This window comes from Adiantum capillus-veneris, chromosome 24, assembly GCF_014529385.1.
Source record: "Adiantum capillus-veneris isolate H3 chromosome 24, ASM1452938v2, whole genome shotgun sequence".
NCBI classification, from domain to species: Eukaryota; Viridiplantae; Streptophyta; class Polypodiopsida; order Polypodiales; family Pteridaceae; genus Adiantum; species Adiantum capillus-veneris.
Window position 1 is genome coordinate 37487975 of NC_140954.1, and position 144179 is coordinate 37632153.

Below are 144179 nucleotides of genomic sequence, written 5' to 3' on the forward strand. Positions count from 1 at the left end.
CTAGCGGTTTTCTGCTTTTTAAGGGCTTTGCTTGATTGATTTCATGAAACCAATCATATACATTGTGTATAGACCTCGTAGCAAGCTGTCCATGGAGTCAGAACCGCATCTACCAAAAACCTAGCTTTTCTACTTCGTACCCCCTCGACCCTTGCCGGTCAACTGATGATATAGAAGGGTTCTATTATGTTAGGGCATGCTACAATTCAAATCCCATCTGATTTGGTTGAGCTGACAGGCCGCTATGATCAGTTTTTGGTCGTAGGTCTTTGTGCACTGCTCGGATTCTAGGGTTTTTTCTAGAGGTTTAGACTAGCTTCCGGCAGTACAAAATGGATCATTGATGAGTAAAGAACTTACACCCCATGTCTCGTGTGAGATGGCGCTGAAATGGACAACTGTAGGCTCCAGAAAAGACGCGCGAAAGAAGTCGAAAAGCTCTCTCTCCAAGGGCAACAAGTGGAAATGAGGTGATTTTAGCCTACCTTGGGTATCTATACTTGGACTTCCCGAACCAATTTTTCCCAGATTCTCCTGTTAGTCCTACTAGGCTGTGAAATTTATGTTAGACTCAAAAATTTTCCCAATCGAATTCCTGTAGCTCATTCTGCAAGAATTTTGCAAAAGTAGGTCTGGCCGCCTAATTTAGGCATCCCGCTTCCATCTTCCGATTTCATTGAAACCTGTTGTGCTTGTTCACTTTGTCTTTCTGATCACCACCGTACCGTGTCTTCAGTTTTTCTATCTGAGCTCCCTTGCTAATTATTATTAATTTTTGACCTGTTTATTGAGAAAAATCAAAGAAAATAACAAAATGCGCTAAAAAAGCAAAGTAAAAATCTAATAATTAAGAAAATCCATTGAAAAACATAGGTTTATTGTTTTTTATTGGATTTCTTCATTTTTAAGTCTCAATATCGAGAAAAGTAACTAAAAATTAATTAAAAATGACTATTTTTTAATGATTTTTTGATAATATATACACTATTTATACTCATTGAGAAGATTTTATCAGTGAATTTTTCCCTGTTGATGAATTATAAGGGCATTAGTAGGTAATTTTGCAAAAAATCACACATTAACATCAAACTTTTTTCCTCCCTCTTCAAACATTGCCCTTAATTACTTAGTCCCCTTCCACCCCTCCTAGATGGCATACTCCAAGACGACTATGTGCATGGGTTGAACAATCGTGTCTTATGCATAGCCTTGGTTGGCTCTACCATGCTTTGAAGATCAATGCAGTTCAAACCAATATGTTGTGCAAGAGTTGGGTCTTGAGTATTAACTTAAGGGTTTTTGATGTCGAGGCTTGCTGATGTTGTTTTCCAAAGAGAAAATTTTGTAGTTTGTGTGCTCTTTGCTTGATTGTACCATCAAGATGCTTTAGCACGCTGATTGCTTGAGCTGTTGGTATCACTTTTGACTGCTGTTGATCTTTTACTCGCCATTGATACCTTGGTTGGCTTGGTGTAGAATGGTGTGGTTGAGGTTTCTAAGGCTTAACTCTCCATTGCTTGATTGGTTTTACGGTTTGTGGAGAAGAGAAGTGCTCTTTTTTCTTCCAAATCCATTTCATGTTAGGTTCCTTTCTCGGAGATGCTCGTCTATGTGTTTTGATCTTTGGAACCGTCTTTGGTATTGTCGATGATGTTTTGGGCACCCAGATTTGAATCGGCTTGTCCTTAAGCTGTGCTTTTGGTACCCAAATTTACATGACTCCTTGCATGCTACTTGTAGCATTTGCTCGTCGATAGGATGGAGAAGCTTGATTGCTTCGTGGTTTTCTTTGTTGATGATTGCCTTTCCATTTCTCCTTGCTTGGTGCAACTGGAACAATGAGTTGTCCGCCTTTAGATGATAGCTTGAGCTGATTCGTATCCCAATCTGGTACTATCTTGTATGTCCGCATCCATGAGATTCCTAGAATCATTGTCTCATTCATGTGTTCATCTAGTAAGCATACAAACTGATGAGGGCATGAACATCCATGTACTATCACATTCAAGTTGACTACTCCCAATGTTGGTGTTGGATTCTTGTTGCATCCTTTGATTGTCGCTATTCCTGCTGTCAAAGACTGATTTGTTGCTTTCTTGTACGTGGAATAACTGACTGCATTTACTCTAGCTCCTGTATCGACCAATACATTTGTGGTATGGTTGTTGAGCTGTACTTTGATATGAAGGTCCATTCCATCTAACCATTCATCATCTGTTTATACGACATCTTTCGGCAATTCCCATTGTCGATCCTCTATTTCCAGAGTGTTGATGGGAATCGGTATCTGTTGATTCTTGAGAGCAGATTTTTGTTTAAGTACCCGAAGCCTAGCTTCCTCTTGGGCTTCATCAATAACCTGTTGTCGTTTAATCCTCCTTTACTTGGCTGCATGCATTCTTTCTAGCAATTCATTGGTTAGTGGAAAATTGTATTTCTTTAAATGACATCCACTAATCCAATTAGCCATTGGTTCACCATCTAGGGTGGATAGCTTAACTGCTCCACTTGGAGACACATCTTCAATGATAAACGGTCCGTTTCCATTTTTCTTAAACTTGGGAATGTGTTGCTTAAGGGAATAGATTAAAACTGAGTCCCCTTTCTTGAAGATTTTTGTCATTAGATAGGAATCAAAAAATTGTTTTTGTTTTTCACTTTTGTGCATAGATGTGAGCTACGGCAGTTAGCCTTTGCTCATCCATCTTCTCTAGATCTTTAAGTCTTTCTGACAATTCATGTCCAGTCCACTCAAGATTCTTTGCTACCCTTAGTGTCGGCAATAGAAATTCTATTGGCAGTATGGCATCAAGATCATAAACAAGGTTAAAAGGTGTAGCATTCAAAGCTGTTGTGAATGAAACTCGATAAGCCCATAGAGCAGCATGGAGATTCATTTCCCAGTCTGTTCTTCCTGAACTAACCACTTTAGTCAATACCGAGCTAAGAATCTTATTCGTATGCTCAGCTTGTCTATTTGCTTATGGGTGATAGGGAGCTGATTTGTTATAGATGACCATAAATTCATTAAGCAAATAATCGATTACCTCATTGAGGAAATGAGTTCCCCGATCATTGACAGTTTCTATTGGGAGTCCATATATCGTGAATACATACTCATATAAGAATGCGGTAGTGGTTTTGGAATCATTCTTTTGAGTTGCTTTAGCCTCGGCCCACTTGGTCAAATAGTCCATAGCTACAATGATATACTGAGCTTGAGTTCTATTAGCAGGTGGCTGTATTGGCCCAACAAAATCTATACCCCATTTTGCAAACCCTCTAGCTCCCATCATGGTCTTGAGGGCATACTATCTACTCGTGTTGGCATTTTTGCTCGTTAACAAGCATCACATCTTGAACATATTCTTTGGCATCTGCAAAAAGTGTTGGCAACCATATGCCTACCATTAAGATTTCTCTTGCTGTTGTCTCACTAGAAAAGTTACCTTTAGCTAATCCAGCATGTGCTTGTTCTATAATTGGAATATACTCGTCTTCATTTGCACAAAGACGCAAATGTTGATCCTTACCTCTCTGATACAATTTGTTTTCAATAAGAGCATAGTCTCTTGCTTCAGTTTCAATTGCTCTTTGAGGGCGTTTACTCATATCCTCGAGAAATGTTCAGCTTGATAAGTAAGTAACTAGATAGTTACTCCACTTAGGAACAGGTGACATTTGGAACAATGTTACATGAGGTATGGGTGTCTATTTTTGACATTGAGGACAATCCTTTACAAAAGAGCGAACATCACTCCTCATAGTCAGCCAAATTACTCCAAGTCTCAAGATCCTTTGCATAGTTTGGTCTTCAGCAAAGTGAAGTCCTACTATGGTAATATGTCCTTGACTTAGGTACTGGTTTTTCTCTTCAGGATTAATGCATAAGAGCAATATTCCATCTTGATTTCTTTTGTATAGCCTACCAGCTAGTAATTGATACATAGTTGATTGCTCAATTAATCCGATTGTAATAGGAAGTGGTATTTGTGAATCCACTTGAGCTATTGTCATCAATGATACCATGTTTTGTATAGCCTACCAGTTAGTAATTGCTACATAGCCGATTGCTCGATTAATCCGGTTGTAATAGGAAGTGCTATTTGTGAATCCACTTGAGCTATTGTCATCAATGATACCATGTTTTCCGACCATCGAGGTATCATTTTCACGGAGAACAAATAGGCATCTGGTAGATCATCGTCTACCCCTTTAGGAGATTCTCCTGAAAAAATCCTTGACAAATGATTTGCCCTTTGATGTGTAGTGTTCTTTTTTGCAACCACAATGAAATCAAATTTGAGAAGAATGATGAACCATCTCACTATTCTTCTTGTGTTGCATGGCTTGTTGGCCAAGTACAACAAAGCTTGGTGGTCCACAAAGAACACAAATTTGTTGGCTAATAGGTAATGTCTATACTTTTTAACAGCATAGATCATTCCTAATCCTTCCCTTTCTGTGGTAGTGTACCAAATCATCAGACAAGTTATGTTTCTATTAGTCACAGGTTCTTCCATTAGTGGTGGATGTGAATTATACCAATCTCCTTCTACCATTACTGTAGATGGACTACGCTTAGCATAGGGTGTAACAAGACATGCACTAATGCTTATTCATCTATGACTCCCTCGGGATGCATGTACTTTACAGGCACTGCATTATGTCCTGGATACGGAGGTTGTTGACCCAACACAGGTTGAGGTCTTTCCATACCCATCGGTGTGTTGGGGTGTAGGCCAGGTGGCCGTGGGAAACCACCCTTGTACAATTGATTTCCCCTATTCAATATAGGGAGAGAAAGAGGAAGGGTTGACTCTTCTCTTTCTTCTCCACTAACCTATACAGTGGCTGCCTGTGTATCTTCCCCTTCCCCATTTTCTCTTCTTCCCCTCTCTTGCACACACTCCGTACACGCACACGCGCACTCATCAATTGGTATCAGAGCTCAGGACATCCGACCCTGAGCCCCGGCTCACTGTGCACGCAGCGACCCTCATCAGAGTTTGGGGAGCATAGAAAGCCTTGGAAAATCAGAGCCAGTAGGTCGAGCATCACAGAAATCGAGGAGCAATCGAGCCTCGTAGCTTAGCTTGGGGATTTCGGGTAGCCTGTACCGGGCAGAAGGAGCCATGAGCAGTTTCGATAAGGGTCAAAGCTAATCGAATAGCTCAAGAGCTGCAAGCACACAATGGCTTGAGGCTCTGCACAGCAAAGTCGAAGCATTGCGAGCTTGGGATTGGTAGTGTTTGAACACACACACACACACACACACTTGGGCAAGGAAGGCAAGCAGCCAATCTAGCATGATTTCGAGCAGCCAAGTGTGTCGAGCAGAGAAAAGCCAGTGATGATCAAGCAAGACAGTCGGCAATTGGAGATTTGGAACAGTTGGGCATGGGGGCTCGAGGCTCTACACAAAATCATGTGATGGTGTGTACACACACACACACACACACACACACACACACACACACACAGTGTGCTTGCAGCTTTTTGGCTAGTGCTGGGAGCAAAGTGGCAAGGCATTTCGAGCATAGACAGTGTCGAGCATAGCGAGTTGCAATCGGGTGCACGACATAACTCGGCTACAACACCGGGCAACAATTGGGCAATTGGCGAGCTTGTGTACACACACACACACACACACACACACACACTGAATTGCAACCTCGGGTAATCGGGGCAGCATAAAGTGATTGCAAAGCTTCGAAATCGGGGAGCGACAGCGGAGACAAGCAATTTTCGGGCAGCTTGCACTTGAAAGCATGGCGCGGGTAGGGCTGCAATGCACAGTTGAAAGCCAAGCAAATACGATGTGGTGGTGGTGGTGAGAGCACACACACACACACACTCGCCTGGTCAGCCCTCTGCAATCAACAGGTTTTCGCCAAAAGACAGAATCGACAAAAGTTTTTTTTTTAAAATTTACACAGTGACTTTGTGTGGCCCCCCAAGGGAGCTGTCCCACCGAGCCTTTCAACGCGGCAACTAAGCCCGGACATCACTCGACATCGGCCCATTTCCTCAGCATTTCTCGCCATCGAAGCCACTTCCGCCCGGCGGCGGAAAGCGACATCGGCATCGACACCGCTCATGTGCACCGGCTCGACACTACTCATTCAACGGATCTCCGACATCCGACCCAGACACCGTGCGCTTTCCCACACGAGCGCGTTCCCGCGATCGACGACCGTGCTTGCAACATGCACAGGTGAGGTACCTCTATCATAGAGGAATGACACCCGGCATCGTCACCGAGCGCACCGATCGCCCTGTACGACATAGTTTACGGATACAACACCTTTGGCGGCTATTCGACTAGCATATTTCTGCTCGGCGGCAGAAATCGGCACATAGCGACACCGACACGCAGGTTACAGGCTACAGGGGGGTTTCTCAGCCCATTCACTCACAAATTCTCCAGGTTACCAGACACAGCGCTTTCACAGGCGATTTGGCAGTCATTTCGACAGCAGATTCTCTGCGGACACATGCGTTGACAGATGCATTTTGTTGTGAGCACACATAGTGCTACTGAGCTCTTTTGAGAGCAGATATCCCCGTAGGGATCACTTTCACTGCATGCAGCAATTCTTGGCGCCTGTTTGAGCGCGATTTTACTCATGTACGTTGAGTTGCGGAAACTGTCCACTATACTACGTGTGGAGCCATTTTTGGCTATTTTGGCAGTTTTTCCCGGCCTTTTCTGAGACTCGGACCGGAAGAGCCCTTTCTGAGACTGTGGCTAGTCCATTTGTGTCTGCATTAGCCTTTTGGAGGGTCGATAGCGTGAGGTTTTCTTTGAGCTGGGGTGTGCTCAAATGTTGAGACATTTTCGGTGATATAGGTAGCTGGAGTTCCCCTTTACGGTACCCTCGCCATAGGATATGTATCTGGACGGTTATTTATGCTTTTGACACCGAGTTGGCACTCACATAGCAGTTGTTTTGTGCAACAGATTCCCAGTTAGTGCAGTTGGCACATTTATATGCATTTTGAGTTGAGTTTTGACTCCTCATACAAAGGAGACTCTGTCGGATTTACTTCCCGCGAGTCGTGCCATCCATAGTTGGCACTTTTGAGTCTATTTCGGTTGAGATTTTACTCCTGATACAAAGGTTACTCTGCCCAAATTTCTACAGCGTCTCGCCATAGTTTGGCACCTCTCAAACCCTCTTATCAACGATGGATTCTTCTTCAGAAAAGGAGGAGTATTTCATTCGGAAGTTCGATGGCAGCAACTTCACCATGTGGAAAGAGTGCATGAAAGATGTTTTGATAAACAAAGGCCTCTCAGAACCGTTGAAAGAGCGTGCAGAGGATGATGATTATACACAAGCTCAATGGGAGCTTTTAGATGCAAAAGCCATGGCTACGATACGTCTACATCTAGCCGAGTCAGTCTTCTTCACTATCATCGGGAAGAAAACAACCAAGGAACTTTGGGATAGCTTATGTTCAGCATGGGAGAGCAAAAGTGCATCCAACAAAGTTTTTCTCATGAAAAAGCTTATGAAGCTCAACATGAAAGAAGGTAGCACAATTTCCAGTCATTTAAATGAGTTCAACTCCTTGTTCAGTCAGCTGACATCTCAGGGCTTTAAGGAGTTTGACGATGAACTCAAGTCTATCTTCTTATTATGCTCTCTACCCAGTTCATGGGATATCTTTTGCACAGCCATTAGCAATTCGGCTCCGAATGGCAAGTTAGAATTTAATGCTGTCACAGATGCGTTGCTCATTGAAGAGATTCGTCGTAAATCTCTCGATAATGCTAGTCATGGAGATGCATATATGGCTGGCAGTTCAACAAAGCCAAGAGGCCGTGATAGGAACAAATACAAAAGCAAAAGTAGAGAGCGGAATCCTCGTAGTCCTAGTAGACACATGAACCAAAGTAAAGACCGCAATGCCAAAAATGTCGAGTGTTACTATTGCCACAAGAAGGGTCATTACAAAAATAATTGTCGCAGTTTCCTAAGAGATCAGAAAAACATGCAAAAGGATAATTCAGGCAAAGGCAAAAATACAGTAAAAATTGAGGAGCTCAACATTGTTGAGTCTCCCATGCCTACCACTGTAGTAGAGGATGCTCCTCCTCTAGTGATGCTCATTATGACCACAGAGATTCATGCCGAGGTGACAACAGATGCCTCAGATGTTCTCATTTTCACTTCAGATCTCACTCCAGATGCTTTGGTTGCTTTAGATCTGCAATCCCCATACAAGGATTGTACATCCACGTCTATATCAGGAGGTAGGTTGTCTAACTAAACTTCCTCTATAGGAGCTCACTTTAGAGTTACGCTCCCATCATTGATCTCTCTAACTTTTTTCCATAAGTTTCCTGGCCAATCTTCCTCTACGAATGGAATTCCGTCTAAGGCATCTTTGCTGTCCGGCACTACAAGTTCTTGTTCTTTTGTTTCAAGGTGGGGTTCTACCATCTACCACAAGCTCTTGAGGTTTCCATACTTTTGAAACTTGGGTTTTTGTTTTTCCAGCATCTTTTGCGTGATTCTTACCAAATTTTGATTAGCTTCAAGCTTAGCTGCTTCTATGTCTGGAGAAGGATAGTTTTTCTATTTGTTTTCCATGTTTTGGCCTGCTTTAAGTCCTACTTGGTAAGCTTTTAAGGCTGCATTAATAGGCTCAAAAATTTTATCAACCAAAATTGATCGTTTAGATTTTACGGTTGTTTCTTTGATTTCACTTTCAAGTTCTTTCACCTTTTCTTGGAATATTTTTTTTTCTTTTTCCTCGATTTCAGCCAGTTGTTTTTGTTTTCTCAATTCATACCTTTTGCTTCTGCTTCTTTTGGTCTTTTGAGAGGCAGCTTTTGTGTTCTCCAAATCATCAGAAAAGTTATGTTTCTTTTTCTTGGTCTGAGCTCTAGTGATTACCTTGACTAGAACAATCGGTTCACTCTCAGATGAGCTACTAGGTATCACTTGAACTACATTTATTATTGTTTTTTTGACAATCTTCTGGGAAGTGTCCTCCCTTTTTGCAACATTGTATGCAATAAGCTTCAATTGGCTTGAGGTTCTTGTCAAGATCTAGGCATTCATTTTTCCAATGATCATCTGCACCACAGTTATGACAGCTTTTCGTTCTTTCCTTAATCATGGGTCTTACCATAGGAGGTCCAACACCTTGATTAGCTACATAATACATTGGTGCAAGCTCTGGTGGAGCATAAGTCACAGGTTCTTCCATTAGTGGTGGATGTGAATTATACCAATCTCCTTCTACCATTACTGTAGATGGACTACGCTTAGCATAGGGTGTAACAAGACAGGCACTAATGCTTATTCATCTATGACTCCCTCGGGATGCATGTACTTTACAGGCACTGCATTATGTCTTGGATACAGAGGTTTTTGACCCAACACAAGTTGAGGTCTTTCCATACCCATCGGTGGTCTTTAATCTGGTGCCATGTTAAGCTGATAATTGTACATGGGTTGTCCTTGTGACCTCATGGGCACGTACTGAACATTTTCATCATACTTTGGTCGGAAGTAGCACTCGTTGGTCTCATGGTTGGTCCATTTACCCTCGATTGCACACCATTTTTGTGGTCTAATTGGTTGTCCCAGTTGAGGTATTCCTTGTCTTGGTCCCCTCATAGGTGCTTTCTGCATGTTGTTCATCATGTCGTTCATCCTTTTGAGCATGTCTTCTATGACTGAAAGTGGTGCTGCAGCAGCCGTTCCCACTTGTGTTGGTTTATTGGATGCCGTTTTCTCACTTTGATTATCCTTAGGGACATCTTCTTCATTGAAACTATCACAATTGTCTCCTAAGTCAATAGCATCTGACACATGCTTCTAGGGTTGTATGCTTCATGCTATACAATATAACATGAAGTTCTTTGTTTAGCAGTCCCTCTAGAAACAATGATACTAGTCATTCTTCTGCAGGTATCTCTAGCTCCGGACATCTGGCAATGTACTGTTTCATTCGAGTTGCACAATCCCTAACAGACTCACCATGTTTCTGTTTAAAGCTATAGGTTTGAGCTAACGTATTGTGCTTGATACCCGTTTTGGAACAAGCAACTACAAATCCTTGAGCTAATGTGTTTAAGTCCACGATTGATGCTTTTCCTTCTAATGTCATTCCAAACCCCTTGAATTGAGTATGGAAATCAGATATATGTTCTGCTCTTAGCACTTGCTTAAAGCTTGCTAAGTGGTCATATGAATCCCTTGATCCACCGTATTTTCTGACCCATTTCTGAAAATCAACTGGTTTGACGCGTCTGTTTGGTTCAACTCCCAGTCTGGTCTGGCAGTTGGTCCTGTTCCGAGTCTTTCAAACCAGTCTGTTGGAAATAGTGACTTATGTAGCCCTGGACTGGCCTTTGTGTCACCCGGTTTTCTTCGTGATGAGGTGGTTTCTAGTTTCTTAATATTACTCTCAGACGATCTCTCACGATGTTCATCTCTTGGAATTGTTTCCAGTCCTTGTTCCAATATCCAATCCCTTATGGAATACCCTTGGTATTTGGTTTGTTTTATCTCCTCAGGAGTCATCATAAAAAAATTGTTGCTATAAAAATTCCTAAACAGGTAGGTTGTAGGTCTGTTGATCCCTTATCCTTGATCTTGAAGATATAAATGATCTTCATGGCCGTCAATTGTCCTGATTTGGCATGCGAAGTCCACAGAAGATCTTTTACATTTCTATCCTTTGAACAATAGACTTCAATCCTAGGATTATCCATACTAAGCCGTTTCAAAGGCTTCAAATCTACTTACTCGTATCCCTCGAATTCTAAGGTTGGTGGTCCTTCTTTTGCTGACATATTTGGGATTATGGTGTTTACTTCTAACCCCCATTTGTCTGTCATGTCAGGGTTTTCAACTTGTAAATAATGAGTTCCGTTTCGATCCATGTACATTTTTCCTTGTTTGTTTGCCCTAATCTCTTCCTCGAATTCAATACCATGGTCATCAATGTGAATGGCATACTCTTCGTTAGGATCCAAGTAAACCTGAGCTCCATGGTGATTAGTCTTATAAAAAGAGAGTATATGCTTGTAGCACATTGTCGTTCCGATTTCCGAGTGAGTTGAATAGGATGACATTTCAGAGGTTGAATCTAAAAAAGTGTCTGAGACTTCTTCAAGGATAGTGTGCAAAGAATTGCCTCGATTGACGCTTTCTTTGATAGATACTCTATTGGAAGTTTCTCCAAGTATGCCCTGATTTCCTAGTACACAACCAGATCTAAGGTTCATAAAGACTTATGAAGCCCTGGATAGAGTACTTACCTTTGGATTGACTTGTTGTCAATTTCTTCTTGACTGGATTGCACTTTCTATCAAGCTATCAATTCCTCGTTTGCAACCTGATTCTTGTACAAATTTGATCAAGTTAGCTATTCTTTTATAAAGACAATATAGTTTTTGCTAGCTGTTGTGATTGGTCAATGTGTATCACTGCAAATCGAGCTCATTGAGTCAATCGTTGCAATTTTCAAACTCGACTTTGGAAAAAATCAAAGGATTAATCTGCAACCTGGAAACTGAGTGAACATGTATCAATTTGGATCTGATTGAACCCAAAATTGCTCGGTGGCTTTGTATTATGCTGATCTAACACTGTACAAGTTCAAAAGTAAAAAATGGTGACTCTGTGTAGCAGTAGTAAATAATCACGATTATTTACTTTTGTCAGTTTTTTACACTTTTTGGCTTGGTTTGCCAAGTATACAAAATGTTAAGTCCTTGGACAAGTTTGGACAAAATTTGTTCAAGCTTATCAACTGTTTTGTGTCTGCAGACTCTGATTCCAAATTTCACCAAAATTGATTTGTGTGGTCTACTTGATATGCTTGACCTTGTGGTATACTCAAATTTGCAAAATTGTCAATTTTTGGAGCAGATGTAAATGATCGCGATTATTTACTCTGGCTATTTTTTTGCAAGTCGTCCCAACCTTTGCATAGATCTATTAAGCACTTCAACTTAAGGTCTCTAGCCAAGTTTCATCAAATTTGGACAAGTTTTGGTCAAATGTTCACCAATTTTTTGTTCGTAGACTGACTTTGCAAATTTGGTCACAATTTTCAATCCAATCATCCAAATCTTACCAAATTTGGTTTGTGGGCTTATTATAACATGGTAAAGCTAGTGAGTGATATGCTAACTTGGTCAAAAAAGTTGAAAAATGGGACAGATATAAATAATCGCGATTATTTTTTGCATCTTTTTGGTCAACTGAGCATGTACACGTGTTTATCACATCAATATAAGCCTATGAATCAAATTTCATCAAGTTTGGACGATTAATTTTTCAATTTACACTCAAGTTTTAGACAGTCAGTACAAACTTTAGGTTTTACCCAGTTTTTTGTCAGTTCGGTGATCCAAATCTTTTGTGCCTTTACAAAAGTTGTTTGTACACATGCAATGAGTCAATGGTATGAACTTTGGTCAAATTTGAGCTGAAAGTTAATAATCGTGATTATTAGCTTCAGGCTTGAAATGAACCAATTTTTGCACTTTTTTCAAGGACAGACCTTTCATGAGTTGTTTTAAGCCTATGAATCAAGTCAAAACTTAATTTGGCCTAAAATGTCAAGAAAAAATAAATAATATGAGTTTTGGCCAACTCTTGAAATTTTTACCTCAAAGTGTCCTTGAGATTACCCACTAGTTCAGACAACTTTTAAGCATACTCTCCACTCAGATTGAGTGGTTTGGAGTCTTTTCGTGCTATTTCTAGCCGTAGACCTAAAATTCTGCAACTTCTAATAACAACTCACAATGATTCTTCCAGAGAGAGCAATGTTCTAAAATCCACCTAGGATCCTACTTACCATACTCCTAGATTCTCATGCAATGGGGTTGTGAAAAGTGTCCACAAACACTCGTTTTCTTGTTTTTTTAAGTTTTTCGAGCATTGATCTTAAGACTTGTCTCATCTATCAATCATTCTCAAAATCCTAATCTAATCTACAATCCTTCAATCCTAAAGGCACTCAACAAGTATGATTACTTCCAAGCTACCTCTACACAACAAAAGACGACAATCTTAAGCTATGCGGTTTCTAAAAAGAAAGTTTTTACTTTAGGAGATCCTACAAGAATTTAAAGGATAAATCCACAAGACGCTCGTATTTTTCCCTAGTTTAGGTCTCTTCGATCCCCGGCAGTGATGCCAAATGTGGGATGGGTGTCTAACCTCACTATCTTATCTTATTGCAGTTTTAGAGACAACCACGATTAAATTGTCAATCCAGGGGACGAAGCTGACTCGACTAGTGCATAGAGGCTACAAGAGGTTGTCAATCTCTTGGAAAACAATTAACAACTCGCATCTAACTCAGGCTACACTCAAGTGACTGAAATCACCAAAAGCCAATCGCTCATCGTCAAACAAATCACATCCGTTACTACATCAAATGACATCCAAACGTAACGAAACTTCTAGGACAAGTTTATAAGACCTAAGCACACATGTCTATGGTCTCAAACCCCACTTTAGGTCAAGTGCCAAAATTGCGATTATTAACAGCAATGGATTTTTGACCTAGTCGTTTTTGACCCAGAATGCACCTAAATGCTTAGTAATGATGCACCAATACTCCGCCTATGTTTAGTTTTTTATTTTGAAGTGTAAATTCCTACTTTTGATGAAATTAGACCGTGGGTCCACGACACCAAAAGCTACAAAATAATGTGATGTGTTTACGTCAATGCGTAGAGCTCTTACCTGCGGTTGCAATGCAACAAACGCGACTGCAATGTGACAACCAGGGAGGGAGTAGGAAGCGCGAGAAGGAGAGAAGTGAGCGCCGTTAGCTCATGCTGCGTATTTCGTTATCCAAAACTTAACAATAACTTACAAAAATTGGCTTTTATACCTTAGCGAAGGTTTTTGGTGGTCAAAACTAAAAATCTGGGAGCTCTAACTAAAGATAGGCAATGACAGGTTAATACAATCTGGAATCTTGTAGCCCCGACTCATCAATTACAAGGTTTATCTAAAAAATAAGAATGAGAGCTCTAAAAAATGATATTTGTGGTGTCCGTGTTAGCTCGCTGCTAACATCAACTGTGGGCCCAGTTCTCACCACAAGCTTGGCCCTCGAGCCCTTCAAGCTTGGGTTGCGTTCCCACCTCAAGTACAACCCTAGCATCTCAAGCATGACAAGAACCTCAAGCATCTCAATTATCAAGCACTTCAAGCATCTCAAGAATCTCAGTCATCAGGCATGACAAGCACCTCAAGCTTGGGACGGGTTCCCACCTCAAGCACAACCCTAGCTTACCTAAGGTCAAAGGAGTTTTAACACTTACTATTGGAGGTCTTCAATGAAGCTAACCCTAAGTCTTTAAGATCCATTGGTTAGCGTTGCTCTTTGACATACCATCTCTCTTTTGGGCCCCTTTACCATTGGCCCCGTGTTGTTAAGATAGATCTATAAGCACATGTCTATATCCTAACCCTTGTTCCCGTTTATTCTCCCACATTAAATAATCAGTTTAATATGAGAAAATCATTTGGGTTGGTTAGATATTAGATTTTATGACACCTCGACCAACCAACCTAAGGCATCTAAGGCAATAGCAAAGAGCGGAGGAGATAAAGGGCAGCCCTGTTTGATAGATCTTTGGAGGATAATAGCATATGAAATCTCTTCATTAATATCAATTTGTGATATAGCATTACCAAACAAAATGTAAACAAAGCTGATGAATCTTTTCCCCAGGCCCATATCATGAAGGGATTGCATGATAAATTCTCACTCTATCATGTTATAAGCCTTGTCAAAGTCTACCATGAAAAAGAAAAAATCTTGACCTGAGTCAAGAGCATGCTCTATACATTCCCATAAAGAGATGATCGCATATTGAAGCTCTTCTATCTTTGTCTACAACTCATTGTCTCTCAGCTCATCCCAAATTTTAATTTCCAGAAGATCCACTCTTGAATCAAATAATTCAGGGTTGATTTTTGATGCCCTTCAAATCTCTAAGATTTCAAGTGTACTCTTGAGAATTCTATCATAAAATTGCCGCTATAAAGGGCATCATTTCTTTGAAATCAGTAATTCCATATAAATGCATGTTCCATAGTGCCGCATCCAAGTTGTAACATTCTCCAAGGAGGATTTCCTTCGCATTGAACTTATGGGGGTGCAGAGAAACATAGCATTGTCATGGACACCTTAACAATTTTTGAACCTTTGGGCAATGGAAAAAAATATTCTTGATAACTTCTTGAGCCTGGATTCTAGGACACTGTCTTGAACCAATCTTGGCTTGAAGAGCCCTTTCTCCTATCTGATGCAGTATTACCTAGCTCAGATATGAGTGCTTCACAAACATAGGGAAACTCCACAGACATTTGAACCCGTAGCACCATTGTTTACTACTCCATTTGATGTTCCACTTCTTATTCAGATTGGCCTTGAACCCTTTTGAAATTCAATCATATGGGAGAACTTTTTGTAAACCTCCTTTGCAAATCGAAGAAGGAGATTCATTTTTCTCTTTGTATTGTTGATCAATATGCAGCTTTGAGCAAAAAGTTGAATCATGTAGAGAACTTCAACTACACAGCCAGCATACAAATTAAAAGTGTTAGTAATTCCCTCGAGGCATGCACACTCCATTACTATGGATGGCATGCCAGATCCTTATCCTTGCTTTGTAGCACTTATGTGCCCTTATGTTGAGGTGACTGAATTGTAAGTGTCCAAACCAGATGGAGTCAAGAAGCAAAAATTCTGTTTGAGCATAATAGTGTTTAGGTACCTTCCACTTAGGTCCAACTTCAAACTAGCTGGTCCACATTGAGGTAGCAATGGTTTTATTTGATCCTTTGATCTTCTTTGGTGAAGTGATAAGGTCCAATCGGGCAGGTTTTTCCATGCTTTATAGTCATGCAAATGAAATTGGTTAGTTAGGGAAATTAATGGATCTTAGGATCCATTTAAATGCTAGCGTGGTAGCTAAGTTTTTTATATTGAGGATACCTACACCTCCTCTAGATTTTTGCTCACAACATATAGACCAAGCCACTTTTGGGATCCTTGTCCCAATCTCATTACTCCCCACAAGAACCTCCTTGCCAACTATTCAGCTTGCTTAACCTAGCATTTGAAACGCTTCCAACAAGACAAGAAGTAAATTAATGATGAAAGAAAGTAATGATTAAGGACAAATGTTCTAGCTGCTAGAGTAGGTTGCATAGTCATCCAAGTATAAACCTTTTTTTTTGAGTTTATCAATTACCTAGATCCACCTTTGTTACAAAATCGCCTTGAAACCCATAGTAATACTAAGAGCCTAAATATTTGACCATCTTGTATGATCCAACAACCTGCTTGCAAAACACTGTATGAAATAGGAGCAACATGCAAATTTTCTTTATGGCTAGTAGTTAGACTTCCGTCATTCCTTTTGAGAAGACGAGTGAAGTCCTTGATTTTTTTTCTTTTGAGCAAGTTAAACATGTTTTTGGTGGGTTTATCTATCTTACAAACCCAAAACTTCCTAGTATAGACGAGGGCCCTACTTGCTTCAAGGAGATCTTTTGATCTAAGTATCAGCTCTATAGGCTTCTTAAAAGGAGGATCTAGGCTAGATATTGCTTCTTCAAGTTGAAGAATTCTATTGGATATGACCATTCTTCTCTTAGCTCTTAAGCTACTCTCTTATAGTTGATCATAGTCTTTCGAATATTTTGGATAGTAGTTTCCCATGCCTTGAAAGGAGAATGATACATGAAGACATATTTTAGTATGTTTTTAACTCTTGTTCTAATGAACTTGAGCTTATACAAAGACTGATCTAGATGCACCTAGTTTGCTTTAAAATTATTTGCAACTCTACACAAATTAAACATGACAGGCTTATGATCTAGCAAAAGAAGGAGGAGTCTAACTTACAACTCACTTGCCATTGTTCTTGTAATACATCAACATACATGTACATTATGTCCAGTATGGCAGCCCTATAACATTGGCAATGATGCTTACTGCTCCATGTGCATCCTATATCCTCAAAAATGTCCATCAAGTTCAAACCTTCTATCAAATAATTCCATTATGTTTTCTTTTTCCGTGAGATCACTTGACCTTTATTTAACCACCTCTCAAAAACACAAAGAGGGAGTAGAGAAAGCTCAGCCATGGAGAGCTTGAGTAGAGCTTGCTGAGGTTGGAGAAAGTTGTAGCCAAGAATCAATCTTGCATCTTAAGTTGCAATTGGGAGCTCACTAGAGTGGGAGCTTGATTGAACACACAAGGTGAAGAGCATTTGGCAAGTAGTCAAGGTGGCAAGGAAGGTAGTTCTACCCAGCGAGAATCAGCCACAGCTCGAGAGGGGGGGGGGAGGTAAGCCTTAAGGCTCACGAGAGCCATTTGGGCAACAACATTCAAATCTTGAGACAATACGTAGGAGGCAATCAAGGGATAGAACAATGTCGAATAGTCAGAACAATAATAAGGAGCGGGCCAAGAATTGGCTGAGCAGCACCCGATGTAAGGGAGCAAGCTTATTTTCTTAGGATATAGGCTATTTCCATATTTAGCTAGCATGCATTGCTAGTATAGGTACAAGTTTGGGCACATGTATACGTATAGGTGTTTGCTCCTACACATTCCTTGCAAACTGAGTTCTTTCTCCCGCATCAGGTGTTTGTAACAGTATGTGCTTGTTTGCACATTTTGGTAGTTGTTTTTGAGAGCGTATCACTCTATGTATACCTGATTATGGTTTGTAGGAAGATAATCAATTGGCAAAAATTTTCTCATCACAATTGTGTGTAGGAGCTTTGTGCTTGTTTTGGCAGACATTTGGTTCAACATATATGCACACCGTGTATGCTTCTTGTGATTGATACAATTTTTGGTCGATTGATTCTTGGATTGGCCAACTTTTGGGTTTTTCCATAAGTTGATCATACTTAGCTTTATGTATCACACTAAGGGAGCTTCAACACTCATTGATATTTTGGACGACTGATTCCCGGATGTGTATGCAATGTTGTAGACTGAGTATGAGATTCCAATCAAGAGGTTCTCCGGTATTGTTAAAAATATGGCTGGTTTTTTGGATTTGTGAACCATTTTATGTCGTTATTATTGAGAGAGAAAGAGAGAGCACAAAAATAACCACAAAGTGTGTCCAATGACTACATGAGATGAGTTTATATAGAGCTCAACACCCCCACTCAAATGAAGGTCCCTAACTGTGGATGAAAAAACCCTTGGGGGATCAATGAAAAAACCCACAGCTCTATATATACTCACCGTTATATTAAATTATTTTAAATGTACATTTAAAATGTTCAAAGGAGCTACATCACTCTTGTTTTACAATGTGCCTTTTCAAGGGTCTTCTTATAATCCAAGATATAGACGATTGAGCTACTGCAAATTCTTTGGAGGAGCAACTTCAATATCCTTGAGCCCCCGTACATACTGCTTGATGTGATTTAAATTCTGTAAACAACATCAAATCAAGAAACATATAAAAAATGTGAAGGTTAGAAATAATCACTCCACATTTTTCCTTAGAGACGGTTCGTGACGCCACTCTAGAGACGACAAATAAACAAACATAATGTTGATGCAATCACATGTGTGCAAATATAAACAATGTTGACATAAAATAAACATGATGGGATCATGTACCATGGCATCATGTTCAACAAATCTAAGAAAAATTATGGAACAGTAACCATCATCATGGCTTCACGTACCATGGCACCATAGTTCTCACCATGGCATTAGAGACGCTTTTCAAAAAAATTAAAAAATTAAAATTAAAATTTGTGGAACAGTAATGATCATCATGGCTTCATGTTCCATGGCATCATGGTTCTCGCCATGGTATTAGTGATGCTTTCAACAAATTGCGGAACAATTTTTCTCATCATGGCTTCACGTAGCATGGCATCATGATTCTCACCATGGTATTAGTGATGCTTTCAACAAATTGCGAAACAGTTTTCCTCATCATGGCTTCACGTACCATGGCATCATGATTCTCACCATGACATTAGAGATGCTCACAATAACTTTGAAATGAGAATAATCATCATGGCTTTAGATACCATGGATTCAAAGACGCTTTCAACAAATAAAAATATTGAAATAGTAATAATCATCATCATGGCTTTGTGTACCTTGGGATCACAGTATTCACCATGGTATTAGAGACGCTCAAAAAAAACTTTGAAATAGCAATCATCATGGCTTTACGTACCATGGCATCAGAGACACTAGTTTTGTGCAAAATCTGCAAAACCTCAAGAGAATGACTTGTCAATAGATAATGGCTTGGTAAATATTGTCATCTCTTGAACCATGGATGAAGACGCATCATGTAACTTCATCCTGCATCAGCAAAATAATCAGTGTAATTACTTATGAAAACAAATGTATATGGTGGTCTGCAGGGGGTGACAAGTAGGCACGCCATGACTATGCCATATATGATCATAACAAAATAAAAACGTGTAATAGTCGGTTGTGATAGGCATGGATGAATACCAACATGAAGCAAAATGATTTTGTGCTCTCAAATATTATCATCATCTGATGCCATGCAATAGACCTTGCCACAACATTGATACTCAAGGAAGATTCTTTGCAAAATTTACAGCTAAGTAGACGAAAGAGTAGCCTTTTATGTCGGTAGGCATGTAACTCAAAGCAAGGCTAGATGATCAAGGAACTAGTTGTTCAAGTCATCACCCCAAAATATTAACCATGTATTTGCATGCAGTTGATGCCCGATGCTCAGCGCTGTTTGGTAACTGGATGAAGCCTCTATTCATGTCAAAAGCAAGATGGTCGTTGTATGGTTATAACTGGACGAAGTTGATATTCATGTCAGCGACGTAGCAAAGCACTACTTGGTAGTTCTATAAAAGCAAGAGGGGAGACTTTCACGGGGTTCATGCCCTCATCTGCTGCCATGCTCAGGGCATCATCCATCGTGATGCAGCCGTCTGTGTGTACCTCTTCACAAATAGTTAGTGTACCGAGGACTCCGAACATGACAGTTGTCTGCTTTATTTCGCACTGGCACTACTGAAGGGGCTGCAATAGATATAATAACATCTTGCATTGTTACTCAAATCTGGTCTTTCGCCATGAAATGCTACTCTAATTGCATCAAGTTCTTATGAAACAAAGCTACGTACGCTTGCAATAGATAATCAGGCTACCGATGATAAGCGCTTTTACGGTAAAAAATCAAAGCCCTCCTATTGACACAAACCAACTGGAAAAATAGAGATAGACAAAATCCAACCAATATTAGCAACAACTATAACTATTGCGCAACCCCGGGCGCACTGTTTCTCCTCACCGCTGCGTGATTCTCCTCACTGTTGCAAACTCTCAGGAGGTGGTATTTTCTTTTGAAGCATGCAAGTTAAAATAGATTACGTTAAAAATACCACTCTTTGAGGCGTTGTTGATTGGGGCACTACTAAAACTGGGATGACATAGCCATCGTGAGGCACCACCAAAGCTGGGACTGATGAAGCGGGGAGTTAGCTAGAAGAGAAGGCATGCTAGCCATCACAGTTGTAGTTGCAACACCCGCACCCACCATGCTTTCTTTGGCGGTTGGAACTTTGAGATTCCTTGAAAATTTTGTCAAAATTTTCATCAAGTGTTTGCCACTTTATACCATTGACACCTTGTGTGTGGTAGCTTGTTATCCGACTACGTCTGCCCTAGAGTCGTTGCTCTATAGATGCTTGGTATGTAGCATTTGATACAACCATTTTGTGAAGGTAGTGCATATATCCATTAGTGACCTTGGTGATTAGCTCACAGATTTCTTGAGACATTGGTTTATTGTTTGCATACCATTTTTTTGTTGTTTTGTTGTCCGATTCGTGTTATATGCATCGAGAACTCCGTAGGTGGTTTGCTCTCAAACGTGAGAGTGATATTGGCACAACAGGTTTTCTCAGGGAGATTGTTGTTAATCTTAGGCTAGAGATAAGACATAGTTTGCATAGATTTGGTGCATGTTTGAGTGGAGTTTGAAGAACATTTTCTCATGATCTTGAACCGGATGTACCGTTGGAGATTCAAGGGTATCATACATCCTTGAATTTCTAGGTCATGAATGTGGATTGGGTAGATGTGGGGAGTGGCTATATGGGTTAAAACGTAGCTATGAGCATAATAGTTTGATGTCCAAATCCAATGCATACACATGCTGCTGTTGGGAGAGATTCTTTGCCACTTATTTGTACAACCGAGCTTATGAAGCACTCTTCTCAAGATCAAATAGAAGAACGTGTTTTTTGTTACTCTGTGTGTCATTTTTTGTCAAATTTTGATAATGTTTAAAATGACAATTCCTCAATGATGCATTCTTCTCTCTCTTCTCTTCCAACTATGACACTTCTCTCTCACTGAAACATGCAATCCAGATTGCGAATGCAGGTGGCACTCAAGGTTTTACATGCAGTGTTCTCTGCAGGTGGGAGATGGTGCATGTATGCATCAATAGCACACGGTGTGAGTTTGGCGATTAGCTCACAATTGCTAGTGTTTTGGCAGAGTAAGGTTTGCCAAATTTGTGCTAGGTTTGTGAAAGGTTCTAGAGAGGTGATTGAGGTTGGTTTTGCCTCATGTTTATAGATGGTCTTCTGTTTGCACTCTCTTTGACAGTTGTCACACTTAAGCATTGGTGGCAGAGAGATTTTGTGGTTGATACGGTTTATGGATTGATAGAGATTGTCTTGCAGTTTTGCATCTTTAGTGCCATATTTTTTGGATAATTGGCATGTGTTTTTGGACAAGTACTTTTGCCTTCTAGTTTGCTACTTTGGTCTCATGGCAAGACAGGTGATCATTCAGATTGTGACCTGTGAGGGATGAGCAAGTTGATGGTTCAGACTTTGCATCATGGCAAGAGTGTATGCTTCATGCATTGACACAATGAGGTTTGCATGGACCATTGAGTGGTGATGCAGATGGACCTTGCGGGATGTCTAACAATTAGTGGTAGGATCTAGAGGAGATGGCATTATTTACTATCCATTTGCACCTTGCAGAGTCAGCATATGCTCTTGTTATGCACCAGCCTACTACAAGAGCATTGTGGTAGAGATTACATGTCATGTCTGACAGATCTGAGTCATCTATGACTCATGTGAGATAGAGGCATTTACGTCCACATCAACAGGTTATAACTTATCTATTGGCATTGTGATCATTTAGGTCACGCTAGGCGGTTTTGCTTTCGTCGTATGAGATAGCACAAGAGACATGGTTGTCTTGGAGATACAATTAAAGTTGTTAGCTTAGATGATTTGACAGTTGCAGGAGCAGATGCAGTGCCTGAGTACACGAGTGACGGGGATGTCACATTTTCTTTAGCTTTTTCTCCTGATGTTCTTATGTCTATGGATTTTCCACTTCCTTCATAGTGGTTGCTAGATGTGTATGCTATGTTGCTTGCCACTCCACATCGTGACTGGCTTTGTGGCTATTCTAGCAAGATGCTTGGCAGTGTACGCTTGACTAATGGTTCAATCCATGACATAGTTGGTGCAAGAGAGGTGAGACCGTCATTATCGAGTGGCCCATCATATGTGGCAGCAGACATGACAGTGAGTTTGATCTTAGTCGGTCAGCTCAAATATTGTGGATTCTATACTTTTCTTTAAGAGTGCTCTTTTACAATGAATTTGGGTTCACTGGTCCTTGCAAGAGCGATCTTTTATGATGCATTTGGGCTCACTGGTCCTTGGAGGTGGATCAGATTGGAGATGGCATAGTCTTATTTATGTTTGCTGGCATGTGTTGAGCAAGAGACGAGATGTGTCTCCTTCGCGAGTGAGCTCCACCATCCTCACAAGATTTAGTTGTGCAAGACATGCTAGTAGACTCTATAGAGACAGAGGTAGAACAATAGTGCTCTAGTGAGATACAGGTGGTGTCATCGGAGTTTGTGCAGATAGAGGTAGAGCAAGTCTGCTCCCTAGAGACACAAGCAGAGATGACGGACATGATGTTCTTTAATATACTCATGCTAGAGGGTGATGAGTCGATGCTAGGACACACAGTTCCCCCTATGAGTGAGAGGGACGTAGCCATCCCAGTGTCAACAGTGATGACACATCTATATGCGATGGGTAGTCTGATGATGCAGTACTGCAGATAGCGCAAGGGAGGCTAGGATAGCTAGGTTTGCACAAATTTTGTCAATGTTTGGGTGTCTCATCTACAACCTAATAGTGTTGAGGCCACACCTAGCAGCTACAATGGGAGCATTTGCCAACAGATATTTTCAATCGTACGGTGACTGACACTAGCATGATGTTGTAAGGACATGGGTCCTATGGGCAAGGCCATTGGCACAGCCAAATAGTGTGTACGCTAGGGGGAGACTATAAGATAGCACGGTTGGGTGGAGACTAGCACACGCATTACCACCACCCTTTCACTGGTATCCGAGCTATTTTTGCATGTGCATGTGACGTGCTGCTTCTCTCCCATGATCCGCAGACAGCGACGTCTCGGCTGTGCAGCAAAAAGAAGGCAGGCACAAATTTTTGTGTGCTATGCGCAAAGGCAGACAGGGATAGCTGGCCGCCTGTGCCTGACAAAGGCGAGTGACCAAGGCAAACTCGACTGGCATCAAGGCTCCGAAGGCTCCGTTGGCGTCGTTGGCTGCGTACGTAGGAAGGCCCTCTTAACCCTTGCATGAAGGAGGACCCCATCACGGCAAGAGGCCAACACTCTACCATCAAGCTATTAAGACTTGCTGTGTATAACAAGGAAAGATAGCATACTTGTGTTGACAAAAAAGCTAGAAGGAAAGAGAAAGCTTCAAACTTCAAAGAAGTAGTTTCACCCTTCCTTTTCACTTCTTGGATGAATTGGATGAAAGCAAGTTTGCCTCCAAAAATTCTTTTTTCCTCAAGGAGGTAGATTCAAAGTGAACAAAAGGCTTTACAAAAATGACTAATTTTTGTGAAGAGTCCACGAAGGTGTTCTTACGACAAATGACACATGAAAAATTACAATTTCCACAAGGCGAGGTTCGCATGCAACGCAAATCGCCGAGCATAAAAAACACAAAGACTTCAAGATTTACAAGGTACAAGTTGATGTTTTTTTTTTCTCTCTTTACAGTAGTGTGTGTTTACCATGGCCAGTGAGGATATCCTGCATACACACACTTTTGATTTTGAGCACGTAGATCAAAATCAGGGCACCACTGGTGCTGTCGACACTAATATGCATGACAATGATGATCTAGGAGATCATGGTCTTGTAGATATGGCTGTTTTCAAGACTTTGGAAAATCGCCAAAGCGTACTTGCACGCAACCTTTCTGCACTCAATGCAAATGTTACAAATCTTACTGAGCTACAAGTAATTTATGAATTCAATGACGGCTCAAGGAGCCACAAGTGGCACGATTCAAGGAAACCAAGCTCGCACGACTCAAGGAGTCCAAGAGACAAGTGCTTTAGAAGATGCAGAAGGTAGCAATGTATTGCTTAAGAATATCACCATTCCTAAGTTTCATGGGGAAGAGCGTGATCGCAACAAGGATGCGGTCAATACGTTCTTACACAAATGGAGTGACATTCATGGATTGAGACACACCCCGGATATAAAGACGGTTGTGGAAACAAGTCTATCTCTTAAAGCCAAGGTCTATAAGTGGTGGATGACATTTCCAATAGATGCTCATCCTCCGACCGTTTTGGGCTGCGTTTCAAACATCTTTCTCTAAAGAGTTTTTAGACTCCAATGAAGAAGATAAGATTTGGTTAGTATGGGATGCATGTTGCATGTCTTGCCACTCTCACACACAGTACCTTTCGAAGTATCTGAAAATCATATTAAAACTAGAAGGTTTAGATGAATTTCCAAAAATGCGGGGTTTTAATAGGGGTCTTGACAAAGACTATCGTCTTCATGTCAAGACCCAACATCCAAAAACTTTGGAAGAAGCCATCATTCATGCCCAAAGATATGATGATGACCAAGAGAAGAAGGGAAATGTTCTCTACTCTAAGAATAATTTTGCTAAGAGCAATGTGGCTAAGAGACAATGGCGAGGTAGATCTCCCACATGTGCCAAGAGGAATAAGAGACAATCTACATCTCCACGCCCACAAGAGGCTAAGAAGCCTAAGCAATCACGAGATACTCCATGTGGATCTCTCAAAAGTGCTGATTTCAAGCGTGCAAAGACACACAATTTGTGTTTTAGATGTCTTTCAGACCAACATAACAAGAAATATTTTCCTCTTTTGCAAGGCAAAGAAAAGTCCATGCACACGGTGCAACACCTCACATTAGATTCATCTCCTATATATTGTGTTGTAGAGGTTCTTCATATGGAAGAAAAGCACAAGTGTTGTGTGCCTACTTCTATGTGGCAGCCCACCTTTGGCCCCCATGATTTGATTCGCATGCATGGCACTATTAACAAACAATGTGTTCGTATTTTAGTGGATGATGATGCAACTCATAACTTCCTTAACTATAAGCTAGTCAAGAAATTGAAGCTTACACATACTCCCTGCTCTCACAAGCATGTGGACAAACAGATGTCTGGGAATGATAAAGAAGTATGGGACACGGTAGTTCAAGGGGTTGAGCTTATTGTTCAAGAACATACAATGACCCTTGACTTTCAAGTTATGAACATGGACCGTGCTGATGTAGTTATAGGACGGGAGTGGCTACATGGTTTAGGAAACACATTGCACACTTGTTATGAACACAACTCCTTATCCTTTATGGCCAATGGTAAACATGTACCATTGGCCAAGAAATTGAAGCTTACACATACTCCCTGCTCTCACAAGCATGTGGTCGAACAGATGTCTGGGAATGATAAAGAAGTATGGGTTACGATAGTTCAAGGGGTTGAGCTTATTGTTCAAGAACATACAATGACCCTTGACTTTCAAGTTATGAACATGGACCGTGCTGATGTAGTTTTAGGACGTGAATGGCTGCATGGTTTAGGAAACACATTGCACACTAGTTATGAACACAAATCCTTATCCTTTATGGCCAATGGTAAACATGTACTTTTGCTTGGTGAGAAAAATATACCATCTGCACCTCTTGTATGTACAACCGAGCTTTCTACTTTGCATAAAGCAGATTTAATAGATGAAGTCTTTTTGTGCTACTGATTGTCTCCAAATCTTGTGAATTCTCAAGAGTAAAGTGTTGTGAATGCTAGTAATGGTATGCAAAGTGCAATGAATTCTAACGATAAGCAAAGTGTTAACAAATCTAACGAGCAAAGTGCTATCAATTTTAATTCTATTGAGCAATGTGCAACTATTGTAAAACAAACATTACAAGAATTACAAGATTCTCCATCTCAGCATAACTCTAGTTTAATTTCTTCTTTTGCACTGCAAAAGCTGACTCACTTACTCATGGAGTATAGTGATGTATTCTCAAGTGATTTACCGCCAAGTTTACACCCTACACATGATGTGCAGCATGGCATAAATGTCTTGCCATGCACTAAACCAGTGAGTAAACCACCTTATTGTATGAGTGCTAAAGAAGCCAAGGAGGTTGAGAGTCAGTTTCCTGACTACCTCGCCTGTGGTTTCATTAGACCTAGCACTTCGCCTTGGGCAATTCTACTGATAAAAAAGAAATATGGTACTATGTGCATGTGCGTAGATTATCGCGGATTAAACGCCATAACAATCAAGAACAAGTATCCTCTACCTCAAGTGGATAATATGTTTGATCAATTCCATGGGGCAAGATACTATACAAAGATAGATCTTCGTTCAGGATACCACACCTGTGTATCCTTTTGCAAGATATCTCAAAAACTGCCTTTAGAACACGGTTCGTGCATTTTGAATTTTTGGTTGCGTCTTTTGGTTTAACCAATGCTCCAACTACATTTATGACACTTATGGATCGTGTCTTATGTCCCTATCTTGGAAAATTTGTTGTGGTTTTCCTTGATGACATTCTCATTTACAGTAAGACTGAAGATGAACACATAGAACACTTATGATTAATGTTTGAACAGCTACGAGCTCACACTCTGTATGCTAAGCAAAGAAAGTGCAATTTCTTTAAAACAAAGATACATTACCTCGGTCATGTGATCTCTTATTCTGGCATCAAGATGGACACTGACAAGGTCGCTGCCATTCTTTGATGGCCATGTCCCAACACGGTTGAGGAGCTTCAAATATTTTTAGACATGGCTGGATTTTATCGACAGTATATCCGTGATTATGCCAAAATCGTTGTTCCTATGACGGATCAACTTAAAGCAAAAGGTAAGACCTTTTTTTGGGAAGAAGCCCAAAAACGTAGTTTGAACAGCTCAAGGTAGCTATAGCCACTGCTCCCATCCTAGCAATCGTTAACCCACTTAAGCCGTTTGTGGTAGAGACTGATGCTAGTGATAAAGCAATTGGTGTGGTACTTCTCCAGGAGGGAAGACCTATAGCCTTTTAAAGTAAAAAGTTAGATAGAGCTCAACAAAATTATTTTGTCTATGAGAGAGAGCTCTATGCCATAATTCACGCTTTACAAAAGTGGCGACAATATTTATATGGTGCCGAGTTTGAAGTAGTTTTTGACCATGAGAGTATCAAACGGTTTACTACTCAAACGGACTTGAAGGGCATAAAGCTAGATAAGCAAAAATCCTTCAAGATTATGATTGTAAGATACGATATCGCAAGGGGGGATATAATGTAGTAGCGGATGCACTAAGTCGGATGCCTCATATTAATTCACTTGCTTTCAAGGAAATAAAGAGTGAATTTTTGGAGTCATTATGTGGCAAGTGTGCACAAGATCAATCATATGCCAAAGTGTGGAGTGCAGTTTTAAAAAGGGATCCCTCACACTTATATGTCTCTGTACAATCAGATCAACATGTCTCTACACGCGTAGATAAAAACTCCAACACACAAGCTCCCCCCCTACTCAGAAAGAGCTTAAGCAATGGAAGAATTTTTCCATTGATGATGGCTACTTACTCCACAAGGGTAGAGTATGTGTGCCAAAGGACTCAGACACTAGGCACCAAATCTTATTTGAGTGTCACGATAGTCCAAGTGCTGGTCATCTAGGTATTTGTAAGACGTATGCCTTAGTTCAACGAAAATTTTATTGGTCAGGCTTACATCATGATGTTCAAGAGTACATACTAAACTGCCAATAGTGCCAAGTTAATAAGGCAGAGCGCCTCAAGGTAGGTGGCCTTTTACATCCTTTAGAGATTCCACAAGGTAAGTGGAAGAGTATCTCTATTGATTATGTAGTAGCACTACCTACTACAAATCGTGGCAATGATGCCATATGGATAATTGTAGACCGTCTCACAAAGATGGGCCGATTCATTACCACTAAGACTACTGTTAAGACACCAGAATTAGCACGGCTATTTGTAGAGCATATATATAGACTCTAAGGTCTTCCAGCTAGTATCATTAGTGACAGGGATCAAAAGTTCAATAATCACTTTTGGAGACCTGTGTTTCAAAAGTTGGAAACTAAACTTAATCTATATAGACTCTATGGTCTTGCAGTTAGTATCATTAGTGTGACAGGGATCGAAAGTTCAATAATTACTTTTGGAGACCTGTGTTTCAAAAGTTGGAAACTAAACTTAATCTAAGTACGGCTGATCATCCAGAAACAGACGGTCAAACCAAAAGAGTTAATCAAGTGCTAGAGGATATACTACAAGCATACGTTAGCAAGAAGCAGACCAATTGGGATGACTAATTACCTATATTGGAATTTGCTTATAATAGCTCAAAGCTTGGCTAAGGAGAAGATACAACAAGCCAAGGATTCTCTCCAAGATCCTTTTGACATGCTTTGAGTTGCTAGACAGAATGTTAAGCAAGCTCAAGATTGATATAAGAAGTACGCAAATGAGCATCGTCATCTTGCTACTTTCAAAGAAGGAGACAAGGTTTTCCTCAAGGTTCCGGAGCATTCAGAAAGTCTACAAACAGGAAAAGTTGCTAAACTTTCACTACGCTATTGTGGACCGTTTACCATTATCAAACGTATAGGTCGTGGTCTATAAGTTAGCTCTTCCAGAGTACTCACGAGCTCATCATGTTTTTCATGTTAGCCGTTTACGAAAACAACTAGGAAAGAATGACAATGTCATTGACACAGGTGTGTTAGTTGACCTTATTGAACCGCCAAGCATCCCTCATGAGCCTGAAAAGATTTTGGATTCTCATGAGCTTCACATCAGACATCATGTCAGACGACAGGTGTTGGTAAAATGGCTAGATAGATATGAAGAAGGTTCTACATGGGAGAATGTCTGTGCACTTAAGAAACATTTTCCTACGTTCGTTTTCAAGGACAAAAACGATTCTCCAAGGGGGGGGGGGATGTAAGGACATGGGTCCTACGAGCAAGGCCACCGGCATGGCCGGACAGTGTGTACGCTAGGGGGAGGCTATAATATAGCACAGTTGGGTGGAGACTAGCACACGCAATACCACCGCCCTTGTAGATGCATTGTGGGGCTTTGGAGACTATACATAGTTTTTTGTGGGATCTACATGTAGCCCCTAGCATGGATATGCATGCTCATCTATCACTAGAGCCAATATAGTTGCATGTAGATCGATTGAGTGAGCCAATGGTTGTAGGTTGAGAGAGACTCTCACATGTCTGTCTTGTACATGGTCATTAGTTTAGGTTCTCTTTCTTAGAGGTACATTGGCCTTTGAGTGAGAGAATGTTGGGGCAAAGGCGCCTCTATGCCTTGCCTGATCGCCAGGCTATCGACACCCACCCACTTTTGTACATTGATATACTTAGAGTTATAAGGGACTGCTCACTCTTTCGAGTCTCCCCACCCATATCACTCTGTTCATGTGTGTCTTCTTCCTCACCGCACCGCACTCAGGCACTCGCACGCTCCGCACCATGCTCCCACACTCTTTGTACTTGAAGTGGGAGCATAAAAACTAATTAAAGTGTAATTGAAAGGGCTATTGAGGGTGATAGCTACCCAGTATCCTTCCTGAGACTTCTACCTTGAAGTAAACATATTACTTGTGATTAGAACTTATCCTTTTGAGATTTAGATTGAGGGTGTCACCAAAAGCTTTAAGTTCTTGCAAATAGATGTAGTCAAGATATAGGCTCGTGTCATTAATCCACGTTTTAATGCATTGGGCCCCGGAGGGATCATTTAATCCTTTGCAGTTAAGTGAGCACCCTTGAAGATTGGGACTTATCATTTTTTACCAGGTTTAGGGGGTTTAGTAAGGGGCACAAAGGCACTGTTAGGATCATTTTTCTTCTCTTTTTTTCTTTTGCTCTTAGAGGAGCCCGGCTTGGGTAGGGACTTCTCCTTATTGTGTGTCATTATAATGTCCACGGAAGCTTCAAAATATGCTACCATTTGTTGCTTTATGAGCTGATCTTACTCTTCTCCTTGTTTCTTTTGCTCTTAGAGGAGCCATGTTTGGGTAGGGACTTCTCCTCATCTTGTGTCATTATAATGTCCACAGAAGCTTCAGAACAGGCTATCAATTGCTGCTTGATGAGCTGCTCTTACTCTTCTCCTTTTTTCAAAGGCTTTGTCTTCTTGTCTCTGAGGGTTGACTATTTGTTGATAGCTTTTAATGATCTCTTCATCATCATCAATGTGTTCTAGTTCTTAAGAGAGACCTCTTACCTATCCATCAGATTGTGGGGAGGAGATAGCATAGTGCTTCTATTGGAGTTGAGTGTTGAGGTAGAAAGTCTTCTACCTTCTCTTTACCTTTGTCTAAAGACTAATCTACCCAAATGGGGACTTTGGAAGGCTTCTCACCTCTGTAAACCCTTCGTACCACTTGAACACAGATAGACAGGTATTCTTTATTATCTATTGTGCCTGACCAATCACTTGTAGGGCATCAGAGGGTTTGTCAAAAAAGAATAAATAATACTTATTAGGGAGATTTTGTCCATGGTTAGGCTTAATATCTCTGAAACCCCAATGCTGATTCATACAATATCTCTCTAATAGTTATTAGGAATATATTGTATGTGGTTAGGCTTTATATTTCTAAAATCCAATGATGATTCATCTAAGCCTTCAAAGCTTCAGCTGACGATTGAATCCCACGGCGCAATCCTATGACCACTCTCTCTTGCAATTGAGTGAACCATGTCTAAAGCTCATTAATTTCAATGATTATAGCATCTTCCCAATTGAGATACTGCTCAAACATACCTGCAAAGAATTGAGGATGGATGTTTATGGTGCCCACAGAAGAGGGGTGAGCTGAGCGGCACCCACAGGAGAGGAATGGACCTAAGCTTACGACTTGAGGATAGCTACATTGGAGCAACAACAATCATCGCAAATGTAGGAGTAACTCTTACAAGAGCACCTTGAGGTTCAATGGGAGATAGTGCATTAGGGTTTATAGTCTTGATGAAGCTCTGACCCTCTTACTATGGTACTGGCCTACTCGTGCCTGGGATAGGAGCAGGACCTCTGATTTGGGGGAATGAGTCCGAGACTTTGTGGCAAGCCATGGGCGCTCTAGCGAGGTTCTCGATGAGTACCTGGCCAGCACCTTGTGATCCTATAGTGGAAGGTAGTAGACCATTCCGAAGGGCTTCGAGTAAACACATCCTTTCCCCCGGCAAGGTCAAGATGAGGAGGGTGGCAAAGGGAAAGGAGGGGAGATAGTTGAATCTCGATTTTCTATCTACGCAAGGCAAGGTCAGGTTGAGGAGGGAGATAGAGAGAAATGAGGGGAGATGGTCGTCGGCGGCTTGCTTGCCAAGGGTAATAAGAATATATTGGGATAATACAGGTTTTTATTTAGCATAGGCCTAGTAGGTGTGGTTAATATGAGTTGGTGTGACAACAAACTGTAAACTATTGGAAAGGGTAAAGGCGTGACCGGCCCTTGTTAGCATGAGCGAGAGTGGCGTATTAACTGAAATCCTTTTGAGGCTAATTCTCTCCTTTGTAGTTCAGTGATATACTACTCGGTAGAAATGGTCCCCTATGCTCCCGAGTTTCTACTCACGAGAAAAGACTTCACATAAAAACAGATTGTCTGTCTTAGTAATCACTTTTGGGATTGGCTCTCTCCCTTCCTTTGAGCCCAAGTTGTAACTTTCACTTTTTTTTTTTTGAGGATTATTGAAATGTATTATGAAAAAGTAAAAGTTCAAAAAAAACTTCAGAGCTTTTACTTTTTCTTAAAACATTTCTTTCTTCAACCAAAAAAAAAATTCAAGAAGGGTAGCTCACATTTCACCCGTAACAACACAAACAGCATTTCTTGACCTTGCTTTTTACGGTCGAATTAATGCCTTCACAGTTAAGGTCCACTAAATTACAACCGAGATTTTCAATTTCCAACTAACAAATGTGAGAAAAAAAATTGAGGGGCCTAGAGCATCCCGCTGTTTTTTATTTCAAGAATGTTGGCTGAGGGCAAGCACAAAAGGAGAAATTCCGCCCCAAAATAGAGAAAAATAGTATGAAAATTGGAGGGAAAAACCTATTTTTTTAAAAATTTCCTCTTGGTAAATTCAAGAAAAGAACATTTACATGTTAAGAAATTCCCGAACACTGTACAACATAGAAAGTATTGGTAGGCAAAACCTACTGAAGTTCTCGTAGTGTAACAGTCAAGGCCTTACAAGAAGCTATATAAGTCACTCTCTTCTAAAGCTAACAATGAGAACTTGTTTTATAGAACACTAGTATGTGACCCGCGTGTTGATACCGCCAAAAAAAGCATAGTTATCTCTCGCTCTCTCTCTCTCTCTCTCTCTCTCTCTCTCTCTCACACACACACACACACACACACACTCACACACACACACACATACGGGAGGTCATATATAGGTAGGTGTGTATGGGTATCTACGTGCCCACGTGTGAGGAGAATGAAACTGTAGTCCTTGGAATCATTCTAGGAAGATAACAATGCCTCTCTCTCTCTCTCTCTCTCTCTCTCTCTCTCTCTCTCGTGCGCGCACACACATACACACACACACACACATACGTTGGGATAGATATAAAACATCTATAACTTCTCCAAATATGTGAAGCTAAAGTAGTCGGATGCAATGGCACCTAGAAGCTAAAACAACATTTTTTAGCCATAGAAGAAGCCCAAACGCATCCAATGCTAAGATTTTTAATAATAAAAGTAGTTGGTGGTCAGTCTAAAAATTGAGAGCTCGAGTGAAATGGCCTCCCCAAAACTATAGGCTAATGTATTATAAATTTAAACTAGGTCTTTTTGACTTCCCCTATCAACATTGCGAAGGCTCCCTCATAACTCTTTTCATTGAAGCAGAATGTGACACATGGTGCGTCTCTCCTTCCTTGAAAACTTTAAGTTGCTTCATATATAGTATAGAGGGCTCGAGTGAAATGGCCTCCCAAAAACTATAAGCTTAAGTATTATAAATTTAAATAGAGTACTAATGAATTTTTTTTTTACTTTCCCCTATCAAGATTGCTAAGGCTCCCTCATAACTCTTTTCATTGAAGCAGAATGTGACACATGGTGCATCTGTCCTTGTTGAAAATTTTGAGTTGCTTCATATATAGGATAGAAGAAAGGTGTGTAAAGAGGATTTAATTTTTTGACACCATAAATTTCTCATGATATATATCACGTATTGGGTTTTAGTTTAAAAAATCTATGGAGATGCCAATAGTATTGCTTGCCAATATCATAGTGTATTATTGATGACCTTTCCCACTCCTCGTCTTTCTGTCCCCCATGCCTAAACAACCTCATGATGTTGCACGTGCGCGCACACACACACAGTGATGATGCAAGCTCATAGACGACGGAGAGAGCACCTCACAAGTCACAATGTAGAACAATAGATCTTATTCGTTCTTCCTTTGTGTTCCTTCATAGCCCAAATATCCTCCTCGCCTTTGCATCTCGATCCCCCCCATGCCCTCTCTACCCATGTGCCTAGATTCGTCACTGATTTCTTCCTCCTCTATCATCAACCAATTAGGTGTGACAGACACAGAAGCAAAGAGGTTACTTTTTTGGAACCTCGTGCTAAGAGACACAAGGAGACAGAGAGAAATGTCTACACACACACACAGACATAGCCACACACACACACACACACACACACACACATAGCCACTTTCTCTTAGTAAACAATAAGATTTCCTTTAAAAGCCTTTTTTCAGTATTGTGCCCACCTGCTCCCTTGATTGTGGGAGATAGGCACTAGCATTGTGGCCAAAATAACCTTTTTGTTAGACCCATTTTCCTTTTCCTCTTTTTCTTTCCATGGGGCTCCACTTTTAAATTATTAAGGATTATTTTATATATATATATATATATATAAGTGGGTGGCCAAGAGAGCCACCGCCATCACACAAGGTGCCAAGAAGGAGAGAGGGGCCTCCCTCCCACACACACCTCACACACACACTCTCTCTTCACAGCATCTCTCTCTCTCTCTCTCTCTCTCTCTCCCTCTCTCCCCTTGGCTAGCAATTGGAGGAAGTCTCTCTCACTCTCTCTCTTCTTCACACACAACACACTCTTCCCTCTCACTCTCATGTCTTCCCTCAAGCTTTCCATGGTAGTAAGCCTCTCTCTCTCTCTCTCTCTCTCTCTCTCTCTCTCTCTCTCTCTCTCTATATATATATATATATATATATATATAGAGAGAGAGATTCCCTCCGTCTCTGATTAGCCAAAGCTGAAAAAAGCTAATTTTCAGCATATACGCACACACGCACATTACCATTCTCATATCTACCTTCGAACACCTCTCGAATCAGCCCATGAGCTCGAAAAAAACTAATTTTCAGCCATGATCGCTCATATATTTGTACGCATTTGCATGCATACACACTCCTCACAAGGGTCTTAACAACAATGATGACGACAATGACAACAACAACCGAAACACTCGACTATGGCTTCAGACAACATGACAAAGCAGAAGCGTACTCGGACGAGTGTCGCATCACCAAATTGAGCATCAACGGGTATCTGATGACCATCTCGCACAAGCCTTGGACGTTGTCTTTGATGGCATGACCACTTGACTTCCTTCATCCTTTCTTGTAATTTTAAAACCAAAATCTATTGTATATTCTTCCTCTCTCTCTAGCCGTGGATACCCCTGGTTAGAGGGAACTAACCAGTATCATCATCCTTAAATAATGCCAGATCAATGGTCTTCTTGGCAAAATCGGGCCATGTGCCAGGGCCCTCTTTGTCTGGCAAGTAATAAAGTGTGGAAGATTCCTACTCTCCACCTATATAAGGAGGGTTAGAGGTCACTCTTGGAGACATCATCATCATCACTCCATCAATCTCGGAGAGAGACATCACAAGAAAACAAACCACCACAAAGACATGATGCATGACATGAGATATGAGTGAGGTAGCACAAAAAATCCATGGGATGCACGACCACTCACCACATGCACTCATACAGAAATCATGCACTAAGGTAGTAGGCAATGAGTGTCGACTCCATTCTATTCTTGGGCACTCCTAGCACTTTCCATCGCTCATGATGCTATCGGTGTTCCCATTGACATGATGTTTTCTATAATAATATTTATGTTGATCCACTAACCTGCTAACTCTAGAGATTGCCATGCACCATATGGTGGTCTGTGCTCTATCGGGCATGCCCTACATCATGAGCTCTCTCCCACCTTTTGGATGTTGGTATCATCTCTTGGTCACCATTGTAGGTATCATTAAGAAATCCTTTTGACCTTCTCATGCTTTTGTGTCGATTTTCTTGCTCTCCCTAGCTCTCCATTTGGGGATATGCTTGCTAGTGTTCTTGCATGCCTGCTTGTCTAAGTTTTTGTCAAGTGTCTCATGCCACAACGCCTCCACTAGCCAGTTGTTCCTATCAGTAACCTGCGACATAAACCACTCACATGTGCCACCTATATCACCATTTTAACTGTGCTCTTTCTACTCCATGTATCATAAATTGTTTTCTTGATGGATTAGCTAGACGATGTGTCATTTTTTATCACCTTGGCCATCTGCATCTGCATTTGCATCCGCATCCTAGGTGCATCCCAAGCTAGGTGGTGCCCCTATTGTGTGTATGCCATGATGATGTCATTGGTGTGCGTCCATCGCACGTGTCAATCCAAGGGACTTGCCGATACACTGTGTGAGAGCCACAAATGGCTGCAAGCACACAACCAAACTAATCTAGCAAGCTCAAGAGAGCAAGGGTGTGTCGCTCACCACCCTATGCTCATCTTTGTGGAGGATTCCTTGCCACGATGAAGAGGAAGCTACCGTCGTGCCGCGCTCAACCGCCTTGCCCCGCTGTTGTGCCTTCGTAATGCTCTCTCTCTCTCTCTCTCTCTCTCTCTCTCTCTCTCTCTCTCTCACACACACACACACACACACACACACACACACACACACGCATACACACACACACAAGGAGATGAAGAAGAATATGGAGATGGAGCAAGAGCATTCTTCAATTGCACAAATGAGAGAATGAGTGATTTTTAGGTTTAGGTGACTTTTATATGAGCTCGCCCATTCACATTTGGGTGCCCATGCTTAGCCAACTAACCCTTGAATGTTCCAGTTAGAGTGCACCTCTCATCGACGATCACTCTACCCTTTTCCTATTGGACCGACAAACCCGGCCCATGACTACTGGAAATGGACGTTGGTGGGCTAACATGCCCCCCTTCCTGATGTAGATTCCCCCTCGGATTATAACAGTGCAGCATTGGGATCCATGATAGGACTACCTGTGTCAGAAGAAAAGAAACATTGTGAAAGCTCAAAGGCAGCATGTGCAGGCGTGCAATAAGTGAGATGCATACATGATATTCTAGGAAATGCAAAAAAAATCATGAATTGTAACATTGCCAACTAGAACAAGCTTAGTATCTGAATGAAATGCAATTGAGTTAAGGTCTATTAGGTTGACTCTAAGAGAGGTACACAAGAGCTAGGGCTAAAGTAAGTACTAGATTGTCCAACGTTAATTAATAAATGTCGACTAAAGAGTAGTTAACCCTAGGAATGCTCGTCAGGGTCTAAAGACTAGTGATCTTGTCACTTATACCACTTAAGTGTGATCAACATAAAATACAACGAAGTTTGTGCTATTTGCTTTTTCTTTTTTTCTCTCTTTTTTTTTTTGCTTTGTCATAGTTGCTACAAGTAGCTGGGGGACTCGAGGTCTCAAATACCAGCTTGAGCATAAACTAGATGGGAGACTCGAGGTCTCAAATACCAGCTTAACACATGGACTTCCACAACACAAGTCACACTTAGGTGGAATAAGCTAGAGAGAACTATATCCTCATAGCCTAAAACATTACTAAAATTACTACAATTAATAAACTATTTAAGATTTAAAGTCAGCAATTAAGTGGCCTAGTTTAGCGTAAGGTCTTGATACCTACTTAAATCCAACTAATAGACCAAACTCAAAGATAAGAACAAGGTACTAGAAGTTTAAAAAAATTATAGCATTTAAATTGGCAATGTCACAACTTCATAAATTTTATGCACTGTTAGAATTCAAATGACAAGATGCAAACATGTAAATGTGGAAGCATAGATAAAAGGAACTAGTATACCTGATATAATGGACACATCCATTGTCGTTGTCCTTTAAAGGCATCCTTATGTAGTCACAAACTGCACAATAGTCACCACCAAACATCCACCTTCAAGAGGCACATCAGTGGGAAAAAAGAACTTTGCTAATCACTAAAATCTAAAACAGAAACACTCCTATCGTACTAATCCTACCTACCCTCCATCACTCAGGTGATGAGTATCAAAGGTGTTTGATGACATAGGTTTCTGTTTCAGTGCACCGGCCTGTGACATGTGTAGGTATGGGTCAATGATTTTGACTAGTATTGTGCACACTCGTTTGCTAATTGCTCTTGCTCTTTATAATTTTTTAAATTTTTAATTTTAACTAGGGTGGTTAGTTACTATATATCTATATATATACAATCCCTAAAATCGGAAAGCTCAAGGGTTAGGGAAAGATGGGTAAGAGGGAAATAATTCAATACGCTGACGTGAATGAACATTCCCCCCTTCCTTGGGTAGATCATACTTTAAAAGAATGTCATCACCTTTTGGAACCAGTTATTCCAATTGGTAATAGGTGAGGGTTTTAGCCAATAGTTCTCAATTACCTTGGGTGTCTCATCAAGTTGCAAGGATGGTAAGGTACTCTCTCATGAACGAACTTGAAGTAGTGCATCAGGTAATAATTGAACAATGGGAGGTGTCGAATCTTTTGTAGCTTCATGGAGGCTGCCTATGGTAGGTGGAGGTTGTGTAGAAGCTTTTACCTCTATGGATGCATTACATGAGGAGCTAGAAGCTTCATGGAACTCCTCCTTTCCTGAGCTAAGCTGAATAGATTGGTTTTGCCTTGGAACCCAAACTAGCTCTAGAATAGGTGTGTAGCATTCTTTGATCTTTCCTTTCCCACATGGTCTGCCATCGGCTTTGGAATCACGAGGTTTGACTCACATGGTTTTGTAGGGGATAGGGAAGGACATGATTTACATTTAGGTACCCAAATTTGATCATTTCCATCATATTAGCCTTGGGCTTCTAATAGTTGTTTAGGAATCTAACATAATTTGGTTTTCACCTTCTTAACCTGAGTGGACGCCTTCCTTTGAGGTTTCCTTTGTGAATTAACTTGAACCATAGGGGAGTCCGATAATGATACCTTGGGGACCCATTGATATGTACCCTTGGTCAAATCATGTGGAGCCTTTGATGTGAACCATAGGGGAGTCCGATAACGATACCTTGGGGACCCATTGATATGTACCCTTGGTCAAATCATGTGGAGCCTTTGATGTAGCACTCTCAGTCGTAGCCATGGAAGTTCAAGCTTTAGAGGGTTGTGCTACTGACAAGGATGTTGTGACTTTTTGGATTGGAAATATTTTGTTGTTTTTTGTGTTATGAAGAGGTGAGATTTTAAGTGTTATTCCTTGAGCCGTAGGGCCATGAGTTGGTTTTTGTGTCGTGATATTCTCGGTCTTCCAATTGATATTACATTTGATTGCAGACATCCATTTGCACCCCAGGTTTATATTACCCTCTATAGTACCAACAGGCATGACCAAAATGCTTTGAACCACAGTTCCATTTTCATAAATAACAAGAGTGTGTAGGATTCCAAAAATAGTGGTCTTCTTCTTATTGGCACCCTTGACTTGGATGGTGCTTGTGGATAGGGGTGGTTTTCCTAGCTGACACCAAACTCTATAGGATTAAAAATTATGTTGAGCTCCTGTATCCAATAATGTGTTATATAGTACTCTCCCATAGAGGCTATTTAGTTCAATTGGATATCGTAGAGGTGGCTCAGATTCCAATGAATCATCATCAATGTCTTCAAAAAACGCTTTCGTGATTCCCAGACTAGCCTCTTATTGGCGTTGATAGCCGACTTTCGGAAATCAAAGAAAAAAAAACTCCTTTCACCCCCCCCCCCCCCGCCCTACGGGCATTGGATAAAAATCCTCTCTCTCTCTCTCTCTCTCTCTCTCTCTCTCTCTCTCTCTCTCTCTCTCTCTCATTTTCCCTACATACCCCTTCCCTAATATCTCTCTCTCTCCCAATTTACCTTCCCCGGCTAGGCAGAAGCTCTAAAAAAAACTCCTGACCCCTCTCTCGTGCTCCCTCTGTGTGAGCCGCATGGAAACCCCCCCCTTCCGCTCTCCGTATTCTTACACTCACCCTTACATTCACCCTCACATTACCCCCCCTACCACTCTTCCCCACCCCCCCTTTGGCCCGCTAATATTCCCTCCCCGACCCCTCCTCCCTCTTCCCCACCCGCTCGCCTCACCCTCCATCGGCCTCATTCCCCTCCCCTCGGCCTCATTCCCCCCCCCCCCCTCTTGGCCCACGGATATATTCCCTCACTCCACCCATTGGCTTATCCCCTCCCCCTCGTCCTCAAGCTCCCATGCAAGACAATGACCCCCCCCGCCCCCCCCCCCCCCCCCCCCCCCCCCCTCTCCCTCTCACCCACACATCTCCCATACCCCACTCCCCACCTCACCCCTCCCTCTCCCTCACACACACACTCTCTCTCTCTCTTATCCCAAAGCTTCACCCCTCCCTCTCCCTCACACACTCTCTCTCAAGCTCAGCGCGGATTCTCTCTCTCTCTCACCCGGGCGCTCAGGCCACGCAAGCAAGGAAATCCTCTCTCTCTCTCTCTCTCTCTCTCTCTCTCTCTCTCTCTCTCTCTCTCTCTCCCTCTCACGGGTAGCGTTGCATAGGACCACCCTCTCACACAATACACACACACAATCAATCAAACCCCCCCCCCCCCCTTCTCCCCTCTCTCCCATCAGTGCTGTGCGCGCAGGCACAGTCCGCATATTACACACACACACACCCGGGCCTCGCACCGTCCGCAATACACACACGCACACACACAATACACACACACACACATCGCACATACACTCTCTACCCCTATTTCCCCCCCCCCAATCCGCCTTGCGCAGAAACAGGCCGCCGGCCATCCGCCACCAATAAGAAAAAAAAACTATATATACATTATATATATAAAGCCCCCCTTCCCACGCATGTTTTCGCACACACATACCTATACAAAACACACACACCCGCCCTCATGCACGGATACATACACACACACGCATATACGCACCACACCACAAATACAAGGAAAAATGACTACGACATCAACAAACAAAAGAAGAAGGATCCAAAGCACGCGCCACCAACAACAAAAAGAGAAAATGTGCCGAAGGCATGCCCCGGCCGACTCTGAAAAGAAGTACGCTCGACATCGACGCACCGGCAGCACACCATTCATCGGCAACACGCAACCACGACGCCATCCCAGTAATTTATAGGTTATTTTCATCATTATTTTCAGTTTTCACCCAAGCCATTGTAAATTTCCATTTTTTTGTAAATATCCTCTCTCTAGGTGATGGTCACAAAGGCCCACCTAGAGATTCCCATCTTTTAATAACCTCCCAAAACAAAGCAAGGGTCAACCACACTGGGCCAACCACTTTCTTTGTCTCCCCAATTAAGCTTACCCTAACCACACTGGGATTACCATAATCCAAGCAGCCAACACCTATAAATTGGCACTGACAAGTCACTATCGGGGGGGGCAATTCATGAGGAACCAAGCATTTGGTAGAGTGTAGTAGGAAGGATTGACACAATCACCACCACGGGGAGGGGGCTTGTGTGTTGGGTTTGCCTTGGAAATTGCACAATGCGAAGGGAACCACATCCATCTCTCGACTCCAATGGTCGATGCACACACGTATGCACGCTCTTGGTGGTAAGTATTCACAATCATTGAGCCGCCTTAGAGAACGCACCAAGTAGGTTGCACCACCTCCTCCCCCTACCTCTCTACCACCGCGGCATGCCACCTTGTAAATATTGCAGAAATAATTCACCCTCACATCCCCAAGGGTTTTCATCATTTGCAAATATTCTCTCTCTCTCTCTCTCTCTCTCTCTCTCTCTCTCTCTCTCTCTCTCTCTCTCTCTCTCTCTCTCTTTTTGTCTCGGTGTGTAGGCTTGCGGTGTTCATATCATCGTGGTTTTACGTCCTAGCCGCTCAAAGCTAGGTGGTGACCCCTGTTCACTTTATCGTGGCAGGCTCGAGGCGCGCCATTCGGCCCCCGGAGTTTTAGAGGCCGTCGGGGTTCGGGGTCCGCTTTGCGTCCATCATTTGGTGCCCCCACGGAGGAGGGCTTTTCTAAGACCCTTCAGTTTACAATGCTGAAAGTGACGCCCACTATCAATCATGGACAAGTGGCTGAAAGAGTTCTCTAACTGGAGGACGAAAGAAGAGGAGACGAAGGAGGCACTAGCCGCCTTCATTGAGGTGCTACTGCCAAGCTGCAGTGTCATCAACGTTCAAGAGGTAAATTCTCCATCTTGTGTCGCTCGTTCTAACTATAAATCGAAAGAATCAGGTGGGATATTGGTGAAGTGCCATCACTGTTGTCAACCAAGGCACACGGTCGATGAGTGGCAGCAACGAAGGCAGCGAAAGGGCTGAAGTCATCTACATTGACATTCATCGCAAAGAAATCATTCACGTCAAGGAAGGGAAGCAAACGGTGAGGCCTCTTTTCCCTTAAGAAACTGCAGTCAAAGATATAACTCCAAAGTGGCCTAAAGGGGCTGCTCGAACCAAAGGCAAGGAGAAGATAGGCTAGCCTGGAAACACATGACCCCGAAGGGAGAGGCATCTGGCCAAGCAAGTGCTACAAAAATTACCTGCAATTGCTACTAGCCAAGAGGCTGGGAGTGGTCAGACGCGTCGCCATCAGCTATTGAACAAAAATGGACAAACCATGGGACCGAGGAATGTTACTATAAAAAGGGATATGTGAGGGAGAGACCTTATGCTCCCCAAGCTCCTGTAGCTTCCCCTCAAGTTCCACCTATGCCTAGATATCAAGCAGGCAACTTGCCAGGACCCGTAGGTGTAGAGAGACCACAACCGGTGTTGGGGCAACAACCACCCCTACCAGGATTATGACCAATTGGTGTAAGATACACCCCAACGATAACTGAACCAGAAGAAAAGGCTTTGGTGCCTATGCACGCATACTATGAGGATCCCAATGGATATGCGACGAACCCTATCTATTATCCACCGGAGGAACCCTTGACACCAGATCCATAGAGCATGATGGGGAATCAAGGACCTCCAACTGCTATACAGACCGTAGGAGAAGGAAGATATAACTTAGATGAACGAACATTGTTGTTCATAGCCAATGGAGGCATGGGCGGACAGAGACAGACTTACCAGCAACGGGGAGCTCAAGGAGCACCTCAACAACCCAAGGGCCCCTGTTACAAGTGTGGCAGAGACCATTGGCTGAGAGACTGTCCCCATGATGAAATCATTAGAGTCAATGCGTATTGCCCAGAATGTGGAATTACTCATTTGATTCCCGATTGCCCTAAAAACCCGAGTAAAGGAGCAAAAACCACCTTGAACCTGTTGTAAACAGTACCTTCTAGTGGAGTATCAGAAAGTGAAACAGTCATACCTGTTCAGGCAGTGACACGGGCCCAAGCCCAAAGAAGGATGAATGAAGCCATAATAGAAGAACCAAAGACGGATGCCCAAAGTTCAGAAACGAAAAATCCGAGAAGCACTTGGAAGGCAAGAAAGGCGCGTAGGAAAGCCAGGAAAGAACGAGAGTAAACCGCCCTATCCGATGAGTTGAAACATACAAAGAACAGGTTGGAGCGGTTAGAAGATCTAGCCAGCCTAAGCTCACACACCACTGCAGCCATAGCACCAAAGGAAATAGTTGAGCCCAAAAGTGCAGGATCAGGAGGATCTGTGCTAGCAGACAAAGTAAACGAGCAGCTGGATGCGCTTCTAAGAGCTTATGAAGCTCGGCTTTAAAAAAACCAGACCCAGGAGCAAAGATGGATGACATATCCATATGCGGAAATAGAAAAACAAAGGTTGGATATGTGTAAAAAGATGATCGAGACGGCTCAATCATTGATGGAAGACCCGTTGTGAAAACCGGCAAATTGCCATGATGTGCCAGTTCCAACCCCTATCCAACCAACAATAGAGAAACATGAGGAAACAAAGGAAAGACTCACTAATGAATATGAGTCCAGAGGAGAGCCTATCATAGTGCCCAATACCACCGAAGGGGCAAGTGACGGGGTCTGTCCTAGAATATCGGCAGAGATGGGAAAGGACGGTAATGGTCTAGATGATCTGTGGAAGCAAATCAGAGAGGCCAACGAGGCTAATAGAATGAATGACCACATGAATAGCACGAGAAAAGGAAATAATGTGATCCTACCTCCTATTGAAGAATTTGAGGCAAGATCACAAATAAACTTTGAGGTGCATTCACAAGGGGGAGACCAAGGATCTATTAGTTCGGGACACAGCCAACCAGACTCTTTGATAACTTTACCCTCTTACCTAGGAGAATACAAAGCTAAGTCGGAAGTGAGGGAAATTCCATCTCAAAGATGTTCTTCTAACAAGGTGATGGACTCACAAGGATTGATTGAGCTGTTAGCCACCCCGGTGGCATGCACAATCCCATTAGCAGAACTCCTAAAGCTAAGGCCAAACATGTGGACCACAATAGGAAAATGCTTGGAAAAATTTGGAGTAAAAAACCCCACCTTGAAACTACAAGAAGGAATCAGGGAGTTGAACAGGCCTAATCTAAACACTAGGCCGGTACCATTGAATAAGGTTGGAGAATATTGTGAGGGAGAAGACGGAAACACAACGCTACCCGTAGAATTCCAAGGAGTGGTTTCCAAAGCTATTCTTGACAGTGGAGCGGGAGTTGCTATCGCCACGAAGGAAGTCTGGAAAAAATGGGGAAAACCAGCTCTGAGGGCTACCCGAATGAAGCTGCAGTTGGCAGATGGTTTCATGGAGAAGCCTCTCAGACTCTTGAAAAGGTAATTGTCACTTCGTGCGGGATCGAGTATGAGCATACATTTGCAATAGTCGATTTCGACAAAAAGAACAATTATGAGATAATCTTGGGACGACCATTCATGCGACAACTGAAGATGGTCCAAGATTGGGGTTATGACCACATATACCTCAGACATGGCGAGACGACAACTAAAATACACTTGAAAGACCATAGTTACAAGGATGTAAACCAAACACCTGTGGAAGAGTTTGATTCAGCTACAATAGCAGGATCAGAACTACCAGCATGGTTGGGGCAACCAAAAGAGCTATGGATGTGCGGAGCTTCACATTGTGGAAGCTTTAGAAAAGAGGATTGCATCTTAGAAAGAGCAATTGAAGACAAAGAGTATATTCCGGAGCCATTCCCTAAAGATGCCTTGGAGCCTCTAGAATGGGAACACATACTGGCAACGTTAGATGTATGTACCATTACCGACAGTCCAACAACAAAATTTTGCGATAAGGATGGTTACGATGTGCTACCCTATTACATGGTAAGCGTGATGCCAGAAAAAGAGACGGTAGCACCTCCAGAACAAGAAGAGTTTTACAACTCTTCTGAGCAAGTGGAAGTAAATGATGAGGCAGATAATGAGTGTTCGGACACCTCCAGTGAGCGTGGGAATGAAGCAGAGAATATCAAGTTTTATGATTTTGCTAATCAACACCCTAGACGCCAAGAACGCTATAGGAAGAAAAGAGCCGAAAATAAAGTGAGACAGAACCTGATGCCCAGGATAAAAGGAAAAACTCACTATTTGATGCTTGTAAAAGCAGAGGATTGTGTGAAAGATCAAATATCAGGAAAATTCTCAGAAAATCGAAAAGAACGAACGCGAGAACAAGCGAATCGGGAAAGAAAAGCTCGGGCTCAAACAAAATCACAAAAATCTGAAAAAACAAAAAAAGAACCAACAAAATACCAAGAGTGGACCAACCTAGAGCATAAACAGAAATACCAAGAACTGAAACGGTCTTTGAGGGAGATCTGGACCACTGAAGAGGATAGTGATGGTAAAGGGGAGTCAGAAAAGGGCAACATGAACATACCACCTCACTATAGGAAATTTACTATCCAGGAAAGAAAAATCATCTTGACATCACCAATCAGGAAGAGAACCAACCAAGAATCTTATGACGGGCCTGAAAACGCAAAAAGAATAGACCTCGCAGAACCAGGTGAAAAGCCTCAGCCGGTCTATATAGCTAATGATTTAGAGCCTGAGGAGGAAGCACGGCTTACACAACTTCTAACGAAATATAAAGATGTGTTTGCTTGGTCCTATAAAGACCTTAAAGGAGTTGATCCATTAATATGGCAACATACAATTCCTTTAAAATCAGATGCAAAACCTAGCAAACAACGTCCTTATACATATAATGACACATTTGCCAAACGAATCAAAGAAGAGATTGATAAGCTGATGGACGTAGAGTTCATCTATGAAATTGAACATACAGACTGGGTTTCACCCATTGTGGTCGTTCCCAAGAAGAATGGAAAATTGCAAGTGTGCGTAAACCTCAAAAAGGTGAATGCGGCAACCGTAAGGGATAATTATCCCTTGCCAATTACAGAACATGTCCTTGAGCGAGTGGCCAGGAAACGGGCTTATTCCTTTCTGGATGGGTTTTCAGGATACAACCAATTGGCAATAGCAAGGGAGGATCAACACAAAATAGCTTTTGCTACAGAATGGGGGATTTATGCATATCGAGTTATGTCATTTGGCCTAACAAAGCACCAGCCACTTTCCAGAGGTTAATGACTCACGCTTTCAAGGAATACCTAAGAATATTCTTAGAAATTTACATGGATGACCTATGTGTACACTCTCTTCTGCGAGAAGAACATATTGACTATTTGCAAAAAGTCTTTGAAAAGTGCAAAACATATCGAATCTGTCTAAACCCGGAAAAGTGTGTATTTATGGTTAAGCAAGGACGAATCTTAGGACACATTGTCTCAAGAAACGGCATAACCACAGACCTGGACAAAGTCAAAGTCATTGTAGACCTACCCAGGCCTACTAATGCAAAACAAGTGCAATCCTTCATGGGGCACTGTGGATATTATCGAAGATTCATATACATGTATGCGGTTATCGCACAACCTTTGTATCGTTTGCTAGTCAATTTCGAATGGACCAATGAGTGTGAGACTTCATTCCAAAGGCTGAAAGAAAACCTTATATCCGCACTTGTGCTAAAGGCACCAGATTGGGACAAGATATTCCATGTGCACATTGATGCTTCGGCATATGCCATTGGTAGCATTCTAGCTCAACCTGGAGACGGAACAATGGATTTTCCAGTTTGCTATGCGAGCCGACAGTTAAACAGTGCAGAAAAGAACTACACAACCACCGAAAGGGAATGGTTAGGAATGATTTATGCTGTGAAGAAATTTCGGCATTATTTGCTTGCAAACAAATTTGTGTTCTTCACGGATCATCAAGCTCTTTTATACCTAGTAAATAAACCTTGCAATACAGGGAGAATCGTACGCTGGTTTATTATATTGCTAGAATTTGACTTCACAGTGGTGGTCAAAAAGGGGAAAACTCATCTGCGAGCTGATCATCTTTCAAGAATAAACAACGGGGAAGCCCCTCAAGGGGTAAATGATGACATACCAGATGCTTATCTTTTCAACATCGAAATGGTACCCAAATGGTCTCAGGAAATAGTTAGCATTCTATCCTTTGGAAGTGAGTTTGATAATACAAGATGTAGAAACAAACAGCGAACAATTCTACAAACAAAAAACTTCCAGTTGATAGCAGGACGGCTGTATCATCTTGAATCTGACCTAATCCTACGATTATGTATAAATCCGAAAGAATTCAAGTGCTACCTAGAAGAGGCTCATGTCCAAGGTTGTGCATTTCATTGTTCAACAGTGAAAACACACCAAAGACTGAAACAATTAGGAGTTTATTGGCCAACTATGTATGCGGATACACATTCTTACGTTACCAATTATACAGTATGTAGTGCCAAGCGACCAGTGGATCACGCAACATTGTTTCGGGTGAACATAGCACCTGCATGGAGTCAATATATCATTGACTTTCTAACCACCAAGACATTCCCTGAGAAAACTACAAGAGCACGGGAGAAAGCTATAGAGCTGGAAGCTCGTGACTTTCAGTTAATTGGAAATCAACTCTATAAACGGGGCAAGGACAACCAACTCCGAATCTGTGCAAGTGAAAGCGAATACCTGCTGATTCTAGAACATGCACATAGCGGAGTAAGTGGAGGCCATTTTTTGGGCGATAAGACGACGAAAATTGTCTTAACTGCAGGAATCTGGTGGCCTACATTGCACATGGATGCCGAAGAGTTTGTCAAACGTTGTGATGCATGTCAACGCACCAAGGTACCAATCAAAAGAGATGAGATGCCATTAAGGCCAATGATGGGGGCAAGGGCATTTGCAAAGTGGGGAATTGATTTTGTGGGACCTATATCACCCCCTGCATATCGCACCCATACCCAATATATTATTGTGGCTACGGATTATCTCACAAAGTGGGTCGAAGCCAAAGCAACACAAAAAGCTGATGCACGCACCACGGCTCAATTTTTGTATGAGAATGTTTTTGTACGTTACGGGTTACCGATAGAAATTGTCAGTGACCGTGGAACACACTTCCTCAATGAAGTCATTGAATATCTACTAAAGGATTTCATGGTCATACATCGAAAATCAGCACCATACCATCCACAGGCCAATGGGCAAGCGGAGGCCACAAATAAAACACTATGCACGATCCTCACTAAAATAGTGTCACATTCAAGGATCAACTGGGATCAGCAGCTACACTCAACACTATGGGCATACAGGGTAGCTTACAAAACCTCAATAGGAACAACACCATACAACATGGTGTTTGGGCTAAACGCTATACTACCCATAGAGTTTTTAATCCCAACTCTACGCGTAGCAACAAACTTGGAATGGTCAGGGCATGAACTCTCTTCAAGAATTAATGATCTTGAAAAGCTAGATGAACTCCGCTTACGAGCGGTCGCTTCGATCTATGCTAAAAAGAGAAGGCAAAAGGAGTTTTTTGATAAACATGTGCGTACCAAAGAGTTTAAAACAGGAGATTACGTACTTGTTTATACATTGAAGCAACATGCCAAGAAACTGAAAAAGCGAGGGATGGGACCATTTGTGATTCATGATCTATCACAAAGTGGGGCTGTCAAGCTTGCTACATTAGCAGGTGAAGAAATGCCAAACTGGATTAGTGGGTGTCGACTAAGGAGATATCACCTTCCACTCACACAGGAGATGCTCCAACAAATTCATCAAGGAAAGCAAAGAATGAAAGAAAAAGAGAGAGTACGGGAGGAAGCTCAAACCGAAGCACAAGAACGCATTGCAAAAAAACGGCTTCTACGACAACAACAACAAAGTAAACCACCATTGAGAATCAATGCCATTCGACTCATGAACTTGGAAGAAGACACAGTCGAGCCAATAATTACAGTCAAGGTGGGCAATGATCAAGTTGAATCACCAGCCTTGCTCGATTCGGGTGCTCAAGCAAATTTGATCTCTTACGGATTATACCAACAGCTCCAAGTCGCAGATCAACTTCATCCTACTCCCCAAGTGCTGGAAAGTAGCACATCACATCCATTGAAAACATTAGGGTGGATTATATTGCATATACAGTTACATCAATATATTTACCCACACAAATTCTATGTGGTGACAGATGAAAGCACACAACAACCAATGCTGCTAGGGCAACCTTGGCAAAAAGCATACAATGTCCAAATAGACTGGAAAGCACAGACGGTCAAAATCCAGCACGAAAACGAACAACAGGTGGTAGCTTTTGCTCAAAAGGAACATCCGGATCAAATGCAAGCCATGCAATCACTGGAAACAAATACCAAAGAACAAATAACCTCAACGATCAATACGAAACCTGAGACCAACTACCAGCTAACGGCCAACCATGCTCATCACAGACAGCTGAAATCACCGACTACACTGCAAAAATCTAGACTACCACAACAAGGTAAACAAGTATGGATGCGGAAGGATAGAAACGCCATGAGGGGGAAAACACAATGTGACAACCGAATTCTAACAAAGCAGATCGTGCAACCAAAAACCAAGGTAACCAAGCAGATATGGATTCCAAAGAAAATGCTTAGCCAAAACCCTCATGTCACTCACATTTGGATAACAAAGCAAAAGACAAAGCAAATACCTACGGTACAAGCAACGATGGAAAGTAGACATCTACAGGTCAACCGGGCAAACAAATCTAAGTGGGTGCCGATGACAAATCACCAAGGGGCAAAGTTGGCCGCACCACACTACCAATGGAAAGCCAAGGCCATACGGCCCATAGCTATAACATCCTCCGAAATAGCTACGACTATATCAACAGTGTCGGCAACGCAGTTGCCTCTGACCAAAAAGACCATTAAACAAAGAGCAGTAGAGTTACAGCTGCTACTTGCCAAGAAAACAGGAAACCTCGACGGCGAATGCTAATAAGCATCTTGCTTATTCCCTTCTCTTACACAGCATTAATTTTTCCATGCATTGACCGAGTATGCATAAAATAGGGCCACATTAATCGGCCACGCATTAGCACGACTTTTTCAACCTATGCACGGCACATACTCCGAGGCGAAACCTTGTCGTCCAGGAGGACTCCGACTAGGAGGAGGGGAGGCATTCTCAATGCGGAACCAATAACAGAAATAGCAAATAAGGGCACAATTTTCGACTATTTTCAGGATTGACGTTTGATTGCGAAATTTTTTGGAGTAACCCAAGTATATATGCCCTTATACAGCATGAAGCTACAGGAATATGGGGCCAAACGCCAAATTAAGCCCCTAGGTGTGTGTATATATGTAGAAATAACCATTTTTCGGGCAAAATATTGATAAAACGGAGAAATATGGCCACAAAAATTGCATGAGAGTGTATATAATGTGTTGCGGTGATGTTTGTGATCTATTATGAATTATGGGGATTTTCTAAGTTTGATTTGCTATTTTCCTTTTAATTTTGCTAATTTTCGGCAGAAAAACTTCAAAAATACAAAAAGCAGGTGAAAAACAGTCGTAATGAAAAACAAAAAATATGGGGATGACCAGTGACTAAAGAACAACCTACGGTACAGTGGGGGTGCAATTATGAGACGGAAGCGGAAAGTGTGTTTTGGCCAGGTTTTGGCCGAAATGACAAATTTTTGGTAAACAGAGCAAATGGAGTCCAAATCAAGAATTTTTTGAGCCTAAACCGCATCTTGTAGAAAGATAGGAGCACATGTCAAATTTCATGAAAAATGGTTCGGGGACCTCCATTATAAGAATTTTTCACCCCATTTTTAGCTCATTCTCACTATTGACCTTGTGGAGAGAGCTTCTTCCACCTAGAGCGGATCGACCTTCCAGCAGCTTCTATGATGCGCACGTCTACCCGACCAGCTCCAGACATGAGAGGTAGGCTCACCACCTTGAGCTTTTCGCGCATGTTTGTCATTCTATCGCGAAAACTAGCGTAGAGATCACACACAAAGCGAGCGGTAGAGACCTACAAGTAGAAATGACGGCCTAACGGCTAACCCGAAAGCAACAAGACTTCATCAGCAGCTTACCCTAGTCTAGGAGACCCTTCCTGGATAGCCAATGGCAGTGGAAAAACATCGGGAAAAACCCTAATTCCCAGAAACCCGCAAGAGGCGACCAAATGGGAAATCGGCGAAACGGCGATCAAATGCTACCAAAATTTACGGGTAGGAGCATATCGACATGCTCGACAAGTCCATATGACCCGCATGACCAAAAAGTGACCCGAAGCGGCACTAAACCTCAGAAACGACATCAGACAGACAAAGCGTCAAAATGCACTTGTGGCCAAACCGTAAGTCCGTTTGCCACCAAACTTCACGAGCGGCTTTCCTAAACCATCAACAACCAAGTCCTATGGTGGTGGACCACCACAAATCATCAAACGTATGTAAACGCCTCCATGGGTGCTTCTAGAGCGACAAATTGCCAAATGAAGCTCCGGTGAAGCCAAAGTCGACAAAAATCATACGACAAGGATCCCCAAAGGATTTGGAAGCTATGAAGACCAACATCGAGGAATTTCATCGCCAAAAAGAACTCCAAAAGTCAGAAAACGGCTCAGAGGCTCTGAAGTCCACACAGGGAGTTTTTACTTACCCAATTGACTTTTTTGTTGAAATTAGGCTTAAAAGGGACTTAGGGGAGCAAAGGGCAAGCACTGGGAGCACTAACAAGAGAAAAATCACCAAGAGACATCCTACGCGTAGGATGTCTCAAGGGAAATTCTTGGCACAAAACCCAACAATTCTTGCCATGCACATGTTCTGAATGACATTCACAAGCCCTACACCAAATTTCATCACCTTTGGAAGAGATTGGACCTCATATGCATGGAAAAACGCAAAGATAGGGCATAAAGGCACTAAAGGGCCATTAACCTACCAAATCTTTTCCAAATCTCATGAAATTTGCACAACACATTCACATACACATCAGCTAACTTTCTGTGTGGTGGAGCAAAAATGAAGAAAAAGACATCCTACGCGTAGGATGTCTAATGGACCTTTTGGGCATGAAGGAGAAGTTTTGTCATTTCAGAAGTAATAACCTCATCAACAAGAGCCCATATGTCAAGCTTGAAGCCCTTCTAATCACTTTTGACCCCCAACACCTTCAAGATACATTTTTTGAGCCCAAAAACACCTCATAGAGCCCTACAGGCATCAAATATTATCCAAATACAAATCCAAGAACATGGCTATGTTCCACAGGTCAAGGACAACCCACTGATCAAGTTTCATGCAGTTCTGAAGAAAAATACATCCTACGCGTAGGATGTCTTAAGCTTAGATTTAGACTTCTATGCAAGAAATGACATCATAGGAGCTAATACCATGATGCAAGAGACCATATACCAAGTTTCAACCCATTTGGACATCAATTGCTTCCTATGATGGACAATCTACCAAAATTGTGACTTAAAGCTTAAATCAGCCCTAAAATTCACTTTTTGACATCCAAATTCAAATCCAAGCTTATAACCATGTTCCATGAGCCTTACACTACCTACAAGTCAAGTATGAACCAGTTCTGAAGAAAAAAGACATCCTACGCATAGGATGTCTAGATGGATTTTTTTGGTCAAATTTGCACTGTGAGCACATGCACAGCTTCACAAGTTCCTTTTGAGCTATGATTTCAATTTTCAAGTCATTTGGATAAGTAAAACTCAGTTTAGCAGCTGAAAAAAAAAACGCTAAACTTTGGATTGCTGAGTACAACAGGGTCTATGGCAGCCTCGAAGTCACCGGCAAAGAAGAAGAGAATGACAATCAAAGACTATCTGGACGAGGTGGAACCATTTGTCATTCCACAGGGAACATTAAAGCCTACAAGCACCTGGATACAGGAAGATCTACTAGAGTCAAACAACCTAAAAATCTACCAAGGAGTATTCAAGGACAATGACGGAAATATAATAGAGCTGCCAATGCTGCCAAGGGAGCTCAATGAATTTGTCCGGAGCAAAATGGCCGGCTACTTGGAGAAAATTGACCTCCATAACTATTTTGAAGCAATCCCAGCAGGGGTGGACGTCAAAAGAGTATGGGAGTTCGTGACCAGCATTAGAGAAGATGGAGTGGCCAAGGTGACGGATTTGCACGGCAGACCCAACACAGAGATCATTATTACGGAAAGGGTTGTCGCCCATGCACTAGATCTCTCCAATCAGGGAGACAGTGTGACAAAGAGAAGGGATGAAGTAAAGGTGTACAAAGAGAAAAAGGCTAATTACACTTTTGAAGACATCGCCAACCCAAAGGTGGCGATCATGAGCCAATTGTACAACCAATACTTTCACATGTGCACGAAGAGGCCGCAGAAGTACAGGATGCCGCCAGGTGCAATTGCCACAACCTTTACTTGGGCAATGACGAAGGGCACCCCAAAGATAATCAATTATGCGGCATACATACAGGACAGCCTCGTAAAGATGGGAAACAAAAAGCCAACCTACATAGTGCCAGGAGAGATGATAACCAAGGTAGTTTATGCAGCACTACATGCCAAGGGAAGGTGGCCTGACCCCCCATCTCAGAATGACTGGCTAAAAATAAAGGAAGACAAAGAAGACGAGCCACAACGAGCACCAAGGGTGGCTACAAGGTTGAAGAGACGACTGGAGCCAATGGAAGAGGAGCACCCTGAGCAGAAGAAAGGCAAAAAAGAATCTGCTCAAATGTCAGCCAAAGAGACTCGATCACAAAAAGCGGCTAGACTCGAGAGGCTAATGGAGAGTTTCCGAGGAGAAAGAGCCCTCAAGGGCGATCTAAACGAATTATGGAAGCCATCCCTTGAGTCGATGTCCGGATCCTCAAGAAGAGTGCAGAGGGACCGCTTCGAAGACTATATCAAGAATTTCGAGATTCTTGATGCTGCGGCGGAAAACATTCCACACATCCCTTTCACCGAGGAAGAAGTGGAGCAAATACGGCAAACGTTGCTAGATAAACAAGAAAACAAGGAAAGAGAAAGAAAGACGAAAGCAGATAGGGATTTCAAGGGCAAACCTACAGCTTTACCAGGTAGCCCTAAACCTAGCCCACCGCCATCACCACCTCCTAGCAGCCCTCCTCCAGAAGATCAGAAGGCCGGAGACAAGCAAGAAGAACACCAGGATGAAGAGCAAGAGCACAGGATAGAACCTGAACACAAAGAAGAAGCCAAGCCTGCATCTGAACAAATAAAGCTCGAGGAAGCATACTATGCATTTTTAGACCTGCTAGCTGCAGGCTATTCAAAGGAAGAAGCCGCCACAGTCGCATTCGACTTGGCAAGGACACGAAGTGAAGAACAGCTGCCAGGCATCCGGCTAGTTGAACTTAAGGAGATTGCTACCGACACGGTAGACCTGCACCCGCCCTCGAATGATTGGGATGTGGTGATGACAATGCTAGCTGGAATAAGGGCACAATCTGTGGCATCAGACGAAGAGTTGATAACTCTAAGAGCCACTGAAGTAAAGACCAAAATGGAAAGAGATCTACTGCAGGCAAAAAGCCAAGGACACAAAGAAAGAGAAGCTGACCTCCAGGCCAGCCTAGCCACTGCTCTACAAAACTGCCAAACAAAGGAAGAAGCAAATGAGGCAGCGGCAAAGAAATTGCAATCAGCTGAAGAGGAGTGCCTGCAACTCAGCAAGTCATTGCGAGATGCAGAAAAAGAAAGGGATAATCTGACACTCCAGCTAGCAGAAGAAACAAAAGAAGTAGAGGCCTCGAGGAATGCTAAGGAGAAGGCGGAAATAGAACAAGAAGCAAGCCTGGATGAAGTCCTTGAGCTCAAGGACCAATTAAAAGTAAAGATCAAACCATCCAGAGGCTGAGAGCATCGCCTGCGCGAGTTAGAGCTACAAGCTCAACTCAAATTATTTCGGAGAGTCAAATGTATGAAGAGAAAATGCAAGAACTCCAAAAGCAGTTGACTCTCGAGAAGAAGCAGAGGGTGATCATGGCTGAAAGTTCTATTGCAATGCAAACCAGATTGGAGGACAACCAAAAGGCCCTACAAGAAGAATTGACAAGCATCAAGATAAAGCTCGAGGAAGCAGAAAAAAGTAAATGCTGAACTCAATGACCTCCTCGTGACTATGGGCGGCGAAGCAGAAGCGGAGAAGCAGACACTCCTCACGCAAATAGAGGAGTTGAAAAGCCGACAACAAGCAGAACCAGAGAGCTCAGGGCCATCTCCTCTCAAGAGCCCCAGGATCTAACACAAGAAGAAGAGGAAAAATTGCGAAAAGCAATAGAGGCAGAGCTCAGAGAGAGCACCAAAGAGGCCTTGGAATGGGAACAAAGGGTTTTCAAATCAATGACAATTCAGAAAATCGACGCCAGCAATCTCAGGCGTGAATGGCTACAACCCTCTCTCCCATATCCATTGCTTAAATATGAAGCGGCAACAATAATCCAGCGGATCAGAGAAGAACCAACGGTCCCTCTCTACAACGCAGACACCTCGAGGCCAGAAGGAGTAAGGCTGATAGTAGATTCTCAGCCCAAGTGGAGGAAAGCTTGGCTTACCAAGTACCCGCAGTACCTAATACACTTGGTAGAGGCACCTAAACACATTAGGGACAATCTCAGCTTCTGTCCTCTACCAAGGGTTAGGACGTGGAAAGCACACGAAATCTTACAGAGAAGCCAACCCACTTGGCTGAACTACCCAAAGCTGCCAGGCGTGAAGGCAGGTGAGAGAATAAGTGTACAATACATGGTGAAAACCCTAACGGGCGCCATAAAGTTGTTCACTGGCTCACCTGACCTTACATGCATCATGATGAGAAAGATCTGCAGGACCATCCTAGCAGTGTTTGAAACCTTCAAGCCAGGACAGGTGACTGACAGCATATTCTTCTTCTAGGACACATTTAGATGTGCGTATGAGATGTCAGGTCAACCTTCCAAGGAGGTGATACATGCATTATATCAAAGAATCATGTTTCTCCCATCTTATCACCTCCAGGCGTTTGAATTAGCTTTCTACACGGGGTTCTTTACCATGCATACAGACATCTTTGGGCCAACAATGCTGAATCTACATGCACGGTACGAATCGCTGCTAAAGATGCGGGAGACCATAAGGTGAAGCAAAAAGTTCAAGGTCATGTCGGGGACGACATGAACAAGGAGGGGGGGGATGTTAGAAGCTGCACACACCCCACGGCATCTAACTACTCGACGGATTATTATTTTTTGTAATTAGTCATTCATTGAGGAAAACCCGGTTTTTCACCTTGTAAATATTGGGACTTATAGAAGTTTCCAGATTGTATCCTAGTTTTGATAGTTAGAAGGAGTAGATGGATGATTTTGGAACTTTAGGGTTTGAGAAGTTGTAAGGTATATATATCACTTTTTGACCTTAATGAAGGACCTTTTGTCATTTTAAACAAGTTTAAGTTTGTGAGTGAGCGTACTGTGTAGGTGAGAGAGAGTGTGAGCTTTGTCTTGACGCTACGTGTGCTACGGTGGTCGGAATCGAGTGCGGAGAAGTGCAGCGTGTTGCCCCCGACTAGAGCTACGAGCCGATACCAACATTGCGCGCATACGGTCCAGCTTCGGGAGCTTCTTCTACGAGCTTCATCGGCTGTTTGGGTGAGCATATGTTGTCCGATTTTGCATTGTAGCATATCCACACGTTCACATTGAGTAGAACCACACATTAGGCACTTCAGATTTCGAAAACGAAGACCTGCAGATTTCGGCCAGATATCCTACGTGTTTCTGCACCGGGTGTTTTGGGTCGTGACTTTGGATCACAGACCTTAGGGAGAGTGGCCTGGCTAGGCAATGTGGACAGGGGATCCATCTAGGGCTAGGGGCTAGGAGCCTACCCTATAAAGGGAGGTTGGGAGGAGGATCACCAGCAGCCTAGTGCCTAGTTCATTACACCTACCCCCTCCTACATGCCTTCCTTCCCTTTTGTTTTCCCTGTAAGCCCTTGCCCTTTTCTTTCCACACTAATACATCAATTTTTTAATATCTCCCAGTTGGTAACCCCTACTTAGTAAGAATACTGGTAACTCTGATATTTTATTTAGAGTTTCAGGAGATTCCTTCCAACCATCCTTATGTCAGCCTTCGCACTCAATTGATTTCTCTAAAAGGGAGAAGGTTGATTCGAACTCGCACAAATATGGAAGCTACGCCGTGAGATCACTATTGTAGCCAACCCACCACCGACATGAGGCTGGTGAAAAAGGCAAGCCATATAATTAGAAAAAATTCTTGAGCATGCTCTACACACCTGACATAACTCAACATCGCAAACTCTGCTCGTCTGTTTCCTGCCTCGACGCACCTCACAGGCTCGCAACGGCACGGTGCCTCCCGGGCCTTCCTCTGTGATTACACCCCCCCCCCGCCCCCCCCCCCCCCCCCCCCCCCCCGCTCGCATCAACTCAGATTTCTTGTTTTATTGATTTTACCCCTACTTGGTCCAACATGCAAATTTCAATTGCGAGTGCTAGTTTCTCCCTAAAAATAGAGAGCCACTTAAAGTTGGCCACATGGCGGCACATGATTAGTCGGCCATGGGTGCTTGACTTGGCTCTTTCGACTTGACATCAAGAAGACCACCTACATGAATTGTCAATGTCCTACCAATTCTGAAGAAACAAAATCCGAGGGCGAGATGAAACAGGAGGATGGCGACGATGTCTCTTCTCACTCTGAGGAAGTTTCTCCCCTTCTCCAACCTCCTCCCTTGCAGGCGGCACCCATTGATCAAGAGAAAGGATCCTCCGCCTGCTGTAGAATTTGCCTCGAATCCGAGGCTTGCACTCCAGGTAAATCTTGCACAGCTTTTGAGGTTTCATTCCTCCTTTTTTTGGTGCTTGCTGCACCTTCCTTGTCTCCAGGATTTCAACAATTTATCTGTATCATGGTCTCTGCAGGCACTGCTGCAGAGAGAGTCTCTGCATGGTATGTTTGCATGCTATATGTAATATAGTAAATGGGTTATGTACGTGCATGACTGCTTGCGTTGCATATTGCACATGTGTTACTTGCTGTTATACACAGACAGGTATGCGTGTGGTTGTAGAAACATTTTTATTCCATTAAAGGTGGCGTGTAGCACTAATGAATACACATGGACACCACCTATGACTTTTAAAGGCAGAAAGAAGCGGTTGTGAAGGTTGATAAATGTTTGTTGACATGACTCTTCATGTCAGAGGTCAAATCTTTGCAACTGATAAATAGATAATTTTACATGGCATTTGGAAACAGTTCAAGTTTATTTTTTCTCAAATAAGAATTATGTCTTTGGAAGAAAGTAATGGTGGATGCAATAAAGCATTGAGAAAATAAATGGACGGCTTGAATTGCAACATTGTGTTTATTGGTATCAAAGCATCTTGCAAGTTTTGCATCGATTAGATGTTGTGATAATTGAGGGAACTCCTCTGTTGTACAAACATGAGTCGAAAACTCTGAACTTGGAGAACAACTAAGAGACTTAGATACCGAGAACTCAAGCCAATTGAAAATATTGATTTGATTGCGTGTTTGAAGCGTGACACAAGACTCCTATATATAGGAGATGAACAGGCACATTTGAATAGTCCTATCTCATAATGTAAAGACACATCCTTTAGGTTCAGAGTCACATTCTTGGATGAAATACTGCAACCATTTGATGTATAGCCGCAAGTATTGGATGAAGGCCTTTTCATCACATTAGAGTGATTGTTACACGGTTTTTGTGTAAATTGGCTTACAACACCCATTGCATAGCTCAAAGTTTGCCTCGTAATTGTTAAGTAAATGAGAATTCTAACCATTTTTCAACCCAAGATAACATCCTCAATGTATTGACTGTCATTAGCTGCATTAGCTAGCTTCACATTTTGATCCAAGGAAGTGTCAATTGGTTTGCAACCTGTCATGCCATACTTTCTCAAGAATATTGAATGCATATTGCCTTTGTATCATCTAAATGCCCAATACCGTATCAATCCTTTTAATGCCTAATAAATATTTAACTCTCCAATATCCTTCATGTAGAACTGAATAGCCAAAAAAAATATACTTCACTGCTTTGACTCACTTTCCAACCTTTGATTGAGAGACACCCAATTGAGATTGCACGTCCCTTGGTTGGTGACTCTTTGTAACATGTATAAATAGTTCGCCTAATCATTACAATCATAAAGTCTCAAGTGCGACATTCCCTACCATTTAAAATGAGAGCCTTGGTAAAAAAAAAAGACTTTTGATGTTGATAGAATGCTGGAAAAGCACCGACTCTTCAAAAATTTCAGGATTTGAGCTCTTGGAACTTTAAGGTTATGTAGCCTTTTTGTCTTTAACTTTTGCTGCTAATGGAACCTCTTAGCTTTTACCACTAAATCCCTTGTCGTTGCACGATTCACATATTTCTTTGCTAAGTTTGGCCTCATGAGTAGAAGATTGCTCCACTAAAGGAACCACGGGGTTGAAAACTTCAATTAAAATCCTGTTGTTGCAAAGCGTCTTCAAAAAAGAACACTTCATCTCTTGGAAACGTTGGAGAAGAAGGCTTTGATGAAGAGAATTTATAAAAGAAACGAGGTTTTAAAAAAACTAAAAAACCAATATAACACTTAAAACAAGAAGCCTAGAAAGATAAGTCAATGATCATAATTACAAAACTTAAGAATTTATATGTTATATGATATGACAAAAACTAAGAACCTTCAGTCTACGGTCTACAAGAAACTTGCTGTCAGGCATCTCCCCAGTGTGCAAAATGTGTTGGTAGGCACTACAGACCAATCACCTGTACTCCAAGAAGAAACTCAGAGTCAAACCATCCTCCCTTGGGCAACCACCCCTCGGCAGTGCCCTAAGAGCCTCCTCTAGCTCCTCAGTCTAGAGTAGGTGCTCAAGCCCCTGCCTTTTCCCTTCAGTCTTGAAAAAAAAAAAGGTACGAAACTGAGTTTCTTCTTGTCCGAAACGGTGAGGAAACAACGTTTCCGTTTTGGGCCCCCGAAACGCCGTTTCTTGTTACTATGAGAGGGAGCTCCCCAAGGCTGTATTTAGAGGCGCTTAAAGCATACAATATGAAAAACTGACATCCCGAAAGCTTTGCAAGCCAAAACAGTGCCCAAAAGTTGCTTTGTAAACCGTGGAAGTGTGGTACAGTGCCACGTCAATAGTTTTACGATTTGTGGATGTCTGTATAGCAAGCCATATTAGCATGGATTCATGGTTGGTCTTGTTTTAAAAGGTTTTAGGCCCCTCGGCCACCCTCTTTAAGTTGGTGAGGGTTAGGGTTTTAAATTTTTTAATAACCCTGACCCTCTTGGAACCCTTGCCACGTCACTAACTTGTGACATACCCCCCTCTTGAAAGAAGAGTTAGTGCCCTCGATTACGCTTGCAAAACAGACAAAAGAGAAAAACTAGCTCAGTAGACACTGACTCTTAAGTACCCATCCACTAGACGACACACATCCAACACTTACACAAAGACGACTGCCACTGAACATTCACATCATTATCCCCGTCGAGATGTCAAATGAGAATCATGATCATTGTAACATATTTAGCAATCACATTCACACCGCGCTGATCTTTTCACGGATGTCTTGATCTACTAAATGTAGTTACTATCACATTCACATCACTCGTCAGGTGAAAGAGAGAAAATGCTGCGATCATTTCATCTCGTCAACACATACTCAAACAATACACACGTGATCATAGATAGAAGGCTTCAACAAGTACAAACCACTGAGTTGGCTATCTCTAATTGCCCGTTTGTCTGTGTGTGAAACGACGATGGGAATTTAAGTTGAGTGCCTATATTCTCCCACACTACTTTTCGTGAATTTGGGGTCTCTATTTGACACTATAGATGTAGGCATGTCCTGTAGTCTAAAAATTTGTGAGAAATAGTTTGGCGAAATGGTTGGCTTTAACTATCTTCTTTACCGGTATGAAGTGAGCCTACTTGCTGAATTTGTCGATGATGGTCCAAATACCATCACACCCACATTGAGTCTTTGCAAGATCGAAGATGAAATCCATTGCCATACTTGTTAGAGTTACACCACCGTTGCTTCGCCATTTTGTATGGCTAGTGATTGTCCCGGGTTGGCCACCCAGCGCACATCATATAGATTGCATGGGCGGACACTTTAGCACGTGTCCGGCCGGTCATTTTTTGAGCCTGGCTGGGTGCACACATTTTTAGCCAATTTTGGGCTTTTATGTTTTTTGCACCAGTTACACATTTTGCCCTACCTCAACCTAAGATTCTATAAATAGAATGCTTAGGGTCTTGTAGTCATTCAGATTGTGTATTGAGAGCATCATTTGCAGAGCACTTGTATTCTCTCTCTCTCTCTCTCTCTCTCTCTCTCTAGCATTTTCGACGCGCGTGGCTCACATCCTCTCCGTTGCTCACTCTCACATGGTATTAGTCGCCAAGCACGGAGCATCTACATCGATCTCCCACCCAAGGCCTAGCGCTAGCAAAATTGCAACTTTCCATCGCGAGAACTTGGAGTTTTCAGCCTAGTGTTTTCTGGACCAGCAGCGTTTTTTTAAGATTTGCCTCGCGTTTTTGCATTTGGCTGGCCCTGATCCGCATCCCTCTACAGGCGCTACCCTCCTAGCAACAAATCGCAACATAACAGCTTGCGTTTTTTGGAATTGCCAGCGTTTTTGAAGACTTGCTGCGTTTTCATTCACACGCTGCCCATACGCACTTGAGGAAGCGGCCTTTACTCACCTGGAGAGTCTTCTACTGCCAGGCACTTGCAGATCTACACCTTGGACATGTATCTACACCCAATTGACACCATTTTGGTACTTATTACTTGCTGTTTTTTTCTCTGTTTTCAGCCCGTCGACGGCTAAGAAGTGCGAGAACCCCCTCCTCTGACACTTTGTGACGCTCTTGTATTGATCAGTGGCCTACAGGCACGCTGAAATCGCTATTACAGCAGCGTTTTCAGCATCCTTTGCAACGTTTTTTAGGGCGGACAGCATGATGAATTTTTACATTTTGTGCGGTTGATCACTCCCTTGCTCGTCAAGGACACCATCCAATGGTTGTTTGACGGCGGGGACCGCTCTTGTCCCGACGGACCATGCTCTTGCTACATCGCAGTCAAGTACTTGGGTTGTTGACAGTGGAGCCACCACTCATGACTCCCCAAAAGTCTTGGTTTAGCTCTCTCAGGGAGACTCATGGACAAACCATCACTATGGGTGACAACCATGAGATTCCAGTGTCTCACACAGGCCAGATTACCCTCTTTCGTTCTACCTCAGACCCGAAGTTCAGTTGTCACGTGACACATCCAACCCTATGTGTCCGTGGACAAACTACACCATAATAGGGTTTCCGTTAAGTCCAGTCAGTCTAGATTAGAAGTGATCTGGCACTTTGTGAGTCTATTTGTAGACCGTGCATGCCCAGTCACTTAGCATAGATGCATATCCTCTGGTTGCACACAGTATGATCATCAGTATTCCCATCAGAATCCATTAGAATCAGTTAGGGGATTTTTCCAATGCATTTAGCCTATTTTCCCTATTTTTGACATTTTTCACTTATTAATTTAAGTGACTTTGTAACAGACTTGGACACTCCAAGTCAAGAATCAATCGCGACAGCACCAAATAACCACTTCAAAACAATTCTCAGATCACAATAGATTTACACTGGCCCGGCGGAGTTCCGTGCCTAGAGATATTGGCCCCAAAGACTGGCGCCCCTTTCGGTATTTCTTTATGTATTAAAATCAATATTAGAGTACAAAGAGCGGTTAGGGTTTCACTCAGACTCTGCGTCCAGATGCTCTGAGAAGTGAGGCCCTCACCGCATATTTAAATGTTTCAAGGGATGCGCAAAAGCTTGAAAGCAAAAGCAAATTCTCTCTCTCTCTCAATGAGAGTTGAAATAAAGCAATTCAACTCTCTTTCTCTCATCCAAAATCCTTGCGTAACAAAAAGCTAGGATTTGCGTCGCTCATTTTTAAATTTTTTCTTTTTTTTTTCTTCCACCTCCGTGATTTCCAAAAATTAGGGTTTCTGGCAGAAATTAGGGTTTTTGTTGTCCGTAGCCACGTCATCACTTTGTGACATACCCCCTCTTGAAAGCATTGTAATCGACCGCGATTACGCCTGCAAAACCGACAAAAGCCATAAACCGTCTTAGCAGACACTGACTGTTAGTACCTACGTTCTAAAAACACACATCTAGCACATGTACAAAATCGACAGTCACATCTCACGACATCACAAGACATCACCAGACATCACAGGACATCACATGACATTCAACATTCATTCGGATCTTAGACCATGATTTATCGGCAATGTAGCTAGCAATCACGTCTCGGTCCAATCGGGACCTCATCGATGTCCGATTGACTAACCCCTATTGCAACCATGTCTATTCGAGATCAATCAGACCAAAATGCTGCAGTCATTCCGTCTATCAGTTCCTGCACTCAAAAGAAGTCAAGAACAAATCAGTATCATTATCAGGAATTCCATTTCATAAAGTCATCCAACAGAATACTGTCAGCTCTCAATATCCCTGAAGCTCAAAGAGACATCAGTGACTTTAGTATCAAAATCAATGCAGCTGTTGACAAAGGAGCGGAGTAACTCCCCTCTTGTGCATCCCATTGCACCAGATCTTCGGCCAAGCTGAATTTCTGGGTTCCGTTTGGAGTAGACTATGCTAAACCAAAACATCGAGGTAAAGTTTCACAATCTGAGGAGTATCTGCTAGGTCCTCCTCCTCCATCCACTTCGCATCAAATGCAGGATAGTTCTTGACCTTAACCAAGAACCGCCTTCGGACTTTACCTTCGTATCCTTATGTGCCAACTGTTCAGGAAACAAGGATCTCCTCGTTTTCTTCCACTTCGGGTTGCTTATCAGGCTCCCTATCATTAGGCACATCACCCTTAACAGGTTTCAAGAGACTCACATGCAATTCATTGTGAATCCTCCAAGTATCTGGCAGTTTCAATCGGAAGGAGACATAATTTATCTTTTCAGTGATCTGGAAAGGTCCGTAGTATCGCATACTAAGCTTTGGAAAAAGCATGTCCTTTCCCTTTTTCTTTCTTAGGCGTGCCTTCTCAAAACGTAAGAGCACCCAATCATCCTCCTTCAATTTCAAGTCGCAACGATGGTGATCCGCTGCCTTTTTTTGTCGTTCTTCAGACTTCTGCAAAGTCTCACGAACCTTGGCAAAAGCTGTATCCAAATCTTGCGAATATTCATCCGTTGCAAATATCTAATCTTTCGTGCTCAGGAAGGATGGAACCTTCACAGCACTTTCAACAATCTCAAATGGCGTCTTCCCCGTCGAAGAGTGTATCTTGTTATTGTAGGCAAATTCCACCAAAGGTAAGTTCTTTTCCCATTGAGTCTTCTGATCCGAGATACAAGACTTCAATAAATCTAAAACCACTGAATTGGCAATCCCAGATTGCCCGTCAGTCTGCAAGTGGAACGATGACGAGAACTGCAACCGCGTGCCAATGTTCTCCCAAATTGCCTTCCAAAACAAACTCATAAATCTAGGGTCTCTGTCGGAGACAATCGTTTCAGACGTGCCATGTAATCGGAAAATCATCGTGATCATTCTGTGTTCTCAGGAGATAAAAAATGAAATCCATTTCAATATTTTCCTAGGGGCGGGTGGGTATGGGTAAAGGCTGTAACAATTCCTGTGCCTTATGTCTGTCAAACTTGACCTTTTGGCATACTGCGCACAAACACTTCCACATCCTTTTTGAGTCTCGGACAAAAGAAGTATCTCTCTACCCCTTCATGGTGGTAGCAATGCTGCGGTGACCCGTAAAAGGTGGACATTTGCATTCAGTCATAACCTTTTTCCGCAACGGCTGTGTAACTCACAACATAGTCTTTGTCATCAAGTAGCCTTCCCGAAGGGAGTATCCATCTACTGTCTCCCCATCCCGTATCCGTGTGAAAATATCTTCAAAATCTGTATCTGTGGCATACTGATCGACCATATCCTCGAAGCTCCTATGATGTATCGCGGAAATAGCCAGAACCAACGGCTTCCGAGACAAAGCATCTGCCACCACATTCTTCTGTCTTTGCACATGGACAATCTGGAAGTGAAATTGTGACAAGATGTTCGCCCACCGCATCTGCTTTTCCGAAAGCTGCTTCTGTGGCAAGAAGTAGCGCAAACTCTGATGGTCTGTAAAGACAGTAAAATCCGCTCCGAGTAGGTAATGCCGCCACTAAGTAAGAGCATGGATAACCACCAAAAGCTCTTTCTCATAAATCTGTGCTGTCATCTCCGGCCTAGAGAACAATCGGCTCTCGTAAGCAATGACATGGCCTTCTTGCATCAAGACCGCACCCAGACTAGGACCATAAGCATCACAAAATACTTCAAATGACTTCTGCAAGTCTGGCAAAGTCAAATCTGGTCCTGTAGTCAATTTCTTTCTCAATGTCTGAAAGGCAGTCACCTCTGTGGATCCCCACAAGAAAGGGACTCCTTTTTGTATCAAGATATGCAAAGGGGAAGCAATCTCTGCAAACTTTCGAATGAACCGTCTGTAGTACGAACACAGTCCCAAGAAGCTTTCAACTTCATGGACATCTTCAAATCGGGCCAATCACGGATAGTGTCCCATTTGCACTCCTGTTGCTGAGACACAGTGTCCCAAAAAAAAAGTATCTCTGAAGCATATGATCTCTGTGTTCTGCTTCATTCTTGGAGAAAACAATGATATCATCAAAGAAAGTGCCAACAAATAGCCTGTACTCTTGAAAAATCCCGTCTATCATCCGGTTAAATGTCGCAGGAGCATTGGTCAAGCCAAAAGGCATCACCAAAAACTCAAATAACCCAAAAGTCGTCCGAAAGGAGGGTCCCTGTAACCTATCGAGTATATCATCGATCCTAGGAATCGGAAATCTGTTCTTGATAGTGATTTTGTTGAGAGCGCTATAATCGATGCACATTCTCCAAGATCCGTCTTTCTTCAAATCCAACAACAGTGGAGAGCACTATGCTGGACAAGACCCTTTTCCAAGAGGTCTTTCACTGGGTTCATAATCTTTTCATTCTGTACTCGGCTCACACGGTTCGGTGGCCGGTTCGGTGGTGTGCTTCCAGGTATCAGGTCAATGGTCTGATCTTCAGGCCCTCTGAAAAACAATCAGCATGAGTGTGGAGAAAAATCTTGGCGTTCTTTTGATCAGGTCAAAACATATTCAACCTTTATCCATCGTTCAGTTCTCTCCCAAAAGAATGAGTAAAGAAACTGAAGTTCATCAAGTACAATTCTCTGAGCCCTTCATTTATCAAAGTCGCTTTCTCGGCCCGGTAGTCAACCACGGCGTAGTTCCTGTGGTACCAAGGGATCCTGAGTAGAACGTCACTCGCGTGCCCTAAACACCTGTCATTGCAAACGAAGTTTGCCAATGCTCGGTGTAATGGCAACATCCCATCCGGTTGCCAGTCGAACTACCTCCGCCTGTGGCGTCAGTTTGTCGGGCGTAATTCCAAATCGAGCCGCCAATTCCAAGTGAAAAGAAGTTGGTCTTGGCTCCTTCAAAAGAGCTTCCTGATCCTTCACTCTGCCCCAAAAGCGGCAAAGTTTGTACTTTCATTCATTAGATTCGGTGCAGGTTCCACGCTATGTGGTACCAGTTCTGCTTTTCTATCTGCCTTTTCTGCCACGTTCCTCAGCTGCTCTCAAACTCTCAGGCCTGTCGTCGTCTTTATCATTCTGTTCTTTCTGTGCCTTTTAGGGCACTTCGCGGAGATATGTCCCTGTTCCCCGCATCCAAAGCACTTCCCCCCTTTGATGAATCGAGCTCGCTCCTGAGGAGTAAGCTTGGGTCGTGCATCCTTTTTCTTTGGGTTGCTCTTTTTCTTTCTACTTTCATATCCAGAAGTCTTTTCGGCTTGTTGTGTCATGTTCTCATCTGTGGGGTAAGTCAGACTGCCAGAGTGAATGGCAAAGCCCCGCTTCGCATGACTCATCAACTCCTGAATAGAAGCTGACTTCTGTTCCAAGCAGTGATCTCAGATCTCTGTAGGTAGACCCAAGGTAAACCGCTCAATCTGTTCTCTGAACGAGATCTTCTTGAATGAAGAGGCGGGTAGAAAAGAGCTCCAGAATCTTTCACAATAAGCATTGATTGTATCTTTCTTGGTCATCCGAAGATGGTTCCAAGCAGCTCGTATATCTCGTTCATATTCTTGCGTCAACCAAGAAGAAATAAAAAGCTTTTTAAATTTCAGCCATTTAACTGGCGCGGTCTTGTTTAAAAGAAGCGTGGACCACCAAGTACGAGCATTCCCCTTAAAGTAAGAGGCAACTCTCCGAATCTTGGAGTGCTCTGAATAACGTCCTCCCGCGAAAGTGATGTCAAACTGCTGTATAAAAGACAAAGCATTCGAAGCATCTGAGTATCCTGAAAAAGTATCAAACTTGATCGAGTGGCCACCTTCCTTAAACTCTCGGACTTTCTTGCTTTTATCTTCGAGAAAGTCATATTGGTTGGCTTTGTAAACATTCTTCTTGTTCGCATAAAAGTTTCCTGTCATCCGAATCTGAGCTGTCTGTAGACGAGTCCTCAATAGAACTGTCAGTCTCTGGGTGACATTTAGCCTTCTTTGCCTTTTTCTTGCCCTTTCCGAAACTTTGTTTCTTGCTTCGCTTTTTACCTTTTCTGTCTTCTTCGCTCGAATCTGAAGAGCTAGAAGAACTGTCAAAAGAAGAAGAAGAAGAACTGGGTACTCCTTCAAATCGAACACGCTTCTTCTGTTTCTTTGCCTTATCAAAAGTTGATTGACGACCCAAATATCGCGGGAAGTCAGTGCTTTTCTTTTGCTTTTTGGCTTTCTTTTGCATCCTTGCGTAACAAAAAGCTAGGATTTGCGTCGCTCATTTAAAAAAATAAAAATAAAAAAATTTCCACCTCCGCGATTTCCGGAAATTAGGGTTTCTGACAGAAAATAGGGTTTGCAGGAATTTTAGGGTTTTTGGCAAAAATTAGGGTTTCTGCTGTCCGTAGCCACGTCATCACTTTGTAACAGACTTTCCAACAAAAGTAGGTAGGGCAAATTGGGTAAGAAAATATATAAGCAAACCAAAGCTAGCATTCTTTGGCAGATGAGCAAGGAGCACAACAGGCCCCAGGCATCAGGTACTCCCTCTCTCTCAGCAAGAACCTCTACACCCCTTGGCGTTTTTGGTCATACCTCATCGTCCACATTCAGCCTTGGCGTTTTGTCACCACCCACAGTCCCCTAGCCCTGGCGTTTCCAGTTTCCCCTCATTGCCAACATCCTCTAGCCTAGCGTTTTCACTAACGCCAGCCAGGCTGCAATCCTCTAGCGTTTTCAGCCTTCAGTCACAGCAGACAGAGCAGCGTTTTCAGCACCGATTACAGCAGCCAATTCAGCACCATAAAATCAGCAGACTCAGCGTTTTTGTCAACGATTTCAGCCTCAAGAAAACGCAGCCAAGATCAGCGTTTTTCAGCCCTAAAACCTGCGTTTTTCAGCCACCCAAAACAGCCCCAGATTTAGCAGATTTTCAGCCATTAGAAGGTCACAGATTTCAGCCCTTAAGTGGCCGTCATCGTCACCGACATAGTCACAAGTTGCATCAGTTTTCCATGCATCATCATTGTACCACTTTGTGCAATCAATCGTAGACTACTCTCGCCAACGAGAGTGGGGCCTTCGGAGGAGGGTTTTACGTCTCTGGTGTCGTATCTCTTTTCTCTCTTTCTCTCAGTCTCATACACTTGCACGCACAATATCCACTCACTTTGTTCGTGATCATAGCACTCTCCATAAAGAACGGAAGGCTCTCCCTTCCATAAGAACTAAAAGGAACCTTGAGCAAATATGGATCACTAATCTTGAGAAAATACAACATTCATTCCGCTGCACCTTACATTGGTATCAGAGCGTGTGAAGCTTCGGCTAAGCAAGGCTCAGGAATCTTATTCACGGCAGGCTAATAAGCATCGTCAGGATGTTTCGATCAAGGAAGGAGATTGGGTGTGTTTAAGAATCATGAAGCAACGTCTTAAGCAAGTTGGAAAGAAGTGTCCAAAGTTGTCGTTTTGTATGTATGGTCCATTTCCAGTTATTAAAAAGATAAATGAGGTTTCAATGAAATTGCAGTTGCCTAACTCATGGTCAATGCACAACGTTTTCCATGTTTCTTGGTTGAAAGTGTTTCAGGGGACACCTCCAAAGGACATTTCGGAAGAAGAAGAACCGGAGATCATCGATGAAGCTGAAGTCATGGAGCCGGAGCAAGTGTTGTTGCATCGGTTTCGCCATGGTTCGAAGAAGCAAGTGCGACAATATTTTTTGAAGTTCAAGGATCGAGGAACCCATGAAGCGTGTGGGTAGACGAAGAGTTCTTCAAGGATTATCCAGAGTTGTTGGCAGACTACAAGGAAGCCATGTAGCTCAGTACCAGTACCTCACTTTAAAAAGGAGGGGATGTCACGTGACACATCCAACCCTATGTGTCCGTGGACAAGCTATACCATAACAGGGTTTCCGTCAAGTCCAGTCAGTCTAGATTAGAAGTGATTTGGCACTTTGTGAGTCTATTCGTAGACCGTGCATGCCCAGTCACTTAGCATAGATGCATATCCTTTGGTTGCACACAGCATGATCATCAGTATTCCCATCAGAATCCATTAGAATCAGTTAGGGGATTTTTCCAGTGCATTTAGCCTATTTTCCCTATTTTTGACATTAATAAGTGACTTTCCAACAAAAGTAGGTAGGGCAAATTGGGTAAAAAAATATATAAGCAAACCAAAGCTAGCATTCTTTGGCAGATGAGCAAGGAGCACAACAGGCCCCCAGGCAGCAGGTACTCCCTCTCTCTCAGCAAGAACCTCTACACCCCTTGGCGTTTTTGGTCATACCTCATCGTCCACATTCAGCCTTGGCGTTTTGTCACCACCCACAGTCCCCTAGCCCTGGCGTTTCTAGTTTCCCCTCATCGCCAACATCCTCTAGCCTAGCGTTTTCACTAACGCCAGCCAGGCTGCAATCCTCTAGCGTTTTCAGCCTTCAGTCACAGCAGACAGAGCAGCGTTTTCAGCACCGATTACAGCAGCCAATTCAGCACCATAAAATCAGCAGCCTCAGCGTTTTTGTCAATGATTTCAGCCTCAAGAAAACGCAGCCAAGATCAGCGTTTTTCAGCCCTAAAACCTGCGTTTTTCAGCCACCCAAAACAGCCCCAGATTTAGTAGATTTTCAGCCATTAGAAGGTCGCAGATTTCAGCCCTTAAGTCGCCGCCGTCGTCACCGACATAGTCACAAGTTGCATCAGTTTTCCATGCATCATCATTGTACCACTTTGTGCAATCAATCGTAGACCACTCTCGCCAACGAGAGTGGGGCCTTCGGAGGAGGGTTTCACAACGTCTCTGGTGTCGTATCTCTCTTCTCTCTTTCTCTCAGTCTCATACACTTGCACGCACAATATTCACTCACTTTGTTCGTGATCATAGCACTCTCCATAAAGAACGGAAGGCTCTCCCTTCCATAAGAACTAAAAGGAACCTTGAGCAAATATGGATCACTAATTTAAGAAAATACAACATTCATTCCGCTGCACCTTACATGAGTTCAATGGAGGCGCTTTACGTTCCGGATATGGCCTTTAACCTCCTCTTTGTGTCGAGTTTGGACTCTCAACCTACATAGTCTAAAGGGACGCGTCTCGAGGAGTGGGGAAGGGGGACGGGGCTCAAATGGATTTTTAGTGTAAAAAAGAGGACAAGATGGCAAGTGGGAACGGGAAGCCCAAAAATAGGCGTCCCCTGTGACTGTGCGAGTCTCAGGGAGCTGACATACACTTTGGGAATGACACAATGACCATTTCTGATTCTACGACAGGTACTATCCTTGCACGCAGTGAGCGCGATGATTCTCTATACTGCCTCATTGCACTTCTGTCTCGGACCACGGAGTCTTCTTCTATATGGCATGCACGATTTGGACATCTATGCTATTAGCAGCTTCTGCAGGCTGCTAGGACCTCTATGGTGGAGGGTTTACCAGCGATACGCTCTTCATCAGTGTTAAGAGTTACACCACCGTTGCTTCGTCATTTTGTACGGCTAGTGATTGTCCCGAGTTGGCCACCCATCGCACATCATGTAGATTGCATGGGCGGACAATTTTAGCAGGTGTCTGGCTGGTCATTTTCTGAGCCTGGCTGAGTGCACACGTTTTTTAGCCATTTTTGGGCTTTTATGTTTTTTGCACCAGTTACACATTTTTGCCCTACCTCAACCTAAGATTCTATAAATAGAATGCTTAGGGTCTTGTAGTCATCCAGATTGAGATTGTGTATTGAGAGCATCATTTGCAGAGCACTTGTGTTCTCTCTCTCTCTCTCTCTCTCTTTCTCTCTCTCTCTCTCAGCGTTTTCGGCGCGCGTGGCCTATACTCTTTCCTTTGCTCACTCTCACATGGTATCAATTGCCAACAACGGAGAATCTTAATCAATCCCTCCTCCCAGATGCTAGCGCTAGCAGATTTGAGCCCCTTCATCGCGGAAAAACTGCAACACGCAGCCTAGCGTTTTCTGCAGTGATCAACCAACGTTTTTTATATCAGCCTGGCGTTTTTGCACTTGCGCCCCTTGATCTACATCCTTCCCTAGTGCTTCCCTCCTGCAGCAGAACCGCACCAAACCGGCACCAAACAATAGCTAGCGTTTTTGCAACACCTAGCGGTTATGGACAGATCTGCATTTTGCAGACCTTGCTGCGTTTTTTCGTGTTTTGCTGGCGTTTTTGGTGATTTGCCGCGTTTTACACAAAATGCTGATCTTGTGCACCTACGGGAGCGGCCAAGGAACACCCAGGAGTCTGCTACACTGCCTGGACCTTGCAGATCTACACCTTGGACAGGTATCTACACCCAATCGGCACCATTTTGGGTACCTATTTCTTGCTGTTTTTTCTCTGTTTTCATCCCCTCGATGGCTGAAAAGTGCGAGAACCTTCTTCTCTAACGCTTTGCGACGCTCCTGCACTGATCGGTGGCATACATGCACGCTGAAAATCTCTATTACAACAACGTTTTCAGCACCCTTTGCAGCGTTTTTTGGACGGACAGCACGTTGAATTTTTACCTCTTGTGCGGTTGAACCATCCCTTGCTCGTCAGGACACCATCCGGTGGTGGACTGCTACAGCCTTGGGAACGGTACCTTCATCAACGACTTGCGATCTTATCAATCTACCTTTGGGACTTCTTTCTGAGCACACGCCATGTCGACTCCAAAGCAGAAGGGACAACAACAACAGTCCTAGTAGGGGGCCACTACGTCTTCTGCGACTACGGCCACTTCCACTTCTCCGACTACGTCGACATCTGCCAACGTTACATCCAACAATTATGCCCTTACCGAGTTTGCTAAGGAGAAGAAGTTGGATTTACACAACTATTCTGTGTGGAGGACACGAGTCCGCACAATTATTGCCTGCCATCGACTCTGGGAATGGTTGAATGATTTCATCCATTCGGCTACTCAGCCTTCCCTTCTCTGCGCCACTCAGGCCTAGGTCGATGGCAAGCAACACAGGGTTGCCTTTCCGAAGCAAAGCATCCAACAAAGTTTCGGCCCCACTTGCACTGGTTCACATTGATCTACGTGGCCCGATGAGCACTCCTTCATTTTCTGGCTCACAGTTTTTGCTTGTGCTTGTGGTTGATTTCAGTAGGTACACTTGGGCTTGGTTCCTAAAGCTCAAGTCGGAGGCTTTCAGTTTCGTTCGAAATTGGAAGACAATGGTTGAAAAGGAGGACTTGCACGTCAAATGTATTCGCACAGACAGAGGGGGTGAGTTCACCTCGAAGGACTTTGCATAGTGGTGCAAGTCAGAGGGCATCCAACGCCAGCTGACTACTCCTTACACTCCTTCCCAGAACGGAGTTGTTGAGCGGAAGAATCGGACTATCATGGAGATGGCTCGTGCGATGCTTGCGCATGCTTCTTTGCCCTAGGTTTACTGGGCAGAGGCGTGCAACACGGCGGTTTACATCGAGAACCGTTCTTCTACCTATGCTTTGCAGGATATGATTCCTTATCAGGCTTACTACACGCGCAAGCCCTCGGTCTCACTCTTTTGAGTTTTTGGGTGTCGGGCCTTTGTCCATGTGCCAAAGTAGAAGTGACGGAAGTTAGATTTCAAGGGGAAGAATCTCATCTTCCTGGGCTATTCACGAGAGTCTGACGGATACCGGTTTTACGATCAAGTCGATCATGAAAGCTATGGAGACACGTTTCAAGATGACTGATCTTGGGCTTCTTCACTATTTTCTTGGATTCGAGATTTTTCAGACACCAAACGGCATCCTCTTTCTCAGCGGAAGTATGCGAAGGCTATCCTGGAGAGATTCCAGATGACAGGCTGCAGACCGATTGACACTCCTCTTGAGCCCGGAGAGAATATTTCGCTTCACGATCCTGCCCACGGATTGACATGGAGCAGTACAGGAATGTTGTTGGCTGCCTCGTATGGCTGACTTATTCTCGACCAGACATCTATTACACAGTTTCTGTCCTCAGTTCCTTCAACACCCGACCTCGTTAGCGACATTGGCAGTGTGCCCAGCGTACTTTGCGGCACATCAGCGACACCTTTTGGACCATGGTGTCTTCTATGGTCGCTCCAAGGGTTGCACCTTACTTAGTTGGTTCGTGGGCAGGAAATCTAGATACTCGGCGCTCTACTACAGGAGTAGTTTTCACACTCAGCTCGGGACCCATTTCATGGAGCAGTAAGCGGCAACCCACCGTTGCTCTATCTTCCACAGAGGCGGAGTACAGAGCAGCTTGCTATGCTGCTTGTGAGGCCATATGGCTACGGAGATTACTGGGAGATTTTTTTTTTCCCCAGACTACTACTACTCGTCTTTTGTGCGACAATCAGAGTTGCATTGCTATTGCCAAGAACCCTATCATTCACGCTCGGACAAAGCACATTGAGGTGCAGTACCACTATGTTCGGGAGCGGGTTTTGGCTAGAGATCTTCATTTGGAGTGTGTCCCTACAGCGTCTTTCTTTGCAAAACATTAGAGAGAGAGAGAGAGAGAGAGAGAGAGAGAGAGAGAGAGAGAGAGAGAGAGAGAGAGAGAGAGAGAGAGAGCTTGCTTGTAGCTGATGAGCTTATTATAGTGGATTTTTAACTTCTTTTGTAGGTGATGAGCTTATCTCCCCTTGTCTTTGCAAGGGCACGCAACAGTTTGTTCATCGTGAATGTCTTGATCATTGGCGATCAGTGAAGGTGATTCACGTTATTGCCAAACAGTACCACATTTCTAATATGTAGATAACTTGTTCTGTCTTGTAGGATGCAGATTTGCAATTTTGATGTATCTACATGTTTCCCTAAATTGTAGCATTTATGGAATTGGGGCATTGCAAGTTGTTTCATCTAGTTTTCAATGCTGGAGATCAAGGTTTAACGTAATGTAAGTTTTTGGTTAGTTTTCTCATAGGCAAGGCAAAGTCACCATGGACAGCACTTTTTATTCTGTTTTGGTGCTGTAAGAGCTCAGTGCTTATAAATAGCAATTTTACCTTTTCTAAGAAATGGAGCATTTACAGGGAAAGGAGTATTGAAACAAGAGGGAAGCATCCTATATTTCTCTTTTGCTTGACTTCACTTTAATTGCCTGCATTCACTGTTGTTGTAAGAAGTGCTATAGTCTCACACACCTCTTTTTCTGTCTCCCTGTTTGTTTCATCTTTTCAATTGATGTCACATTGTGCTCTGGCTTGTGGTTAACATTTCTTTTTTAAAGTTACTAGCATTTCAAGTCTTCAAATATAGTGTGTCTACATCTTAGAAAGAGGAGTTTTTTACACACTAGTGTTGTGCAAGCATTTTAGCAGCTTTATTGTCTTAATCTTTACTTCTTGTTTGAATATAGGAAGGCTTTGCATTTTCTCACTGCACGACCTGCAAAGCAATGTTCCATCTAAGGCCCCATGTTCCTGAGGATTACTCTTGGCGTAAACTGAAATTCAGATTCTTTGTTGCACGTGATATTATTCTCATCTTCCTTGCAGTGCAAGCTGTAAGTATGGCATGAAGTTGAGGTGCTTTTAACTGAGTGTTCTACCCATGATATTTATGTAAGTTGGCCAACAGACAATTGCTACATTTGGTGTGCTAGCCTACCTGTTGGATTCAGATGGCCAGTTCCGGAAATCTTTTGATGATGGATGGGACAGGTTGCTGTCTGTACACCCTGTTCCTTTCTACTACTGTGCAGGTAATTTGTTACTCTCCACTTTTACGCAAGGAAATTACAAAGATCAATTTAAATCCACCATATAGTCATACACAATATTACATAGATTGTATCCCTCAAAAATCTCTAATTGTTTATGAATGTGTGATTTTGCAGGAGTTTTTATGCTCTTTGTTATTTTGGGCATAAGTGGCCTAGTGGTACATTGCTCATCAGTAAACCGTGGCGATCCTTGTATGGCTGGATGCCGGCATTGCTGTTATGGCTGGGGAATATTAGACTGTTTTCCAGCATCAATGGAGGCTTGTGGTGCACTTCTTGTCATTTTTGTGGTCATCTTTGCCATTTTAGGCATTGCTTACGGTCTTCTAGCTGCAACTATGGCACTACAAAGAATATGGCAAAGGCATTACCACATCTTAACAAAGAGAGAGCTAACTAAGGTAAACCTGCATACATCTTTTTACATCATTTTCATGGAAATTTGTGACTGTGTTTCTTGTGAAAATACTATAAACTTATCTGTAACGGTGCCCATTCCAATTCTGTCCACTAAACTCTTCATGGCGCACATTGTATGGTTGCTGAAGTTGGAGGAGCGCGTTCTACTTGTGTTTTTGTGTGGTGTACCTGTGTTTTGCTGGTTCCCTAAGTAGGCTGACCTGTACATGTAAGATGTAAATGACAAGATCTTCACCTTTCTTCCACTTGATCTCTTGACACTCTACTTTAAGAGGTTATGATGGAGGAGCATGCTTATGTTCTTTGGAAAGGATCAAGACCACTCAGTCCTCACCTGGATTATGTGACGAGTGTCTAGAAGATGTCAACAACGATAGGATTTGAAGGGTTCCACCGAAGTGTATTCTAGATTTCTTTACACCTTCCCAACTTTAGAGCCAACTTCGGAAATTACTAAAAAGCTTTCTGTCTGGTCTTGGAAATCTGTATCACACGTGAGAACATGGCCAATAAAGGAAAGTGAACTCTTTACTACTTAAAATAGCTTATTTTGGACTGGGCACTAGCTAGATGCATGCCATCGTGGTTCCTTTTACTGTGGTATTATTAAATTATTTGTTGTTACATGGATGTCACTGGTTTACTTCATATTTGGTTTACGTCATACGAGTAGTAGTGGTCCTAGGAAGCTTTTGTTGAGGCAGGATTTGCACATGCATGTAGTTGGTGTTCTTTTGATGCAGTAGCACAAGCTTTCCTAAGACCAACTATGTGTACAATCGCATTGTGAGTGTACTCACTTAATCTGTCTACAACTCGGCCCTTGCCATAGAGCTTCTGAGAGCCCTAAAGAAACTGAAAAAGCACCTATTTAGAACTCAGGTATACAAAAACAGCTAATGTGGGGTTTTTATAAAAGCACTAGCGTGGTTGGTTTGCCATGTCATCAGTTTGTACAGTGGCATGGAAGCATGCTGCCACGCCATTAGTCCATACAGTTGCCATGTCAGCAGTTCAAGGATGGGGGTCAAGCAGTCAGGTTTGACTCGTTTTCAGGGTACCAAGAGGCCCATCGAGCCCTGAGTTCATATAGTAGTTTGACGTTGCCTTTTGGGCAGGTCGGTTCTCGGAACGCTCCAAGGTGCGAAGGGCGATAACTTACTTGAAAGGAAATGCACAGACATGGTGGTCTACTCTGTTGTTACACAGAGAAGCACCTAAGATGCGGGTAAAGTTCAAGAGAATTTTCACGTCAACTTGGAATCAGAAGAATATGAAGAAGATGTCATCACAACTTGGCATCATCTGAGAATGACTAAGAAAGACACATTGGATGACTACTGCCAGAGGTTTTGGGATACCTTTTTGCCAGTGTCTTGGTTTCGGAGGAACACTTTGAGGGACCAGATTGCGCGGTTTTGCTGTGATTTGCCAAAAGAGATCGACAATATTGTCTTTCAACAGAAGTCTGACTCTATTCACTTATGGGACATGCCAAGATAGGTTTTGGAATGCATGCCAGCTCATTGACTTATCCTACAGAGAGGCTGATGTCCACCTCAACAGGGCAAGAGTCTTCTAGTGAAGAGAATGAATAAGGAGAACCGTAGGAAAGTTGATCAGAGGATTCCAGGGAAGTAAGGGAATCAGATGATAGTGCATCCGAGGGTTCCGACGGACCAAGGGAACCAATGCAAGTTTATTAGAAGATTCCGGAGAAGAAAGGGAATCGTATGATGGTGCATCTGAGGGTTTCAACGAAGCAGGGGAATCAGCTGATGGTTCCTAAGAGAATTCAAACGATTGAGATTGAAGTGCCAGCGGACAGGGGAGGTCAACAAGGCTACCAAGAGGTCCCAGGGCACAAGAAAAGAACATAAAGGGAATAAGCTGGTAGATTAGAGAATTCCAAAGATCCAGATTGAGGTGCCAAGTATAGGGGAGGCGAGTGGGGCTACTAACAGGTCACAGGGCACAAGAAAAGAACAGAAAGGTAAGCTAGGTCTATCGGATAATTTGGTCAAGGGTACATTTTGGCCCGCAATGCAAAGTGGATGGAGGAGGAGAACATGGCAAATTCTCTTCAGAGAGGAGAACATGACAAATTCTCTTTAGAGAGAGTTGAACCTTGAAGCTTTTGGATTATTAGCAATGTCTATGGCAAAAGTTACCGATGAATCAGCAGGTTGAATTTAGTGCGGTGTGCACTGTGGACTACACAAGAGGGGAGCCACTCCACTCCTTTGTCACAGATTGCCTAGATTGAATAAAATCACTAATTTCTCTTTGAGATTTTAGGGATACCGATAGGTTGACAGTATTTTGCTGAATGACTTTATGAAATTTGTGTACTGAATTGGAAATTTCCTTGAAGACTTGTTCTCTTTCATGTGTGTATTGTTAGAGACACGTAGAGAAAGATGAAATGTCTAGAGCATTTTGTCCGATGAATGATTTGAACTTAGTGCATCTAGACATTTGTTAGAGATCAACGATATCTGGATGTGAAATGAATGATGAATGTGATTCTAGTGCATCAAGATGTTTATCTGGATGAGATGACTGGATACTCTTGCGAGTGCATCAAGAGTTCCGGAAGGATGAGACGGTTGCACAATGATCTAGGTGCATCAAGATTATATGATAGTAACAAGATTTAGTAGATCAAGACATACGTGAAAAGATCTGTGCGGTCTGGATGTGATTACTAAATGGGTCACAATGATCATGATTTGTATCTGAGAACCTCGACAGAAATGTGATTAATCAATGACTGATGTCTTCGTGAAAGTGCTGGATTGGTGGAGTCTGGTGCATGAGGACATAGAGTTAAGAGTCTATTGAAGAAAGTTTCTGTCCTTTGGCTGTTTTGCAGGTGTAATCGAGGGCGATTACAATTCTTTCAAGAAGGGGGAATGACACAAAGTGATGATGTGGCATGCCCAATTAAAAGAAAAATGGCCGAGAGGACCAGGAGAAACAAAACCTAGAAGAACTTGAAGATTTTTGGGTGTGTGGCCTAAAACAAGGGGTCAAGATTTTAATCCTAACCCATAAAATCCTAACCCAACAAGTTGAACCAACCTAGGGAGAACCGACCGTGGGGTCTAAATCCCAAAATACTCAAAAGATTGACGTTTGGGTTGCTGCCCGTAAAACGTACTGGCCGCTGACGTGGCATGGCTGTATGGAATGCTGATGTGGTAGACTATACGGAAGTTCCATGATTGTGCTGATAGTGCCATGGTAGGTTATACGGATTTTTGCTTTTTACGTTGCTGGATTTTGGCAGTTTTACATGGGCTTTTTGTGAGTGGTGCTTTTGAACTGATGCTTTTGCGGCTTTGTTTTTGGGCATACCTTATACTGTTTATAAGCGCCCTTTGGGCCACTCTTCCGGAGAGCATGTGGACACATAGTCTCGAATAGGGAGTGGACCCTCGGGAGTTGTGTTTGCGAGCATATTATTAAAGAAATACTGGAAGGGGAGTTACTCTTTGGGGCCTGTCACAAACGGGAGCGCATAACAATATAAAATACATTCGGATAAATAGGATTTATCACTTATTACTGAAGCCAAAGGATATAGAGAGAAATAAATAGAGAGAGAGATAGAGAGTGAGAAGATCGACACAGTACTGGGGACCAGAAGATGGGCTGGTCCCCCCCCCCCCCGTAATAGTATCTTTATTACTGAGGAGAAGTCTATACAAGCACTTGAACCGAACGTATTACCACGTTCGTTCTAGAATAAGACTTGATGGTTCCCGGAAGCCTCAGCTTCCGATTCCCAGGGCAAAACCCTATTCCAAGGAACTTCCGTTCCTTATTCCAATTCCTCGAGAATCAAGGTTCTCGCCTCTGGATCTCACCTTCCAGACTCAGGGCATGACATCCTTGCAACTCTTTTCCAACTCTCTTTCCAGAGTCCTCTTCCCACAGAACAACTCTGCTTTCCCGGACACGAAGTCCTTACTTGGGAATCCCAACTTCCGGATCATAACTTGAGAGACTACCTCTCTCCGATCCGTGGATCTACTTCCCAAACTCGGGTACGAAACCCTTGGGCTGATCTGGCTCTAGTTCCTCAGAGCGCTTTTCTCCTGCAGAGGCTCATGCCTTCCTCTGCTCCTACTCCCTCACGAAGAGGAAGTACACCTGCAATCAAATACTCAAAGATCATAACATGAAAATCGTTACCTTCAAAGTCTCGACGCTCGAAACGCAACTCGATTCTCGAAAAGCAATTCCCCGGAAGAGATCTCTACATAGAAAATTCCTCTCTTCCAATCCTACACACAAAAGAGGTGTGTTCTCGGGTTCCTTCTCATAAATCAGCCCCGTCTACGACGTTTATGGGCTGAAAACAGAGAAAAACAGCAGCTTGTCGCGATGGAAACACGCTCCGTAGGCACTTCTTCGCGAGGGAACTCGCGCACTGGGTCTTGGCGACATCGGGTACACTTGGAACAGCCATGGGCATCACCGGCAAACGTCTTCTTTGCGGGTGAACTCTGCAGCAGCATCTCCTTCTTGTAAAAACTGATCCTTCCCTCTGAGTGAGAGCATGAGATGCTTTTATAGCTCCCGGCCACGGGCACGAATAGTTTTTTTTTTTTTTTTTTTTTTTTTTTGCGTTGTTCCGCCAGAAAAAAAAGAGAGAGAGAAAATGCTGGCTGACCTGTTGCCTTATTTATCGGATGGCTGCCCACTTATTAAGTGGGCGGCCGGTCACCTTTAAAAATGGTCTGAACCTGTCCAAAAACTCAAGAAAACCTTATAAGTTAAAAACAATGCTTTCACAGCACTTGCTAGGCATCCCTGGATGCAATCACACGCACAGTTGCAATGCAGACATAGACTTCCTCGCGGGAAAGCATTCGCTTTCCCGAAAAGCAATTCCGCTTTCTCAAAAAGCATCCGTTTTTCCTCAAAGTTTCCTCTGAATCCATCTTCATTCAAGTGCTTGCCTTTCCTTGTGCACAATTCTAACACAGTTCGGAATTTCCTCTCGACTATGGATATTCCCTTTCCGACGCACCCGTCACCCACCTTGTGACGCATGAGGAATACCCATCACCTAGTCACTTCCTACTGAACTTACGATACAATCTCCTTCGCGATGCTCTGTCACCCATCCTATGACGCATCAGAGATGTCCGTTCCCGGATGTCCAAAAACTCAAGAAAACCTTATAAGTTAAAAAACAATGCTTTCACAGCACTTGCCAGGCGTCCCTGGATGCAATCACATGCACAGTTGCAATGCAGACATAGACTTCCTCGCGGGAAAGCATTTGCTTTTCCGAAAAGCAATTCCGCTTTCTCAAAAAGCATCCGTTTTTCCTCAAAGTTTCCTCTGAACCCATCTTCATTCAAGTGCTTGCCTTTCCTTGTGCACAATTCTAACACAGTTCGGAATTTCCTCTCAACTATGGATATTCCCTTTCCGATGCACCCGTCACCCACCTTGTGACGCATCAGGAATACCCATCGCCTAGTCACTTCGTACCGAACTTACGGTACAATCTCCTTCGTGATGCTCTATGTCACCCATCCTATGACGCATCAGAGATGTCCGTTCCCGGATGGTCGGATACTGCTTCCCGATGCTCCCTGTCACCCATCCGATGTGACGTATCAGAAGTACCCGTTCCTGGTGGCCTTACAAATATTCCCATTCACAATGCTCCCGTCATTACTTTGAACGACGCACTAGGAATACTCTGTACTCGGATGTCTCCAGTGAGAAAAACCCTCTCACTTACAATTCCAATTCATTTAGAATTATTTTTCCTGTTGTTCCAAGCGAGAAAACCCTTTCACTTATAAATCCAATAATTCATTTAAAACTATTTTCTTGTCAAATAAAGCCAGTTTAGCATCATCCCTCACTTATAAACAGTTGTCCTCAACTGTAGAGGTCCAACTGAACTGCCGGGTAGAAACCGGAAAGATTCCAAATTTTGCTCAATGGTGAGTTGAGTTGGTAGAAATCAATCTAGGTATCTGTCCTTGCGCATAATCCTGCGTTGTTAGTCCAGAGATATTAAACCTCTTGTGTCCTCCCACATAGGGAATGCCCAAATCTCGATATCTTCCTTCACAAACAAAATCTGCGATCACCTTAAAGAAGGTTCTTGTTTCGGGCCGTCGCTCAACTTAGACGAATGGTTCCAATCCGAAGATTCCTTGTGCACGACGGCACTTCCTTCCAATCTTTTCCTCCTGCAAGTTATTATCACCAACAGTGTTTTCCTGATGCCCATTAGCGTCTCTTCCTTGCAGAGGCCATCCTTGCAAGCATCTAGGACTCCTCGCAAAATCTTAGGCAGATAAAATTCTAGCCATATCATTCCGTGAACATAAGTTCAAACTCGGCCCACTTAAGGGCGAACACGCTTTAGATCTCAATGATGTTCTCCCATATGTGGTTAAGGTAATTCTTACCATTTTTAAAACGGTTGGCGAATTTTTCTCTTACGAACATAATAGTTCGAATTTATTCCAACAGCGTGTAAATGTTACTTGACCTGCTCATGGAGAAACATATACCGCAACCAAAAGTTGCTACTGTAATGGTAAAAGCACATAACGTACTCAATAATCAACGACCATCAGAAAACCTCTTCTCCGTAGAGAAACTCAAATTCCTTCTACCGAACACATCTCAAATAGAGATTCTCGTGTCGGAATATCCTTGCGTGCAAAAAGGCGCTCAAGAGAGTATAACAAACTCCCGTCCAGTTCCTGAAAAGGAAGTTGGTTCATCTCATTCCGTTCAGCAGAAAAAAAAATCAACTGGTAGATGACCCACCTTGGCATAGGTGAAACCGGCCTGTTCAATCCAAAAAGGGCGGTAGACTTTACTTCAAACCTTGATTTAGCTTTCACCCATTATTAGTCGTCTATTATACCTGCGCTATAGTGACACAAGAGAGGGGAATGGGATACAGATGCTAGAATGCACCTGTATGAGAAGACCGACACCAGATTGGCCCCTAACTTAGGCGCCCCTTTCGGTATTTCTTTATTCTTCCAAAGAGGGAATAAACGCTGTGGATCCCTACAAGCTGCCCCGCACAAACTTGGCTGAATTTCAATTGTTTCGGCGGCAGCATAACTGTACTAGGACCCCTCACAGTCAGTATTCCCACGCATTGAGTGACTTTCCCGACGCATACGGGCACTTTGCAAGACCTGGCGAGAATCTGCAGCACGCTGAATTCTCTGTTTTCAGCCCCGAAAATGCGCCAGATCGCCTGTACAGCGGTCCCCTTGCGTCCCGGAACCTCCTGGGGGTATTAGGGTCCGTTTAGGGCCAAAACCCTAAACCTGCAAAAATACACAGCAGGCTGTAATTTACTGTTTCGGGCTCCGTTTCGCGTGCCGGTCGCATCCGTAGCAAGTCCTCGAGCTCCCGCACCTGTAGGGCTACTCGCCCTTTGAATCGGACGAGATTTCTGGCGTGAAACCTCTCCGAATTCACCTGTACCTGCGGGGGGATTAGCCGCTAGCTAATCCAGTACCTGTGCAAGAGGCTCTTGCCTCGGCAATCGCGCATGAACCCATACAACTGTACATTGGTCAAATGAAGAGCCCACTAGAGGGGCATAACATACTGCCAAAGGGGAGAGAGAGGGTAGTGCGTAGCGTGCAGGGCATCACTCTTGGCACCGCACTGTGCATAAGAGGGAAAGCAAGCACTCCATAGCTCTTAACCTGTGACAAATTCTGAAAATCAGCCTCCTCTCTCATTTTAGGCGCCCCCTCTCTGGCCAGGAGTAGCAGAATGCTCACAGAGTGCCACATGGCACATTTTCCGACTTTGGGCATTCCCGGCTAAAAATATCTCAACTGGTGCGTCAGTTGACTTTGCAGCAGAGCAAGAAAATGTTCCCTTTGTCATTCCGGAGGTAATGACGTCAACACATTTTCAGGTCCCAAAATAGCAGTTCCCTAAATTTTAGGAGATGTTGCCATTGTATCTTTCTAGGTCATCCGACCCTCTTTGTACGCTGCGGCCACGTCCAGAACTGAAATGTAGCCTCTGTAGCAAAGGATTCCACTTTGGCTAGTGAATGACCCCACTTGGCTAACCATAGTCCTTGTCCAACCTTAGTGCTTTCTTGCCCTCAGGCCTGGACTCCCTCTGAACAGTTCCACACTAGCTATGCAATGCAGGGCAGTTAGATTTCCCGAGGGGTGTTTCCAAAAGGTGAAAGTAAATAGATAATAAGAAAGAAATCAACAAAAAGGATAGATAGTAGTCACACGCTGGTGACATACCCTTCTCTTGAAATCTCAAACGTCCTCGTTTGCATCTATGTCGTACATGCTTACTGTCAACACTGATGTATTCAACACCTGTCGAGACATATACGACACATACATGCTCATTGTGAACCCTGGTGTATTCAACACCTCGTCGACTCATGTATTGCCTGCGTGTGAACCCTGTCCCAATGACATAGTGGTAGCTTCGTACTCTGCCATTGCTTTGAGTCACCAACTTTCCAATGACAAAATGGTAGCTGCACATTTTGCCACTGTCTTTTAGTACACGTTGGATCCCGTAACACTTTCGAGCATACCCAAACCGACAGTTTAAGAATGCAGTTACACATGTACTCTTTAATAGAAGCAATTACTGTATCCTTGACAAACTGACAAGAAATACTCACTTCTATAGCACTAACCAAACTTTTGGACATTCCATAAGAGCAATTGCCAAACTGACAATCTGTACAGCTCTAACATTCATGTAACAGGTATTTCATTTGAGCTCACTTTAAATACCATGTACATCATTTGTTTCAAAAGCCATTGTCACACTGACAATCCATGTAGCTTTGAAACTCATGGGGTCAAGGTAGGTTGCAAACCGAAGGCTTCAAGGTAAAGTGATAACACAGTTGGTGACTCTGCAAGTTCACCTTCTTCCATCCACTTAGCATCCATTGGTGGATAGTTTCTGAACTTTACCAAGTAACGCCTAGCAACCTTGCCTTTCACTTTCCTTTCTTTGTGTGCCAAAATCTTTTCCGGGACCAAGATCTCGTCAAGTTCCTCGACTTCCGACTGATCTTCAGCTGGCATATCTTCTGGCACATCACCCACATAGGGTTTGAGAAGACTCACATGAAACGCATTGTGAATTTTCCAACTGTCAGGCAATTTCAGCCTATATGCAACATCGCTGATTATGTCGCATACTTGAAAAGGCCCATAGTAACGCATGCTGAGCTTTGGAAACAGTCTTTCCTTGCCCTTCATCTTCTTTAACCTTGCCTTTTCAAAGCGTAAAAGCACCCAATCACCAAGTGAATATACCACTTCACGACGGTGACGATCAGCTGCTTTCTTTTGCTTTGCCTGAGTCTTCTCTAAGGCCACTTTGACCTTCTTGTACATTTCATCCATGTCCTGAACATACTTATCTGCTTCAAATATCTTGTCCTTTGTGTGCAGTATGGGAGGAACTTTCTTGCCACCTTCAACTATCTCAAAAGGTGCCTTGCCAGTTGATGAATGCACTGTATTATTGTATGCATACTCCACCAATGGCAAATACTGCTCCCACTTTCCTTTATGCTCAGACACATAATACTTCAGCAGATCTAGGACAATAGAATTTGCCTCTTCTGACTGCCCATCTGTTTGAGGATGAAATGACGAAGAGAATTTGAGCGTTGTGCCCATATTCTCAAACAAGCCTCTCCAGAACAAACTTGTCATGCGTGGATCACGGTCGCTAACAATCGACTGTGGCATGCCATGATACTTGAAAATATTGCTCATAAACAAGCGTGCCATCTGATCTGGCTTTATCTTCTTCCTGACAGGAATAAAATGAGCCTGTTTGCTGAATCTGCAAATGATGGTCCAAATACCATCGTTTCCTGTCTGCGTTCTCGGAAGATCAAAGATAAAATCCATAGCAATACTTTCCCATGGTTTATCTGGAATAGGTAGTGGTTGCAATAACCTTGGTGCCTTTTGCCTGTCAAACTTGACCTTTTGGCATATTAGGCATTCTCGCACAAAGGCATCCACATCTCTTCTCAATGTAGGCCAATAGAAGAATGTCTCAACCGCTTTAACTGTAGCATCGATGCCACGATGCCCTGCATACGGTGGGACCTGACTCTCTTCCATAACTTTGCGTCGCAATGGCTTTGTGACACACAATCTACCATGCATCATCATGAACCCATCTTTGAGAAGATAGTGTTCATGACGTTGTCCTTGCATTAGCTGCTCGAAGACCCTTGCAAAATCTTCATCATTTGCATACTGTTCTCTCATATCATCAAGTTCATGATGATAAGGAATTGACACAGCTGAAATTTGTGGCTTCCTTGACAAGGCATCAGCCACAACGTTCTTCTTGCCTTCCACATGCACAATCTGAAAGTGGAACATGGACAAGATATTTGCCCATCGCATATGCTTCTCAGATAACTTTGTCTGTGTCAAGAAGTATCGCAAGGTCTGATGGTCCGTTTGGACAACAAAATCTGCACCTAGCAGGTAGTGTTTCCAACTTAAGAGCGCATGAATCACAGCCAGTAACTCTTTCTCATAGACCTGCATGGTCATCGCTGGCCCTTGCAAAATTCTGCTCTCATAGGCTACTACCCTGCCATCTTGCATTAGCACTGCGCCAATGCTACTACCACAGGCGTTGCACTGGACCACAAATGACTTCCTAAGATCTGGCAACACAATGACTGGATCTGAAGTCATCTTTTCTTTTAAGAGATTAAAAGCTGAAATCTCTTTCTGTGTCCATCTAAAGGTGACTGCCTTCTTTTGAAGAGCATGTAAAGGTGAAGCAATCTCAGCGAAATTTCGGATAAACCTTCTGTAATAGGAGCATAGTCCCAAGAAGCTTCGGACATCATGCACCGTCTTCAAATTTGGCCATGACTTGATCGCTTCAACTTTTGCAAGATCCATTGTGACACCATCCTTTGAGACAATGTGTCCCAGAAAATGAATCTCTTCCAGAAAAAATTCACTTTTCTTTACATTGATGAGCAACCTATGACTGCGTAGCTCTTTGAACACAATGGCCAAGTGATGCCTATGCTCCTCTTCATTCTTTGAGTAGACTATCATGTCATCAAAGAATGTACCAACAAACTGCTGGTGTGGACGGAAAATTCTGTCCATCATCCTATTGAACGTAGCAGGAGCATTTGTGAGACCAAAGGGCATCACTAAAAATTCGTAAAGGCCAAACGTCGTTCTAAAAGCAGTCTTGTGCACATCCTCTGATCTAATGCGGATTTGATGGTACCCACTTTTTAGATCTATCGTGCTAAACATAGCTGCTCCTTCTAATTTGTCCATAATATCATCAATTCTAGGTATAGGGAACCTATTCTTGATGGTATTCTTGTTCAGTGCACGGTAGTCGATGCACATACGCCATGAGCCATCCTTTTTCTGCACCAACAACACTGGAGAACAGAATGGAGATGAATTGGGTTGAATCAGCCCCTTTTCTAACAGCTCCTGTACTTGGCCCATTATCTCTTTCTGCTGAGCCGCACTAACCCTGTACGGAGGCTTATTTGGTGGGCTACTGCCTGGCACCAAATCTATCGCATGGTCCTCGGGTCTCTCTTGCGGTAATTGAGACGGTAATGAATCGGAAAAGCAGTCACTATACTGTTGTAAAAACATTGACCTTTCTTTATCTAGCACAGATAAATTTGATTCATCACAATCTAACACTTCACGTGCAAAAACCAAGTACGCAGAAAGATGCTTTTTCATTACAGAAGTAATAGCAGAAGCTGATACAGTGGGAATAGACTCCCCTTTAAGCTTTACATCCAGAATGTGAGTCTTTCCCCTGCTCTGTACAGTGATCTTTTTGTTGTAGGCATCCATGATTCCCTGTACACGAAACAACCAAGGAATACCTAGCAACACATCACATCCGTCCAGTGGCATGATGTAAAATTCTTCAGCATCTACATAGGACTGGATATGTAGGCGCAATTTTCCAATGATAGGTGTCACAGCCTCTGTATGGCCAGGACATGCCAAACCTGCCTCTACTGTATACCCCATCTCTTCAGGTCTGATTCCCAACTTTGAAGCCAATTCTGGGGAAATGAAGTTGGCTTTGGCACCTGGATCAAAGAAGATAAGCACTGTTTGATCCCTGACCTTTCCCCATGCTCTGCAAAGCTCACTTGCATCTGAATTTGGCTTGTCGCCCACCATATCTGGCACTAGACCAGCCATGGGCTTCTTTCCTTTCTTGTCATCAGAATCAGCTGGCCTTTTCTTTGTAGGACAATTGTAAGCAATGTGGCCAGGCTGCTCACATATAAAGCATTTGTTCTCTGTCCTCAGGACCTTCTTTTGCTCTTCTGACTTGCGAGGAAAACGTCTTTTCCATTTCTTTGCTGGTCCCTTTTCTGATTCAGTCGTAGCTTTATCTTTCCCTGCGTTGGCTGGCTCTTGAGTCACTTTAGGAACCTCATTGGGAACGTGCTTCTTGGCTGAATTTTTCTTGCCTGATCCTGCCTTGACGCCAGTGTTAAATTCACAATCTTCTCCCTTGAGCAAACCATTGCCAGTGTTTGCTACCTCGATGAGTTGCGTCAAAGTAGTGACTTTTGTCTTGGTACAGTACTTTCTCAATCCTTTAGGTAGGCCACAACAGTATTTTTCAATCTGTTCTGTCAATGGCACAAACCTATAGGAAGTTACTGGAAGTAGAGCTTTCCAAAACTTCCGATTGTAATCATCCAGATTCTTGCAAGTAGCAGCATTAAGCTGGTGCCATTCTGTCATGACATCTGCTTCAAAGTCATTAGATAACCATGCTGCTGCAAAAATCTGCTTGAAATAAATCCATGTGGACGGAGCTTGCCCTTGAAGCAATAAAGTTGTCCACCATTGTCCCGCATTCCCTGTCAAGAAAGTGGCTGCCTTGCGGACCTTTGAAGCCTTTGTAAAGTTTCCCCCTGCATAGGCCTTGTCAAACTACTGGAGGAATGAGAGAGCCTTCTACCTGTCATCAAACCCTGTAAAGGTCGTGAATGACACACCTTTGCCACCCTCTTTGTACGGAGTTGGCCTCTCCAGCGGCGTCAAATTGTCATATGGAAGTGACTGAAACATGGAAACACTGTTAGGGTTCATTTGTGTTCCCTGGCCGCAATTAAGTTGACCTGGAAATGCCATATTTGGCTGCTGATTTGTAATTCCAGCCATACCAAAATTTGCCTGTGGCATCCCAAATTGGCCCTGAGTGCTCTGAAACCCTGGTAGCATGCCCGTGACACCATACATGGGGTTAGGCATCATCGTTTGAGCACCCCCAAACACTGTTCCTGGCGTGTAAAACTGATTTCCAGGTGCATGACCAGCCATGCTCTGGAATACCGATCCACCTCCAAAATAGCCAGGGTGTACTGAAGGTGGTGGGAAGACCTGTTGCATAGCCTGTAGGTTGCTTCCCTGCCCATTAGAACCAGCTATAGGCTGCTGAAAGGTGGCGGGCTGAACTGGTACAGCCTGAAAGACTGGCATCTCAGCCACCTGTTCTTGCACCTTAGGCACAGGTTGTGGAGACTGCATGTTCTCCGTCAAGTGTACAGGTGTTTCCATTGACTCTGCGGTATGAATCACCTGTGCTCGAGCCTTAACAGGCTTTTGAATATGATCCAGTGACCCAACTTGCTGAGACGGAACAGGAGGTTGCAGAAAGGCTAAAAACCTCGGGTTCTGCATTACTTGTGTGAACATAGCCACAGCAGTAGCCAACTGGGTCCTGAATATATCGTCATCTGTCTGTGGTGGTCTTGAGGACTCACCCACTTCATGTGTTTGTTGACCCTGTGAAGAGGAAACCTCTTCAGTCACATCATCTGGTCTGTCAGCCATAATTGCAATTCCCTGTGTCTGGTCTATGATCCCCTGTGTCTTCAAGCCCAAAACTGACCAAGGCTCACTTCTATGGGAAAAAGTGATTTAATTCCATCGATGGAATCATGAAACCCGCCTGTTCAATCCAAAAAGGGCGGTAGACTTTACTTCAAACCTTGATTTAGCGTTCACCCATTATTAGTCGTCTATTATACCTGCGCTATAGTGACACAAGAGAGGGGAATGGGATACAGATGCTAGAATGCACCTGTATGAGAAGACCGACACCAGATTGGCCCCTAACTTAGGCGCCCCTTTCGGTATTTCTTTATTCTTCCAAAGAGGGAATAAACGCTGTGGATCCCTACAAGCTGCCCCGCACAAACTTGGCTGAATTTCAATTGTTTCGGCCCGATTTCGGCAGCATAACTGTACTAGGACCCCTCACAGTCAGTATTCCCACGCATTGAGTGACTTTCCCGACGCATACGGGCACTTTGCAAGACCTGGCGAGAATCTGCAGCATGCTGAATTCTCTGTTTTCAGCCCCGAAAATGCGCCAGATCGCCTGTACAGCGGTCCCCTTGCGTCCCGGAACCTCCTGGGGGTATTAGGGTCCGTTTAGGGCCAAAACCCTAAACCTGCAAAAATACACAGCAGGCTGTAATTTACTGTTTCGGGCTCCGTTTCGCGTGCCGGTCGCATCCGTAGCAAGTCCTCGAGCTCCCGCACCTGTAGGGCTACTTCCCCTTTGAATCGGACGAGATTTCTGGCGTGAAACCTCTCCGAATTCACCTGTACCTGCGGGGGGATTAGCCGCTAGCTAATCCAGTACCTGTGCAAGAAGCTCTTGCCTCGGCAATCGCGCATGAACCCACACAACTGTACATTGGTCAAATGAAGAGCCCACTAGAGGGGCATAACATACTGCCAAAGGGGAGAGAGAGGGCAGTGCGTAGCGTGCAGGGCATCACTCTTGGCACCGCACTGTGCATAAGAGGGAAAGCAAGCACTCCATAGCTCTTAACCTGTGACAAATTCTGAAAATCAGCCTCCTCTCTCATTTTAGGCGCCCCCTCTCTGGCCAGGAGTAGCAGAATGCTCACAGAGTGCCACATGGTACATTTTCCGACTTTGGGCATTCTCGGCTAAAAATATCTCAACTGGTGCGTCAGTTGACTTTGCAGCAGAGCAAGAAAATGTTCCCTTTGTCATTCCGGAGGTAATGACGTCAACACATTTTCAGGTCCCAAAATAGCAGTTCCCTAAATTTTAGGAGATGTTGCCATTGTATCTTTCTAGGTCATCCGACCCTCTTTGTACACTGCGGCCACGTCCAGAACTGAAATGTAGCCTCTGTAGCAAAGGATTCCACTTTGGCTAGTGAATGACCCCACTTGGCTAACCATAGTCCTTGTCCAACCTTAGTGCTTTCTTGCCCTCAGGCCTGGACTCCCTCTGAACAGTTCCACACTAGCTATGCAATGCAGGGCAGTTAGATTTCCCGAGGGGTGTTTCCAAAAGGTGAAAGTAAATAGATAATAAGAAAGAAATCAACAAAAAGGATAGATAGTAGTCACACGCTGGTGACAATAGGTCTGCATCTTCGTGTGTTATCCATGTACCCAAAGGTGTACATAATTCTTAAGCTGTGTTAGAGTTTTGATGAACCTAGGAAATTACCTTCCCTTCGTAAGATCCTTAGAGCGAAGACGCTCAACCTGACGATCCCTTGGCTTGATCTTAGAGCAAAACCCGCTCATTAAATAAACTAGGATTTCAATCCTTGGATTCTCGAGCACAGTCCGTAGTCGTCGCTTGTTCCTTCCCTCATAAAGAGAGTGTTCATTCACTTGTGCGAAAAGCACTACCATGTCCTCCTTTACCGGGTAGAGGGTGTTGGTTCATAAGGTACTCAAGCTTAGTGAAAGCTGTTCTTGGTTGAAATCTCGGAATGGTTCCTTCCTTTCTGCCGTCCTACCCGCAATAGCAGGTAATTTGTTGGTGAACTACCGGATACGAGATCAATAGTTGACCTTCCGGATATTTGAGCAAACCAATCCATCGCATAAAGCAATGTTTCAACTCAATTCTACTCTCATAAACACTCTAGAGTGATTGTCTTGGTTAGACACATGCATATCTCGTGCATAAAAGCAATACGCAGTTTATGAGTTCCTCAAAGATTTAACTTTGATCAAAGACCTGCCCTCTCACTTAAAGTTTGAGGGTCTTCTATTCAAAAACTTAGGAGTTAGATTGAATTCCCTTACTCCAAACTTTCTCCGGATAGCAACGTATCCTTCGAGGAGAGGTAACAAAAATTCATTGTTTCCTTGTTCAATGGTTTCCGTCCCACTGCGGGGATTAAAGTCTATGTACACTAAGGTGTACACTTTCAGCTTTTATCGCTGACTCCACCATCTGCTGCAAAAGTATCTTGCAGATGCGTCTACAAAATTCTTCATCTTTCCTTCCTCAAAGAGGATCAAGAGTGGAGCTACCTTGGCAAGAGTGAACCACTACTTGCTTGGACTCGCTCGTATTTCTATTGGGCAAATCGATCCCAATCTTCTTGGATGCCTTCCTCAGTGTAGAGGGAAAAAATTTGTTGGAAAATTCAGCCTTGAATTGAATCCAAGTCTTGTTGTAAGTTCCTTGCAGAGCTTTGATATACCACCAAGTACTTACAATCCCCTTGAGGTGTTTGGTCACAATACCTCACCTTCGACGCTTCTCAAAAATTGTCGTTTGCAAAGGCAACTTCAAACTGTCGAATGAAAGCAGTAGCTTTCAGGACATCTTCCCTTCTGTCAAAAGTATCAAACTTGACTGGAGTGTTCCTAGGTCTAAAGACCTTCATATCCTTCCCGAAATGACGGGATTTCTTGGCTATGGTTATGGTTTGATGTTCAAGGATATTTTCTGGATTCTGAAGGATCTTGAGCATTCGGCTCCTTGGATTCTCTAGGTTCTTGAGCATCATGCTCTTGTCGCCTTCTCAGAGAATCCCAAGTCTTCTGTCGACTTCTTGCAGAGAGAAAAAAAATTTCCCAACTCTGCGAGCTTTTCCTGCAGGATTTAGGTTTCCGCCTGCTTACTTCTCTCTTGGCTTGTCATGGCTTCTTCCCGTATCTTCCCAGAGTCGTCCTCCTTTACAGCGAAAGAGAGGAGACCATGCTCTGATACCACTGTCACAAACGGGAGCGCATAACAATATAAAATACATTCGGATAAATAGGATTTATCACTTATTACTGAAGCCAGAGGATATAGAGAGAAATAAATAGAGAGAGAGAGAGAGAGAGTGAGAAGATCGACACAGTAATACGTTCGGTTCAAGTGCTTGTATAGACTTCTCCTCAGTAATAAAGATACTATTACTGGGACCAGAAGATGGGCTGGTCCCCCCCCCGTAATAGTATCTTTATTACTGAGGAGAAGTCTATACAAGCACTTGAACCGAACGTATTACCACGTTCGTTCTAGAATAAGACTTGATGGTTCCCGGAAGCCTCAGCTTCCGATTCCTAGGGCAAAACCCTATTCCAAGGAACTTCTGTTCCTTATTCCAATTCCTCGAGAATCAAGGTTCTCGCCTCTGGATCTCACCTTCCAGACTCAGGGCATGACATCCTTGCAACTCTTTTCCAACTCTCTTTCCAGAGTCCTCTTCCCGCAGAACAACTCTGCTTTCCCGGACACGAAGTCCTTACTTGGGAATCCCAACTTCCGGATCACAACTTGAGAGACTACCTCTCTCCGATCCGTGGATCTACTTCCCAAACTCGAGTACGAAACCCTTGGGCTGATCTGGCTCTAGTTCCTCAGAGCGCTTTTCTCGTGCAGAGGCTCATGCCTTCCTCTGCTCCTACTCCCTCACGAAGAGGAAGTACACCTGCAATCAAATACTCAAAGATCATAACATGAAAATCGTTACCTTCAAAGTCTCGACGCTCGAAACGCAACTCGATTCTCGAAAAGCAATTCCCCGGAAGATATCTCTACATAGAAAATTCCTCTCTTCCAATCCTACACACAAAAGAGGTGTGTTCTCGGGTTCCTTCTCGTAAATCAGCCCCGTCTACGACGTTTATGGGCTGAAAACAGAGAAAAACAGCAGCTTGTCGCGATGGAAACACGCTCCGTACGGCGTAGGCACTTCTTCGCGAGGGAACTCGCGCACTGGGTCTTGGCGACATCGGGTACACTTGGAACAGCCATGGGCATCACCGGCAAACGTCTTCTTTGCGGGTGAACTCTGCAGCAACATCTCTTTCTTGTAAAAACCGATCCTTCCCTCTGAGTGAGAGCATGAGATGCTTTTATAGCTCCCGGCCACGGGCACGAATAGTTTTTTTTTTTTTTTTTTGCGTTGTTCCGCCAGAAAAAAAAGAGAGAGAGAGAAAATGCTGGCTGACCTGTTGCCTTATTTATCGGATGGCTGCCCACTTATTAAGTGGGCGGCCGGTCACCTTAAAAAATGGTCTGAACCTGTCCAAAAACTCAAGAAAACCTTATAAGTTAAAAACAATGCTTTCACAGCACTTGCCAGGCGTCCCTGGATGCAATCACACGCACAGTTGCAATGCAGACATAGACTTCCTCGCGGGAAAGCATTCGCTTTCTCGAAAAGCAATTCCGCTTTCTCAAAAAGCATCCGTTTTTCCTCAAAGTTTCCTCTGAACCCATCTTCATTCAAGTGCTTGCCTTTCCTTGTGCACAATTCTAACACAGTTCGGAATTTCCTCTCGACTATGGATATCCCCTTTCCGATGCACCCGTCACCCACCTTGTGACGCATCAGGAATACCCATCACCTAGTCACTTCCTACCAAACTTACAGTACAATCTCCTTCGCGATGCTCTATGTCACCCATCCTATGACGCATCAGAGATGTCGGTTCCCGGATGTCCAAAAACTCAAGAAAACCTTATAAGTTAAAAACAATGCTTTCACAGCACTTGCCAGGCGTCCCTGGATGCAATCACATGCACAGTTGCAATGCAGACATAGACTTCCTCGCGGGAAAGCATTTGCTTTTCCGAAAAGCAATTCCGCTTTCTCAAAAAGCATCCGTTTTTCCTCTGAACCCATCTTCATTCAAGTGCTTGCCTTTCCTTGTGCACAATTCTAACACAGTTCGGAATTTCCTCTCGACTATGGATATTCCCTTTCCGATGTACCCGTCACCCACCTTGTGACGCATCAGGAATACCCATCACCTAGTCACTTCGTACCGAACTAACGGTACAATCTCCTTCGCGATGCTCTATGTCACCCATCCTATGACGCATCAGAGTGTCCGTTCCTGGATGGTCGGATACTTCTTCCCAATGCTCCCTGTCACCCATCCGATGTGACGCATCAGAAGTACCCGTTCTTGGTGGCCTTACAAATATTCCCATTCACAATCTCCCGTCATTACTTTGAACGACGCACTAGGAATACTCTGTACTCGGATGTCTCCAGTGAGAAAAACCCTCTCACTTAAAATTCCAATAATTCATTTAGAATTATTTTTCCTGTTGTTCCAAGCGAGAAAACCCTCTCACTTATAAATCCAATAATTCATTTAGAATTATTTTCTTGTCAAATAAAGCCAGTTTAGCAACAGGGCCAATGTGTCTTGGCTCGAACTCCACCGTGCCGTGTCAACTCTCTCTTTCTCTCTCTCTCTCTCTCTCTCAGCCTGGGAATTATCGCACTATCATGATTGGACACACATTGGCACGGTTGTACGCATCCATTCTTGAGCAGCAGCTGAGTAGATGGACAGAGGGAGGGAATGCGTGCAGCTGGGCAGGCAGGGTTCAGGAGAGGTTTTTCTACTCTTGACCATATCTTGACACTCAGAGCCATTATCGAGGAGGGCAGATCCAGTGGGAGACCGATTTATTGTAGCTTTGTGGACTTCCGCAAAGCATTTGACACAGTACCCAGAGCTAGATTTATGCGCAGATTACAGGAGATGGGAGTACCCACTGTAAGGTGCAACAGAATGAATGTTGTTCTTTCTCAAGATGAGTGCTCCATAATGTGCTCAAGGTTCCTTTTTGTTCTTATGGAAGGGAGAGCCTTCCGTTCTTAATGAGAGAGTGCAATGATCATAACAAAGTGAATGGACAGTGTGCGTGCAAATGTATGAGACTGAGAGATAAAGAGAGAAGAGAAATACGACACCAAGACGTTGTAAAAGCCTCCTCCGAAGGCCCCACTCTCGTTGGCGAGAGTGGTCTACAATTGATTGCACAAACTGGTACAAAGTGGATGCATGTGACTGATGCAAGTCTAGGCTAGATCGATGACGACGACGGGGATGGCGAGACCGATCTAAGGGCTGAATTCTGCCGGTTTTGTACTGCTGTCCAAAAACGCTGCTGGCTGAATTCTGCTATTGCTGAAAACGCAAGAGAAAAACGCTGATTTGCTGGTCTTTATGGCTGAAAATCTGCTACTATTGTGGGGCTGAAATGGCTGTGGAAAGAGGCTGAAAATGACCTGCTGAAATCGCCCAAGGGGCTGAGATCTGGGGCGCCCAATCCTTGGATGAAAAACGCTAGGCTTGCTGATACTTGGCGATGGAGGTTCTGCTGAAAACGCTAAGGCTTGTGACTGCAAGGCGGTGGTGACTTGCTGAAAACGCCAAGCAGTGGGAGGCTAGGGCGATGTTGATGAAAACGCTAGGGAGAGCTTGATGGAGGAAAATCGCCCAAGGTTGGGAGTCTTGCTGAGAGAGAGGGGAAACCTGTCGCCGAGGGCCTGTGTTCTCCTTGCTCATCTGCCAAATAGTGCTAACCTTGGTTTGCTTATATATTATCTTACCCAATTTTCCCTACTCAGTTCCCAACAAAAGTCACTTCAAATAATAAGTGAAAATTTCAAAAATAGGAAAAATAGGTAAAATACACTGAAAATTCTCCTGAAGGATTCTGATGGGAATGCTTATGATCATGCTGTGTGCAACTAGAGGATATGCATCTACACTAAGTGTCTGGGCATGCACGGTCTGCGAACGGACTCACAAAAGTGCTAGAACACTTCTAATCTAGACTGACTAGATTGACGGAACCCTTGTTATGAAGTAGCTTGTCCACGGACACATAGGGTTGGACGTGTCACGTGACACCCACAGAGCTCATTTGGGGGATCATGGCATTGTATAGATCAGTAGTAGGTTATGTACGCGAAGCAGGGTTGCCCGCTCTCTCCTACTCTATTTGGTACGTATGTGGATGAGGTTTCTTACTACATTGAGAGAGATGGTGATAGAGGTGCACTGCTGGCAAGGACATGGATTCCGCAATTGTTATATGCTGATGATATTGTGTTGATCTCTGACTCTCCGGAGGGGATGCAACGTCACTTGGATGCTTTGCATAGGTTTGCCCATGAAAGTGGCTTGTCTGTCAACCTTGGTAAAACCAAGGTCATGGTATTTAATACCACCCCACAGTGGATTAGGAGGTCAGGGCCCGCATTCACATATGGCCAAGAGACAGTGGAATATACAGATGCTTACACTTACCTTGGAGTGGTTTTTAGTGGACCAGCATTTTCTTTGAGGAGAGCAGCAGAGACTAGATTGACCAGAGCCCATTCGGCATGGGGCAGATTGGAGAGGATGTGTTCACAAGTTCAGTTTCAGAAGCCTCGGATGAAGCTTTGGCTCTTTGACGCTTGGTGGCTTCTGCATTGCTCTACGGAGCTGAGATATGGGGGCCTTCATTGGATCGTCACGGGAGAACATGTCGCACTGATGGATGGGGTGACATGGAGAAGCCTCTGGTCTCTATGATCTTGCGACTCATTAGAGCCAAGGCTTCAGTACCACGTGCCATTATCCGAGCAGAGCTAGCTGCCCCCCCACTAATAGTTGAGGCGCTCACCAGATCTGTTTCCTTCATACACCGCACGTGGGAACTTCCCAGAGATAAGATATGCCCACCTTGCACTTGAGTCCTCTCGACAGTTAGCCATGCAGGGAGATACAGCATGTTGGTATGGAGAGATGACGTCATGGTTCCAGGCACATGGGTTCAATATAGACAGATTGCCCCCCTTCCTGTACTCACTGGATGCACCCTCTCTGACTCTTACACAATCCGAGACCACCAGGCTCATCCGCTAGGACCTGACTTAGCTAGACACCAAGAGGACATGGATACAGCCAGCACAGGAGTTGGGCACAAAGATGGCTTTCTCCAGAGAGCATCTTCTCCAGCTTACGGCAGATGGTTTTGTGACGAGGCCCAGACACATGGACATCCACTTTTCTCATGGGATACGGTGTGCTTTTGGCCAAATATGCACATCTTCACACCAGCTGCGGATCGAGACTGGGAGATACAACGGAGTACCAGCAGAGGCCAGAACATGTCCCCTGTGTGACATGGAGCCTGAGACAGAGTTACACTACACATGCCACTCCCCCGTCTACTACGAGATATGAGGCCGCTTCCACTGCTTGTTTAGAGATGGCTTTGGACCACTCTCCAAAGTCATGAGGTACGAGGATCAGAGATGCCTGGGTTTGTTTCTGCTCGAGCTGCGCAGACACAGAGAGAGCCTGATGAGAGGAGAGGCTAGTTAGTCTCAGAGACACATCACAGACTTCTCTAGAGCAGACATTGGACACCCGGAGGAGCTACTACCACAGCAGATCTTGTCGCCTCACACCAGAGGCACACTGATCGATCGAGCGACTCAGCTGGGGAGATCCAGATGCCCACGATTGCGGAGGACTACACAGCATCGACGAAGGCTACATCAGAGGATTCAGATCACTTTGGCCTGACATGCACGACGCCCGGTCAGACTGCTTACCATGGAGGAGATTGATGAGATCTGCCAGCATCGGTGATGAGATCCGCCAGGGACCGATGCTGGATCTCTTGTGACTTGTGATTTAGCTATCCTAGCTAGCTGCGTAGTTCACACCTACTAGTTTAGGATCCCATAGTACTTCTATTTTATCATTTTGTCATTTCATTTTGTTACTCTGACTTTGTATCAGATTCACCACATTGTACCACATTATAACACTCTGGTCTCATAGGTCATTTTGGCCTTTTGAAGACGTTAATATAACATTTCATTTCATTTCATTTCTCTCTCTCTCTCTCTCTCTCTCTCTCACACACACACACACACACACACACACACACACACACAATGATTTCTTCCTTGGAATGTCCAAGCATGTAACAACATTAGAGAGATTCTATCTAATGCTTCTACTTAGTGCTAGGCTTCTTGCTTGGAATGTCCAAGCCTGTAACAACATTAGAGAGATTCGTTCTATCTAATGCTTCTACTTAGTGCTAGGCTTCATTATGGTGGAGTTTGGCCGCTTCTTCAGAGTCGTGACAAAACATTATGGCGAAGTTTGGCTTGGGTCTTCTGAGTCATGACAGAAACTTGGTACGTAGATCTTTGGGCTGATGTATAGTCATGACATTTGTGGGAATATTGTAGTATTTAGTTATGACTATGCATTATTGGGCTGATGGTTTATTGTCTTGTGGATGACTACCACGAGTCTATAACTTGCAATAGTTTCCTTTATAGGTGATTCTCACTTCCCAAAGCCACAAATGGAACCTTCTCCAATACCCATCTCTTGGGCCCAAACTCCCAAAGCTATGCTGCCTGCAGCGTTTTAAAACGCTGCAGCAAGCCACAGGAGGCACCTGCGAGGAGGGAGGGAGGAAGCAGGGGGCAGGCGTCTGAGAATGCAGTGGGCAGTGGGGAAGTGTCCGCCGTTGTCACCAAGATCTCTACCGGGAGTGTTTTAAAACGCTGTGCACAGTAGGGGGTAGCTTGCTGCCACTGCGAGTCACAACGCAAGGAGCAGAGGATGACCTCCTGAGTCCAGCGTTTTAAAACGCTAACGCTAGGGGTCTCCAATCGGCAGCTTTGCCACTATCACCGTGAGGTCACAACTGTGCCAAGAGCACCTGCGTTTTAAAATGCTGCAAGGGACAAGGAAAACGCCACGAGTCAAGAGCATCACCGATTCTTCTAATCTTCTCAACGTGTGCTTGTTCTCCAACGCGATTACCGAGCTTCAAGCTTTGATACCATGTCAAAGTTGACAGTGCAGAAGCGTAGAGCAATGGGGAGAATACACGAGAGAGAAAATAGAGAGAGATATTGCTGAACCAACCAACCTTGGCAATGATTTGACACATATACAATGGAGGCAATGGGTTGCATATATACCCACGTAAGTAAATTGCCCTACCCAGACTTTGACAATTAAGTAAAATAATTACCTAAAAGCCGAAATAAATAATGGGATCACATTGGGCAGTTCACTTGAGATGCCATAACTTTAATATTATTATTATATATATGGCGCACACAAAACAGACACTTCTGTTTTTTAATGATGACATGCTTGAATGTTTGACAAGTTTTCTTGCGTGCAATTGAGGATGTTGTTGTGATGGCAGGAATATATTGTGGAAGATTTGAATGGACATTATACACCCCCATCCCTAGATCCGGAGCATGAAGCGAGACTGAAGAGTTTACACTTGCTGTGAGCCAAATCAAGATCTCTGTAGCTCACAAGTGGGAGTTAAGGAAAGTATAACCACAATGGCCGTTGTAAACGAGATTGTGCATGATGGGTCGGGAACTATAAGTAATTCATGTCACTCACCTATGGTGTAATATATAAATCCAATCCCTAGCATCTGTACTGCAGTTTGTTGAAGATGAATAATGATATTTCGCCGTGGGCATTGCGTATTCAAAAGCATACTTCTTCACTGGCCATGTGAGGATGGCATGGCTATCAAATCAGATGAGGGGTTTTGTTTGCATGTACCATCAGACCTCAGCTGAAAGCTCCAACTGAGCCAGCTGTAGAATTGTTTGTAAAGGTATTGGCATTATGGATGCGGTTGTGGTTTACAAGAAAAAGTGGGTGCTCTAAGCTCTTCATTTGGAAACAATGGTAAGAAGGCTAGAATTTATTTTAGTCTACTCCTGTTGAAAGGTTGGGAGTATTAGGGTTTCTTGGTCCCCCCCCCCCCCCCCCCCCCCCCCCCCCCCCCCCCCCCCCCCCCCCCGGAAATTTGGAACTCAGTCTATAGTGAAAAGGCTTTTGCTGAATTTTCGACATGTTAACTATAGTCGAGGGTTGTCAGGGTGTCTGATAGATCTGTGAGGTCTCATGGGATTGTTTCTATGACTTCAAATCTCTCTCTCTCTCTCTCTCTCTCTCTCTCTCTCTCTCTCTCTCTCTCTCACTCACACACACACACACACACACACCCCTACCTTGTTTTGCATGTGCAATGCATGGTTTGAACGTATAAGTAGAAGCATACAATGCACCCCCCTAGTATGATTTAAAGCCATGGTGTTTCATCTAATGTCTTAGCCCTAATCTAAAACACAATTTGTGGGGTTGTCCCACTTTTTCGACGGAAACAAGTATGAAGCATCCTTTAAGCAAATAACTTAACCTGAGTCAACTCCAGTTTGCAACCTACGTATTTTTGTGTGCATATCACTCCAAACAGTAACATGCATAAAAGATTAATACATTCATTATTATTGTTTTTTAAGCTTGAGTAGCTCTTGTTTGAAAATGGAAAGAGTGATACTTAAATTCATAATTACTATAAAGGCTGTGGTACTTGGCGAGTGCAGTTTCATGTTTGCTTAGTAGGGAACAAAACATGATGTTCTTGACAATTTAGTACATGTAAGATTTCTTGAAACTACGCAATCCAAGGTATGCTGATAAGGTTTGATAATTTTTGGTTACCCATCATTATTTTCTATTGAATTCCATTTTTTCTGCAAGTATTTATTATACATCTAGTCTATTTTTATTTTTATTTTATTCTGCAAGGTCATGTGTTTATTATAGCATGTGTGTATAATACATAGAAAAACTAGCTACCGTCTGAGCTTACAAATATGTGAGAAAGGTGAATAAGTGTATTAGTATGCAAGGAGTTAGGTCTCCCCAATCTTGGAAAAATAACAAACCTTTCAAATAATCTCTAGTGCCCAATCTCGGAAATTAAAAAACCTTTCGGATAATCTCAAGTGCGTAAGTGCAAGGATGAGTTTAATAAATGAAAAGACCCATGAAAATGGCAAGTCAAAAGATTTTTTGTCCATGTAAAGAGATGGTCGAGTGCAAGCTGATACATATTTGTTTTCCTTTCGCTTATTTTCCCTTTAGCATTTTCTTCTTTTTATTCTCTTTAGAGAGTGTCCTTGCACTATATAGGTGGTGATTTTTTTTCTGAAGCTAGTAGTAGTAGGGGGTACCCAATGAAATCAAATAAAAAACTAGAAGGAATCAACTCAGATACGGACGAGCGACGTAGCAGTCAGGGTGTGTGGGCAAGATGGCTGACAGAGGAGCAGGAGCCACACAAAAGCTGGGGTGATGAGCAGATGGAGAGGAGGCGTGTAGAGGTTGAGCTGCAGAAGTGGTGCAATTGCTATAGATCTGCAAGCTTGCGAGGCTATAGATTAAAAAAAAAAAATTAATATGCATGGCTTTGACATCTGAGCGCGACTGTGGTTGTGGTCTACAGTAGTTCACAATTTGTTATCGCTCTTGCACGCCCGTGTTCGACTCTCCAACCCATTTTAGAGAGCGACCCTCTATGAGTTGCTAAGGTGAGGTTGGATTCTTAAGAATCTTGGGACGAATGAATAAATAAAAGAACCTGCCAGTAGTACAATATGATTTAGGAGAGCTATATAATTAGGGTTAAAAAAATGGAATTTATTGTAATAATTTGAGAAGAGGATATAAGGTTTCTAAGGTTATGGTATTTTAATGTGGCTCAAAAAAAGTACGAGCACCTTCAGGGTTTGAGCATTATGATAGAAACAATTTTCAATGGGACATTTAAGTAGTAACTATAAAGAGCTACTACTTATGAAAGCTTGAGAACTTTCTTGGTTATGATTGTTGGGGTATAAAGTCCAATGTGATCGCCTAGGTAAGTGGGCGTGCCGCCAGGTATGTACACATATTTTTTTGTAAAAACCTAATAAGAACTCACTTTGCTCTACACATTACAGTAGAGAGAGTTCACCATATCGTCGTGCTCTTCTTCTCGCACTTTCTCTCGCATCGCACTTAGGGCAGTCTTTGTAGGTAGCCAGAGTCACCTGCTCAGATTGGAGTGAGATTCGACAGGCGAAGACACGGCCCCAATTCCTGTGGGATAACCCGAAGGACTTGGTGTTCTCAGAATTTCATTCGGAGGTCATCTCGGCCACCGTTCGGCTTCGACAAAGATCTGCGCAGGCCATTTTCGACTGCGTGGTTTCGGCGGGTGCAGATCCGACTCTGCAATATTGGGGTTTCGGGCTACGACTGCAAGTGCTGAGGATATCTGCACTTCCAGAGTGCTGATTTGTGGCTATCTACACAACGAAGGATGGCTTACAGTTCTTGGAGGCGTGTCACATACGACACGGGCGCACCTACACACAGACTATAGGCGACATCCACCGGTTCATCAGGTAGCTTGTGTTTGCTGCTTGATATTCCAGATATCATCCTGACATTGCAGGTACTTCCACATGGGATGTATTGTCAGAGATGATGTATGTCTGTTGAGGGTTTGCTGGCTGTGAGTCACGCAGCAAACAACCGCTGCAGCGGTTACAACATACAGTGGGAAATTTGTGGATGTATGACTTTGTGGGAAGTCTATGTACTGTCAGATTTACTGCAGCTTTTGTTGAGGGTCGAGTGAGGTTTTATTGAGTTGGGGGATTCTCGAATGTTGAGATCCTTTCGGTGATACAGGTCTTGGAGCAATCCCTCGAGCACCCTTAGATATGCAGCTAGGATGTATTGACTGTGAGTTAGACAGTTGGGATTGCATCCTTGCTTTACCGCCGTTGAGGCATTGTCGCAGTCTATGCTTACAGGACAGTACAGGTGCAGGACAGGTTTACCCACAGCTTACAGTGTTAGAGAGAGAGTAGTTTTTTGAGCTGTTTTTTGGTCTGTTTTTGAGTACACCAGAGACATTTTACAAAGGAGACTCTACCAAAATTTCTGCAGAATCTGAAGCTTTATTGGTTCATTTGACAGGTTGATATTGGTTCAGAGGTCAATTTACAGGAGAAACTCTGCCGAATTTTTCCTAGGAAAGTAAACTACTATGAAGCGTAGCTATGGCTAGATCACAGGACACTGCTCTTTACAATATCAAGAAGCTGGATGGAACCAATTTCCCATTGTGGAAGAAGCAGATTTGGCATGTGTTGGTACAAAAGAAGCATATAAAACCTATAAAGCTCAAGGGGATAAAACCACAAGATATGGACGAAGATGAATGGAGCGAAATGGATGAATTGACACTTTCTACCATTATGCTGACTTTGGCAGAAAGCGTTTACTTCAATGTAGCAGACGAGATGTCGGCTTATCAAGCATGGACAAAGCTGAGTGATCTTTATGAGAAGCAGAGTGCAGCTTCACAGGTATACTGGCTTAAGAAGCTTGTTGACTTGAAGATGAAAGAAGGGACACCTATGTCCAATCATCTGAATGAATTCAACACCATCTACAGTCAGTTGTCAGCTCAAGGTGTCAAGTTTGATGAACCTGTTAGAGCTATGTTCCTGTTGATCACATTGCCGGAAAGTTGGGACACTTTTCGCACAGCTTTGAGTAATTCTGCACCTCTAGATGGTTTGACCATAGCAGGTGTAGAAGGCAATCTACTTATTGAAGAAACCAACAGAAAGACAATGGACAAAGGCAAAGGAACAGCCTTAGTTGTCAGGGGAAGGACCAAAGAAAAGTACAAAGGTGGAAAGAGGGATCAGTCTCGTAGCAAGTCCCGCAGTGCTAAAGGCAAGAGTGACATAGAATGCTACCATTGTGGCAAGAAGGGTCACATGAAAAGAGACTGCAGAGAATGGAAAGCAGAAAAAGGCAAAGAGAAAGCAGAAGACCATGGTGAGAAGAACAAGTCCTCAATGAAGATTCAAGAAATAAATGTGACAAACACTGTTGCACAGGATGGCAGTTTAGTGTCAGGAGATATCTACTTCTTGAAAAATACAATGGACGCAGCTCTTCTTACAACATCTGATGGAAATGCACTGAGTGAGTGGATTATAGACTCAGGGGCATCACTTCATGTGTCTCCAAACAAGGAGTGGTTTACCTCTTATGTGACCACTAAAGATCATGTTCGGCTAGGCAATGGGCAGACATGTGAGATCTTAGGTGTTGGAGATGTTCAATTGAAGTTTCAGAATGGCTCTTCTTTCACGCTGAAAAATGTGAGACATGTTCCCACAATTACAAAGAGCTTGATCAGCACAGGTTTACTTGATGATGCTGGCTACGTCACCACTTTTGGACAGAACACGTGGAAGATATCCAAGGGTTCTATGACAGTAGCACATGGAGTAAAGTATGGAGGACTTTACATGATTTATGTATCAAATGTCTCTAAAAATGTAATCAATGGAACCGAGCAGCCGAACGTTTCTTTGTGGTATAGCCGGTTAGGACATATGTCCAAGAAGGGAATGGAAATCTTGTCTCGTTTTGGTTATTTGCCTGGCTTTTCATTTAATGATTTTGAATTCTGTGAACATTGTCTGTATGGTAAGCAAACACAGCAGCCACATAAGCATAGAAGCAGTAGAAGAGATACACAGTTGGCACTTGTTCATAGTGATTTGTGTGGACCTATGCCTAACCTATCTCTAGGGGGAGCTTCTTACTTTATGACATTTATAGATGATTACTTGAGGAAAGTATGGGTTTACTTTCTCAAGCACAAGGATGAAGCGTTTACTGTTTTCAAAACATTTGTGACACTTGTGGAGAATCAGAGTGGCAAGAAGCTTAAATGCTTATGCACTGACAATGGTGGAGAGTATGTTTCAAAGGCCTTTCAGGACTTTTGTGAGTCAAAAGGTATAAAACGTGAACTTACTGCTCCTTACAATCCTCCTCAAAATGGTGTTGCTGAGAGGATGAATAGGACCATACAAGAGAAGGTTAGAAGTATGTTGTTTAATGCACAACTGCCAAATGGGTTTTGGGCTGAAGCTGTATCAACAACTGTTCATCTTATAAATAGATCTCCTAGCAAGGTTTTGCATAAGGATTCAGTGCCAGAGATGGTATGGTCAGGCAAAATGCCCTCATACAAGCATCTCATAGTCTTTGGCTGTGAGGCATATACTCACGTTTCAAAGGAATTTAGGAACAAACTTGAGCCAAAGAGTAGAAAGTGCATCTTTCTAGGCTATGGTAATTCTGGTGAGATGGGGTACAGACTTTGGGATCCCGAATCCAGAAAGGTTATCCGCAGCAATGATGTTCACTTTAATGAATCCAAATATCATTCTAAACCAGAGAGGGTTGAGGAGATTAGAAGAGTTGTCTTCCAAGAAGATGGACCTGCACGTGCAAGACAAAATGTCAGGGCTCAAGAGAAGCAAGGACAGGATAGATTGGAACCACAGGTTGTGGCTGAGCCTGAGCCACCTATTTTGCGTAGATCTGGACGTATCACGCGACCTCCTGATCGGTTTGTTCCATCTATGAACTATGTCATGCTGACTGATTGCAATGAGCCTTCATGTTACAAGGAAGCAGTGCAAATGAAGGACTCCGGGAATTGGCAATTGGCCATGCAGTCAGAGATGACAGCTCTGCATAAAAACAAGACATGGAAGCTAGTTAAATTACCAATGGGCAAAAAGGCTCTACCTTGTAAATGGGTTTACAGGTATAAGATCACCGCTCATGATAGTCAGCCAAAGTACAAAGCAAGGCTTGTTGCCAAGGGCTTTAAGCAAGAACAAGGCATTGACTTTGATGAAGTCTTCTCTCCGGTGGTCAAGATGACTACATCGAGATGCTTTCTTGCATTGGTTGCCATATTAGATTTGGTGTTGCACCAAATGGATGTCAAGACAACGTTCTTGCATGGTGATTTAGATGTGGAAATTTACATGCAACAGCCAGAAGGGTTTGTTGAGAAAGGCAAGGAAGATTTGGTATGCCAGTTGTTAAAGAGTCTTTATGGCTTAAAACAATCACCAAGGGCATGGTACCATAAGTTCCACAAGTTTATGCTTTCTCAAGGCTACAAACGTAGTGAGTTCGATCACTGTCTATATACAAAGAAGGCTAAGGATGGCAGTTGGCTGATCCTTATTTTGTATGTGGATGACATGTTGATTGCTGGCAAGCACTGGGAAGAAATTTCAGCTTTGAAGTCAAAGATGGCAAAATCGTTTGACATGAAAGACATGGGTGAGGCAAGTCATCTACTTGGTATGCGCATTGAGAGAGACATATCAAAGAAGTTGATTTGATTATCTCAAACAGAGTATATTGACAAGGTTTTGCAACGTTTCAATATGGAGAAGGGAAAGGCATTAAGTGTTTCATTGCCACCATATGTGAAACTTAGCAAACAAGATTGTCCTGTGTCTGAGGAAGAACAGGCTGAAATGGATAAGATTCCATATGCGTCTGCAGTGGGTAGTTTGATGTATGCAATGATTGCTACTCGCCCAGACATTGCATTTGTAGTGGGAGTAGTTTGTCGATACATGTCAAACCCAGGCAAGAAACATTGGGAGGCAGTGAAAGGAATATTGAGATACCTGAAAGCTACAAAGAGTATGCGCATATGCTATGGGAGTCAGGAGCTAAGTGTAAAGGGATTTACAGACTCAGATTATGCAAGTGACTTAGACAACCGAAGGTCTACGTCAGGGTATGTCTTTACATTGGCTGGTGGAGCAATATCATGGCGTTCTAGATTACAAGATTGTGTTACTCAGTCTACTACAGAGGTTGAATATGTTGCAGCATCAGAGGCATGCAAAGAATCAATTTGGCTTAATCGACTAGTAATAGATTTGGGAATCAAAGAAGAGATGCCTGTGTTATATTGTGATAGTCAAAGTGCTATAAAATTGGCTCGCAATCCAGTTTATCACTCAAAGACAAAGCATGTGGATGTGAAGTATCATTTCATCAGGGAAATGCTCGAGGATAAGCAACTTTAGCTTGTCAAATTTCACACCACAGAAAATCCTGCTGATCTACTTACAAAAGGACTTCCCTCAGAGAGCTTTGCGCATTTTCGCAAGCAGTTAGGTGTAGGGTAGTTCATCACTTCTCTACATCTCTTGTATCTTAGCTTGTATAGTAGCTTCTGTCACACTTAAAGTACCACATTGGACTTTAAGTGGGAGGTTGTTGGGGTATAAAGCCCAATGTGGTCACCCAGGTAAGTGGGCGGGCCGCCAGGTATGTACACATATTCTTTTGTAGAAACCTAATAAGAACTCACTATGCTCTACACATTACAGTAGAGTGAGTTCACCATATCGTCGTGCTCTTCTTCTCGCACTCTCTCTCGCATCGCACTTCCACTCGTACTCCTTCAATGATTGCTAGTATTTTAGCTTATATCTTTGTTGGATACTATTTTTAAAGAAATGCAAATTATTTGTGATCCTCTTAGGAGAGCTATATAATTAGGGTGAAAAAAATGAAATTTATTGTAATAATTTGAGAAGAGGATATATGGTTTCTAAGGTTATGGTATTTTAATGTGGCTCAAAAAAAGTATGAGAACCTTGAGGGTTTGAGCATTATGATAGAAACAATTTTCAGTGGGACATATAAGTAGTAACTTCTAAAGAGCTACTACTTATGAAAGCTTGATAACTTTCTTGGTTATGATTGCTAGTATTTTAGCTTTTATCTTTGTTGGATACTATTTTTAAAGAAATGCAAATTATTTGTGATCCTCTAGTGCGCATAATCATAGAAACTCTTACAACGTGCAATAGTTATGTAACAAACATTACGAATCCAATAAGATATAGATTATTTGTTGTTAATTGCATTTTCAATGAGCATTAAGTTGGCTTTTAGTGGTCATGTAAGATTGTAACATGTAATGTTTGTTCAAGGCTAGCTTGTTGTTCATGCGGGGTTTTCATACAATCTTACAATTTCCCTCTTGTACTTTTTCTCCTTTACATATACACATCGGACACCTTGCTCACAAGCGGACCTCGATATTCGGTTCAAGAATCTCTGTAAGGAGCACCAAGCATACCTAGAGTCTAGGATTCCATCATCTTTGCAAAGAACATCCTCAAAATGCTCTAAGTTGACACCATAGAAAACTCCTGTAAAGATCCTTGCAAAGATCCATCGATGTTGTAGTAGAGGTCGACCAAAGGGGTATGCTTACAGTATAGACCCTTACACAAGTGTTGTATACATGGGTAAGGATGAGAAAAGTTTGATTTCTTGCATGCAGAGCTATGACAATAGACCTTTGGCACACCACTATGAAACCTTGGAAGAATCAAAACAAGCCAAAGAAGGAGCAGACTGCTGCTATCTTTCACTGTAAGTTGCTCGTGCCTTCCCACACTAATCTCTTCTACACTCAAAATATGATGACCCTAATGCAAAAGCACATAATACACAAGCTTGAATTGAAGGTTAGAGAAACATTGTTAGTATCTTGAATTGAAGGTTGCAAGAGACCTTGTCCATGGAGGCATCACTACCTAGAGACCATAATTCTAAGAGAAGAGAGGGTGATGATGCTAAAAATTTATGCAAATTTATGCCATGGACAAATATTATAGAAAACAAAGATATCAATAACCGAGTGAGAGCTCACTCGATCATGACTTGGCACATATTTTTAACTCTCTACGAAGCTCCATCCTTACTCTGAATGATGGCTCTAGGAAAATCCAATGATGTACCAAGTGTAGCTGCAAGACACACTGTGTAAGACATGCACATGTTGGGATACTTGTGCTTCGCAATATTGGGTGATATGAGATTGCGAATATGAATTTACGATTCTAGTGCAAATAGTTTGTTTCTTGATGAAACCTTATATAATCATTTGTGAAAAGAGAATTATGCAAGGGTTTGAATGATGCGATAGAAATATTTGGTATGCGTGTCCTGTAGAGAGGCTTGTTGGAATTAGGGTTGCAGAGAAACACATACAGCTTGGAGAAGACGAAGGAAGCTCAAGGCACACAAGAGAGTGTGTGTTACTTAGTGTGCAATGGAAAGATAGATAGCCCTAGAGTGAAGGGCGTATATACAATGCACGGGGGGGAAAACCTCCTAAAGAGGGAAAAAATGCCCCGGCAATCCTAGTGTGTTCACACACATCACTACCACATGTATATGGTAACAAATCCCCCTTGGAGTGATGCGGTGAACGAGAGCTAGCACATGAGTAAAGGGAAGTGCCATGCCTTGAGGACATGATCAGCCCACAAAGGGGAGTAAGCCCAAAGCTTGAGGAAAGCTTCAAGCTTCTCACGAGACAATGCCTTTGTGAAAAGATCTGCAAGGTTGTCCTGTGTTGGCACATAAGCCAAGATGATCTCTCCTGCTAAGAGCCTCTCCCTGACATAGTGGTAATGCACCTCAATGTGCTTTGTGCGAGTATGAAAAACTGGGTTCCTCGCAACTGCCAATGCACTCTGACTGTCAGTGTAGATAGTGTTGGCAGTGTCCTGTCCAACACCCAAATCAGCCGTAAGGCGTCTGAGCCATACACACTCAACCGTAACTGTGAAGACTGCCCTGTACTCAGCCTCACAACTCGAAGTGGCCACAGTAGGTTGCTTCTTGCTCAACCATGATATACATGAACTACCAAGCATGAAACAAAAACCACTTGTGGACACTCGCGTGTCAAAACAACCAGCCCAATCTGAGTCCGAAAAAGCATTAAGTCTGGCGGCAATGATCCCCCCTTGGGATAAAACAAGCCAAGATGTAAAGTGCCACTAAGGTAGCGGAAAATCCTCTTGACATCCTGTCAATGCTTAGACCCTGGGCTATGCATAAATCTGCTAACTTGTGAGACTGCAAACTGAATATCCGGCCTTGTGTTGCATACATAAATGAGGCAGCCAACAGCAATTTGGTAAAGAGTGACATCAGTAGGATCGCCAGCATCATGTAGACTCAACTTCAAACCTGTTTCCATGGGAGTGGCAATAGGTTTGCAATCCTCAAGTCCAAACTTAAATAGCAATGTCTCTATGTAACTTTTCTGACACAAGGCAATACCACCATCACACTGCTTAAACTGTATACCCAAGTAATGATGCAATCTTTCATCTTGAAAGTAGCATTCAAATCAGCCTTAAATTCAGCAATATGTCTCTCATTCGGTCCAGTGATCAGCAAATCATCAACATAAAGAACCACAATGAGAAGTACATCACCCTCACGCTTTACATGCAATGTGATTTCTGTTGGAATGTTACGAAAGCCTCGTTTAACCAAATGAGTGTTAGCTTTCTCATACCAAGCACGAGGAGATTGCTTCAACCCATACAAAGCCTTCTTACATCTGCACACTTTGTCCTCTTGTCCTTTTATGACAAAACCGCAAGGCTGCGTTACATAAACTTCCTCAAATATGTCACCATTCAAGAAAGCAGTAACCAAAACGAGCTGCCAATGCACATAGAAAACGTACAGTAGTCATACGACAAGTGGGAGCAAAAGTCTCTTCATAATCTATACCTTTTTGCTGTGCATAACCTTTTGCAACAAGTCGAGCCTTATGGCGATCGATCTCACCATCCGGCTTGTGTTTCAACTTGTAATCCCACTTCGTACCAATGGCCTTTTTGCCAGGAGGCAAATCACATAAAGTCCATGTGTCATTTTGTATAAGTGCATCATATTATGATTGCATGGAAGCCATCCAATTTTCTGAATTCTGTGCTTCATCAAAAGACAGAGGCTCCTCAACATCATGTAAGCTAGACACATCCAAAGCATAACAGTCTGATGCATAAGATGCATGGCTAGAGCCTGAACGAGTACGACTAGACAAAGGTGCATCCAATTTACTGTCACGCAAAGTGTGCACCAGTCATTTTCGCATACCTCTAGCCTGCTCATTTTCAGCCCTTTCCTCATCAAGTACATCATGTACATCTGCATCAGTAATAGGCTGATCTAAAACATTTTCAGAAACCCCCATAGGCTGTACATTTGCCTCATTTGAACTTACATTCGTATTTCCACCACTAAAAAGAGGCAACAAAGTGTCATAAATGTCCTGTGAGCTTACATTACTGTCTCTAGTACATGACAGCAAGGGTTGAACAGAATCTTCCACAAACACTACATCTCGAGAAACCAGAATACGTTTTGTTTGTGGATGATACAACCTGTAACCTTTGCTTTCAACACTATAACCAAGAAAAATACATTTGACAGCCTTATCATCCAATTTTCTGCACTGCACTTGCGGCACCAAAGCATATGCCAAACATCCAAAAACACGCATGTGCTCAATAGAAGGCTTTCTATCATGCCATGCTTCATATGGAGTAATAGACTGCAAAGCTTTTGTAGGACATCTGTTAAGTACATAAGTGGCACACATGATGGCCTCAAGCCAAAAAGAATGCGACAAAGCTTGACTTTTGACCATACATCGTGCCATTTCCGTCAGTGACCTGTTTTTCCTCTCAGCAACACCATTTTGCTGAGGTGTATAAGGCACTGTAAATTGGTGTTTTATCCCACGACTAGCCAGAAATGCATAAAACTCATGAGACATATACTCCCCCCCTCGATTGGAATGGAGGGTGCCCATAGTACATTTCGAGACATTTTCAGCCATAGCCGAAAATTGTTTGAAGCACATAAAAACTTCGGACTTCGCTTTAAGCGGAAATACCCATGCATGCCTGGAGTAATCATCAATGAAAGTCACGAAGTACAGGTAATTGCCCAAGGACGGAGTTTGCATGAGCCCACAAACATCACTATGCACAAGCTGCAACCTGCATGTGGCCCGAACTGAACCATCCTTTGGAAATTTAGAATGTTGCATCTTACCCAAAATACAGCCTTCACAAACATGTTTGACAGGTGCTTCAAGAGGCGGCAAAGAAGCAACCATATCAGATTTCTGCAAACGCAGCAAACTGGCAAAATTCAGATGACCAAAACGTGCATGCCAAAGTTTTGCATCTGAAATAGCCCTTAAATCTACAACAGCATTTGAAAAATTTTGTCCACACTTGTCATACAAAGTGAGCGTATACAGCCCACGGCACAAAAGCCCAGATGCAACAATTTCATCACCAAAATTGAGATCATGAACTGTACATCTGTCATCCACAAATTTGACTACAAGTCCAAGTCTAGCAAGTGCGGATACAGACAAGAGATTCTTCTTGATCCCAGGTACATAAAGTTCATCAACAAGTGTGAAGGAACTGCCATTAGCAGCAGTGAGCACAATCTTTCCAAGTCCCTGAACTGGATAAGAGGCGTTGTTGGCACAAGTGACTGAATTCCCATGAGGGACAGACTCGAGAGAGGTAAACAATTCACAATGTGAGGTAATGTGCTTTGTAGCACCACTGTCAAAATACCACACATGTGAATCTGCAGCAACTGACAAGCATGCATCATGGACAACAGGATTGTAAGTGCACTCTGCGCTAAAAGCCCATTCTGCATCAACATCAGCAACATAGTCTCCTTTCACAGAAGACTCAACAATGGTTGCATTTGTAGTGGAACCAGCATTTGCAGTGGAACCACCCTCTTTCTTCTTAGCCTCTTTGGCCTTCAACTTAGGACACGACTTGATCAAGTGATCATTGGATGTACAATAGTGGCAACACATCTTCTTTTTTCCCTTATCACCACAATTTCCAGACGAATTGCTGTCAGCAGAAGCATTAGGAACAAAATTTTTGCCACTCACAGCAGAACCATAAGAAGTGGCTGCATTGCTGTTACCACCCTTTCTTTGAGAAGCAATAACAGCCTGTTCAACTGCACACTGTCTAGTCTTGTTTTTTCTGGAAAGTGACTCTTGCAACAACAATGTGCATAATGCATCAAACTTGACAACTTCTGGATTTCCTTGGGTCATAAGTCTCCAAGTACTAGCAAAAGTCTGGTAAGAATCTGGTAAGGCATCAAGAATAGTCTGCACAAGGGAACTGTCTGAAATAACTTCACCTGCAAAAATAAGTTGCTCATTGATATCCTTGACACTAGCAAGGAAAGTGTCCATATCATCTTCCTCATGCATAATCTTTGACTCCAGCTCTTTACGCAGCAAAGCAATTTTAGCCTCATTGCGGCTTGCATAAAGAACTGCTAGAATATCCCAAGCTTGTTTTGCAGATTTTGCTGAACGGATGTGAGGAACAATGGTGCGCTTCATAGACAACGCAATCAATGCATGAGCCTGCGCATCCTTAACATCCCAACGAGCTTGTTCTACCGTAGGCAAAACAACTCTAACATCTGCAATCCTTGCAGTAAGACTTGCAACATCCTCAACATCGCCTACATCCTCAGAACCAGGACGTACATCAATGCCCTACACAATGTTCCAGACACCCTTTGACGCAAGAACATGTTGCATCATATAAGCCCACATAGGATAGTTGTCCCCATCCAACCTGTCCTCAGCAGCAAACATCTTGAACACATCTGTGTTGTTGTCAGCCATGGTAAATGATGCACCTAATGTGAAAACTGCACGAAAATAGGAGAAACGGAGCGGGAACAACCTATGCTATATAACACAAACCGTAGAAGACTATAAGACACCTGTTATGCAGAAAATGGCACTGACAGAAATTTTGCACAAAATGACGAAATAGCTTGTGCAGTACTGCCTGTTATGCAAAGAACGGCACTGATAAAAATTCTGCACAAAATGACAAAATAGCCTGTGCAGTACTGCCTGTAGTGGAAACGGAGGCCAAAATGAGCCCAAATCAAAATTCTGAGCAGACCAAACTCTACAAGCTCTCCCAAAATATTTGTCGACCTGCGAACACTTGCCAAAGCTCACTGAAATTGGAGGAAGTGAGCAGGCGTGTGCTGGAGTAGCTGCGACTAAGCTCGGGAGGACGTGACCTGCTCTGATACCAATTGTTGGAATTAGGGTTGCAGAGAAACACACACAGCTTGGAGAAGACGAAGGAAGCTCAAGGCACACAATAGAGAGTGTGTTACTTAGTGTGCAATGGAAAGATAGATAGCCCTAGAGTTATGGGCGTATATACAATGCACAGGGGAAAAAACCTCCTAAAGAGGGAAAAAATGCCCCGGCGGTCCTAGTGTGTTCACACACATCACTACCACAGTCAAAGCAATGTTCTTGCTAGTTACGTTGCCAGAAACTTGGGATACGTTTGTACATTCATAAGTAATTCAACACCTCCTGATGGTTTAACATGTGATGATGTTGAGGACAATTTGCTTATTGAAGAGGTTAGCAAGAATAATCTTGATGCTTCCCGTGGTACTAGCAATGTTGTCGTTGCTCGTGGTTGATCACAGGAAAAGGGCAAGTAGAATCATAGAGGAAAATCTTATAGCAAATCACGTGGACAAAAAGACATCGAGTACTATCATTGTCACATGAATAAAGACTGCTGAAAGTGGAAACAAGAGAAAGGTAAAGACAAGAAGGCAAGACTAAGGAAAGCAGTATAAAGATTGAAGAGATCAACAATGTTTTTGTTGAAGATTTTGATGGAGACATTTATCTCACATCTGCCATGGATTTTACATTTTTGGTTGCCATTGATGACTATGCTTTACGGGATTGTATTCTTGACTTAGGTGCATCATTTCATGTGACTCCTCACAAAGAGTGGTTCAACACATATGATGCAGCCCGTAAAGGTCGTGTTCGTCTTGGCAATGATTTTGCTTGAAACATAGTTGGTGTTGGCAATGTGCAGCTGAAATTTCAAAATGGTTCTTCATTCATGCTCAAGAATGTGAGACATGTACCAAAGCTTACCAAAAGCTTGATTAGTACATGACAATTGGATGACGCATAATATTACTGCACATTTGGTGTTAGCTCATGGAAGATCACCAAAGGTTCTTTAGTGGTAGCACATGGTTCAAATTTTGGGACTTTGTGCATGCTACATGTATCCAATGTTAAAAACCGTGTAATTTGTGTAACCGAGTAGCTGAGTGTTTCTTTGTGGCATCGCCGGTTATGACATGTAATGGAAATGGCCTATGAATTTTGAGAGTAGCGGAATTAGGAATTAGATGAAGCACTTTTGTGAGATTACTTTGTGAGCATAGAGGGTGAACTTAATTGATGGTACCAACATAAACATGGTACTTAGTTAACTTGACATGAACAATACTTTTGCAAGAGAGAGAGTTTAGAGAACATGACAATAGTTGAAGACCGGATTCATACGGAGCCGGTCCCCCCTCCAATAGGCATTTGTATTATAGTTTCTCCCATCAAGAGAGACTTGGTACAATACAATCTTTGTGTTCCTTGTGACCTAGGTGATGCAGTGAAGATGGAAAGCTTCATGCATCACAAGCATAACATAAACTTTGTAGAAAGCATTAATTATCCCAAGCCTCAGTCCCAAGGCCTCAAACACCTTCGAAGGTGGAGAGAGCTAGTGGGGAATGAGGATAGGGAAGAGGAAGAAGAAACATTCCATAGGAGAAGGAAATAGTTCCGCACTTATCATTACTCTTCTTGCTAGCATACACAATAGCATAGTAATGAAGATGGAGAAGATGGCAAGCTTAAGCATTGAAGCATGGCTCTTGGTTGGATTTGCATTCCATAGCCAAGAGTGTTGGTGTAGGCTCTCACTTCTCACAAGCTTGGAGAAGGAGGTGGAGTTCCTCAACTTTCACCAAGTGAGAACCGATCCACAAAATGATTGTGTGTGTGGTGTATATCCCCCTAGCACCCCCCTTGCTTGCTTGGGGCCAGTTGCAACTTTTCCAATGCTGCAAGCTCATTGAATCTCTCTCCCCCTAGCCAATCACATGCAGCATGGAGCCAAGTACATGGGTAGTCTTTTGACAAGTGTCCTCCTTACCCCTTAGAGAGAGAGAGAGAGAGAGAGAGAGAGAGAGAGAGAGAGAGAGAGAGAGAGAGAGAGAGCTTGAAAACATCTAGATATTTGTTGGATGGAACTAGAAGCTCATTGGAACCCTCTTTAGCCCAACCAATAGCATTCAAGCACACCATGTGGTTAAGATTAGTGAGAGTCTGACATGTGTCCCATGTGCCCTTTTAGAAAAGGGGTGCCCTTTGAATGAGTGGAAGGTTAGGTCAAATATTTCCCTAACTTTGGGACTTTCATGCATAGGAATCTTCTCAAGCAACTTCCTCCTTAAGTTTGTAGGGCCTCTTTTTGGCTCAATCATCTTACCCCCCATGCATAGGAAGCTTCTCAAGCAGCTTTCTCATTAAGTTTGTAGGGTCTCTTTTTGACTCAAGTAGCTTACCCCCCATGCATAGAAAGCTTCTCAAGCAACTTCCTCATTAAGTTTGTAGGGTCTCTTTTTGACTCAAGCACCTTACCCCCCATGCATAGGAAGCTTCTCAAGCACCGTCTCATTAAGTATGACAAGTACCTCAAGTACCTTAGTCATCAAGCAGGACAAGCACCTTAGGTGGAGCTCCCACCTCAAGCTCAGCCCTAGCTTGCCTAAGGTCAAAGGCAATTTTAGGTCGGGTTCCCACCTCAAGCTCAGCCCTAGCTTGCCTAAGGTCAAAGGTAAGTTTAGGTCGGGTTCCTACCTCAAGCTTAGCCCTAGCTTGCCTAAGGTCAAAGGAGTTTTAACACTAACCATTGGAGGTCTTTAATGAAGCTAAACCTAAGGTATTTTAAGCTCCATTAGTTAACCTTGCCCCTTTACCATTGGCCCCATGTTGAGATAGATCCGTAAGCACATGTCTATATTCTAATCCTTGTTCTCATTTATTATCCCACATTAAATGATCACTGTAATATGAGAAAATCATTTGGGTTGGTTAGATATTAGATTTAATGACATTACCTCTCTCTTGAAATCATAGTCGTCCTCGACTATGAGGTAAAAGAGATAAATCCATAGTCATTAATCAATTTGTCTTAGCGGGTAGAGGATCCCCTTTTTACCCTACAACATCATTCCAAGATGGATGACTAATCCATTTGGTGCTTGGGAGACATAGTTGCCGCAAGCATGTCTTCTCTTTAGTCCATTTCATCCTCCCAAGTAGAGTGACAAATTCTACATGGTCTTTGAGAGACGTCGTCATCCCAAACATGATTCTTAGTATGCATACTACTTAAATTTGTGCACAATATAGAGAGAATTAGTCTTATAAGACAAAAACATTGATCATTTAAAAGAAACATGTACATTTGCTTACTCTAATGTAGCATTGTAAGCGTTGACAAGGTTCCTACTATCCTTAAGCTAGATTCCTTGCATCCATTTAGTATCTTTAAAAGGATAATTTTTGAACTTAATAAGATACCATCGGATAATCTTACCATGTCATAGTACCTTGTCTTCATGCCAACGGATAGCTTCGGGTTGTAGTACCTCTTCTTGATCTTCGATTTTGGGAGGGTCTTCAATAATTGGTTCATTTGGAGGCTCTCCTTTGTAGGGCTTGAGTAGGCTCACATGAAAAGCATTGTGTATGAGCCAATGGTTAGGGAACTTGAGTTGATAAGCCACCTCATTGATTGGCTTCAAAATTTGAAAAGGACCATAGTATCTTTTTGCTTGTTTAGCATAATACTTCTAATGGCCTGAAGGATTTTTGCCCGTCATTTGCCTCAATCAAGTCTTGGAAAACTTAAGTAAGACCCGGGGCAGTCACTTATCAAAAGCTTCCTATATCACGTGCTTTCAAGAGGCTATTAATAGTACCTCAATATACATACTATATTTACACTACGTGCCTATTTAAAAAACCCCCACCCCCCTCTAATGTATACATAAAAGTATACATTTTGATCTTTTAATAATCCTCTCTGGTTAACTCACGTGATAGCATACACATTCTAAAAAGTGACTGCCCCGGGAGTAAGACCCAATTACGTTCTTTGAACGTTAAGGCCCTTTTGTGCTTGTCAGCAAAACAACTTTTTGCCTTAGTTGGGAGATGGATACAGCCTCTTTAATCTTTTGAAAAGATGCTTGCAAGTCACGGCTATACTCATCAATAGGGAAGATCTTTCCATGTACTTTAAGTAGCAAGGGACTTTTAGATCTCCCCTCTATGATTTCAAAAGGCGCTTTTCCCGTAGAAGTATGGATAGTATTATTATAAGCATACTCTACAAGAGGTAAGTATTTTTCCCCTTGTGAACGTTGATCTACTTCTGTAACATAGGTCTTTAGTAGATCAAGAATCTTAATATTGGCTATCTCACTTTGGCCATCCGTTTGGGGGTGATAGGCCAAAGAGAAATTCAATCTTGTACCTAGATTTTTGAAGAGACCTTTCCAAAAATTACTTGTCATTCTAGGATATCTATCTGACACGATGGATGTTGGCAATCCATGGTGTTTGAAAATCTGGGATATGAAGAGAGTTGCCAATTCCCCAGGCCCAAGCCCAAGCCCAAGCTCAAGCTCACGGCTAGGCCTCAGTCACCCTTTAAAATTACTTATTTTAGCTTCACACGTAAGTAAAAATCGACCCTTTTGAGGACCAATGGAGCTTGAGGTAACTAAACATTGTGCTATAAAGCACACCATGATCCCTTGAGCGATATGCTTGTTTCGGGCTATTACATACTCTAATCCAAAAATCGATCATTAAAAAACATTAAAAAACATCAAAAAACGAGTGAAAATGGGGTGCAAAATGCCCAAAAAATCAAGCCGTTAACCTTTGAGGGTGTTCATCGACGCTTGTAGGGTGCCAAAGGCACATGCATCTGTGTCGTGGTCGTGTGCTAGAGGCCGAGCAACTAGCGAGCATTTTGACTTACGTGAGTTCTCAATGTCCACCTACCTTAGGCTCCGGGCCCTCGGCGAGGACCCAAAGGTAGTACAAACCAAGACCCAAACATAGCGCTAGTGACTCTTCCTCTAACTACAATGTCATGGAGGGTTACCCAATGGCCAATCTTGATAGCTCAAGCCAAGACATGCATGCCATGGGCCCACGATCCGGGCCGAGCATGCTTAGCCGCTTGAAGGAAACCTTTAGTAGAGCCACTCACTCCGAACAAGGAGCTAACGATGTAAATGAGGGGGGTGGGGAAGGAAATTCTCCATTCATGACCAACATAGAACCTATGTCCTTAGAGAGTGTGCATGTAAATACTCCATTCACTACACCCCCTGACTCTTTAGAGCTATTCCCCTCCGAGGTTATATCACCTGATGGTAGAAGCATTGTCGAAGTGCAAGAGGTTGAGCGATATATCATTGCGACTAGGGAAAAGGAAATTGAGAGCTTACGCAAGGCAAAGCAATGAAGAGAGTTAAAAGTGAAAGCCCCTATGTCAATATCCTTGCTAGGAGAACAATCAAGTGCTCTTGAATTAGCGACCACTAAGGGTCAATCCATAGAGAGCCACATTGCATCTAGTTCAAAAGACACCCCTAGCACCTCAATCCTACATAGAGCGTTCCTAAATGAGAACTGGGAGTAGGAACTACAAATGGAAACTCTAACCGACCTCTACACAGGTCACACATATCACGTGGGTTGGTTAGATGTCCTACAATCCACGACGGGTGCTACTAGTGTGGAGGATCACCAACAAAGAGTTTGTGAGGTCATCCATAGGGTTATTGAGCTGGAGAGACAGAACAAGGGGATCCACATGCCTTCAACAGGTCTCATGAGATTCTTGGATACATGGAAGGCTAAACAACCAACCTTATCACAAATGGAGACTCCCTCGGTAAGTCCGATGGATCCTCCATATGTTGTTTCGCCAGGGGTCTCAGTGCAATCTGAGCCCACAAGTGATAGCTTTACCTTTCCAAGTCTAGCTCATTTTTCCCTTGATGACACAACGACTACCATGCCTACCCCAATGATGGGCATGCCAAGAAACACACCATGGAGCTCATTTGTTAGTAAAGCACCACTACACAATGCTTGCAACAGTACCTACAAGTGTGTACCAATGGTATACACCTATGGGTCCTTGTACTCATGTAGTTCCTACCCCTCGCATTGTTTCAACAACCTATGCTCCACAACCACAACACCCAAGCTCTTATTTCCATGGGACCATACCGGCTAGCATTAGCATATCCCAACCGACGTCTGTTATGCCTAGGGCCACACATATGAACTTTGGGCCGCCACATGGCACAACACGATACCAAACGTGGAACCCAAGGGCTTCCTATGCGCCAAGCCCAATGCCAATACCTACTCCACATGTAGTCTCTGGAGTGCCTTCACCCACGGTGCCTGCTCACTTAGGTGACTTGGCAATATTTGCTCAAGATATCGGTCGATCTATTGCTGAGAATATGCGTAACACGCCTGATAGAGAGCCTAGAAGTAAGGCAGTACAAATAGCCAAGCTCACACAAAACTTTAGTGGCGACGGGGATGTGCGAAAGCATATTGAAGTGTTTGAACAAATATGCGATCCTCTAGGAGAACACAATGACCTGCATAAGAGTAATGCTTTAAGCCTAACCTTAAGTGGGAAGGCTAGGGATTGGTATAGAACCCTAAGGGTGGAAGAAAAAACAATTTACCCCACTCTTAGGAGACTATTCTTGAAAGAATACATACAAGAGGGAGTGCTTTGGGGTGTAGCCTCTCAACTCCAGAAAGCCCAACGAGAGGAAGGAGAGTCGGTGAGAGACTTTATTAGTCGGTTAAAGCATTTGAATTCTCGTTGTTGTCCAAATGAGCGCTTCAACAATAATCAATTTCTTGATAGATTCATTAGGGGATTACGACATGAGGATATCTACAATGGCCTAGTCATTAGAGGTATCACCACTTGGGAAGCAGTCACCACCAATGCGATCCAATTGGAGGATAATTTAATGATTCAAGGAGAAAGAGTGTCTGTTGAGCCTAAATCTATTAGATCGCAAGTATCGGGGCATCAACCAATGACCCTAAATCCTATTGCTAAGGAGCCAAAGATATCTGAGATGACTTTAGCAGACCTCACCAAGGCCATTCAAGAGAGTCTTAGAGACAATCGTGCTCCGCAAAACAATCATATGTATCCAAGAAGGGAGCAACAATGGTGCTCAATATGCTATGGTCCACATAGTACCAGTGAATGTCCTACTTTTAGAGTAAAATTCAATGGGAATTGCAATGCCTGTGGGAGGTATGGTCATCAAGCTAAGGAATGCATAGTATTTAAGCGCGTGATGGCCAATAGACCAACCTTAGCATGGACAGACACACCTTGAGTGCATGCATTGATGTGGGCTCCACCTCTTGAACAAATGTCACAACACATGGTCCGTAGGCCCCAAAATGTTGTTCAAACAACACCCTTACCACCTCCAGTGCTAGGACCACAACCACCACATCAAAGAATCACTTCGGTAAATCAAGTGGGTTGTGAGTCATCTATCGCTTGTTTGGAAGGCTGTGAGGAAGATATAGACCCTAATATGGACTATGGGATGGATGCACTTGAGGAAAGTCCACAATACTACATGGAGGACTATTGGGGACAAGTCCAACTTGTTTATCAAGTAGCTGCTCTTGCTGCAAGAGGCCAAAATATCAATTTCACTGCTAAGAGACCACCTCCTCAATGCTATGAGTGTGGAAGTCCACATCGTGTAGCCGAGTTTCCTATTAGGCTACAAAAGAACGCCACACTAATGCAAACCAATCAAGTGAGCATGTCTACAATGCCGATACTCATATGTAATCAATGTGGCATAGACATTTGATTGCGCAATGTCCGAATAATCCAAATGCGCCAAAGATCACGCCATTAAACTTGATTGAGGTTACCAAGGAGCCATCAAAAAGTACACATGTGGTACCAGTAAATGTACTCACACAATCGATGCTCCAAAAGCAAAATTATATTCTTGAAGAAAGAGACACGGCATCAATTGCCCAATCTCAAAAAAAGAAGAAACATGAAAGAAGAGATCGCAAAAAGCAACGAAGTCAGACCCCAGTTCAAAGACCAACATAGGGACTGGTGACGACCATGTATATATGAATGACATTGAAGAGGATTCTGATTCCATGGAGACCAAAATGACCACTAGGAAAGAAACCAACAAGGAAGATCGTTATGAGCCACAATGGCTAGGATCCAAGAAGAAGATAGGAACTTACCCAAACCCTACAGAGGAAATCGAGCGGGTCAAGCACCTAAGGAGTTTGGTAGAAGATACCCAAAGGGATCTTGAGCTAGCACCTAGGCATATCCAGATTACAGACACATTGTTCCCTACGCAACAACAACTTCACAAAGTCCATAGACCCCTAGCTATACCTAGTGTCATCCAAGAAGAAAGTGACTTAAAGTCATGGGAAAATGGGTGTACTCACTTCTTGTTGGAAAGAATGTTTACAGAGGGACTACCTGACCCTATTGAAGAAATGGAGATTCCATCTTCCCCAGGTCAAGGGACCGAAGCCCAAAAGGTGCTGTTAAATATTGCCAAATTGATGGATTTTATGGCTTTAGAAGCTAGAACCACCATCATGTCCAAACTATATGGAGACCCTGAGCTATTCTTAGCTCTTCAAGATTTCCTCAATGGAGAACTGAAGGTTGGGCTACCACAATTTGCACATATGGATGGAGTTAGGGAGATGCCAATAGAGGAGGAACACTTAGATCCACAACCCAACCTAGATGAGAGCCTTGTTGTAGAAATACCTGTTAACAAGTTGGGACAATACTTTGAGGGAGATGAATCCAATGCAACCATACCAATCACTATCAAGGGATTAACTGTGAATGGAATCCTTGATGGTGGTGTTGGGGTTAGCACTGTGACTAAAAATTGATGGGAAACTATGGGAAGACCTCACCTTGGAACCACAACCATAGAAGTAAAGATGGCCAATGGGTCTATTGTAAAACCTATTGGGATGCTAGAAGATCTCAAGATCAAGGTCTTTGGACATAAAATAAGAATTAACTTCATTGTTATGGATTTGTCCAAGCATACTATGGCATCTGAGATGATCTTAGGACGTCCTTTCATGAGGGAAGAAAAAATAGTGCATGACTGGTCTAAAAACCATGTCTACTTGCAGTTCCAAGATTTTATCATTCGAGTGGATCTTGTAATTGGTCGAGAACATCCTCTAGGAAACATGTTTATAATTGATCATAGATCTGACACCACATTTCACTCGGCCCCATTGCAGTATTGTTACACGTGTAAAGCGGAAACTAATGTTGGGGAAGATTCTCCTTATATGGATGTACTACCTGGGATGACTGAGTCGGACAATGTGGATTGGGTCCACCTAACAACAACCATAGACACTTGGGGAAACAGGGGGACGACCTGGGTAACACATGAGGGGGATGAAATGCCACCACTCGTACCCTTAAATATGCTAGAAGCAATGCACATAGCTTCTGATGACCTACAAGATGAAGGTCTAACTGGCATTGGAACCGGGGGCGTCTCACAAGACTATAGCCCACACAATTTGGGGTCAGAATCATCAATTGAAATTGACTCCGAGGACGAAGAATCTGAGTTAAATCTTAGTGCAAATGTGGGGACAAACCATTCAGGGCCCAGTGGTACCCTAGATGACAATCTATCCAAGGGAGCAGAAGACACAAGAAGCAATTCATCTAGTGACTATTCACTAGAGATGGGCCATATTCAAAAATTAGACAAGGAGAGTAAGAGATATAAGAGGAGATGATATCAAGAAAATGTGCATGCTAGAATAAATCAAAAGAAAGCAGTCAAAGAACAGGCCGAGCTTAAAAAGATCCAAGCAAGAGTTGACGCTCGAGAAAGACAACAATGTCTTAGACGCTGATGGATGCAAAGCGGACCCCGAACCTCGACGGCCTCTAAAACGCTGGGGGCTGAATGGCGCGCCTCGAGCCTTTTGCCACGGTAAAGTGAACAGGGGGCACTACCTAGCTTTGAGCGGCTAGGACGCAAAACCACGATGATATGAACATCGCAAGCCTACACACACACACACACACACACACACACACACACACACACACACACACACACACACACACACACACACACACACACACAGAGAGAGAGAGAAAGAGAGAGAATATTTGCAAATGATGAAAACCCTCGGGGGTGTGAGGGTGAATTATTTCTACAATATTTACTAGGTGGCATGCCGTGGTGGTAGAGAGGTAGGGGGAGGAGGTGGTGCAACCTACTTGGTGCGTTCTCTAAGGCGACTCAATGATTGTGAATACTTACCACCAAGAGCGTGCATATGTGTGTGCATCGACCATTGGAGTCGAGAGATGGATGTGGTTCCCTTCGCAAGGTGCAATTCCCAAGGAAAACCAACACACAAGCCCCCTCCCCGTGATGGTGATAAAGTCAATCCTTCCTACTATACTCTACCAAATGCTTGGTTCCTCATGAATTGCCCCCCCCCCGATAGTGACCTCTGAGTGCCAATTTAAAGGTGTTGGCTGCTTGGATTATGGTAATCCCAGTGTGGTTAGGGTAAGCTTAATCGGGGAGACAAAGGAAGTGGTGGGCTCGGTGTGGTTGACCCTTGATTTGTTTTGGGAGGTTATTAAAAGATGGGAATCTCTAGGTGGGCCTTTGTGACCATCACCTAGAGAGAGGATATTTACAAAAAAATGAAAATTTACAATGGCTCGGGTGAAAACTGAAGATAATGATGAAAATAATCTATAAATTACTGGGATGGCGTCGTGGTTGCGTGTTGCCGGTGAATGGCGTGCTGCTGGTGCATCGATGTTGAGCATACTTATTTTCAGAGTCGGCCAAGGCATGCCTTTGGTGCATTTTCTCTTTTTGTTGTTGGCGGCGCGTGCTTTGGATCCTTCTACTTTTGTTTGTTGATGTCGTAGTCGTTTCTCCTTGTATTTGTGGTGCGGTGCGTATATGCGTGTGTGTGTATGTATTCGTGCATGAGGGCGGGTGTGTGTGTTTCGTATAGGTATGTGTGTGCAAAAATGTGAGTGGGAAGGGGGGCTTTATATATATAATGTATATATAGTTTTTTTTGTTTTTTTTTTCTTGTTGGTGGCGGATGGCCGGCGGCCTGTTTTTGCGCAAGGCGGATGGGGGGGGAGGGGGGAATAGGGGTAGAGTGTGTGTGTGTGTGTGTGTGTGTGTGTGTGTGTGCATGTAGGTAGAGTGTGTGTGTGTGTGTGTGTGTGTGTATTGCGGACGGCGCGAGGCCCGGGTGTGTGTGTGTGTGTGTGTGTAATATGCGGACTGCGCCTGCGCACACAGCACCGATGGGAGAGAGGGGAGAGGGGGGGGGGGGGGGGTTGATTGATTGTGTGTGTGTATTGTGTGAGAGGGTGGTCCTATGCGACGCTACCCATGAGAGAGAGAGAGAGAGAGAGAGAGAGAGAGAGAGAGAGAGAGAGAGAGAGAGAGAGAGAGAGAGAGAGAGAGAGAGAGAGAGAGAGAGAGAGAGAGAGAGAGAGATTTCCTTGCTTGCGTGGCCTGAGCGCCCGGGTGAGAGAGAGAGAGAGTATCCACCCTGAGCTTGAGAGAGAGTGTGTGAGGGAGAGGGAGGGGTGAGGCTTTGGGATAAGAGAGAGAGAGAGTGTGTGTGAGGGAGAGGGAGGGGTGAGGTGGGGAGTGGGGTATGGGAGATGTGTGGGTGAGAGGGAGAGGGGGAGGGGGGGTTCATTGTCTTGCATGGGAGCTTGAGGACGAGAGGGGGGGGGGGGGGGGGGGGGGGGGGGGGGGGGGGTGAGGGAATATATCCGCGGGCCAAGGGGGGGGGGGGGGGGGGGGAGGCCGATGGAGGGTGAGGCAAGCGGGTGGGGAAGAGGGAGGAGGGGTCGGGGAGGGAATATTAGCGGGCCAAAGGGGGGGTGGGGAAGAGTGGTAGGGGGGGTAATGTGAGGGGGAATGTAAGGGTGAGTGTAAGAATACGGAGAGCGGAAGGGAGGGGTTTTCTATGCGGCTCATACAGAGGGAGCACCAGAGAGGGGTCGGGAGTTTTTTTTAGAGCTTCTGCCTGGCCGGGGAAGGTAAATTGGGAGAGAGAGATATTAGGGAAGGGGTATGTAGGGAAAATGAGAGAGAGAGAGAGAGAGAGAGAGAGAGAGAGAGAGAGAGAGAGAGAGAGAGAGAGAGAGAGAGAGAGAGAGAGAGAGAGAGAGAGAGAGAGAGAGAGAGAGAGAGAGAGAGAGAGAGAGAGAGAGAGAGAGAGAGAGAGGATTTTTATCCAATGCCCGTAGGGCGGGGGGGGGGGGGGGGGGTGGGGGGTGTGAAATGAGTTTTTTTCTTCTTTTTTTTTCTTTGATTTCCGAAAGTCGGCTATCATTAGCCCTCTCCCTTTTGGCTAGAGGCATTCATGCTTCTAGCCCTTCTTCTGCTTCTTCAGCTGTAGAGTTAGAGGGTTCTCCCTCTTCTGGAATGTCTAGCACGAATTCTGGGTCAAACCTAAGAAAATACCTTTTCAGTCTCCATCCATTGACTCTAGTCTTGTGAATTCTCCCATCTGCTTCCATCAGCTTATAGCTGCCGTTTTCATAGCGCTTCTTGATGATGAATGGCCCTTTCCATATGGGTTGAAATTTCTTATCCTTCCTAGTGTCAAATCTGTTGTCGTATCGTAGTACTAGCATGCCTTTTTCTAGTCCTTTCTCTTTAAGCCCTTGATTGAAAGTGAGTCAGCGTCATTCTACCTGTGCTGCATAGTGATTGATTGCTTCTTCCCTATCCAGTTGGAGTCTCTCTAGATCCAAGATGTGGTTTCGGAGGTTTACGATTGGACGGTGTGTCTGGCTATCCAAGACTCGTAAGCTGGCTATTTGTACCTCAATGGGTAGAATTGCCTCCTTCCCATAAACTAGATGGAAAGGAGTGAAACCTAGTGATGTTCGGAACGTTGTTCTGTAGGCCCAAAGAGCTTCCATGAGATGTTTATCCCAGTCCCCTGTGTGGTTGTTCACCTGTTTTGTGATGATTTTGCAAATCATTCCATTTACCTTCTCTACCAGACCATTGCATTGTGGGTAGTATGGTGTGGAATGCCGACGTGTGATGCCTAACTTCTTCATCAGTTCTCCCACCAAATCACCTATGAATCCTGGTCCTCTATCTGATAATATCTCAAGAGGAGTGCCAAAACGGCAAACGATATGTTCAAAAATGAACTTTGCCACCTCTTGGGCTGTAATGCGGGTGGTGGCCGTTGCTTCTGCCCATCGCGTCATGTAGTCTACACCCACTATGATGTACAGTTTACCTGATTGGGCCCTTGGTAAGGGACCGATTGCACCTATTCTCCATTTCTCAAAAGGACCATATGAAATGATAGGGGTTTGTGGCTCGTAGGTTAACATGCGATCACTGGCCACTTGACAAGCCTTACATGTTTTACATCAATGGTGTATATCTCTGTTCAAACTAGGCCAAAAATATCCTGCCTATAGAATCTTCCTACTAGAGATATCTAGAGCAAAATGACCGCCCCAGACGCCGTCATGGCAACTTGAAATTACCTCTGTGATTTCACTGGAGGTTGGCACCCACATGAGAATTTGATCTTTGCCCTTACAATACAAGTGGTCGTCTATAAGGCGGTACCTAGTAGCCTTCCTTACCAGCCATTGTTTTTGGCCTTTGGTGTGTCCTGTTGGACAGTCTCATGTATCTAGAAAGCTGATGATATCAGGCATAGAATCACTACCTTGAAAGAGGGGTAGTTTTAATTTGATTTCTCCTACGGAAAAATCTTGTATTCTTTCTTTAGCTAGTGCATCTGCCTCTTGATTTTCTGCTCTGGGGACATGGAAGAGCTTCACTGCTTCAAACTTCTTCAGAAGGTCCTTAACTTGGCGAAGTTGACCAAGTAAAACCTAATTTTTGCACTTCCAGGTGCCATTTATCTGCCTTATCAAAAGCAAAGCGTCGCCGAACACATTCAAGCGCTGAATTCTTTGTGAAATACATTGTTCCAACCCAAGGATTAGGGCTGCATATTCTGCTTCATTGTTGGAGTGGGAGTGTAATAACTGCCCCATGGAGAATACTCTTTCTTGTTGTTCATTGAAAATGACCATGCCTGCTGCTGCAGACTGATCCATTTTCCTCTTGTATGCTCTGTCAAAGAAAAGAGAGTGAGCTCTCTCTGGCTTAGGACTTTTTTTCGCTGGTGTTCCTTCCTTTGCTTCTATGTTGACCTTCAGCTTCTTCTCATAATGGCAATGAGTGAGAATTCCCGCTAAACTAGCCCTGGTGGAGTTTTCTACTTGCATGGTGTAGTCAAACTCTTGTAGTCTAATTAACCACTTTGAGATCCTAGATGAGACATCCATGTGTCGCATTACATATGGGAAAACCTCTTCCATTGTCAGGATTACAAATGATCTAGGCAGAAGATAGGAGCGGAACTTTGTGGTAGCAAACATTAGTGCCAGAACCATGTGTTCTACTTCGGTGAATCCTTTTTCTGATGGGGTCATGACTTGACTAGAGAAGTAAATAGGACGCATGAAAGAAGTTTTGGGATCCTTTTGCATTAGCACTGCTCCTAGTGTATCATTTCCCACACTAGGGTTCACATAAAATGGCTCGTCCCACTTAGGAGGTGAAATAGTGGGAAGCTTAGCTAGGACTTGCTTCACCTTAGTAAACTGCTGCTCATTCTCCTCAGTCCATGAGAAAACATCCCTCTGGGTGATTTGTTGTAGGGGAAGGACCACTTGAGATAGCAGGTGAATGAACGTGCTTAAGTATCTTACCTTCTGAAGGAAAGAAACCAACTGCTTGGCTGTGGTGGGTGATGATAAAGATACCAGCACCTGAATCTTGCTAGGGTCAGCCTCGATTCCTTTTGCTGAAATTACATGACCAAGGAGAGTGACGTTGCTCTCACCAATGTGAAAATTGTCCACGTTGAGTTGGCCACCCAAGGTTTGCATCCTGGTTAAGCCATCATAGACTTGGCTTAAATGAAGGGCTCGTGAGCTATAGATGCAAAAATCATCTATGAAAACCCGTATTGATGTTCCAAAGTAAGGTTGGAAAACAAAAGTCACATAGCGTTGAAACGTGGCTGGGGTGTTAGTGATGCCAAGCGGCATCACTCTGTAGGAAAAAAATCCCCAAGGTGTGATGAAGGTTGTCTTCTTCTGATCCTCCTCCGCAATGCTAATCTAGAAGTATCCTGAGTAGCCATCGCATACTGTGTAGCGTTCGTGACCTGCCACTTCATTGAGTATTTCATCTTGGAATGGGAGGGGAAAGTGGTCTCTCTTCGTAACTGCATTGAGAGGTTTATAATCCACACAGACTCTCCACTTACCATTTTTTTTTTGTGTGACTACTACTGGGGAGACCCATTCTGAGTCTTCGACAAGGTAGATGAAACCTACTTGTAGAAAACTTATCACTTCTTTAAGCAATGCCTCTTGTTGGATTACTCCAAGTCTCCTAAGCTTTTGTACTACGGGTTTACTACCTTCCTTGAGCTTTATGTGGTGTTGTACTACTGTAATTCCTGTGATCTTATCATAGCCATAAATGAACAAAGTAGTGAAGTTACCTAACATGGAGACGTACTCCTTCCTTTCTTCATTGGTTAACTCATTTGAGAGCATTTTTTGTAGCTTACCTGCATCCTCCAATGACTGCATACCTGATGATCCCTCTTGGTTTGCCGAGGTTGCTTCATATTGTGCTAATCTGTCTGGGTTTTTAAGAATGACTCCCATTACTTTGATGCTACTGTCACTCCCGTCGATGGTGGTCGTTCTTCTCCTGAGGTAGACGAGTAGTCGCTGGTGGACTCATCTTCTAAAGCCTCCAAGATCATGTTGTGCTGTTTTCCAGTCCTCATGTCGTAGAATATGGACTTCCCTTTAGCATCCTTCATCTGGATCATCCCGGTGCTCCAGTCTTGTTTAGCTTCCATAGCCATAAGCCAAGGCCTTCCAAGAATGATGGGTAGCCCTCCCCTTTGTGTGGCATGACAAAGATGTCTACCTCCACTTCTGTATTGAATGCTTTTACTTTGACTGCATTTACAATGCCTACACATTTTACTCTTACATTGTTTGCCATCTTGGCTCGGCAGGGTGCTGGCCTACTTACCTCTAGACCTAGATGGTGCATCATCATTTCACTCATGACGCATATTTGTGCGCCACCATCTATGTAGACGTTTGAAATTCGCTGCCCTTTGATGTGAGCGTCCATGGTTGGCAGGATGTCGTCGGGATCCCTCCCAGAGATAGACCAGCCTATCCGTGGTCTTGATTTCCTGGTACTTATCATTTTCGTCCATTGCCTCCTCATTCTGGGTGCAAGGTGGAGTAATTGGGGCCAAGTTATCTTCGGGCCCTGCATTAACACATCCTGAACTAAGTCATAGGGTTGTGCATACTCACCTAGTGAGAAGTACACGATGTCTATCTTCCGCCGTGGTTTAGCTGCTTGCTTGCTAGACTCGGCCTTCCCTTTCATCTTCTCTTCTTTTTGAGATGCCTCCTCGTGCCTCGCACGCTTCACTCCCATAGCATCCACTTCTTCTACCTTCGCTCTTCCTTTGTGCTTCTCTCAAGCTGACTCTTCTACCTTCGCCTTCCCTTTAGCCTCTAAGCTAATAACACTCACCGTTTGGTTCACGGGAGGTGGTGGGGGTAGTGGCGGAATGAGAGGTTGGGGTGGTGGTTGTTGTTGTACAGGTGGTCGTAGGATTTGGACCGGTGGGATTTGTCTTGGCTGCCTAGGTGGTGGTGGTCTTGCTCTTGGCGGAGAGATCTAATTCTGTCTCCCCCCTCTATTGAAATTCAGCCTCCTCAGGTGTGGGCAGTAGTACATTCCATGGCCGTCTTCCCCACAGTTGTACCAGTGGTACTCTGGGTTCTGCCTTCGTTGTCCCCTTCCTTGTTCTGGGTTTCTTCCAGATGCATGCCCTTGTTGCACCAGATGCACAGATAAACTCTCTAGTTGGGTGGTGATGCGACTCAGCAGGTTTTGCTGTTCTTTTGATGCCTCATGTGGTTGGACTCTATGATTGGCTGTTGCAGCCACTTGGGTTGGTCGGGCCGAGCTTGTTTCCTCTGACTCGTTTACTCTTGTTTGCATGCGCAGCTTCTTGTCTTTAAGGCGGGCTACTTCGACTGCCAACTCATATGTTGCAAGAAACCTTCCCTTCACCTTCTCTCTAAGCGGCGACCATAGACCAGCAATGAAACGATCCTTCTTTAGGAAATAAGGCGCTCCTTTGCCTTCCTCCAGTGTGGCAACCCATCTCTCCCATAAGTCCACAAACTTTGACTCATAGGTGGCATACTCCAGCAGGCCTCCCTGCTTTAATTCTGTCAGTAGCTTCCATAGCTTCTCCGAGGTTGTGCCTCCACCAAACCTCTTTACAAAAGCAACCCTTAACACATCCCATGCATTCTTGGTAGCCTGGGGCAATGCATTATACCAGGACTTGGCCTCTACTTTCATCAGTAGAGGAAAAATTCTAAGTCGTGAAGCGTCGTCATCTTTGTTGGAGACGACACAAGCAATGTCGAAATCATCCAAAAAGTCGGTGGTGAGATCCTTGCCTTTCTTTCCACTGAACGTGGGGAAAGAAACACTTGCTATGGTGGTGACTCGGGAAATTACAAACCTTTTTCCTTGTTTCCTCTCTATAAAAAAAAAAAAAACATCAACAGCAACAGCTCATAGCGGCCTTTTACAGGGGTGGATGGATAGGTTAAAACAGGATAAGAATAGAGACATTAAAGGAATGATGGTAATCTAATATGGGGAGAATGATAGGGTTCGGGGAATTGAGGATTTCTCCTAGTAGCGCCACACTGAATAGGTAAACGATCTTCTGTTGGTAGAAGACTTTCCTATCTACATAGATGAATATTCACATGCATATGCTGCAGGAATCTGAACGGGAATGCCGTCGATCCGTTTTCCATCATGCACAGAGGGTGGAATACTTACTTATACTATTACCGTGCCAGTGTTGATGAGTCGGCACATCCACAAGAGGTCATCGCCTTTCATGGGCTCTACCTTTCCTTCGTTGCTGGCGGTTTAGCCTAGGGTTTGGCGTACAAGTTGATCTTTTTTAGCACTTCATCTACAAGCTGTTCTTGGTTTACCGCTATTTCTCCTTTCAGTGTTGTCTTGGAGGATTTGCTCCCACTTTGCTGTGAAGATGAATCGTCATCAAGGTCCTTGAACTCCCCTTCTTTGTAAACCGCACAATTGTCCACAAGGTACAAGGCTTCCTTGGTCAACTCATTCAACGTAGTGCTCCTCTTCATATGTAAGTCTGTTTGGAGATTTGCATTCCTTAGTCCTTGGATGAATATCAACATAAGTCTGGACTGAGTTGGCAGTTCTTCAACAGGACAGAACTTAACATATCTCTTTAGTCTTAGGGATGCCTTCCGTACAGATTCTCCATCTTTTTGTTTGAATTTATGGATTTGTGAGACGGTATTATGACCTATTCCCCTTTGAGAGAATTACTCAATAAACTCGTCAAACACTTCCTCCATCGACTCAAAGTCTCTACGCTCTACAGAGTCAAACCAAGTTGCAGCATCATCCTCTAGGGTTAGTCCAAACCCTGCGAATTGGGTAGGAAAGTCTAACACCTCTTCAGCTCTAATCACACGTACAAAGGCTGCTACATGATCTCTTGGGTCTCTGTTTCCTGTGTATTTCCTGTTTACCCATTTTTGCACTTGAGAAGGTCTAATTCTGTGATGGTCTACAAACCTCATCATGGGATCACCCCTTCCAAGTCTATACCCCTCCTCAGACCTTCTGTAATAGGCTGGTTCCTCGTCCAACGGTACTCCTAAGCCATAATTTCTAAAGGTTCTCGCCGGAGGTGGTCCTTCTCTTCGAACTCGTTCCATGGGTGGTCCTCCAAGTTCGGTCGACCCTTGTGTCTTTGGCTTACTCTCTGCTTGATACCTTGAATAGTGTGGTGGTTCTTGCAAATCCCTGAGCCCTCGAGCCGCTGGATAACCCTCTCGGTTTCTGTCTGGTTCCATTGTTGCACTTTGTCTAAACCATGCCTGCAATGATGGCTGGTTTACTGGTTGGTCTTGGTTGTTGAATGCTCGCGGTCTGGGGGAATGTGATGTAGAGTCATACTCATCTGAGAATGGATTTTTTGACTTGCTTGAGGTGTGGACGGCTCTCGGCATTTCCTCAGGGACATATGCTGATGCTCCTGGACCTGTTGCTCTTTCTACTTCCTCTAGGAGAATACGTTGGTATTCTCGCCCATATCTATCAACAAAAACTATGCCCTTCCCCATAGCAGTTTCATAAGAGAATAAGTAAAGAACTTTGTCTTTGCTTAGTTCGTCTACGTATGGTTCTTTACTGCGAAAGTAAGAGACAATACCCTCGCTCTCGTGTTTGTAGATTCCCACATTCTCATTCTAAGTTGGAACCCTGATTGTTTTCTTATCGTACATGAAAATAGCTCCATGCCGATCAATGTTTGGTGGAGGCTCTTGAGTTTCTGAAATCATTTTCCCTTTAGCCACGTTATCTCCATATCTGTTGTACTCTTCAGGGTTGCTAACTATTAAATAGTGCTTTCCCTTTTCGTCTCATAATCTATCTCCATCATCATACACGTGGATTATCTCCAATCTTTGTGCTGGCCTCTCTTCAATACAAATGCACTTGCGACCTCGACAGTCAGAATAGACTAGGGCTTCTCTTGAGTTTGTTCCCTCCAAGAAGATCACAATAAGCCTGGAATCATTCGAAGGATTTTGGGAGGTACTTCCTCCTCGCATAGGTCCCTCATAGGCGAAACTTCCTGGCTGTTGGCTCCCCATCATGAAGAAAGATTTGTCTGACGATGTGTCAGTATCACTACCTTCCTCAATAATCGGTGCTAGCGGATCTAACCTTGCCTGAGTTACACTCTCTTCAGTGGACACTACGCTAACTTGGTCACCTGCCACTTTCTGGTCTCTAACAATGTATCTTCCTGATCTTAAATTCATCAAACTTATCAATGCAAGTTATCACAAGTTCAACCACTAACCTGTCAATGGATCAGTTTCTGCATAACGTCTTGCTTTGTTGCTGAATATACCTGTACACAAGAGTTTTAATTTCGGCAATTGGATCAACGCATTTATCTGCTGGAGGTGATCTTAGTAAGGATTGGTATAACTGGAGAGTTAATCTCAACCACTACTGTATTCTATACACTATTGATGTTTCTGATTAGGTTGCTAATCTGAAACAATATCCTTCCTTGATGTTGGCCAATTTACGTGAAAAAGCTTGAATTCAGTATTTGCTTTGTCAAATGGGCAATCACGGTCCAATTTTACCTCTGAAAGAAGTTCTAGAGCCCTTAAGCCAAATAGAACCTCACTGTCTAGGCCAAGTCAAATTTTCTCTCTAGAATGCCCCAATAGACATCCTACGCGTAGGATGTCTCATGCTGCATTTAGCCTGTATTTCTGCACTGTATTTTCCCCTTGTTGTGCTGAGCTTACAGCTGTTTTTACTTTTTGATTTGGACTTCTAGAAGCTGGTCAATGAGTCAGAAATCTGTTCCGACGGCCTGATGATGGTGTTGATCAGTCTAATCAACTCCAAGTTGGACCAAAATTGACTAGCAGGATTGCCTTAGGCTATATAACCCCTTACAATGCTCAAAGTCCAATTATGGCTTCACTTTCTTGCATTAGACATACTACGCGTAGAATGTCTTTTTCTTCAAAATGGCTTTAAACTCAAGACTTCAGCTCGTATTGAGCTGCTGATCATCTTGGTATACTCAGATTTCAGTTTGGAGTCCTAAATCACTCAGTAGACATCCTACGCGTAGGATGTCTTTTTGGCCTGCTTGACCCCAGATTTGTTCCACAGCTTCCCCCTGATGTCAGTATCCCAGTGGTATGCTTAGATCTCAGTTTGGATGTCAAAAGTCTCAAACTTCTGCTGTTTTTCTTCTTTTAGTCAAAAGTGCTAAAGTCCACTTTGAACCCAATTTTCTTACCCGAATGAGGTGAAGACCCTTTCAGTCACTCAATATATCATGCAAGGCACACTCATGCAGCCATCTTAAGGTTTTGGTTTCAAGTTGATGCTTTTGCACTAATTGGGTAGGATGTCTAGCAATTTCAGTCTATCTGGCCTTATCCTGTCAAGAGATGGCCAAATTTCCCCTTTGCAGTTGAAATTAGAGTAAACCCTACCTTCAGAACACACTGGTCACCTCAAAATTCCAAAATTCCTCCCAGATTGGCCTGTAGACATACTACGCGTAGGATGTCTCCTGGCTTAAAATTAAAGTTTTTCCTGACAGGAATGCTACTGATGCTCTTTAGGCCTATCAGAAACACTCACAATATTCTTTGGACTTCGATTAGGCTTTCAACCACACTTTTGCGCCTTTTAAAATCTTGTAATGATTCTACCAAGCAAGTATACATGCATGAAATGCTCTACATATGAATCATGATGTTCTACTTACTCTACTCCTACCTACCATGAAGAAATGGTGATAATTGGTGTTTTTGGTTGCCTTTTGGCCTCTCCGGACTCTCAAGCTCTCTTCACACCACTTCTCCCACTCCCTGTTCCTACTCTAGAACTCGACTACTAACTAAAAAACTTCCTAAGTGTACCTCCTCTACCTCAGTCGAAGGATCTAGGCCAGACACACGCTTCCTAAACTCCCTCTAAGACCTAGAGAGTCCTCCACCCTCTGATCCTATCTAAATGTAAAGCGAGACTCTTGGCAAGCCAAAAATCCCAATCCTCAAGGATTAGTCTCGGTCACCTACCTAAGGTTTTCATCCCTGGCAGCGGCACCAATGTTGGACGGATACGCCGCGACGGATGTCAGCACAGCGAGAACTCACCTAACAAGTAATGTCAGCTAAGGACGAAGCTCGACCCGCAGGCGCGTGGAAGCAAGCATAAGGTGTCAACTTACACTCGACCGACTCCTAACTAGTTCCTACAGAGGCCCCTACCAATTGTCTAAGTCACAGTCTTCAAGAGAACAAAAGAGGATGCTTCCTACAACGCTTGCTAGAGCCGAACACCTATCAAACACTTCGGAAACACCACAGAACTTGAAGGAGACCCTACGAATACCTATAGGCCACTCTCCCTAAGGTCTGTGATCCAAAGTCACGACCCAAAACACCCGGTGCAGAAACACGTAGGATATCTGGCCGAAATCTGCAGGTCTTCGTTTCCGAAATCTGAAGTGCCTAATGTGTGGTTCTACTCAATGTGAACGTGTGGATATGCTGCAATGCAAAATCGGACAACATATGCTCACCCAAATAGCCGATGAAGCTCGTAGAAGAAGCTCCCGAAGCCGGACCGTATGCGCTCAATGTTGGTATCGGCTCGTAGCTCTAGTCGGGGGCAACACGCTGCACTTCTCCGCACTCGATTCCGACCACCGTAGCACACGTAGCGTCAAGACAAAGCTCACACTCTCTCTCACCTACACAGTACGCTCACTCACAAACTTAAACTTGTTTAAAATGACAAAAGGTCCTTCATTAAGGTCAAAAAGTGATATATATACCTTACAACTTCTCAAACCCTAAAGTTCCAAAATCATCCATCTACTCCTTCTAACTATCAAAACTGGGATACAATCTGGAAACTTCTGTAAGTCCCAATATTTACGAGGTGAAAAACCGGGTTTTCCTCAATGAATGACTAATTACAAAAAATAATAATCCGCCGAGTAGTTAGATGCCGTGGGGTGTGTCCAGCTTCTAACACCAGTTTTCAGTTCTTCTGAAGGTACTCGAATAATGCAAGGAAACCTTGGCGTAACTTTCCATGCAGTTGTGAACCAGATTTCCTACTCGCCTGAGTATCTTGAACAGTCCGTTACATGTTCATCCCTAATGAAGGTTACTTGCCAACATGCTCTGGCAGCACACCTGGTCAGTCCGTGATGTATGAAAGTATTGACACAATCTCCAACCCCACCACAAGAGGTGTTCAAAGTCGAAAATCGTACTTAAGAAAATTCTAGAATAGGGAGAAAATCATCTATTTAGAAATGCGTTGTGTTAACGTATGCTCTTAGCAGATCCTTTAGCACAAGATTACTCTTTGTAATCTTTGTAATCTGCCTATCCCCTTGGATAATTGACAGTACTGAGGTGTGTTTTCCTCACGGTTTACAGACAGTCGTCCCAGATGACTGGTAAACGGGAAATCACAGTAGTGTTTAACATTGGTGAAGAATCAACAATGTCTGAAATAACCATCGTGGGTAACTGGAAAAAATCCACAAACGCCCAAACCGAGCCATGACCTCTATTGGTGATTTAGTGGATCCAAAAGTAATCTCAGAGAGAGAGTGCACATAGAGTGCAAAATGCTTCATAAGCAACAATCTGTGGAATATGCATGCCGTTCCAAATCAGCCCTTGCTAAACACTAGGACCCATAACACCTAGTGTGCATGCATTTAGCAAAAACTAACCAAACCTGTATATCCATAATAATGCTTGCCAATGCTTATGGTTAATGTGATGCGCCTAGCACACATTAACAGGAATGTAAATAGTTCTGAAAATAAACTAAATACTTTCATTTGCAATCTTTTGCAAGCTTTGCTTAAACATAATAGAAGGTGAAACAGTGATCACTTCTAGATACAAACAATGAAACTTTTTCATTTGCTATATGTATAAACAACCATCTGTTATGTTGTTTAGCAATACTTGTAGCTTAACAAGTCATTCTAAGTATCCGACAATTTCTGGCCACGAAATTTCTCCTGATACGTCGTGCTAAAACTGGTCTAGAAAACAAATGTGACCAGCACCTAGGGACTTTGTCGTGACACAGAATTGAAATAATGGCGCCAGTGTCAGTCCAGAGACTCATATTCTCCCACATGTGGAATATGTCTCAACTAAGGATGTCTGAAAAAGAACATCCTACAAGTACAAGATGTACTTGTGTGTGGAGGTAGCTCTAAACACTTTACGACAAGAGTGAGAGGGACCCTCATTCATTGCTCCACATTGGCTAAACCAAACTCCTTGAGTTCCTAGACCATGTTGTATCCCATGTGACAACATGTACCAAATTGAACCTTACAAGTAGGTTTGTAACAGCATAAGGCCCAAAATACTTTGTGCCGACATGCCCTTGGCATGACTCTGTAATATTCAAGCGTACTTATATGTCTTGAAAAACCAATCAAAGCATACTAAAAATGGAATAACACCAAATCAATAGATGCATACCTGGAGATTCGAACGTAATGTTCACTTACCCGTATTCAAATGGGAAGGAGCACATCTCCTACCTAAAAAAAACAAACTACATTGCACTGGGAAGCCTGGTTGTTGCCTTTGCAATCCAACCCCTTTGGTTAACATCTATGTAGTCAAACCCCTTGGTAAGACCCTCTGTAGAAACTGCACAACTAGCAGGTAACGATTATCAACATAGTCAACCGTAGAGAATCTACGTTGTCAAACCCCTTGGTAAGACCCTGTGTAGAAATTGTTCAACTAGCAGGTAACGGTTATCAACATAGTCAACCGTATACATATTGATTGGAATCAACCAAAAGTTGAATTTGTCCACTACCGCGTGGTAGATTGCGAAATTCGTTCCTTGAAAGGCTAACTAGGAGAGATCAAAATGTGATCCTCAATGCCTATGGGGTGATGTAGCAGTCACCCGCTGGGTCGTACCCCAAAACAATATGTCCATAGACACTCCGTAGTGCTATAGAGAGAACATGGAATCCACACAAGTGGACTGCCTAGCTCTGGTGGACAACCATGCTGTCGGAACTGATTGCTGTATCTATACGGCCTTGTAGAGATCAGCGGCTGTGAGTTGAAGATTTTCAAAAACTCAACGTGAGTGTCACACAGAAAAAATGTAGTGCCAAAATGACACCCTAAAACATCCGTAATGACAAGACTTTTGCTTGTCCATTAACGTTGATGTGTACTTCCCTAGGAGATCTCTTGAAAACAATCACCCAAAGAATGCCAATAATTGGGTCTCACCTTTGGCCTGACAACGGCTCTTAGCCTGTTTGGCTCATAGTCCTTATGCAAAATAGTGTTCAATCGACGAACCGATGAAGACTAATTTGAGTAGCATCTTAGCCACGTGCTAGCTGTGAGTTAGAGCACCTTGGCGCAAGCTGACTCACGAGCAAAACATGTATCAAAAGCTTCTTAGAAGATTTTCATTATTCCCTTAAAGAGAGAGAGAGAGAGAGAGAGAGAGAGAGAGAGAGAGAGAGAGAGAGAGAGAGAGAGAGAGAGAGAGAGAGAGAGAGAGAGAGAGAGAGAGAGAACGAAAAGAAGAGCATGCTGGGCTGAGGAAAGTTCCTAAAATTTCTAGTGGGTGTGTGCCCAGAACGTGTGCTCTTAGACGTTTGATGCCTGAATTGCAGCTTATCCTAAAAGCATTCCACAATATGTCTGTGTAACGCTGTCATCAAGAGAGGCAACAAAAAAACATAGAACTCATTCCGATCCCATATCTTGCAGGGGTCGTGATTGTATGAGGACAACTTAGCATTGGCACTTTGCCCATGAATCAAGTCCAAGTTTTAGGTTCTTTTAGTGTTGTTGTGCGTTGATAACAACCCAAAAATCAAACAATTAAAAACTTATCTTGTCCTTGACAGAGTGTCTGGTGTTATAGCAAAAGCATAAACCAACAAGTGATGGAATTCATTTTACCTGGCTAGCATGCTGTGCATGTAGAGTGGTAAGCCCTTGGCGAGAGTGACGGCCTCAAAGGTGAGAGCCCAAAACCATAAGTGCCTTGTACCGGTTAGACTGGTAAGGATTCGATGAGATGATAATGTAGGTGCCCCAAACTTGGTTGCCAACTGCTCTTGTCGCCGAGGTAATCGGAGTACGAAGAAAAAGCCTTCTGGCATGTAAAATGGGTCAAGCAGTTGGTTTTTCATAATACTATCCAAGCAAATGCGAAGGGTGAGTTGCAGGACACGTGTATCATATACACCCTAATTCAGTGATCTTGCATGCATCTCAGGGCAGAGCAGATAAGCCGAGATGATGTGACTGGTCGGACCAAAAATGATTGTGGCAAAAAACAATTGGGGTTTAACATTACCCAATTCAAAAAAAACGTACAATATGCTGAAAATTCCATATCGAAGTATGAGAAAATGGCTGCTCCTAACATATTCAAAAAGCCATATAACTACGGTGTCGTGCAACAAAACTGGAGTTTATGGTAAAGCACAAACTCATGCATCATGCTGCAGTTTTTCGACAGGTGGGCACTGCTTTTTTTGATGTGTTCCTAAGAAAATAAAGCATAATTTTTGACTTTTTGCACGTTGAAATTCAGATGGTGATAGGCGCTTCTTGACCACGTTGGTCATGCCCCGATTTGTTCCGACAATCGAAGTATTGTGGACATGTTGGACCTCTTTGGTCATAACTGGTAAATTGGCAACCCCCTGGGTTGCTGGCAAGTGGAGAGCTGATTCGGGTAGCATTCTGTAAATTAGTTGTGTAAGATTTTCTACTTGTGTAACCAAGATTTGAACTCTGACAGCAAGCTTGCGAAATCGGGCATCAAAAGTTTTCCAGTCCTGTCGAGTGAGAAACTCCCTGGTATCTGGCAATTGACTGTCATCCTCTAGAATATCCAACACGCTCTGTGGAGGAGGGGTTGACAAACGAGGAGACAGAGATGGATCACTTGGGTTTTCACCATCCTTCCCTTTTGCCACGAGGGTACTCTCCGTGAGAGTATCCGGCCCCATGACATCCACAGGTGGAGACCAGTCGATATATTCGAAGTCGAACATGTGTTGATCATCAATTTCCGCACTCATGGCAAATCTGTGGTGTGCGAACAAAGAGAAAACAGTACCTGATGTCGGTAGTACTTGTAAAGTATAGCTACTTCGTGTCGTAGCAGTGAATCGTCGTGCCAAATCGGCCTTGTTTTCCAACAAATACTCCCGTAGCCCTAATTAGCCGTGCTAATTAGGATGGTCGGCAAAGCTTTGAACAATCCGTGATGTTGGATATTTGAATGAAAACTTACGAATTGTTGCTGACGAAGCTTGGTGATTGACGAAGCTTGACGTCCTATCGAAGAAGCTTTTGGTCAACTTACTAATTGTTGTCGTTGATCTTTCTCTTGAACACGCAGGTTCTGCTGGAATTTTCTGCACAGGCCTTGTCGATCGAGGGGCTTTTCCCTGGTGGAGGTAGCTTGCTCGAGATGCTCGCCTTGACACACCGTATGCTTGCCGGCAAACAAAGGCTTGCTTGGCCTGTGGGAAAGACTGCCTGTAGCAGCCAAGGCTTTTAATCAATGGCCAAAAGGCCTCTGTAATGTGGACACAGTGTGGTTTTTGCACAGGCAGCGAGCGGCCGCAGTTATTTCTACTAGGGCTGGCATCATATGCAAGAAGGCAAAACGGAAAGAAGTTCAACCAATTGATGGCTTGTCGAGACGTCCAAAAGTTGTGTGCAGAAAATTCGGACTGCGAAGGATGTCGCAATCAATCAACAATATTATGTTGATGACGGTCACCGAATCGGAGAAGAAAATCGTGACCAACAGAAGGCTTGCCGAGCAAGGTCCTCCTGGCTTTTCTGTGGGAAGGACCGCCGAGACCAAATCGAATGGCCAAAAGGCCTTCAAAGGCCTTTTTAAATGTGAAAATGCTTACTGTATTTCCATCAGGCAGCGTGGACGACGACGAGGTGAAGATGAACTCCCAGCTGCTTGCACAGTCCCAGCTGCTTGCACAGTGGCGCAAGCTTCTGCAGCCTGAGGGCGCTCCCATCAAGCCCAACAACTCCCTGTTTCATGCACCGTAGGGTCTCATCCCAAAAGGGAAGGCCCCCCTTGTTTTGGCAAAACGCCACGGCTAAAAATGGAAAAACCTTATAAAAAGAGTGGCTCTCACCATAGGGACCTATTTTTAGAGGCCAAGGGTGACCACGCCTTAGAGAGAGGGAGTGGCTCTGATACCAGTGTAATGAACTAGGCACTAGGCTATTGGTGACCCTCCTCTCAACCTCCCTTTATAGGGTAGGCTCCTAGCCCCTTGCCCTAGATGGATCCCCTGTCCACATTGCCTAGACCGGCCCGTGGCCGTAAGCCTTGCCTAGCCTAGTCATTAGGGTACAGGACCCGTGTCCTGACAGTAGGGCAGATGGACTCTCTTTTTGTTTTCATCTCTCTCTCTCTCTCTCTCTCTCTCTCTCTCTCTCTCTCTCTCTCTCTCTCTCTCTCTCTCTCTCTCTCTCTCTCTCTCTCTCTCTCCCGTCGTCCATCTATGTCTCTCTGTGTGCTGGCAGAGTTCAACGCACGAAAAGGCTGATGAGGGAGAGGAGGTGGTGGGGAGCTGAGTCGCTGACGCAATATGGGGAGCTAATCAGTGGTTGTTGAGAGAGAGGGGGGGCCCGGCCGCATGGCGGGAGCAAGGGGGACGGGAGGTGTTGCAGGCAGAGGGGCTAAGCGAAGGAGCAGCAAGGGATGCTTGCGAGTGAATCTTTCAAGCATCCATCAACTAATGGGCGTGTCTCAAGCTGAAAATCTCAATCTTAACTTGCTAACAGTAAAAAAAAAAGGCCTTATTGTTGCTACCAAAACCTTAGTAGTGGCAACAAAACGACACCCTACAAGGGTCTTTGCTCTTGCAGTCGGTTGTACCCTTTTTCTGCACAGCCACCACCAGCACTCTAGATCTTGCTAAGTCTAAACTTTGCTCAACTATCTAGAGTTCCTAGCTTGATTTTTTCCTTGTGAGTGCAAGCAAGGAAGCTAGCCATCAAACCCCTACATCAGCTCCCCTCTTTTGTAATGATATTAGTGTGACTAGCCTTTCCCACAATGCACAAATTAATTATGAAAAATAAAGGCGACCAGATCTCTAGCTCTCAAGGCCTCCTGACTACTTGAGTTGTAGATACTTGTAACGAGAAGATAGAGGCTTCAAGGACAAGAAGCTAATCCCAAGATAATTTGGTTGTATTATTATGACCTTATTATCTACTCTAAGACTCATTTTATAAAGCAAAACCCATCTTTTTGAAGCCTTGTTGTAATGGACCAAAGTACACGTACTTTTGAAGAAAGCAAGGTAGAGAGAAGGAGGAGGTGTGAGAGCTCTCACATGAGCCCTTGCATCTCTATAGGGCTTCTTTGTAGCCCCCCCCCCCCTTCCCCTTGACTCACCCCACATAGGAAATATAGGAGCACTAGAAAAGCTACATGAAGCCATAGTTAGCTGCTAAATATGGCTCACCACTACCTTTTGATGTCTATGGCACTTTCCACCTTTTTTCTCCACCTTCATCATCAACTTCGTTTCTTATGGCTCAACACCCCTAGGGGATGCTAATCCACGACCATAG

General features: G+C 43.4%; 1 protein-coding gene across 2 annotated transcripts; it reads left to right on the plus strand.

Annotated features, from left to right (window-relative positions):
* Positions 1-50919: 50919 nt before the first annotated feature.
* LOC147426220 (RING/FYVE/PHD zinc finger superfamily protein) lies at positions 50920-100815 on the plus strand. Of its 2 annotated transcripts, none has more exons than XM_086498441.1 (6): positions 50920-51024; positions 74373-74458; positions 75108-75254; positions 75329-75452; positions 75588-75874; positions 100247-100813. In XM_086498441.1, the coding sequence occupies exons 1-6, from the start codon at positions 50985-50987 to the stop codon at positions 100337-100339; spliced, it is 777 nt and encodes a 258-aa protein (XP_086354567.1). In that variant the 5' UTR covers positions 50920-50984; the 3' UTR covers positions 100340-100813. The 2 variants fall into 2 exon arrangements, with proteins under 2 accessions (XP_086354567.1, XP_086354566.1); XM_086498440.1 differs by lacking the exon at positions 50920-51024 and adding an exon at positions 57764-57943 and having other exon boundaries at positions 100247-100815.
* The last annotated feature ends 43364 nt before the right edge of the window (positions 100816-144179 follow it).

What these genes read in the sequence shown, in the direction of transcription:
- LOC147426220 (XM_086498440.1), top strand. Translation starts at nt 57,790, where the DNA reads ATGAAACAGGAGGATGGCGACGATGTCTCTTCTCACTCTGAGGAAGTT. An exon ending in ATCATTGGCGATCAGTGAAG is followed by an intron (nt 74,459 to 75,107) that starts GTGATTCACGTT and finishes GTTTGAATATAG; the next exon opens with GAAGGCTTTGCATTTTCTCA. An exon ending in TCTTCCTTGCAGTGCAAGCT is followed by an intron (nt 75,255 to 75,328) that starts GTAAGTATGGCA and finishes GTTGGCCAACAG; the next exon opens with ACAATTGCTACATTTGGTGT.